General features: G+C 45.0%; 3 protein-coding genes across 12 annotated transcripts; 2 read left to right on the top strand and 1 right to left on the bottom strand.

Annotated features, from left to right (window-relative positions):
- Nucleotides 1-1,617: 1,617 nt before the first annotated feature.
- Nucleotides 1,618-48,323, top strand: NDRG3 (NDRG family member 3). 4 transcript variants are annotated; one of them, XM_057400814.1, is made up of 17 exons: nt 1,618-1,750; nt 21,911-22,016; nt 25,328-25,363; nt 37,383-37,488; nt 38,175-38,295; nt 38,818-38,880; nt 39,208-39,268; nt 40,748-40,834; nt 41,375-41,431; nt 42,426-42,529; nt 42,909-42,974; nt 43,505-43,556; nt 44,474-44,521; nt 45,187-45,222; nt 45,314-45,365; nt 47,182-47,220; nt 47,712-48,323. In XM_057400814.1, exons 2-17 carry the CDS (start codon nt 21,960-21,962, stop codon nt 47,888-47,890), a joined length of 1,164 nt encoding a protein of 387 aa, XP_057256797.1. In that variant the 5' UTR covers nt 1,618-1,750; nt 21,911-21,959; the 3' UTR covers nt 47,891-48,323. The 4 variants fall into 4 exon arrangements, with proteins under 4 accessions (XP_057256797.1, XP_057256800.1, XP_057256798.1 ...); XM_057400817.1 differs by lacking the exon at nt 47,182-47,220; XM_057400815.1 differs by lacking the exon at nt 25,328-25,363.
- Nucleotides 48,324-48,900: 577 nt separating this feature from the next.
- SLA2 (Src like adaptor 2) lies at nt 48,901-54,177 on the top strand. The gene is made up of 9 exons (XM_057400819.1): nt 48,901-49,136; nt 49,253-49,484; nt 52,113-52,236; nt 52,340-52,433; nt 52,554-52,640; nt 52,856-52,959; nt 53,550-53,699; nt 53,824-53,950; nt 54,033-54,177. Exons 3-9 carry the CDS (start codon nt 52,149-52,151, stop codon nt 54,175-54,177), a joined length of 795 nt encoding a protein of 264 aa, XP_057256802.1. The 5' UTR covers nt 48,901-49,136; nt 49,253-49,484; nt 52,113-52,148.
- A 2,374-nt stretch (nt 54,178-56,551) lies between these two features.
- Nucleotides 56,552-104,932, bottom strand: PHF20 (PHD finger protein 20). 7 transcript variants are annotated; one of them, XM_057400823.1, is made up of 21 exons: nt 104,073-104,126; nt 101,198-101,252; nt 99,452-99,580; nt 96,105-96,219; nt 91,653-91,824; nt 91,372-91,456; nt 90,594-90,673; nt 89,122-89,509; nt 88,622-88,729; nt 87,561-87,737; nt 86,610-86,780; nt 81,201-81,479; nt 74,986-75,162; nt 71,525-71,623; nt 69,664-69,825; nt 67,292-67,461; nt 64,116-64,215; nt 62,396-62,591; nt 61,142-61,541; nt 60,100-60,283; nt 56,552-59,296 (listed from the first exon to the last, which is right to left on the bottom strand). In XM_057400823.1, exons 4-21 carry the CDS (start codon nt 96,185-96,187, stop codon nt 59,154-59,156), a joined length of 3,174 nt encoding a protein of 1,057 aa, XP_057256806.1. In that variant the 5' UTR covers nt 96,188-96,219; nt 99,452-99,580; nt 101,198-101,252; nt 104,073-104,126; the 3' UTR covers nt 56,552-59,153. The 7 variants fall into 7 exon arrangements, with proteins under 7 accessions (XP_057256806.1, XP_057256804.1, XP_057256805.1 ...); XM_057400821.1 differs by lacking the exons at nt 96,105-96,219; nt 99,452-99,580 and adding an exon at nt 104,821-104,932 and having other exon boundaries at nt 104,073-104,120; XM_057400822.1 differs by lacking the exon at nt 99,452-99,580.
- Nucleotides 104,933-109,585: the final 4,653 nt, after the last annotated feature.

Raw genomic sequence — 109,585 nt, forward strand, 5'->3', positions numbered from 1 at the left:
TATGTTGAGCAGGAGAGGATCTTTACTGATGTCCGATACTTCCATGCCCTGTTGCAATATTACAGTGTATTTTTGTGATGCTCAAGACGCTTGAGACTAACCTCATAGTTAGAATCTTGTAAATTGTAGTGGATATATGCAGTTGAACTGTATGTTACTAGAAGTGTCAAGAGAATGCTGATCGCTACATTGTACAAAGGACAATCACAGATACTAGTTCCATGAGCAGAAAGGCAAAATTTACCAAATAAGATAGGAGTTAGGAATGTTGACCTGTAGATGTCATGTAAATGTAGATCTGTGCTGTAGTAAATACATATAAGGAACAATATTATGATCATGTCATCCCATGACCATAATGCCCTTTTGTCATAAAGACACTGAAAAGAAGACATCTGAAGGCCTAGGTTTTTTTCAGTGTAAGATACATAGTTTTATAGCAGATGTGTCAAGTATATTGAATTGTCTTATTGTGGTTGCATCATTATATTAGCATAAAATCCCGCGGCGCAGCGCGCAGGCGCGGAGTGCCTGCATGCCGCGGGGCCGGAGCTGCGGTCGCACCTGCCGCACAGGTGAGTCCCGTCGTGTTCGGGGCCCGCACCGCGCTCGCGCCTCCGTTACCGGCCTCTGAGGCGCTCGGCAGCCGCTCGGAGGGGCGGCCCCGCGGGAGGGCCGGGCTCAGCGGCTTGTACCATCTGCTCCTCCGAGCCCTCCGCCCCGGAGCCGTTACTGCTGCTCCGTGAGCCTGGGGCCGCCGGTAAACGGTTACCTGAGAGGGACGGTGCGTGTGTGTGTGTGTGGGGGGGGGGGGATGTGTGTGTGTGTGTTCCCCGGGCGGGTCCTGCCGAGGCTGCCGCAGCCCGCGGGGGGCCCCGCTGAGAGGCCGCCGCTGAGGAAGGGCTCTGGAGCTGCTGTTCTGAGGTGCCGGAGGAGAGAACCGCTCCCTCGCGGAGTCCTGTTTAGCTGATCATCCCTCGTCATAGCGGGCTGCGTTGGGGAAAAGGAGAAACGCCTCAAACTGCCCCTGGCTTTATTGCGGATATGGTGGTTTTTTCCGCGTAAATAACAGACGGGAGCGCTTCGGGCTTTCTGCTTGCTCTCACCTGCAGCTTTTCATTTTGGGATGCAGATCTTGGGATTCTCGGTTATGTTATTTCCCTTGGGCAACGAAAATAAGGTGGTTTTTTTTCCCCCATCATTCGGTGCAGTGTTGTCTATGTGTGAATGGGAACGAAATGGCTTACAAAAATGGTTTTTATTGACTTGCATCATCACTTTAGGTCAATGTCCGCTTCTTTTTTTAATATTTAATGTAAGTCTTGGGGAGTAATCAACGCATTGTAATAAAGTCAGATGACTTTATCTTAAACCCCATTGCTGTGAAGTCTGGTGTGGAAAACACGGTGTTAGAAGCAGAGCAATGTGGCGCAGCACTGTGCTGGCTTCCTGTGTGTTTCCAGAGAATAGGAAAGGTCAGGAGATTACATCTGGGAAACACACGGGAGCTTTTGTGTTGAACACTGATGAGAAGATGGGGGTTACAGGTGGGGAAGAATCCGCTTCTGCTTCCTGGGTCAGGCACACTCCTGAGTCTCCCATGTTCAGATAAGAGGGCTTGGGTGCTCATTACTTCAGCTTCTGCCTTTCCTCTTCTGCAGAAACAAGAGGACAGCAATCTTCCCAATAGTGGAGCCTGTCAAACTGCGTCTGGCAACAGTGTATCAGTCTATGGTGAAAAGTAAAAAAGGTAAAGTCTTAAAAGTTGATCTTGATGTCAGTGTAAAGCTTTCCTAGCACACTGAACTGGGGAGAGACTCACAAAGAAGCAAGGCGGTTACTAGGATTTATTTGGATTGTTGGACTGGGCTTGTGGAGAGGGCTGAGGATTGGGAACAACTCTTCTAATTTTACTCGTTTGTTTGGGATTTGGAAACTTTGTGTGTGGCACACGAGGCACTGAAACTTGTCTTGAGGGCAGAAACTTGGTGTGGGCTGTGCTTGGCTGGTATTGAAATGTTTTCAAGCGCAGGAGCTGGAAATGTTACAAAATAAAACAATTGCTGGAAGCAGTGTTTTTGGAGGCTGTAATTATATTCCTAGCTACTCATTTTGTATCCAAGGGTAAAAACTAATTGAAATGGACAAACATACTTAGCTTGTGTTTTCCTAATCTCAGATCACCTTCAGAAATGCCCTAATGCTTCTGTTTGCAGCTCATGTTTCACACTGGTCATACATGACATGATCTTTAGTGCTTTTCAATGGAACCCCAATGTAGTGGGGCACTTAGACTTCAGAGGCTTTATTACATACAACATATATTTTGGCTTCTTAAAGATATACTAGGAAATTTTCTGAAAGATGCTTCTAGAGTAGTTTTCTTCAACATTCCTCTATTGCATGATAGGGGAATCAAGGTAGACATTATAGCAAAGTAGTAATGTATAGGTATTTCAGTAAGAAGCTCAAAAAGTTATGGTCATAACATAGTCTAAGCACAAAAATAAAATAATAAGTAGGAGAAAGCAAATCAGCTTTAAAACTTCTGGGAGGTTTTTATGTGTACCAGAGTAGGGATTTTAATTTTTAACTATTTAATTGTCACTCTCACAAATAACAACTCAGCTGGATTGCTTACCACTGTTGCTTCCTGGAAAAAAGGTGTAGCCAACCCCTCAGTGAGTTCTATTTCTGTAGGCAGTGGTGACACCATACCCCTCCATTATCAGGGTTTATCTTGTGCTCATCATCTGTCAGCTGGGTCTTGGATATAAATAAATATGCCTCTGCTGCTTACAGCTCTTAATCCTTGGGTTGGGCAGTTGTGTGGTACTGGTTAAGATTATTTGTGTCTGTAATTATTACAGCCTGGTTCAATCTGCAATAGTTAAAGGAGAGCAGAAGAATGTTTTGCCACTGTTCTCTGTGTAATGTTGAAGACAATGGTCCTGATGTGTGTTTTGATGCATCCCAGTGGTCTCGTTTTCATATGAATGTGGTTTGGGAGGAATAATAAAAATTGGTACTGCTTTTCCCTGGGAATTTTCAGTGGTTTGGCCACATCAGGTCAGTTATTAAGCAAAGCAGTTGTAATTTCATCCTGATACGGGTAGGACTGAGTGACTGTGCCATCAGCTGTGCACATCAGAGCTGATGAGAGATTTTAATAATCTCATTTGGTTTTAGTTCTGTTCCTGTAAATTCTGAATTGTAAATGGGATTTGCTGGAGTTTTAATAGTATGTTCTTATTGATCAGTCACCTTTTTCTATCTGGTCATACCCCTTAGCTTCTGATGGGACTGATGTAGCACCATTTAATGGAGTAATCAAATCGATGCTGTGGGAAACACGGAAAGGAATAGCTTTGTTTTCATTTGGCTATTGGCCTTACCAGACTTGGATGCGTTTCCTTATTTACAATGGGTTTTAGTTCGCCAAGGGGTGTTCCTTACTTTACATAGTGTAAATACCATAGAGGTTATAAATCTGACGTTTTATTTTAAGGTAACCTTTACTATTCAGTTGTGTATAAACCAGACTCTCTTTGTAATTACCATATGGATTAAAAATGTGAAACTGAGCCTTTTTTTTTTTTTTTCTCCCCCACAAGATCTGGAATTGTGGCTTTTCTCTGTGTGTTCGAACAGAGGATATAGGCAATCTGCTGCTTCCTTTTCATCTGCATTTTGGTGATGAAGCTGTGTGTAACATCTTAAACTGACCTAATGTCTGGTTGGCATGCAAAAGGGCTGGTCCTGTTCCTGCTGTCTTGTACCGCCCTCAGCATTTGCTGGATGTTTTCCTGAACCAGTTCAGTTTGCTAAATAAGCAGGGCACTTGTCCAGCCCCTCTGTGTCCCCATCTCTACAGAAGATCAGCTTTTGCCAGGTCAGCAAGTTCAGTAAGTTCAAAGAGGGCTGAGGAATACCAGAGATGTAATTGATTTTTGTGGTGTAAGAGCAGCCATAGAATCAGGTGGAACCACCAAGTCCACTGTTATTCCCTGACACTGACCAAAAAGAGACAAGCATAAGGTCAGGGCAAATTATATAAACCCTTGTCTGGGAGCTCTCTTGTCTCTCATCAGCTGTAGGATGTCAAGAGATTAAGTGTTGGTTGCATTTATCTTGTTAATAGTTAATGTGTTTTTCTTCTGTGAACTTGCTGCATTTCCACATCCTGGGGTAGACCTTCCAGAGGACAAAATAATGTCGTAGGTGCTTAGCAATCTCTGCTTGCTTGCTTGCTTTTTCAACTTGACAGCTGCTAGCTTCATTTTGTCTCTTTTTGTATGGTTTGGAAAAGGTGAACAACTGATCTCTATTTACCTTCTCCGTGCAACTGATGATTGTATAGCCTTCTGTCATAGGTCACTGCAGTAATCTCTGTTTCCAGGCAGAACAACCTCAGTCTCATTGACTGTTCCTCATTATTTATCTTTCCAAACCTTGTTTCCTTTTTAAAAGTATTTCCCCCTTCCATTATGTCCTGTGGCCATGAAGGAACAGAAGCTGCATCCAGGATTTAAGCTGCAGACATTCTATAGCTTTATGTGGTGGTTAAATCACTCATCATTTCCTGATGTTAGGTTTATTTTTTATATGAATAGCTGTGAGCTGATGCTTTTATCAGTGTCATGACTCCAGCAGGAATTTCTGAATGTTAATGATCAGCTTGGAGCACATCACTATGTGAAATGAGGATTATTCAGGCTGCTGCTTTAGTTGCACTGAATTTCATCTGTTATTTCCTGGTTATTCAGCCTCAGGTATTCAGTCAGTCCTTCTGTTTACTATCAAATAGCTCATATTCTCAGGAGACTTTTGCTCCATTCCTTGCCCCTTGTTCCAGGTGGTTCATGAATACAGTGTATAGCAGAGCACAGCAAAAGGCTTCCAGTACTCTCCCTCCCTGGGAAACGTGACTATTTATGCCTACCGTCTGCTGTGCTTGCAGGTAGTTTAGTCCAGATGAGGGTTTCTCCATTCATCCCTCGGCTGCAGTGCTGCCCATGTTCAGTAGCTTTAATGCCGCCCTGTATTGCGGTTCAGTCCCTACTGTGAACGTGGTGTGTGGACTCCCTGTTCACGGGGAGCTTCTGCCCATCCTCACATCACTGGCTGCTGCTTCCCTTAGCACTCATGCTGCTGTGCAGTGAAGCCTGCCTGGAGACAGATCTGGCTGGAAAGGAACTGGGAAAGCATAAAGTAATGCTGATTTGGTGTTGCTGTACTGATAGTACATACATACAAATGTGTGGATTTAATTAGAATCAGTTCAGTTAGGTAAGTGCATATTACTGCTTGCTGCTGCTGATTGAAATTGTGACCTTACAGACTCAACTGCAGTCTAGACTGAAGGCAGTGTGTCTGTGCACAGCACTTTTTATTTCAAATTGGCATGGGTTTGATGCTTTAGATAGATCAGGATGACCTGGTGTAGGAATTGCACTTGGGTACTGATTCCATCGATTTTGTGACAGCTTCTTGGACGTTTTCCCTGTACTGAGACAGAAAAACAATCTGACTGTTGATTAATATCTGGAATTCCTTAAGCAAAGACAGTGGCTAAGAAGCTGTTGGTTTTATTTAGTGCATTTATGTAAGTTAATAGGGATCCAGTATTACTTTTTATCCTAGATATGGACTTCATTCTAATAGGAACAATGGCATCATAAATACTTCAGAACTATGTAACTGGAAATTCACAGATTTTGCTGCTGATGCCCTTGCAGTGCTTAGTAAAAACTAGAATTATTTGTGTATATTTAAGTTTCCTAAATACAGTGGAAGTCTTTAATGAAATACCTGTTTACTAAATAGGCTTTTCAGGTCTGTTCTTGAAAATGCATTTTCAAATTCACCAGTTGTATTGTCAGCCATAGTAAGTTTTCTGCTGAGGGTTTTTTTTTTGGATTGTCTTTGTGTGGAGAACTGAAGTTAGATGCTTCTGTTTTTAGCATCTTCTTTTGGCTGTGGTAGATTCGAAATGTATTGTTTAGCCAGTAAGATCTGTTCTTTTTCAGTTTGTGTAGGTGTTTCTACCTTTGCATAGATGAAAACAAAAGCTTGATTTGCGTAAATATACGGTTATATGACTTAGATTGGTGCATGTCCTCCAGAAAAGGAGGTTTCTGTGCTTTACTTTCCAGATGATAGAAGATGGGGCCTTGCGGGGTGGTTTGTCTGCTTTTCTCTGCTGCCAGTTTGGGTGCTGCCTGGTTTGTCTCTGCCATGGCTGGAGAATTAATACAACAGCAAGCACACACTCGTCAGCTGATAAAGAGGCATTTTTAATGGTTGTATAGTAATCTGCCTTTGCTGTTTTGCTCATGTAGTTCATTCTGACATGGCTTTCATCAAGGAAATGGTCCTTGTTACAAACTTTTTTCCTTCAGCTTGAATGAAAAGGTTACCAAATATATTTTGTATGGTCATCGGGAAAGCTGGGGAAGATGGTTTCTCATTTTGCAATGCAGTTGAGCTTTATCCATGGCAGACGGGGAGAAAGGCATAGGGCTTGGTGAAAACCTGCATATGGATTAGCTCAGCCACAGAACAAAATTATACTTTCCTGACATTAAAATGTTGGGAAATGTTTAAAGATGGGAAGCACTCTTTAAAAAAGAAAAAAGAAAAAGAAATCAGTAAGAAAGCTCATGTGCCTAGATAGTTTTGGTCACTTCTAACAGGAAATGGTGGAACACCCAGCAGGTTCCATCCATGTTTGGCACATAAATCACATGATTTGCCACATCACCTGGCAGTGAGTGGCCTCCCAGTTCCATCCTCACAAAAGTGAGCACTGTCATGTTGGTGTGAGATGTCAGTGCATGGGGAGTCTGGGAATACCTTTGAGTTAGGAGCCCAGGTGTGGGACCGCAGGTCTGCTGGTGTGCAGCAAGGACACTGCTTTAAAAGGAACATTTTTCTAGTAGAACACCTACAGAAAGTAAATGCTGTAGCTGCTGTTGGAAGAAACAGAAGGGGGTTGTTTAGAAGATACTCTGTAAAGATGTCTCCTTGGTGAGCCCATGTGGTTCCCTGTGTCATGCTGCGAGCACTGGGTTATGACATCTCCTGGTTTACAACTGCTGCTTTGTCACTTGCTGTGTTGGGTACCATGCTTGTTCCTACTGCTGTATCATACAACTGAGGAGTCAGCACAGAGCAATGTAGGACTGTTAAGTGTCATTTCTCTTTCCTTACATGAAGAAAAGGAACTTTGCAGTACATGGGGTCATGTTACGAGAGTGTGAAGGTTTAAAAAGTTCTTTTAAAGATTTTAAAAGCTCTTTTGACCACACTGAGCAGAACCACTGCAGCAGCTGGGTGGTACCTAGACATTTGTTACCTTTTGGTAGCTTAATTTGTGCATTTGTGACTGGTTTTAAATGGTCTTGGAACTCAGGGTGGTTCCTCCCCTTGACTTGGTTATGGGGCTGACTACATGAGGTGAGAGATGAGGCAAGTTCACTGGCATTTGTAATTCCAGGGGATCACAAGGGTTTTTTTAAACTTCTACTAAAACGCCGCAAACATCACGAAGTTGGTGTCCTGCTGCTGATCAAGCTTCAGGAAACACCTAGTGCTTGTGTAATTTCTTTTGCTCACTAAAGCAATCTCTCATCTCTTCAGCAGCATTCCAAATCCTAGAAAATATAAACCATTGGCATTTCTCCTAGTTTCTACACGCAAAAGGGTTATTTATGTGCCTTTGCTGAGCATGATGCTTGCAGTTGGATTTGCTGAGCATGATTCTTGCTGTTGGAGCTAATGGGCTTAGAGCCAGGTTGATTTTGTTGTCCTTTAGCTCATGTTATTAATTGTATTTGAATATATGCTTGTCTGGGTGTGTTGCTCCTGGCAAGAGGATATGATCCCAGACTGCTTTGTGCAAGTAATTGCTGACTAATTTTCCTGTGGACGTGCTGTAACGGAGGGAGCAGCCTCAGACTTGTCATTCTTGCTCAGAGGTGTTACTTGCCTTAGGAATGATTGACTTTACTGCAGCACTCCCTGCACTCAGCCAGAGCTCCAGGTTTCCACCCCAAACCTGTGAGGAAGTCGAGATACCTTTGCTGATGTGATTTCCTTGGGGAGTAGCCCGGTTCTGAACCTCGGCAGTGGCATGCTGCAGAGCAATAGGTGGTGGAGATGCAAAGGTGAACACAATTTTCCCACTCCCCTTCCCCCCCAGTAAATTCTTCCTTTCTGAAATAATCGTAGTTCAGGTAGTGAATAGAAGACCTTTGTATTTGTTTCTAATAATGATGCCCTTACTGGGTAGGGATGCTGTAGCCTTTCTGGCCCCTCTCCAGCCCGAGACATTTATACCAAGACAGTGATAGAGGCTTCTGGCACCTTCTTACCTAATGCATTTTGCTGGTTGGTTTGTTTGTTTTTCCTATTCACGCATGTTGAACATGGATTGACAACCATATTCATTGATGTGTATGCCCATGTTGTCTTTGTGAATTCTTTGCAAATGCATAGGAATGTTGGCAATGATTCCCAAATTTGGGGTAGCCTGCCAGCTGCTGTTACAGAGGGTTATTGGCTTCATAACAACTCCCTTATCCGGGTATTTCAGCAGTCCTTTGAAATCTGGGAAGCAATAGCATCAGTGCCAGGGCTGACTGGGCACTGTGTATAGAAGCTTCGCTACTATAATGAGACCATCAAGCCCTTCTGATAGTGATTCAGTTTACACTGTGAGAAATAGCTTTTATTGTTATGCCTGGCAGTAATTGCCTAAATGAAGTGTTTTCAAGGGTAATTCTAGGCCACTGTAATTATATGTATGCTGCCACTCTCACCAGCGTGAAAATGTCTTTAAAACAATTTGCAGAGCTCGCCAGTTGGTTACTCAGGAGGGGGGTCTTCTGCCTGTTCCACATGAATACATTTCACTTTCGGTGGTGTTTTTAGGTGTTAGAAAATGGTATTTCCTCACACATCAGAGTTTCTTGGCAGCGAAGTGACCCCTAAAGAGTTCTAAGAAGTCTGTCATCCTGCTTTTTTTTTTATTAACTGTGATATCCCAAAGGCAGCAGAATTCCTGGAGGACAGTTAAACCTTGATAGTGAAGATGGGTACCTGTAGGACTGCGAGGTGAAGCAGAAGATGCCTTTGGAAGGGACAGTGAGCTGCATGCTCGCAGCCAAGCTGCAAAGAGAATCCTCAGCTCCAGCGCCAGCAGTGTTGTGCTGCCGTGCTTCCCACAGGAGCAGTGTGTACTGTGATGCTGCAGCATGGAGCCCGAGCTGCTCTTCTCATCTACCTTCAGAAACTGCTTTGGCCTGGAAACAAAGCTTCACCTTCTTTTCTTCATTTGAATGTTTCATTGCAAACCAAACACCTTCAAACACCAGATTTCAAATGGTGTTGCACAGGGTTTCTCAGACAGATGAAGGAGGTATTCACTAAGCATTAGATTGTTTTAATTTGTTAGTAGTAGAAGGATAGTGGAGGGTTTTCCTTTAGCTTTTCACAAGATAACTGCTCTTTTCCCCCCTTGACTATAATTGCTTCATTCTTCTTTATTAAAGACAGCAGTTTCTTAACAATGAAAGCAATAAAACAGCCAGAGAAGCTTTTGCTCTCTTAAAAAGAAGAAGGGAGAAATTAAGAAATACAGTTCATTATGTGGTGTAGTAACCTTTGAAGAAATTTGTAGTAGAATAGGAATGTGAATTTAAGACTTTACATAAAGGCAGGAGAAATACTGTCAACAATTCATTTTCATAGCGCAAGAACTGTTTAGGCAGAAATACTGTTCAGCCTTCTAGGGAGGTCTCTAGAATATAAATCTCTGTATTTTCTTTGACTGGTGGCTAGGAGTTGTTGCAGGGGAAAGATTGAAATGGCTTGAAATATATGCACCAGAAAGCTCAATTTGTTACCTAAGCATTAATTGCTTGAACCGAGAAGTGTTGTGATGCAGGGATCTTGCCTCTCTGTAGTTTGATTGCTTTGATGTGATGTGTTCACGTTTTCTCAGATCTCCAGCCTTCAAATGTCATTCCCGACTGTGGATTGATTGTAAACTTGGCATTTATGCTGCTATTTTTATCATGTCTCCACATTAAAAATTAACTGCTTATGTAGAAGCCATCATCAGTCACCTTGTTGGCCTAAAAATGGTTTAAGCAAATACAGTCTTGGTATTGTCAAAGCTTTCAGTAAGGAAAGGCTCATGGAGTTTAAATCCTGAACTTGAAATATTGCCTTTAGTGAAATCTGAAGTATTTTTGTCCTGTCATAAATCACTAGACTTGCATTTCTTTTTAACAGAACCCCAGGTCTTCCTAGCAATGGTGACTCCAAATTGCTTTCATAGTCTGGGGCCTTAGCTTTCCAGACTGGCACTCGCCTTTCCATAAATCAAAGGACTTGTTCCGCACTGTTGGCTTCTGCATCCCTGCAGCACAATTCAAGCATCCATGTGAATAAAAGTTCCAGGGAAAGCTGAGGTGCTGCACTACCAGGGACTGGTCCAGAGCTCCCAAGTTCAGTTGCAGCAGGAGGAGATCACTTCCTCTTCCTGGCCAAACAGACAAGGGCTGCAGTGATTTCTGTGCAGCTGTTAGAAAGTTCCATCCTTTTTTGTCTGGCATATGTGTAGACATATAATTTTAAGGGATGAACAGTCACATCTCACAAATGACAGCAGCTTCCTCTTTTAGAGGCATCTGCAAGGCCATCAGTCTTGTAAGGAGCTTGGTTGAGCAATACTGTGTTGTCTTTCTCTCTCATGCAGCGGTTAGATGAAGAGAAATGAGTTTTATTACTGGTGATTGGGTAATAAGTAGAAAACAGCTTTCATGATTCAGTCTGTCTGCAGGGCAGCAGTGGTGAGGGAAGGTCTCTGTTTCACTGCATACTGGCTGCAGAGTCATTACAGGGGGGTGGCCTTGGAGCTCTTACCTCTTTCCCTGCTTCTCCCCAGATTACAGCTTCATTTGAAGGAAAACCAAAACATTTCAACTCTACCCGAGGTGAATATTTAACAGGAGGAGTGTATCAGGTGCCAGTGTACTGGGCTGCAGTGGAAAGTTTTGGTCCCTTCATTAAATGGAAAGTTACTCAGTGCTGACTTAAAAGATGCCAAGGGAAATGGCACCACTCAGTCCCAGCATGTGTGGCTTGATGAAGGTATTATACAGAGGAATTTAGTATCCTGTGTTAGGCAGGAGGGTCAGAGAAGACTGAAACTGATATTTACTGACTTTACTGAAGAAGCATTACCTGAAGAGTCCAGGAAAACCAGCAGTACAGCCTAAAAATAGACCAGGATGAACTACTGAAACTAAATCAGATCAACACGCTGTGTTGAAAAGCAATGAACACCTGAGCCTGCAGTGATTTCCCCCTGCATCTCCATTTTGATTGAAGATCTTAAACAAGTAGAGGAGTAGAGGACTTCCCCACTGCTGCAGTGGATAGACACTCTTTCTTTACAGCTACCAAGCACTAACCTAGAGTAGCTCATACACAAATGCAGAAAATGTACATAAAAAGCCTAATTTAAAAATTTAGATCAACATGAAGTCAAGGGGAAGCATCTGAGCAGCTTAGATTTAAAATGATGTGATACAAAATTGGTTTTAAACAAAATTCCCAATTCTGAGAGTGGTGTGGGAAGCAGGGCATTATATAGAAGGTTGCCTGCACGTTTATGAAGGTATGTGGCAGTTTTAAGCAACATTTCTAAAGAGAAGCTCTGATACGTCTTCCTGAGGAAGAGTAAAAATGATCCTATAGAACAGCAAAATCTTAGACATAATCTATACTGGAGCTCATTATCAGCATAGTTATACTGACAAATCCTTTGCATGTAAGAGAACTAGAAAAGAGAAGGGTGACATGAGAGAGCAAAGGTGTGGGGTAAGGAGACATCAAACAGTTTCGGACTTGTAAAGGAGTCACTTGGAGGACAAAAGGAAATAATAAAGCTTTATGAAAACATGACAGGAGGCAAGTAATGAATAACCAGCATTTCTGAAAGCATGAGGACTGTTGAAACATCCCATAAAAATTCAACTGTAAATTGGACAGAAGGAGGATTTATTTTATACCGTGTTTTCACATTAGCCATTGCCAGGGAGTGGTGTAGAGGCCAAATGCACAGAGAAGTCAATGGTGGAAAAATAAATTGAACTGACCGTGGGTTTTTTATTGGTAAAAACCATAATTATGATAGTAAATAGAGGACTTAACTTTGAGGAAACATGGAAAAATCCTTCAGCACTGAGTGATAAAACAGCATTTTAAATTCAGTGTGGTGCACGTGGAGAAGAGCCCCCACTGTGAGCAAGCTCTGAATTGGCTTTCCAGTCATAGATGAAACTCGGGGTTATAATAGGCAGTTCTATCAGAATACTCTGTGTTTGGAAAAGAAATTGAAGGTTAGATGCTTGTGGAAAAATAATAGTGATCAAACAAGGAAAAACACCGCTGTGCAAAGCCATAGCGTTGTGAATGCTGCGTCAGTGCTGGTCTCATCACTTTTAAGGACCCAGTGAAACCAGGAGAGATCCTGAAATGGTTGAGAAGAATGATCAAAGGTGTGAAATGAGTTCCTTGTAAAGAATGAGAAATAGATCAAAACTCTTCAGTTTCAAAAAGAGATTTTTGAAGAGAATGTGATGGAAGCAGATAAAGTGTTAGCCGTATGGCAAGTGTATGAACATTATTTACCGTGTCTTCTGATAAAAGGACTAAGGCCATGAAATGAATGTAGTGGGTAGCAGGCTCAAAACAAAGTGAGATGTTTATAAAGTGGGAGCAGGACCTCCTCCTTTCTCTTTGGTATTGAGGTTTTAGTCTGTTGGCACAATTCCCTGAATTTAAGCTGATTTATTCTGCAGTTAACACTTCATCAAAACGCTGTTTGCAGGGCTTTGAAAGCTTAGCTCTAGAGCTCTGCTCATAAGAGAAATCCTTTTGAATGTTGGAGTAGGGATATGGAGCCTGGCAGGCTGAAACAGCCCCTGTGGTCATTCTTCATTTAGCAAAATCAGTGCAGCTTCTCATTGCTGGATGGAAGCACGCAGTGAAGTCAAATACAGTTTGTACATATCACAACGTACAGCCCAGCCTTGTAGCTGTTTTTTGGGGTTGTTATTGGAGTATAAGAACTTCTGTGACAGCAAGAGTTTGTTTTCTCTTTGTCTGACAGTGAGTTGGGATGGTGGCATATTAGTTGTGATGGGTAGTTCCAGCTTCTGCTACTACAGAAATAATACGACAATACAATACCAGCCAGTGGCAGAAGTGTTATTTTGGGACTGCACCACAGGATTTAGAAAAGGACAGACTGAAGGAGAAGCTTTTGGATTCATGAAAACTAGGCATGGTTCTAATGTACAAGTGTTATTTATTTGTGGTTTATTACCTGTGCTTTGTCATGTTCACATGTTTTGTGTTGAAAAAATTAATTTCTTGCCATTTTAAGCCAATTTGGAGCATCTTGCTGAATATTGCTTAATTGTAAAAAGAAATTATCGCATAAACCCATTGACTGCTCAGGTGAATTGTGCTTTTGGGTTGTGTTTTCGGTTTAACATCTGCTCCTGACGTGGAGAAGAGCTTCTGGTCACAAAAGCTTGTCATTGTTTCCAGCTAGTTAAATAAAAGATACTACCTCAGTCTGCAAATCTGTTTGATATTTGGAGGTTGGAAGAGTAGGGAGAGGGGTGATGGGCTCTGTTGATGTTGCCTAAATGACCTGTCTGCTGTAAGGTGTGCTGAGCCTTTGGCTCCCAGGAGATGCTGTGGTCTGCCTGGGGATGCCACCTCTGAGCAGCCCAAGGCTGACTCAGGCTCTTGAGATAGTGATGAGGGAATACTCTATGTAAGGTGGGTTATTATCATTTTACTCCTAAGGTATTATGTATGACACACAGTAATTGGATTACTGGTGCTTAGCAGATAACTGTTATACTCTGTGGGTGCTTTTGAGCCTCTCCACCAGCCAGCTGAAACTCATTAGTTTTGCTGTGGAGGAGGCTCAAAAGAGAACCTACACTTGGCTTCCGTGACAGTGGCTTAAACTATTATGATCTTCTTTATAATTGGATTTGGCACCTGTTATGACCACAATTCACCTGACTAATACTGTCTTAATTATGTCTTACAGTACCACTACCATTCTTCAGAACATTTTAAATCTCCTCTGAGGGTTTTTGTAGATATCATGGCTACAAAACTGTAATACTGGGCATGGGGTAGATGGATATATCTGTTTTCCCAAAGGATAGGGCAGTGAAGCTTGGGGAGGGAGGGGCAAAAAAAGTAATACTGAAATGAACCGAATCAACCCACAACCAGAGCTCTCATTCTAGTCCTGAAATGACTGCATGAGAAGTGTCTTTAAACTAAATTCTGCTTAAAGGTTAATGTGGGAGAAATGTGCACATAATGTTACAGGAAGGAGATAACCACATAGAGAGATGTGACCATTTCTCTCCAGGTGAGTGTTAGCAAGCTAAGCTCTGTCCTTAGAAAAGGTATTGTCAGCAGGCTTTTGTAGGGTTGGGGCTGGTGTGCTAATGGTGTTTTGCATTGGGAATGTCCTTCCCTGGGCAACACTCGCTGACTTCTGGAAGGTTGTGGCTGCTCAGAGCAGTTAAGATGGGTTGTCAGAAGGAGTTTGTCTTTGATTCAGCCTCCATGGTGTCTTACTTTATGTTTTTAATTTTTTCCACTTTGGGATGAGAGAGCATCCTGTGTATCGTAGGTAAAGTTGTTACTAACTTGAGTGGCTGTCAAGGAAGGAGAGAGGCACCAAACTAAATGTTGTGGGTACAGCTTCCTTAACAGTTACTCTGCATAATAAATAACCTCTGTGTTTGGAAAGAACATCAGCATTTCAGTGCACTGGGGAAAGGCTCCTACAGGACCTGAGACACTGATGCTCGTCTGAAGTGTGGGAGCAAAGGGGAATATCAGCAGGTGCTAGGGAACAGCAGCAGAATAGGCATTTGCTCTTGAACTTTATCAGACCAGATCTTGCACCATACAGATCTTGTGCAGTTCTTCATGTGTTCTTATTCTGGAAAGCATTGAATATTTTTTAGGTGTGAGGATCAATTTTAATATTAAACCTCTTATTTTGACATGTTAATGTCTGCCCCCAAAAGTCTATTGGGAGATGATCCATCCACTTCTTTAATGTGAAGTGTCTAACTTGATTCCTTATTCATTATTAAACAGTTTTAGAAAGGGAATTTTTAAATAGTGTTGATGTGTGGCTGTAACAGTCACTGCTTCTGGATTTTAATTTTTCTTTTTATTCTGGTCTGTGATATTTTCAGGTTAAAAATCTCTCTGTTTATACATCTGTCTTCTATTTACAATGTCTCTTCTGTGCCACCTTCACCTACGGAAGAGGCTGGTACCAGACTTCTCAGAAATGTCCCCTTTGTACTTCTTACTCAAGGAATCAGGTTTAGACTTTGTAGGTGGTTTATCCTCCACTGTCGCCTTGCTGTGGTGTGTTCCCTCATCTCATGCTGGTTTCTAGAGGATGAAATTGGGAATGAATCTGATATTAATTAATCAGGTTAATCTGTTGTAACCAAGTCTTTCTAAATGGAGAGGGATTAACACGAAACTCATGATGGTTCAACTTCATTCAGAACTGGAGTATTGAAATGAAATCACTTGCATTGAAAGCTTCAGCTACCCGGTAATGAGGTCATAGATTCCTCCTTAGTCCTTATCCTCTGGCCTCCAGCTACCTTCAGGAAGGCATTCCTAATTTGATGGAAAACGCCACTTTCCTTCCAAATATATTTTAGGTATCTACTTTATATGTAGTTTTATAATTGACTTCAAGCAGAAGTTGTTCTTATGAACAGTGATTTGAGATCAGTTACTTGTGGCCAGGAGTTGGACCCAGAGATTTCCATGAGGCTGTGCTGAGATTTAACCACTGCTCCACCGGCCTGTCAGGGGTGACAAATTGCTGGAGCAGCTGTGAGTGGCAATGATCAACAGAGCTCAGCATCAGAAAGATTTTCCTTTATTTTGGGTAAAATGCCCCTTGGTCATCAGCGCTGATGAAACAGCAGTGGTTCTGTGCCCCCTCCTGCACTCTTGTGTGACCACAGCTGCTCAGAGCTGTGCTGCTGTGCCAAGCATGGGCATCTCAGGTGGCCTCTGAGCCCCTTCTGCTGACCGACTTGCACAATACTCATCGACCTGGTGCAAGGGAAGGAGAGGAAGGAACTTCTGTCTGGCAAAGGTAGCGAAGACGGATGGGGCATCCCTCTGGCAGCAGCCCATGATGATACTAAGTGAATAATGAAATTACATCCTGAATTGATTCTGAGTTGCCCTATATCCGTTACTGGTTTTAGCTGCATTAATTTGAGCTGCCTCCTGCACTGGCCAGCTGCCTGAGAAAGGGCATAAAATTCATCCTGACACGTACAAGGATGATTTCTTGCTTGGAAGTTACTTCACAGACTGGAAATGATGGAAAGGAGAGCAGTACAGCTGTCGTGATGGTTTTGAAATAATGACACTGATACTTAAGAAGGGATTGTCAGATGATGCAGGATGGGCAATGAGCCAAACTGAAAGAGCTTGTTCTGGGAAGCTCCAAGGAGCAGTGCTGCTTGGAGCAGGGAAAGGTGCATTTAATTAATGATGAAGAAGAGAGGGGGGGGGAAGCATAAAATAAATAATTGATCAGCTTGTTTTTCACACAACGTATGTGTTCTTCAAATTTACATCAACCCTGTGATTGCCTCTTTTGCAACAGATCTGCAGTTAGCAGATTAATGGAACAGCATCTTGAGGCCTAAATCTGTCTTGTGTGCATCTATTCTTATATTTAATAGACATAATTATTTAATATTAAGCTATGTATTTGCCATAGTAAAACTTAAAATATCTCTCGCATGTTTGGTGGATAACTCGAAATTGGAGATGTTGAAATGTTTGATCAGCTTTTCCCTGCAAGGATACGATTTTGTGATGGCCAAAATCCATTTATTCAAGCTTCAATGAAGAAGAAAAGTTTGGTTTTTCTCTGCAAAAACATTAGTAGAAGTGATTTATCTTTATGTACGTATACAGCACAATAAAAAAGCGTTAGTTACCCGAATGAGCTGACACCAGAAGCATTTGTGTTGTCTTAGCTGCTGAGGAGCAGAATGTATTAATTCTTCCTGAGCTTTGCATGTGTCTGTGGGTGATTTCTGTACCCCCCATTAAGGGGGTTTATCCAGGCTGCCCTCCATTGCACTGCACATGCCAAGAGATGTGACCAAAACCACATGGGGCAATTCTTCACTGCTGAATGTATGTTGCTGCATCAGGTTTAGGCTGTATAATTTATATTGAATATTGTATTTATTATATATTATTAATTTATATTAATATAGATGATATTAATATATTATTACTTTATATAGTATGTTGTATTTATGCTTACTTATATCAGTAAACACAAAGCATTTAAGGCAGTTTTATCTTTAAAATGAAAGTGAGTGCAAATCTTTCTTAAGTATTTGATCTGAATATTTTTCTCCCATCCTGATAGCAGTTGACACAAATGAGTTAAAGAAGATCAATCACAACTGCATTACAAGATAGGAAGACTGAGCTCTGACTAAATGTTTGTTTAGCTACACCATAACTTAAATGGTGGTTCCTCCCACACAGCAGAAGGCTCAGCTGGGTGTAAAGGTTATATTTATCAATGCAATTTAATGTCTGGTAGCCAGTGAAAATGCAGCTTTTTCAGTAAGATAAATAAAATGCAAAATCAGCATTGAATTTCAGTAAATTGAAATGTACTGCTTGATGATAAAAATCAGTGTTAAAATCACATTTAAACAGATTTCCAATCCATCTTGCTCTGGAATGCTTTATTTCGCTCAGTGGGATACACATTACATTTGATTATTATTTTTCACTTAAAATGTAGGAACACAGAGTCAATTAGTAGGAAGTGTAGTTGAAACAAAGCAGAAACAAGCTTGAAAATAAAACCACAGAGGGAACTGCTTTTCCTGGTGGAAAGCAGTCAGATTGAATCACAAGCCGCCCAAGAGTAAGTTGCTGTTGAAGAGCATCCCTGCTTGTGTTGGATCAGAGGAATTGAGCTCAGCTACATCTATGCCTGGGTGGGACATCCTGAACTATGGGTGTTGTGGAACGGGCAGCTCAATAGAGCATCTTCGAACAGCTCTATTTGAACGTGTCCTTTACCATAAAGCTGGTGAAAACGGTTCTGTGGCTTCATTTGAGTAGCTGATGCTGGATAATGCCAGTATTGCCTCAGAGTGGTGCCACCCTGAGAAAAGGGCATGGAAAAATGATGTGAATAACATGATCGATGATAATAGCCACTGCTTATTTCATTGGTAGTGAGGAGAACAGCTTATCAAGGGAAGTGCTACAAAGCTAGTTGAAAGAGATATGATGACCAGAAAGAGCTCTTTTGGAGACAATCATCTGCATCATTTCCAGAGGAGAAATTTCTCATTCCAGTATCCCCATTCTAAAACATCTTGACTGTACTGTACAGGGGAATTCAGCAGGGTTCAGTGTTTTCAAGATTTCAGGTAATTCAAAACAATTTGAAGACTTATATTTTTCATGCATTCTTGTTTAATCAGCCTTATAATTGATTCCTGCTAATTCAAATGGTGACCACGGATGATGTCATGCTGGCTGAGCTCAGTTATACATGGGGCAGCGTGACCCTTGCTGTAATGAGAATTTGACTCCTCCAAAATTAATGGAAAGCTGGGCACAGGCCTTTTCCTCACAAAACCATTGTTAAATGTAAGTCTTGTTTAAGTGCCTTAGAAAGTATGTTCACCAGATGGCATTTCTGTCCTGGGGGCAGCCCAGATTTAAAGGAGTTAGAAGTATGCTGTGTAACGATGCCGTTGTTACTCGTGTGCAGTCATTGGCACTGTGCTGGTTAAGCAGAACATAATTTCTCTCTGCAGGCTCATAGTTTGTCTTGGAGGTGGAGAACCATGTGGTGCATTCCCAAAAATACATGAGCTGGAACGGAGAGGGAGTAACCTAGGAAAATATTTTGAAAGTGAATTTGGACTCTTTGCCTATTTTGCTGAAAGTTTACCATGTCAGCCAGCGTTTCAGCCTGTGTAAGCGGTTGGGAAGCACACTCGTGTCAAGAGGCTTACAAAGGACTGAGGAGCCATGTAACAGGAGTGCCCACGTGTCTCAAAGTCCATAAATGAAACTTGATTTAGCTCAGATCTACATGCTGAGATTGTGGTCTCAGACTGAGGAGCCCCAAGAGGCAGCTTGTCTTCAGGTGTGTCTGTGCCAGAGAAGCGAAGCGAAGGAAGCACAGAAAGCAGGAATCCCCTTCTGTAGAAAGCAGAGAGCTGCAGTGAAGAGCTCCACACCACACACAGCTTAATACATTCAGCTGCAAACCTGAGGACTGTGGGTAGTGTGCTTTGGTTCTCGCACTGCCTGCAGATTCTGAGTTTATTCTTCCTTTGCACACCCAAGAGCAGTGTTTCGTCTTTCCATCCCCTGGTAAGAGGGTGGCTGTGTCAGTGAGCAGTTGTGGAAACCTAATCCACATTGTCGTGACTGTAAGTCCCTAGAGAGGAGGCTGCTTCAGCCAGCTCTGCTAGGCTGCCAAACAGAGGAATGTACATTTAGGTAGATTTAATGCCATGTTTTGCAGCATAGCTACTGTCTTGTGTAATTTCCCCTCAATGCAGTTAACATACAAAGCAGGAGTATAATGGGCTATAGAGTTAACAGATTAGAAGCTGTTGTCTAGTTGAGATGAATGAACAAGAATTGTCAGCCTCTGAATACAAGATTTTGCTACAGTGTTCCTTAACAACATGAAGAGATTGCAATTCCATAATAAACCAGAATATTTCAAGGAGGTGCCCAGAGAGCTGGATTCAAGATCCAGCTCTTGCAGCTTGTACCCCTTGGGGGAGCAGCTCTGCTAGACCTCTGCTGACTACAAACCAGGACCAGAGGACCCACCGACCGTGCAGTTCTCACTGCTGGCTTGGTGCTGTAGTACTCGTGCTCTTGGCTTGCTGAACTTACTTTCACACACATGCTTTTTTTTTTTATATCTTGAAATAATGTAAATTGAGAGCATCCTTATCTTGGAGTAAGCATGGGAGCTTACGTATTCCAGATCTTATTTATAGGTAGGTGGTTTCTTTCTGAGGCTGACCTGCCTTGGGGTTTTTTTGCAGCCTTCTGTGTCCTACCCTGATTTCTAGTCTCTGCTAATGATTCACCAAATGTCATTCCTCGTATTACTGGTTTTCAAAGAGCATAGAGCCTACCCCAGCCTTCAGGAAGCTTTTGGAAAGGGATGGATGGTTTAAATTGGGGTATTTGAATGTATTTATAGCCATCTATAAACGGAGGCAGGAGGAATACTTGCAAAGCATGTGGTCTTGGGACATTTAAAGAAAAATGCATGATTTATACACAGATCATTCCAGGCAAGCCTTTTGCTTTGCCTGTAGCCTGTCTTCTATGGAGCTCTTCTGTGTGCTATGAATATTGATGCTGCTTTGTTGTGGTATTTTAAACCTGATTTCAATTTCTGAAGTGACAGGTTTGGTTTTCTTAATCACCAGAGGAGTGGAGGGAGAGAACTGATTGTTTCCTGGGCAGCCATGTCTGCAGATCTTTAACATGGTTGGAACAGAGGGTAGCCCAGCTCACCAATACATCCCTTCCCTTTGCCTCTGCATTTAAAGAGGTGCTTTACCAGGTGTCTCTGCTACAAATCATTCTCTTCAGAGAAATTCTTGTGGCCTTTTTTGACAAGCCCCCTTTGGCATGTTTCAGACTGAAAGCCACATTGCTGTTTGCGTAGCAGGGTTCTTGGGTAAAGTTGTGCTCAATAATCATACAGAGTAAGTCAGACCTATTGCTGTAATAACAAGTTACCCAGATGTGGCTCAGGGCAATCACATTCAGCTTGCTAGGATCTTGAGAAGAGAATAGTGCATGCATCTGCCTGCAGAATATCCTCTGAATGGATTGAAATAAAATCCTGAGTCTGTGACAGTAATTTTCTGGAGAGTTCATAAGTGGATTGGAAGAGCTGGTTCAGCAATCTAAAAAAAGCTGCTTGCGAGCACTGATGGGGACCCCCTGTACCTTCTCCTTCAAAAACCTTCAAAAGGCTTTGAGATTCTAGGAAAGCAGAAAAGCCTCAGATTTGCTGGATGAGCAGGTTGGAATCAATACGTTTAGAGAAGCAATCCACCATCTGGCTGTTTGTGGCTGTGCAGGTTTATTCTCTGCCTGATTTTGCTCTCAGTGCAGCAGTGATTTCCTGGCACCCCTCAGTGTCGGGTCACCTCTGACCCCTCAGAGCTCTTGCTCCAGCAGCCTGGGTGAGGGTCTGCTCCATGCCACAGAGTCTCCCAGGCTGGTTGTGCTGCAGGCTCACTGTAGAGCACATCTCATGCCCTTCCTTCCTTCACGCTGCTCTGCAGTTTCCCCAGCTCCGTGGGCTCAGTTGGTGTAAAGGGAGCTGTTCTGTTCTCTCTCAAGGAAGTTCCACCTGATTCTGAGCCCAGCATCCAAACCAGCAGCTTTCCTTGTTGCTGCCCAGTTTTAACAAAGGAACAACACACAGTACAGGTGTAACACAGACATTTGTTGTCTTACTCCCTAGAGACCTCACTTCCCCTGAAACAGTATTTGCAGTAGAAATGGACCAGGAAGATCAGCCACGGCTGTTTGCCTTCTACAGTTACACAGGCTTTGTGGTGCACTCAGAACCAGATTCTTCCAGACTTTCTGGCTTCAGCTTGAGCATATGCAAGTCTAATGAAAGATCTTTAAGTTTGGTTTGGCTAGCAAATCTTCTAATACTGTTTCTAACAATATGCCTTTGTTTCAGAATCACGCATTTGCTGCTCTGAGGATTAGTTGGCTCCACTTACACCACCATGGATGAACTGCAGGATGTTCAGTTGACAGAGATCAAACCACTCCTGAATGATAAGGTAATGCTTTGGCTGTACTTTGGCTGACTTTGTGTCTGGCAAGGAGCCTTGATTGCCAGAATCTCTTTACATCTTGAAGTACCTTAGGTACTGGCTTAAGTGCTTCCCTGCTCTGGTAATCCACCACCACATACTCTTCCAAAGTCTCAGGGCAAGACAGACCACCACAGTTCAGGTGAGTTTGGAGTCCTGGCCAAACAGTATGTCATTGTCATGCCTGTACTGAAGGTTTACAAAGGCAGGGTGGAAACTGGACAGGTGATACCATTGCTGACCTCTACTAAGTTCCTGCTTGTTAGAGAAGCCTTGGACTGTATCCCACTTTCTTTTTTTTCTTTTCTCTCTTTTTTTTTTGTTTAAAATAATTTGTCTGAAATTATCCTCTTGTGTTTTGACCTCCAAAAGAACCTTGTCTCTGTTGATTTAGTAATGGAGAGCCTTTTAATACCTGCAGAGCCTAGCTAGAGCAGTCCAGATTCGTGCAATACTGAGACTGTGGAAAATCACTCTATTGTGGCAGCTGTTTAAGGCTGTCACTGTGTTCTGTGGGCTGGAGAACAGGCATCTGGGCTTTAGGACAGACTTAGCCTCACTGGATTCTGCCACAGGACTGTTGCTCTGAGTGCCAAAGTCGTTATGGGCCATCCCAACAAGACCTAGAATCTTGCATCTGTGAATTGCGCTTGTAAGCAATGTGATTTGGTGACTTTCCATACCTCACAGCCAAGTTTGATGGTATGTGAAGCAGTTCTGAATGCTTTGCTGTTTAATGACTGACATGAGCATGAGCCGGCAGTGTGCGCTTGCAGCCCAGAAAGCCAACCGTATCCTGGGCTGCATCAAAAGGAGCGTGACCAGCAGGTCAAAGGAGGTGATCCTGCCCCTCTGCTCTGCTCTTGTGAGACCTCACCTGGAGCATTGTGTGCAGTTCTGGTGTCCTCAACATAAAAAGGACATGGAACTGTTGGAACAAGTCCAGAGAAGGGCCAGGAGGACGATCAGGGGACTGGAGCACCTCCCGTATGAAGACAGGCTGAGAAAACTGGGGCTGTTCAGGCTGGAGAAGAGAAGGCTGCGTGGAGACCTCATAGCAGCCTTCCAGTATCTGAAGGGGGGCTCTAGGGCTGCTGGAGAGGGACTCTTCATTAGGGACTGTAGTGACAGGACAAGGGGTAACGGGTTCAAACTTAAACAGGGGAAGTTTAGGTTGGATATAAGAAGGAAATTCTTTCCTGTTAGGGTGGTGAGGCACTGGAATGGGTTGCCCAGGGAGGTTGTGAATGCTCCATCCCTGCCAGTGTTCAAGGCCAGGTTGGACGAGGCCTTGGGTGATATGATTTAGCGTAAGGTATCCCTGCCCACGGCAGGGGGATTGGAACTGGATGATCTTAAGGTCCTTTCCAACCCTAACGATTCTATGATTCTATGAAGGACTAGCTTGTGCTGCCAAAGGGTCACAGTACTTTGTCCACTCGCTTGGGAAAGACTGTCCTGTCTAATGCAGTTAGTGTTTGCTCATTGCTTTAGTGTGCCACCATTATCTGTTTAGTGTCTGTGAAGTGTAAAAATCCAGCAGAGATCTGCAGTCCAGCTGCCTGTTCTTCCAGCGTAGTGCTGACTGCCAGGCTTCCACTGTAGCTTAAACATCATCTTTGAAGTGTTTCCAGGGAGAGTGAGTTTTGAAGAACAAAATCAGTGCAGACCAGCAGAAAGTGCCTTGGAAACAGTGTGTGATTTCAAAATGAGAAATTAAGGTTTACAGAAGACAAGCTTCTAAATGCAATGCTCATGATTCTTCGAGGACTTTCCATGTTTGAGTTCAAGAGAGTAGATTTCCCTTGCTCCAGTGTGCTGACCTAAGCAGGAGGTATTGAAGTATGCTAAAACAAAGTGGGTTTCGCTTTATAAGTTTTCAGTCTCTCTGTGAAGTATTGCCTGGTCAGCCCCATCAGGTCCTTGCCATCTGCATGGCCACTTCTGTTATCTAACAGCTGGGACACTTCTGGTTTAAGTGCAGAGTGCTCACCTGAACAGCCCAGTGGTGTTAACCAGACTCAGAAGGGCACATACCAAGTGATGTTTGGTTTCCTTGACTCAGTTTTGGAGTTACAGGAAGGATATCAGTAAGGGGAAAAAAATAAGTAGGGTGGCTCCAGAACCATCCTCTGCCCTGCATGAGAAGAGAAGTGTGCAGTGGCTCTCCTTGTAAGTTTGCTTTAATAAAGTGAATGCCTCAGGGAACTACCACCTCTGGGGTCTGGTCTTTGTTAATGCTTTCAAGCTTGAAATAATACATACGTACTTTTTAGACCCGGTTTATGGATCATGTGGGTGGGGTGCTATAACACACTGTTCTGTGCAGTGTTATCAGAGTCCAGAAAGTACCAAGCTGACAGTTCACCAAGATTTTCACTGACCACTTGAGATGTAGTGGTTTGAGCCAGCGCGGATTAATGGCCAGAAATAGTACAGTAAAACCCTTAAGGTACTAAGGGCTTAGGTGCTCAGCCAGAAGAAGTGTTTGGGGTGTGTTTTTCTTGTACATATCTGGTCCTAGCTGTAATTTTAGCACTAAGGTGCTGTACCTAAAACACAAAAGTTAGAATGCTGTCCCAGGCTATTTGCTCAGCCTTCTTCAGCATTTGACAGCACTCACTAGTGTAACCTACGCTGTGGTCAGAGACAGTGTTAACAAAGCACATGAGCATACAGACAAGTTACTGCAGACCTTTGAACTTGCAGTATGCCAGATGTGGGATGCACTTGCTGTGCTTACCTGCATGTGTGGTGTCACCCTCTGGAAAAGTCAGTTGTGCATTGCTGAGCTCAGTTCCCATGTGCTCTGGTCTCAGTAACTCACAGGTCACTGTTTGCCCTGGATCGACACCATGCAGTTACTGCAGGAGAGCTGACTGCATGGCCTGTTTCCTTGTGCTCATGACATGAGATCCTAGTGGTAGATCTCTCAAAGGCACCAGGACCACACAAAACCCAACCTTGTAACCAGCTTGACTTTGGTCAGGGTCCTTCCCATGTGTTCCTGTCCCTTCTCTAGTACAGTCAACTTTCACTTGTGTCCATAGGTACTCTCCTTAGCTGGCAGCCTTGGGAGAGCCCCCAGCAACCTCACTGCATAGTAATGAGCAGAACTTGCTTGGAGTTCCCCTATGTGGGTCTCACATTTGAGCTGCTATGGTGACTGCAGTCAGGCTGGGCTGTACTGAAGAAGGGGGTGAGGTCTCCTAGGGGAGCTTTGATGGTGTTGGGGTTGTTTTGGGGTCTTGTGCTGAACTCTTGTTTTTTGTTAACAGAATGCGGCTCGCAACTTCCAGGACTTCGACTGCCAGGTAAGACACATGGGTAGACTCCCCATAGCCCATCAGTAATGCTGAGAGAGAGATGAAAAAGCTCTCTATATTCATTTTAGCTCCTGTTAAGGTCTAATCAATAAAAACTTTATTGGCAGAAGTTTGCCTTTACCCTTTCATGCAGCAGACATTGTTCTGAGTGCAGAGATGTTGACCTGTCTTGCTCTGCCAAGGTTCCAGGACATCTTGCAGGATGGCTGGTCTCCTGAAAAGCAGTTTCTTGGAAAAATGCAATATGCTGAAGAGCTGCAGATCTGTCACATCCCATCTGCTTCACAGGCTAGGAAAGGAGGAGCTTGTGTGCTCTATTTGTGTTGAGAGGGGATGGGAGTCAGCAAGCTGCCCCAGATACAGCACCCTGCTTTGCTGGGCCTGGGGCACCACCACCCGTGGTCACTGTCTGGGAGGTTATTCGCCTGAGAGAGCAGTGTGGAGATGAGCCTGATCACTCTGGTTATATAGGAATAATCCTTTTAGAGGAGTACTGCACCACCAGCATCTGAGACAGAGGACACATTCTTTGTTAGGCAGAGCACAGCACTGAGATTACGTGGTGTTTTGTGGGATGCAGGCTCATTTACCATGCTGGATTACCTTGCTGACTGCCCTCAGCATTTTGATATGCAGCCAGCAGCTCTTCTTCACCTGATTGCAGTCAGGTTGAAGATTCTTTCTTTTCAGCTGTAAGAGGCTGCTGTGTCTGGAGTGTTCTGCTTTGCACCGGACAGGCTCTCACTGCTATATTACACCAGTGGTATGGCCAGGGGTAGAACTGTCAACATCACATGATAGCCCTTAATAAAGGTCTGTTGACGTATGGGATTCCAGAAGGCTTTCCGCAGGCTTGTGTGGAACAGAAATGTAATAAATACAGTCCTTAGAAGATAGTTTGTGCTTTTTCTATCTCTTGATAATCAGACACGGAAGTACAGCCCATCTGGGCAGCACATGTCACTGTACTGCTTTAGCTTGATTCACTGCGAGTTTTTTAGTATTATTTTAAAGCCTCTACATGTAAAAATTACTAATCTTAGCATGTTACAACTTTAGTCTTAGAAGTGGCAACAGTGTTAGGCAATGATTTTTTTTGTTTTAATGAAGGTAGATGGTGGATTTAGAACACTTCCCTGTATTGTCTTGTCTCCATCTGTCGTTCTGCATCTTCTCAGTCTCTTCTAGAGGTGCAGTGTGCTCCCATGTCAGATGGGTGGTGGATAAAGATAGGTGAAATGCTTCTGAGTAGGAGCATTACGTAGTACAGGCACTGCCTGCTGAGGCCTGTCTGTTATGATTGGAAAGGATATGGATGCAGTGCCTGACACATCAGCCTTCAATGCAGATTGTCTAAAGACCCACCAAAGCTCTTGGTTTGCCATGCCCTGCCTGTCTGTGAGCAGTATGGTCTGGGGAGCCAGAGCAGGAAGATAGGAAGGAGTCTCTGTAACAGAGGTGTGCATTGCTGCTGCCTTTTCACTCTACTCTACCCTTTCCCTCAACAAGCAAAGCCTCTGTGTGCCCTTCTTTAAAAATTGCCCCAAATCTGAAGCTGTGTGAGCCCCACAGAAACATGGTGCTGCCACCACCGACTCAGCTGTGCTTGGCATGTCCTCATGCCTGTGTCTGCCCTGGGAAGAGCTGGGGAGCCCTGCAGCCAGGGAGAGGGGCTTTGGGGAGCACTGGGCCAGGGAAGGACGTGCTTGTTGCTTCTCTGTGCTTTGACTTAGATCAGCAGTGAGCTGGTGGCCATGGCAACAGTTGGGCAGGAGACAAGATGTTCCTTCTGGGAGCCCTCTTGGTAATTCGTTTGGAAGAATTTTTTTTAGCAAGAAGTTAACACTGTCTCTTGTGACTGTAAATATTGTCCTGGCCTCAGCTCACTTCAGCATCTCCCCCTACAAGGTGTGGTTTCAGCACACATGTGGCTCAGCTTCCTCCTCCTACCTGTAAAATACCCCCCAAGGGCTGCATGAAGTCTCTGAAATCTGACAAAGAGAGCAATAGGTGGTATGTTGGGTACTTGGATTTTCTGCTGCAGGAGCAGTGCTTAAACTTGCAGGGTGAGCTCTTGTGTTGTCTTGTGAAGAGTTACTGCTGCCTTTTAATCCAGCAAAGCACGTCTGGCTGCCACATTCAGGCTTCTGGGAAATTGGTGTGATTTTACTTACCTTGGAGAAGAGAGAATTAAAAGTGAAGAAGTTTGCTAGGGCTTTTAGAGGAAGAGAGAACCTTAAAAGCTCTTAGCACCTAGGTGAGGGTTTAATTTGTCTGGAGGCCCAAACTGGCCACACATTCATGAAGGCTGATAACTGGGAGCTGGTTTCCAGTTACAGCACAGTGAAGCTCTCGATCAGCTTCCAGTGGCAGAACCATCTGCAAGGGACCTGGCGGGTTAGGGGCTATATGGGATGGATTATCTTATACAGTGGAGTGTTCCTATGACAGCATGGCATCAGCAATGTGAAGCCTGCATTTCAGACCTTTTTATTTTTCTAAAAGTCAAAAAAAAAGCTGTTTTAAATGAAGATTAAGCTGTGGCTTTGCATGGGCTGACCACATCCTGGGCTGTGCTTGCAAGGCTGCAAGGTGAGGGAAGCCGGTGCCCTCTGTCAGTGCTGGTGGCAGCCCTGTTGACAGTGCATGTCCAGTTTGAGCTGCCCAGTACAGACATGGATGTACTGGAGCGAGCCCTGTGTTATTTCAGCCTGTGTTGTTCTGTGCCCTTGGCCATGAGGTGATGTGCTGTAAGTCCATCCTGACTCCTTCCAGGACTGACCTGTGCCCCTACAGAGCTCTGTCTTGCATACACCAGAGCAGTAACACAGCCAGCCTCAGTGTTTGTCCATCCTGCAGTGCCTCTAGACCTTCTTCTGGCTGTACGCTGGAGTTTCAACGTACTTTCTGCAGCTGACCCATGCTTAGGGCTGGGAGAAGTGTTTAGTTTAATCCTCACAAGCATGTCATTGGCACTGTCACTGACTCTGTGTAGTGACAGGCACATGGGTTAGGCACACTGTTCCTTGTCAAACTTCGGCATTACACTTTTCAAGGTAATTCATATCTAAGGTTTGTAAGATCTTTCCTTTGGGGGAAATGGGTGATGCTGTTGTGAATTTCTCTCGATTTCCTGGTGTTTGGTTTTAGTTTTTAATAACTTGCTAGGATCAGATGTCAGCTAAGTCAACAGAGCAAGTGTCCTTTTCCTTCTGAACTTGGTTACTCTGGGTGAATGTGGTGTGGAGATGCTTTTAGCTCTTCTGATACAGCTGACTTTGAGACACAGGTACCCTGGTTTTTTTAAACTGCTCATCTACAAGCAACCACAATTAACCCTGACAAATAACAGCTTGCCTGGGCATCAGTAAGCAACCCCCACATAATCTGATAACCAATTGCAGTGGAGATAAGAAGCACTAGCATGGTGGCTTAGGGGTCTTTATCAATATGAATCTAGGTTATTCTCAGAAATAACATGTATTAACCTAAATCTGAGATCTGCATTTCACTTGAAAGCTGTATGAACCCGAATGAAAGCTAAGCTTAGCTTCTTCTCATGTTTGTGGGCAGATGGTGAATTAAAAGCTCTGGATTGCTGATGGACAGATGGTGTGGTGACCAGTGCAGTTAATAGAGCTGTGCTTGTGCTTTTGTTACTGTCTGCTGAGCCTTCTTCAACTGCTTTGAGAAGTAGGTATTCTGTGTTGGCCTGAATGTCTCTCCTTTTCCAGGTGATTTGCTTTAAATACCAATGAAGGAAAGCGCTGATATATTTGTAAAGCTATCCAAATGAATCTGCATTGTTTCAGTCTGACATAAGCTAGCATTTGATGGGAACTGTAGCTAGTTCTTCCCCTCTGCTGCCTCCCATCCACATGAATAAAGTCTTCTGCTCTCCAGCACACACTGTGCAGAAGAGGACCTGTACCTGGGGTGTGGAGATGGGACTGGGATTTGGCAGAGTATTTGCAGAAAGCTCACAGGGAATGGAAGATGTAGGGATAAGTGAGTCCAGGACATGCAGAGTTAAGCTGAAACAAGAAAGACACACCATAGGTAAACACATGGAGAAGAGAAATTAAAGCTTCCCTGTAAAACAACGTGCTGTGTGTTGCTGGAGTTAAATGAAAATGTTGAGTTTGGTGTTGCCCAGGATGAAACACAGAAAAATGTTAACAACAGACCCCAGTGAGGCTTTTAGTAAAGTTTGCTCATCCTTGCCCAATCTCTTTGCTTTACTTTGCTTGCTGGGCAGTAGGTGATGACATTCTGCTAGTGAGGGGTTGCTGAAATACCCCATCATGCGCATTTTCTGATGTCATAGACATTGAATCAAAACTGTTCCTTTTTTAATGGCATCATTAAAACCAGCTTGTGATTGCTACACAGTGGCGTTGAATACAAGATGTTGGCACTTTGAAGAAGGGTTTGCTTTCCCTGTATGAATAACAGGGAGTTGTTCTCGCCAGCACTGAAACATTCTGTCTAGGATGTTGAGGACAATTGTTCTTCTGATTTATGCAATGACTTCTTTTGTTCTCTTGTTCAAAGTGCTACAGTGAATTTCGTTACAACACAGAAGATGTTTTGATCTAGAAAGCAAGTTTTTTCGATGCTTTCTAAATTAGGAGCTGCCCCCAGTCTTACTAAAACTAGTGTCACCACTAAAGTGCTGGGTTTGGCTTCTGCTGAAATCACAGCAACAAATACTGTAAAGCTAAAAATCAGTAAGATTCTATTTTACCTAGGATTTTTTTTTTTCATTATCTCATTTCTTGGGAGGTTTTTCCTCTGATTTATCCCAGCACTGGCTTTCCATCTCAAAACAGTTTTCTGTACATCTGCAGTGTTGAGCTCTGTACAGCTTTTGTTAGCTGGGCTTGCACCGAAACCTGATTTTTATTTTTAAACACACGAGCACAATCCTGCCATGGGGTTTACTGAAACATTACTGTTGCTTTCTGGATGCTCGTGACAACAGTGTGCTAAAGAGGCTGATTATGCAGATGTGGCATTTGAAGTTCCTGGGCTTTTTTTGTTCTTGTCAGTGAGTTGTTACAGCAAAGCAAATGCGTGTGCTTTAGGTTGAGAAAGGGATTTGCCTCCTTCCTGCCTTGAGAAAAATGAATGGTGCCTCTCCACTACCAGTGACTGATCTGTTTCCATTAGTTAACATCATTAATGGTATTTCAGAGCAGGTACTGAGTAATTGCAATGCTAGCTGTAACTTAGTGCAGTCAGACTCAGTTCTGGTTCCCAGGGACACTGAAGGTTTGGAGACACAGGACATGGCCCTGCTTTGTTTTCTTCAGGAGGTTTGAAGATGTTCGTGGTGTTCAGTAAGATACTGAAATGTAGTTTGACACAGCATTGTCATAGGTGGACTGTCCTAGGCTGGAAACACGGCCCCTGGCTTAGCTTCCAGGTTTCCTTTAGGGTTAAGGTGATCTGAGGTCCAGCAGTCACACCAAATATTTTTAGACTTGCCTGTGTATTAGCATGTTCAAATGTTCCTTGAGTAGGATTCAGGTTTACAGAAGCTATGTGCCTGCAGGTTGTGGCACCTCGAGCCCACTGTGCATGGACTGGAGGAGTGCTAGAGGCATCAGCCTGTTCTGTTTGCAGCCCAAGAGGAAGGCAGCAACTTGATTCTCTGCTGACTCAAAATAGTGGTGCAGAGTGCTGGGAGAAAACCAGCTCACTGCCAGACTTGGGCAGATGAGAGCTGATGTCATCTTGGGCAGATGAGAGCTCTTCTCATCAGGGTTTAATTCATCCTGCACTATTTATAGATCTAGGCAGGCCCAATTTCCTGCATTACCTCAGAGAGAGGGGATTTACCCTCAGAACAGGAGTAAGAAGCACCACGTTTTCCTAAATCTATGCTGTGTGCCTTGCTCATGATACTGGACACTTAACTGGGTGCAAGAAAGTTGTGGCTTTAACTGCTGCTTGTAATACAGGCAGGGCAGCAGCTGCAGCAATACATCTTACTCCATCTCTGACATGTTGGTGTTGTCATTAATTGCTTGTAGGGCTCAATATAGTGTGGTTGCAGGAGTTTGTGATGTGGGAGCAGAAGCCCAAGCTGTCAGCTGTACTGCTGTTGTAGGTCACTTGACTTGAGTTCAGTTGACTGCAGAGGCAGGATCTGTTCTCCAGCAGAACCTGTGTTTTGGCAGTGATTGACCCAGGGCTGCAGGTACGTACCAGGTCTGTCCTTCAGCATCATGTGCCTTTGGAGGAGAAACACACAAATGGGGGTAGCCCTGCAGCACCTTTGTCTCCTGGTGCTTTTGTTGTTTGTGTAACCAGATGATATACCTTGTTCTTCTGCTCCTCTTGATTCTCACCCAGCATTTCTCTAATTTAAGACTTAATCCCATTACACAAAGTACTAGAAACCATTGCCTGCTTGCATAGAACATATTCTGTTTTCTATTAATAAATTTCTGCTCTGTATGGAAATGAATAATTTAGTTCAAGATGTTGCTTTAAATCTGATTTAGGCTTGCTGCCCACGCAGCCGTCTCCTTCAGCTCTACTATTTCCAGAATAGCTTTGCACAGAGAGGAGGTGATAAGCACTTACCTACCAACTGCCTTAAGGTCAGTGGTACTGACATGGTAAGAGTTACCAGATGGAGATGTTTTACACTCTTATAATATTTTTCCTTAGCTTATAGGCATAGTTTGTGGTGTTGTTTTAGTTATATGTAGAAATTTGAGGGCAAAGAGCAAGGCAATGGAATCTCTACTTTAATCTCTGCATGGTTAACAGCTGTAATAGGTTGCCCAAGGAGCATGCTGCAGTTGTTTTCTACCTTTGCCAAGACTGGCAACGATGACATGAAGTAAATAATCCTGTAGCTACACTGTCACTGAAAAAGAGGAAAACCTGATCTGGGTAATCTGTGTCTGCTCCACTTCACAGCAAAGCAGCAGTGGCAGTTTTCTTTGCCTTAGGTGAACCTGAGTATCCTTAAGCTGAAAGGCTTTTGGGCTTGTTTCTGGCCCTCTGCTAGTACAGACATTCAACAAGCTTGAGCAGAACGCAAGGAGCAAGCACCTTGCTGCTCAGTGTTCTGCCAGATTTGAATATGAAAACTGAATATTTGCAGGGATTTCACAGATGTGTTCTTTATTTACAGTCTCCAAATTAAATCAACTCTCAGTTCTTCTCCGGGGAATTAATCTTGAACGTTGAGCAGCTTCACATTGGGACTAAAACTCATCTGGTAATACCAGAAAAGCAGCTTAGTAAATTAGTTGTGAAAAGCACTGGTAGTATGAATTCTCATCATTAATCATTCCCACTGTGAAGCAAATCGCTTACTACAGACTTTAATAACTTTTAAAACCTAAGCTCTCAATCACACTCTGACGTAGAGCAGAGGGAGCATGGCTGGAATTGGCAGTCCAGCACCCAGGTACCTCTGTTTGCTGCCTGAATGTCTCTGGAGCTCAGGGGACCCCTGGATCTGCCTCATTCCTTCACTCAGAACTGTTAATTAATATGGGACACTTTCGGTGGTACCTGTCAGTGGCACTGTCATTGCTTCCCTTCCTGGCCACAGCATGGCAGTTGGAGATGGTTCTCCTCCTTTGAACCCTTTGCTGTCAAGGTGTGCATCTACTTCTTTCCATAATCAGTCCTACCATACAATTAGACTCTGGCAGTCACAGCTGGGGTTGTGTTTTCCTCCTCAGTTTAAGAATCATTCAAAGTTGTTAAGGCTAGGAGACAGGACAGGGGTAGGAAGCTTCAGCTGCTCTCTGTCAGTTGCACAGGGACATGAGACCAGTGTTCCATTTTAGCTGCAAACTTCTATGGAGCAACACATTAGGGAGCCCCAAGGAGGAGAAGCCGCTGTTGACATGATTCTGAGATGGGCAGAGAAACATGTTCAAGAAGAGCTGCTCTGTGATGGGAATCATAATGTGCTCCTTTGGAAAAGAAAAATATATGGAAAACTTCACTGGTTTTGCACTCAAAGTTCAAAAAAGAGCTGCACAGAAATGGAGAAGCTTATTGGAAATAAGCTAAGCAGAGAGGAAATGCCCACCATCTATCACTGGAGACAAGAGGAATGATGTGGGGAAGCCAGCATGACTAAACAGAAGGGCATGGAAGCTGTTGAGAACGAAAAAGCAATTTTCAAAGAGCTGCAGAAGATGAGGAAGGTTATAAACTCCTGCACATGGAATAGGTGAACAGAACAGAGCAGGCAAAGGGGAGTTTGAGAGGTGATTTACAAAGGGGATTAAAAAAATAACAGTCATGTTTCAGAGCTATCAGAAATGGAACCACGTGAGAGAGTCTGGAGAGCTCCTGCCTGCTCAGGCTCTGAAGGGAGGGCTCAGGGAAGATGTAGCCAGAGCAGAGGAACTGAATTGGCTTTTTCTGCACCCAGGCTTGTCGCAGAGCTGCTCACAGAGGTCAGCGTGGTGAATGCTCCTTGTGAGGAGTCAGCAGAGACCCTGCCTTAAACTGCAGTGCCTGTTGAGAGGCCATAAAGTAGATAAAATATATGCCTTTAAAGCAAGTGCCAGGACTGGATGCATCAACACAGGAGTTTTAAATGAGTTTAAGGATGAAATAGCTGTGAGAGGTTACGCTCCTCAATTGAAGCTGCCATGGTGCCCGAGGGCTGCAGTGCTTTGCATGATTTCCAGAATAGATCCCAGAGGAGTTCTGGGAGTTCACTGACCAGCTGGACCAGACAGACTGATAAAACCAGTAAGAAGTATCATGGATTAATCACACTGATAAATATTGAGAAAGGGTCAGCATGGGTTTTGGAGCGGGAAGAAGTCTTCTGCAGAGCTGCTGGAAGTCTTTGGAGGAGTCGGAAACCATATAAATGAGGGCAATTCAGTTGATGCAGCCTGCTTGAATTTCCAAAAGACAAAGCCCCTTACCAAAAGGAGTTCCTAAGATATATGTCTTAAGGGATTTAGGTGGCCATGCCTTCAGAGGAGGGGTCCTTTCTTGGATGAAATACTGGTTAAAAGGAAAAAAGCCCAGACAAACAGGAGTTATTTTTACAGTTGTTTGAGATCACTAGAAGAGCACTTCAGGGATCTGCGTTAGGACCTATTCTGCTTAAATCTGCCCTTAAATGATCTGGAATAAGAGATGGAAAGTTCAATGGAAAACTTTATCTGCCTTTGGTTAAACATGGAGCGTGATGTACATTGACTAAAACCATCCTACAGTGGAATATTAAAGTGCAGGCTCAGGGTTGATGGTCACCCAGAGGCATAAGGCCTTAATGTTGTGAGAGATGAGTGAAAATGTCAGCGTGGGCTCATAGCTTTCAACAAAGCAAATCAATTCTTGTTTATCAGGAACAGAGAACAAAGCGACCTCATTGTGCTGCTGTGAAAACACACAGTGCACCCATGTGTGACTGATGTGCCATCAACCCCTTGTCCGAGAGAGGACAGAGCACTGTGGGACACTTTTGGAGACCAATAGCATGGTCAGAACAAAGCTGCTGTGCCAGGGCCAGCTGGATGGTCCAGAGCACATCTGCCCAGAAAAGGGCATGTGAAGGGGAATCGCAGCAAGCTGTTAGGTCATCACATCTGGAGGGTATGGAAGTGGGGTCAGTTGTTCTCCATCTTCCAAACCAAGGACTGGGAGATCTGCAAAACCAGCGGATACAAGATGGGAAAAGAAGTGGTTCTTCACCCTGCAGGTTGTTAAGCTTTGGCTTTCCTGGTCACAGGGTGAGGCAGGTGCCAAAGGCACAGGAAGCAGGAGGTGACTGCCCAGTTCTCAGATGAGAAGGTCAAAGTGAAGACCGCACCTCCAGTTCAGGAAGTCCCTTTTGACCTATAGATTGTTGGAGGTTGAGAAAATGAAGATTACAAGATGCAAGTGCTGGAGAAAGTATTACTGCATGCTTGCTCTTTTATTTTTCCCATGCCATAATTGACACCAGGGGGATTGGCTGGACCATACCAGCTCCATACCTCCTGATCCTCCTCCATCAGCGAGCTCCTCACCCATGCCCTGAGGGAGCTGCTAGTGTGTGAAGCAATGCTTCCCAGCTTGAGTTGATCAGTAGCTGCTGCCTGCACAGGACTCGGGTCTCTGCTCCATCTCCCCAGCAGCGCACTGCTGTTGGCATGTGTGTCACGAGCTTTTGCCTGCGGGCTGCAGAGCAGAGGTTGCCTCTGCTGTCGAGTTCTGATTTACAGCAGGTTGTCTGCAGCTGCTGGTTATTTTTTGCCTACTGTACGAATAAGGGCAGAAGATAAAATCTCTTCAGAGTAACCTCTGATAAAGTTTCCTCTCTGTCGTGGTTTAAACCCAGTCAGGTAATTCGTTCGCTCACTTCCCCCCCCTTTCTTGCCCTCCCCCTGCTCTCGGAGGGACGGAGAGGAGAATCAAAAGAATGCAACTCCCACGGGTTGAGATAAGAACAGTTTAGTAACTAAGGTATAACACAGATCACTACTGCTACCACCAATGATAATAATGATAAAGGAAATAACAAGGGAACAGAATACAACACCTCACCACCCGCTGACCGATAACTCGCCCCCCAAGCCCGACCAAGCTCCGACCGATACCTCCTCCAACCCTGCAGTCTCCCAGCCCTTCCGGCTCTCAGTTACATCCTGGGCATGACGTGCTGTGGTATGGAATACCTCTTTGGTCAGTTTGGGTCAGGTGTCCTGTCTCTGCTTCCTCTCAGCTTCCCCTCCTCCCTGGCAGAGCATGAGGCTCACAAAGTCCTTGGCCAAACCAAAACATCTCTATCAGCTCTGTTCCCGAGCCGAAAGTCAAAACACTGCACTGCACCAGCTACCAAGGAGGAGAAACATGACTGCTACTGCTGAACCCAGGACACTCTCCCTAGGTGAAAATGAAATTTTACCCAGCTTTACAAAACAACTGTAGATCACCATCTTCTCTCACAATCATCTCCCTTAGTTTGCAGACTACATATTTGTTATGATCTGGCTGTCTCCTAGCCACATCTTTCTCACCTGCCTTCTCCTGTCACTGCTCATTATGGACCAGATCAGTGTTCAGGCCACGGCTGAAGTTAGGCAGCTGCAAGGTACCAGAATCAGGCTACACTGCTGCAATGTGCCAAACCTGGTCTGAACAGAGACCAGCAACAAAGCGTGCCAGCATCTGAGCGATGAAGATGACAAATGTCTGATACTTTCCAACACTACATTTCTACAGGAGCAGTGGATAAATGGGTGAGAATACGCAGAGCTGTGGTTAGGTGACAGGGTGGCACAGGCAGGGCATCTCGCTGCGCGGCTGGAGGGGAGGAGTGTCTGCAAGAAGGACGTGAAGAAAGAGTGTTTAGCAAGGGCAGAGGGTGTTCTGTCACTGAGCACTCTGGTACCTGTTGTAAGTGGGTTATTCCACGCCATGTTAATGATGCAATTAAATAATAACTGTTTTTTGGCCAATTCAAGGTAGCAGTTGTATCTTACAAGTGTGGAGACTGTTGTTGCCATCCTATGCGTGATATTAAGCTCTATATTAAGCCTCTGCCTCATGCTGTCCTTTGGCTTTGCTATGCAGGAGAGAGCTGTTTTGAAGAAAAGCAGGTGACAGGGAAGTCATGTGTGCTGTAACTGTGTAGTCTGAAAATGGTTTTGTCCTTTGCAATCATAGGTCAAGATAAAAGCCCTGAAGCTACAGGGCAAGGTTGCAGGGAAAATAAAGTTCACTAGAAAAATGGACATAGTATTTATTACCTCTAGGGAAGCTGGGCGAAAAACTCGGTCTTACCATCTCCAGGTAGTCCTGAAAAGGAGATCACCACAGTATTGCAATGTTTAGCTAAAAAAGTGGGTGGAAAGAAATTTGACAGGGCTGCAGACTGCAAGAGCTTTGCTGAGCTACCAGCTGTGGGTAGGAGAACACTGTTAAGAGTGTGGATGTGACCCTTACTGCCAGCCCTCAGTTAGGGTTCCCTGTAGCACTGGCTGTACATGTAACATGGAGATTCCTTCTCTCTCTGCAGGAACATGACATTGAGACAGCTTTCGGAGTGGTCCATGTCACCATGCGGGGCATGCCCAAGGGGAACAGACCTGTCATCCTCACGTACCATGACATTGGCCTCAACCGTAAGCCCTTGCATTCCCAGGACCCTGAAAAAGGGGTTGGTTGTGATGTTTGCTTTTGAGTGTGGGGATCAGCAGGACTGGCCTGGAGCTGAGATGAGACAGGTCATTCCAGGATAAAAAGATAAAGGTCCTCAGGAGAGGGAACATGTGGCACACCTCTGTCCTTTCCAGCAGCCCTTGAAAGGTAGGGCTAAGGTGGAAGTTAGGTCCACCCACCACAGTACAGTGCTCTGGCTGACTTGTTGCACTGTGTGTTACAAGGCATCTGTTCGCTGGATGCAGGCAGATAAGCAAGTCCCTTCTACAAGGCTGCAGAAGTAGCGTAATGCTTCTGGTGCACTCAGTTGCTCTTTCCATGTGTCTTTCCACCCAGCATGTACTGTTATGTTCACCCCAGTGCTCCTCAGTATGTACTGTGAGTACCCAAGTGCTGCTAGGCCCTGTTTTCCAGGGCATGCACACTGGGGTGTCATTTGTCTGCTTGCCCTCCAGTGGTGGCATTACTTTGCTAGGACTGGGTGCTATGTTGCAGTCAGGGGCACAGCAGTGTGTGTCACCTAGCACCCATTGCCCCACAGACTCAGCAGCAGGGCTGGGCTCATGCAGGTGTGTGGTGCTGTGGTGTTTGGAGGATGGGTTGCAATAAAACTTCAGGAACTGTCTCATTTCTTTTCTTTTTGTTGTAGACAAATCCTGTTTTAACGCGTTCTTTAACTTCGAAGACATGCAAGAGATCACTCAGCATTTTGCTGTGTGCCATGTGGATGCACCAGGCCAGCAGGAAGGAGCCCCACCATTCCCTTCTGGGTAAGAGCTGTGCGGGGACTCTTGTTGTTCCAGACATGGTCTGGATTGCAGTCTGGACTGAGGTAGCACCCAGTTTAAGCCACGCAGACTGCCAGGATGAGGGTAGTGGGAGGCAGCTTCCAGGAGCAGAGGAAACGAGAAGATGAGGAGGCTTCCCAAGGGACATTCATGGAGCCTTGCTAATACTGATGCATAGGTAAAGCCCTTACTAGTGGTGAGTGCTGGTACCAGCTTTTTGACTTGAGCACCAGCCCAGCACACTGCAGTCTGGCTGCCATTCCATGCTCCATCTGTCCATCCTCCCACAGAAGTCTGACTGGCCAAAAAAACCACAGTTCTGTGTTGGTCTTTCTCTGAGGGATGGGATCCATGCAGTTGGCTGGAATACACGGTATCATTGCAAAATAATCACCTGTGTCTGTCAGATGTTACTTGTTTTTTCTACCTTGGATAGAAATGGAAGGTGACCTCTCTCAAGCTGTATTTGGAGGTGCTTTGACTTCGGTCTCTCTTGGTTTTCAGGTACCAGTATCCCAGCATGGATGAACTGGCTGAAATGCTGCCTGCTGTTATGACACACCTAAAGTAAGTCTCTGAAAGGAAGCAGGGTGAGCCAGCTGGATGCAGCCATTCCAGCCCTTACCTCTATCCCTGCTTGCAGCATCTGATATGCTCACTGAGTTGTCCCAAGAGGTCTGAGCAACTCCTAACCTGTGTAACCCTGTCTGGTTCTTACGTTGGGAACACTGTCTGCCACATGACACAATTTATGGCTGCTGCATCATTGCTGGATCGCTTTGAAAGCGAGCCATAAGTGAACAGTTGGATGCAGAGAGGGGAGAGGCTTTGCCTCTAGGGATGCTTTGCTGTGAGCTTGTTAGCCTTGCTGATTGGGAAATGCCTGTATTTCAGCCTGAAAAGCTTCATTGGGATTGGACTGGGAGCTGGTGCTTACATCCTCAGCAGGTGTGCAGTAAGTATCTCTTCATTTCCTTGTGATTTCTATGAGCTGTGGTCTTCCTCTGCTCAAACAGACCATTTCTGGGGCAGGGGCAAGGTAGCAGGCAGTAATTACAGTAGGCCTGCAGGGAGCCATGTGAGAGCTGCTTTGCATCCAGATGGTTAAATTGGAGCAGCCAAGATTACTCTGAACCTATGCCAGACATGGGGAGATTGTAATGTGATGTCTTTGAGTCAGCAGAGCCCATCCTGGCTGCTAGGAATATCCAGCCTCATGTCTTCACAAAGATTGCTGCATTGCTGTCTGCTGTCTCCAGTGTTTGTGACACCAAACAGTTGATTTGGTGATGTGCTGTGAGTACTGAGGAGGAATGTTGCTTTTTCACTGTAAGTAGATTTTACACTCCACCTTTGACAAGAGAGTGCTAGTTTTATCTGGGTACTTACTTGCACATTCCTCTCTAGTGGAGTGTTTATAAGCACTTGAAATCATTGGAGGTAGTTCAGCAGCCCAGGAATTTGTCTGAGTCTTTCAGAGATAGTGTTAAAAAAAACAAATACAGAAATCTGATGTTCTCAGTGAACTTGGCTTCAAGTAGCTGAGTGCAGAGTTGCCCATGATTTAGGCCGTTACTGCTTCTTAAAGCCACTTCACCATGCAGCTGCTCTCCTACCAAAAGGTTCTCTGCTTCCCATTTCCCCCAGTCAGGGTTCAGCCTGAGGCAGTGTGAGGCACTGGTGTTCCGCTGTTCCTTGCCTTTGGTATCTTGTATAGTTTCCAGTCTTGCTGAAGAGATCACACAGATAAGCCTTTGGCCTCAGCTCAGTTAAGTGCAAGAAAGCCTTTGTCATGCAGCCTGGATTGCAGGCCATTTCCTGCAAGGACAGTGATTCCTTCTGCCTAACCTGTGCTAATCTGTACTGTGGAGCAGGAGAGCTGGTGCAACATTTCAGCCTTGGAGTGAGCCTAGAGCTCAAAGTTCCCTGGCTGTGTTAGATTGCTGGGTTTGTGTTTGCAGATCTCAAAGTATTTTGTACCCATGCTCCCCACATGCCCCCAGCATAAACTGCAGGGTGCTGGGGAGCAGCAGAAGGATGTGCTCTCCAGGCACAGGCCTGTGTCCAGGTCCTTCCTGGAGGTGCCAGATTAGAGCAGAGTCACTGTTGACAGCTCTGTAACACACAGGAGCATGAGCAGGACCTGCAGCTGCACCAGATGCATGGGTCACCACCTGCCTTGGGCTGCAGGTCAGGTACTGTGTGAGCATACAGCCCCTCAGTGCCAGCAACTGAATGAGTAAGGTCTAGGTGGGAGCTAGCTGTGGACCAGGCTCTGAAAAGACCACTGGCTGCCCAGCACAGGAGGAGCTCCCCATTCAGCCTTCATTTAACTGTCTTTCTTTTGCAAGAAGCTTTCTAGCTGCTGTGCCTGCCGTTGACCCATATGTGAGCTGAATGACCTTCTGAGTGTGCCTGTGCTCTCTCCCCTCAGCTCAGCCACCCAGACCTGGTGGAGGGACTCATTCTTATTAATGTTGATCCATGTGCAAAGGGCTGGATTGACTGGGCAGCATCCAAGGTGAGATTCTTCTTCCCCTGCACGTGTATCCCCTCCACAATGCTTAATGAAGAGTGTGTAGAGTAAGCAGAAAAAGGACAAAGTACAGGAATATGTTGGTTTCCAGCAAAAACTGTACAATCTCATTTCTGTCCCTGCTGCATTCCCAGTCTGGGTGTAGTACGGCCTCCACTGTAGGAGCAGGGGTGGGTGTGAATGAGAAATCCTGGTGTAAAGTGCTTGGAGATGTGTGGCTGTTGGGCGCTTGGCTCTTCTCTGGTTTAGTACTCATGCTTGCAGGCTTTGTTTGGCTGGGGTTGAATGGATCTCTTAATTATTCTGTTATTCTGGCCACTTGCAGTTATTCAGGGTTCCAAGTTTCTGTAGAGCTTGTGTGGGCACAGGCTCCTTTGGAGTCTTGCACACCCATCCCGTTTGCTTCTTGTATTGCTTGAATTATTTCTTTGTTGTTTTCCTTCCTCTGAGGAGCTGCTTTGAAATTTGTAATGAAACTGCATTTTCCAGTTACTGTCCCTCCTTCTCATTCATGGTCACTTTCAGTTTTCAGGCTGGACAACCAACATAGTGGATATTGTCTTGGCGCATCATTTTGGCCATGTAAGTACCCAGCAGGTGTTAATGTTGCCTGTACAACTGTATATGGGGCTATAACTTCTCTATGTACCTGCTCTGAAATAGCTATTTGGTCCACCAAATAAGGGTTGCCACAGATAGTACTGTCCTCTGTGTGTGTTAAACTTGCATCAGGGCTTTGCCCACTGCAGGTGAATGCACATCGCCACGCTTGGCCTGAGTGTTCCCAGACATGTTAAGGAAGTAGTATCCCACATGCTAGTGCTAGAACCGCAGAAACAAGTAGGAGCCAGTTCTCTGAACCCAGCATGGAAGCGTTTGGGCTGTGGGTAGAGCACAGATCAGCTGGGAGTTGACAGAGGGGTATTGTATGTGTCCAGACGTTGAACTGCTGCATTCCGCTCTTCAGTTTCAGCAAAGGCAAACCAGCCCCTCCTAAAAACTTTGGATACAGAAATGCCTTCTGTTTGGGATTTGCTGGCTTCCAACCAGCAAGCTTATTGGGCAGCTGAAAGGGCCTGTGCATCATGCACACGATATATGACATGCAGCAGATCAGTCCCTGACCTGAAGCCCTCCTGCATCAACACACATCAGTGCTAGAAGGAGTCACGTAGCTTACTCCTGCTTAGAGCACATCCTGTTCTCTTCCTGCTTTCAGGCCCTTCATTATATGTAATGCTTCCTTGCATTCCGTTTTCTCTGTCTCTCTCTAGCTGTCACTGGAATGCAGTTTCTTCATAGAACTGTATGTTGGGATTAAATTTTCCTTCAGTCCCAGTCTTGGGGCCTACCTGTAGTCGTATACTAAAGTATGGCATGTAACAGTCATGTCACAGAAACTCTTCATGTCCCCTAGGTACTAATGCAGTCTGGAGTTGCTGCCCTCATGTTATTGTCCACAGGGGAATGATGTGCATGGAGGCAGTTTAATGCTTCAGAATTTTTATGAGTATCATTTCTTTACTTGTGAAAAAGGTGACGTTCCCTGCCTTCAAATTCTTCTGCCTTTGTACAGGAGGAACTGCAGGCAAATCTAGATTTGATCCAGACATACAGGCTTCATATTGCACAGGACATTAACCAAGATAACCTTCAGCTGTTCCTCACCTCGTACAACAGGTACGGTTACTTTTTTGCTTGCTAGATCGCTCCCATAGCTGCCCTGCTTCTGTATGATTCTGTTGGATACTATGTCATACGAGCCTTTGTCCTAAGCTTAGTGTTCAGCCATTATCCTGAGCCAAGCTCAGCCCTCATGCCTCTATGACCCTTTCATATACCTCAGCAGATCATCTCTCTAGGCACACAGTAAGCTTGCCATGAGAGCGTGGATCCTGTTTTCTGGCAGTGATTGCTGGGGCCCCTGCTCATGGTCAGACACAGGGAGTGATAACCTGTTGCCTGGGTGCTGGAGCCAGCACTCCTGGTTGGATTTTGTATGCTCCCACAACAACCAGGTTCCTCTGCTGCATTGATGGTGAATTGTTCTGTCTTTCAGTCGTAGAGACCTGGAAATTGAGAGACCAGTTCTTGGCATGAATGAAAATACTGCAAAAACACTCAAGTAAGTTGCTGTGAGTCAGCCTGTTTCAGGTACTTACTGTGCAGTCCCCTCAGCAGAAAAGCTGTTGCTGCTTCTCAGTAAGAACCCCTCAAGGCTAGGCGCAGTAAAGACTGTCCAAGCTCTTTCATTAAGAATACACTTTGGTTCTGCAGAAGGCGGAGTCAGAGGAGTAAGTGTATCCACCAGCAGTTGCTGTATTTGCTGAGCTGTTAGTTTGGTTGTTTTGCATGGAAAATTAGGGAGGCAGGTTTTTGTTTGGCACCACTGACTGCTGCTTTCCCCCACCTTGCTGAAGAAATCACATGTGTGCAACAGAACTGGCAGTTGGTGTGCATGGAGAGGGCAGTGGGGGTGTATGTGCAAGCCCTGGAGGATGTTTTGGTGCAATAAAATGCCACAGTGTGGTGTCAGACAGGGACTCTGCTGAGCATTGTTAAACTTTCATGAGGCTGGTAGTTCACAGAGTTCAAACTTCTCAGCAATGCCTTTGGAGCACTGGGAGTAACGTTCCTGTTTTGGTTTTTGACCAGGTGCCCCGCCTTGCTAGTGGTTGGTGACAGCTCACCTGCTGTGGACGCAGTGGTATGTACACATGAACTCTTTCCTCTCATGTCATGAGCCCTAAAAAATCACTGGGAAAACCTGCCTCACCCAGCAGTGCTTTCAGCATGCCCAGAACTAGGCACAGAAAGTGACTTCATGTCTCAGGCTCTTTTCTAGTCCTCCAGCTGTTGAGATGTGTCAGTTATTAGTGGGAGTCCTTGTGCCCTAGCATCTTGCTCAACAAATGATGGAGAGAACACCTTTCAGGAATCCCTGAGCTCTACCAGGCTGCTGCCTAGAGTTCAGTTCAAGTCACAAATTACTGTTCTACTGCTGTTGTACTGAGGCTACCTGGGGTTTAAAAATAAGCAGTGTGACTGCAGTTCCTGTGGTGGGGAGTCTGCAAAAGCACTGCTTCGTAGGGAAGGCAGCATTTAGAGGCATCTCCTTCCTGTTGTTCTCTGTAGGCATCTATAACCCACTTCCCTCCCAGCACAGTTATAAATGGGACATGGAACAGTGCAGTGTGGTTGTGGTGAATGTTGCTCCTCCCCTTCAGCTGGTGATCGTGGGGAGACCAGGGGGTTGTGACCAAAAGCAGTTGTCTTAAGGAACTGTGGAAGAATGTAATCTCCTTAAAGCAGTAGCTTGGACCCAGGAGCTGTGCATGGAGAACTGCTGCAGGGCTTTTTCTGGTCATGGCCTGTTGCCTTTTCATCAGTCTGGTGTGGAAGTCTGAGACATTCTGCAAGTTTTGACTTTGCTACCATACTACCCCTGAGGATTCTCACCACTTCCCAGCCATGGCAGGGGAAGTTCTCGGTCCTTCCTGGCTCCAGAGGACCTCTCACTGCTGAAGACAGCCACTGCTTCTGGTTCAGCTGCCCCACATGTTACATCTGACTCCTTGAGTTTTCTATGTGATGTCATGTCCTTCCTTTCTCCTTTTATTTTAGGTTGAATGCAATTCACGTCTTGACCCAACCAAAACTACCTTTCTGAAGGTGAGTGCTGCTCCAGAATCCATTCCAGCTCCACAAAGACAGTACTTTTGCTGGGCCAGTTCCACTTAGGTTTTTGCCTTCCATACATTTGGCTTTAAGAAGCTTGTGGACAGTCATTCAGGGCTGTGTTTATCCTGTATGGAGCCAGACTTGGGAGAGTTTGTCAGGGTGTCCCTGAATCCCTGTTTTATGACCGCTTCTCTGTTATCTCCAGCCAGCAGGGAAGACCTGCTGAGAGATAGCAGAAGTGCCCTGGCTGCTCTCTGCCAGCAGCAGCGTCACTTCTAGCATTATTCCAGTCCTTCCCATCCTCACCTGTGGCTCTGCAGTGTGCCAGACCACTGCTGTATGGAAGTGCAAAGTGACAGGTTTGGGAAGAGTGGCAGGAGCTGGGATGGTCAAGGGTTACTCCTGGACCTAGAGTACAGCCTGAGATCACTTGGTAATGTGGCCTCCAAGGTGCTGGGTTCCTTCAGCAACAGGCTCTCAGGAGGTGCATCATTGGGCCCTGTTTTAGCCTTGGAGACCAAATGACACAAGTGTGGCTCATGTGGCAGTGCAGCCTCATGCCGTCGCCCTGGTGAGGTGGGCAGTGCTGGGTGGGTCTGGAGTTGTGCTTCTGGGGTGGGAAGGACAGTTCAACCTCCCTTTGTTTCCTGTTGCAGATGGCTGACTGCGGGGGCCTGCCCCAGGTGGTTCAGGTGAGAAACACCTCTTGGCTCTCCCTCAGCATCTGGGCTGACAGAGCCCCTTGCTCTACTCACACTAAAGCTGCACTTTCTGTTTCCACAGCCTGGCAAGCTGACTGAAGCCTTCAAGTACTTTGTGCAGGGAATGGGCTACAGTAAGTGGCAAACACAATTTTCTGGTTTGGAGCAGGGCTGTTGTGAAGGGAACTCAGCCTTCCTGGTCCATCTGAGCCCATTGGCATCTGTGTTCCCACCCATCAGTTAGTGTGGTTGCCAGGAGATCCATCCACAGTGGAAAATCAACTAGGGTGCCAACAAGCCTTAGCAAACTAATGTTATCCCTGACGTGTTTAATCCACACTGCAGCTGGAGTGGTGACTTCTTTTTAGTTTCTGCTGTTGGTAAAACCTCGTGAGTCTGTCTTTGTGCCAGTCCAGAAAAGCCTGATCCCAAGAACAATAAATCTCCTGAAATCTGTGCATACCTTCTCAGGAAGGGAGGAGCTGGCAGCACAGCCTCACAGCTGTGATAGGTACATGAGAGTCCTTCCCTTTCTTCTCAAACATGCCTATTTCTTTCAGACTCCCACAAGGGGTAAATGGTATCTCAGAGTGAAACCCTCCAGTGGCAGAACAGAGCTGAGTGACTTCTGAGACACCCGGGAGCCCAGAGGGAGCTGTGCTTTGATTCATTGCATGCCCTGCTCTATGGCTTCCTCCTAGTGCTTGGTGGCAAAAGATGTCTCCTGAGTGTGTCAGACTGACAGCAGCTCAGCTCCACTGCTCTTGGTACTCCAGACACTGGAGACTTCAGGAGAAGGGCTTCTCAGTGCACTAAAGCACCTCTGTCTCCTCTGCAGGCCCCTTGGCACAGCTCTGCCTTGCCTGCCAGGGGTCAGGTCTAGGAGTTCCCTTCTGCAGATGCTGAACCTTCAAAAGCTGGAGGTATGAGAGGGGTTGGTTTGTGTGGCTCATTTCCACTAAGGATGGCCACTAGGCAGCTGTGACACTCCCCATGGTCTCCACATGGCCAGGTGTTCTTTGCCAGCTTGTGGGTGTCAGGGCTCAGCAGAAGCTGTCCTTTTCCTTAGAGCTGCGTGTAGCTGACATGAATGTAGTAGGACAATCATATTCTCCAAGGCTGGCCAGGAGGGCCTGGTCCTGCAGAGGAGGGTACCATGTGGGAAAGCTCCCTCAGCCTCACTGAGAGAGCATTTCAATGCTCCTGTGTTCATGGTGTTAGTAAAGTCAATAAGTGCTGTCAGTGGAGCAAGGACTTCAGCAGCGCTTCGGGATTGAGATCTCTTGGAAGTAGGATGTGCAGCACTGGGTAATTTTGTGCTTCCAGAATTAGTAGCTAGTCCCAAGATGTTTTTTCCCAGTTTTGGTGGGCAAGACTGTGTTGCCACTCCTGAGCTTAGCCCCCTCTCTCAAGAGAGAGAAGCAAATTGGAAACTTGCCGTTTCTAGAAATGCACAAGTCAGTTCCTCAACAGCTACTCTTGTGTCTTCTGCACGTTGGCTGAAACAGTTGCCTGGGCTGACACTGAGGGTGGAAGGTGACACTTTGCAGGAGGCTTTTAGCAGAAACCTGTTGCTGTCAGGAAAGACATGAATTTCTGTTCCGTATCTGGAGTTACAGAGTACACCCCAGCTTCCCCACCGTAGGAAAATGATGTCTCTGTTGAACAGTTGTGGTGTGTGCAGCAGGGAGGTCACCAGGTGCATGGCAGTTTTCAGCTAAAGGCATTGAAGAGATCTGGCCCTGATGGATTTGGAGTCACTTGGCATCTCCCCGAGATGCTCATTAGCTGCTATCTCCACAGGTACTGGGAGCTTTCAGTGCAGTGTTAGCTGGGAGTGGAAGGGAAGGTAGCTGGGGGTCCCAGGAGCATTGCAGCTGCTAGTCACACACCACAACTAATTGGCTCTTTCCTGTATTCATCCCTTCCCTTGTCTCATGTTGTTTCCAGTCCCTTATGTGCAGCTCAGCCACCTAAGCACTGAGTCAGGTACCTTCAACTGCGCATCGCCTCGGCCCAAGTCTGTGTACTGAGTTGAATGATTCTTCGGGTGCATTGCTGTGTCTCGGCATGTCCTGCTGCGGGCTGGGCTGGTCGTTGTGCAGTGTGTGTGCTGCTGTTTCACCTTTCATTTGTATTTTGTTGATTGTTGCATGACCTCAGCTCTGTGGTTTCCTAGAGTGACGAGACTGACTTTCAAAAGGTCATCTGTACAACAGCTGCCTTGGTCTGCACAGACACTCGCCATGACTGCACTTGCAAATGATCAGTTACACTTTAGGCACTTGCTCACCTTGGACCTTTTGAAATTGGGCCTTAAGTATGTTGCTTTAGACGTTAATTTTGGCAGTGAAGAGCGAGTTTTCTTCCTGAGGGTATAGTTCTTTTCGTGCTTGCCCAGTGGCACATATCTGAGTGACTGTCACACTGCTCTACAAACTTCCTCCTTTTCTAAGTCCTGCGCTTGTTCTCTCTTGCAGTGCCAGCAGCCAGCATGACCAGGCTGATACGCTCCCGTACCCACTCCTCCTCTAGCCTGGGCTCTGGCGATAGCATCCGCAGCCGGTCTCACGCTAGCAACCATGGTGAAGACAGTGCTGGAACTCCAGAAGGAATTGACCTCCAGGAGGCACCTCAAACCATGGAAGTATCCTGTTAGGCAGGAGCCCCTCTTCTGGATTCAGACAACTCCACTCTCCCCCACTGAACCCACTCAGAATCTAGCATTTCACCAACATGGCATTAACTGTTCTAACTTGTGCATGCCCATCTGAGCTGCCACCTCCTTGGTAGTCTGTACTTGGCATTACTTTGGTCCTTTCTGTATGCCTTTGGCATCAGAGCCTCTTTAAAACTCATTCACATTCCGCAGTCTTAGTAAGTCCCGTTACTGTACATGCTGGTCCCATCTCCTGTCTGTGCTGTGTATCAATCCAGATGACAGCCGTTGTCTCCCCTGTTCATTTAAATATAATTTCTGTGGCTTTGTGAGGTTTAGAATTGCTTTCTAGTTGTGCTTCTGCTAAAGGACCCTTGTGGTGCAGTTGATACGGCATCTGTGGGACATGGGAAAGCAAGGCCATGATGATGTGGAGCTCCAGGCACTGGAGCAGGTGAACCTCTTTGGCAGAGCTGTGCCTGGAGTGTAGAACCCATCAGAGGTCTTTGTGTTCCCAGGACTCTCGGCGTGCCAGGCAGCCATGGGGAAAACAAAGGTCAGAAATACTGTCTTGGTCTCATCTCTGTGTGTGTGTTAGGAAGGAGCAGAGTTGATTTCTCACCTGAGCCTCCTGAAAGGGCAAAGCAATTAACAAGTAAACTTACACTAACCGAGGTGCACTATTAACCAAGTACAAGGGATTACACTGCAGCAGCCCTGGCTCCAGACCACCTCTGCTGGCCCCCTAGGGTCAGATGCAGTTAACACCTATTCTGCTATTCTGCCCTGGCATCTTCAACATCAAGTAGGTTGTGAAAGGGGCAGCAGTGCCCCATGCCAGATCCAGGAATCTCCTGCACTGCCAGCTCTGCTTCCCACCGCTGCCAGCCCAGGCAGGGTGTCTGCACAGGGTGTTAGCTGAGATTCAGGAAATACCTGTGGATGTCAATGACCAGCAGGCACACATTTGCGTGAGCCAGGTCAGAAGAATGAGCAGGGAGCACCTCTGTCCTGCTGGAATTCACAATTCTGCTGCCTTTTTACATCTGGCTGGGTCATAAGGAGCGGGAGGCAAATGCCTGCTGCGTGCCAGGGTCTTGCTGTTAATGGGAGAAAAGGGAAGAGTGGTCAGGCTACTACAGGGCTCAATAGATGAGCAAAACACCCTTTCTTAACTGTTGAGCAGGCCTGACTCGCTGGGAGCCAGCTCCTCCGAGGGTCACGCTCACGTTCTGCTCCATTTCAGGTAGGGAATGGAACTGGGAGGCTCTGCCTGAGGGGGACTTTGTACCAGTTATTAAATAAAGCTATAACTGAGTTTCATTGTTACCCGGTGTGCTCGTGGTGTTTCTCCTGGCACAGCCTGAGGCCGCTGGTGTGAGAGGCAAACTCGTGCCCATGGAAGAGGCAGCGCTTGGAGAGGTGGCCCTGCAGGAGTGGGCCCTGGAGAGCTGCCCTCTGCAGAAATGCAAGAAGAAACTTCCAGCTTCGACAAAGTGGAGGCAAAACAGGCCAAGGATTGCCTCCAGACAGAGGGGAACACAAGCAGCTGCCTTCCCTGACGAAGAGAGCTCTGCAGCGGCGGGTGTCACAGGTAGGACACAAAGTGAAGCTGTCAGCCCTGTGCCAGGGCAGTTGTGACACGAGGAGGCTGAGGGCCACGAGCTCTGTTTGCACATCATCCCCCTGTGCCCCAGCCAGCTGTGGGCGCTGCAGGCGGTCGTTAACACAACCGGTTCTTCAGCTTCTGCTCTGGAGAGCCAGGTTTTGCTCTGGGGTTTCAGGTTTGTCAGCGCAGCTGTCACAGAGAGCCAGCAGGGACTGGCAGGGGCCAGCTGCTGCTCAAGGGTTAGTCGAGGTCTTGCTGTTGTGCCCATAGGGTGCAGTGCTACAGCCTTGTGCTTTGGTTTGGGGAAGACCTTCAGGAAGGTCATTGCAGGCAGTGAGACAAAGGGGGTTTGTGAATAGCAAAGTGAATGGGGAGAAATGAGGCAGTTGTGTTAATGAGCAATAACAAGTGAAGTGATGAAGTGATTAAATGAACAGAAATACAAGAAGAGACTACCAGAGGGACCAGGCCACCAGATACCACATGAAGTTCATTGCTGCTGGATGCAAAGCAACATGCACAGGAGGGAAGCTGCTGGTGGTGCAGTGCTGTGATCTAATGCCAGCTGACTCCACTGAGAAACGATTCTTCCTCGAGTTCCCTTATGACAATACAGCAACAGACCAAATGAAAGGGAAATGCAGTATTAAAATGGCAATGAGATGAGGTAGAGGAAATTAAATGACTGCAGGGGTTGGTGCAAGCTCGACGAGTGCTGTTTGTGATGTGGAACAGGAGAGCTTGGAGCTGCAGGCTGCCCGTGGACAAGGAAGCCAGGAGAGTAAATAGATGAGATTTTGGGCAGTTTGGAAGGGAGGTGATTAAGAAGAGAGTTTTGTTGCCATGGTGGTTCACAGGCATAAGCAAGGCAAGATTTGTCATGGGCTTTGTTGTATGTTTTATTACCCCAAGGATAACTGGAGAAGTAAATTTGTTTTCACATAAGTAACTGCTTTTCCTGTTAAAACTACAAAAATCAAAGCTAAATACAAGCTGACAAATGCATTTAGTAAAGGACAAAAGGTGTCTCTGGGTGGCATGAGCAATGCCAGCCAAATCCAGGAGCAGAGCTTGAGCTCAGGACAGGCTTCCCTGGGGTGGGATCCCAGCCCACATTGGTGCTAGGGCTTCCACACTTCAGGGCAGCACTGAGGTCCCTGTAAGATCACAGAGGGCTTCCTCGACCTCTTCTGGCTGGCATTTGGATGCCCAGAGAGGTGCTCAGCACTTTCCAGCTCTCCCATACTCTTAGGACCACATTTCCAACTGCTCAGATCCTTGGGATGAGCTCCTCCAACACCCCAAGAGCCTTTGCATCAGCAGCAGCGTGCATCCCTGTCTCCAGCAGCATGGGGCACATCGCGCTGAGCTCGGCTCTGCTGCAGGTTTCTCTGGGGTCACTGATGGAAAATCACCTCTCACAGCCACGGGCTGAGGTTTCTGCCTCCGGCTGCGGCACCTCTTGTGCTGGAGGGAGCTGTTTGTTACCAGGAAAGCCACAGGCCTTGCAAGGAGGCAGCTTCACACCACTGGCCCCAGCTCCTGCCCTGGGCCACGCTGCACACCCATACCTGGACGTGCTCCTTGGTACAAGGTGATGGAGTCAAACTCCTTGGTGTCAGATGATGCTGCAAGGAGGAACTTGGTTGTGAGAGCAACCACTGCTGTGTCCAGGAGGCACCTTCAGACCCTTGTCCAGCCTCAACCTCTGAGTCCTAGAGTCTGCTCCTGCTCTCACGTGCCGCCCATCCCTCCCTTTTACCCACCCCAGAGCCCATGCGGTGACCTCGGTGCCTTGAGTGCCCTCGGGGAGCTTTCCGTGCGCCGCAGTCCCCAAGGGGCACCAGCAGCTGAGCAGTGTGAGTGAAGAAGAGAAAGCCCCGCTCTGTGTGTGTGTGTGCACGTAACAGGAAGCAGCAGCAGCCGCCGCAGCCTCTGTTCCAGCTCCTTGCACCCCTCACACCGCAGCACTGCTGGGAGCACCCAGCCCTAGAGCAGAGGGACCAGGGCAGAACAAGGGGATCCCACAAGGGCAGGGGCTGCCCTGCACAAGGGGGATCCACTGTGCAAGAGGGACCCTGCAATTGCAACCAGGGAGCCTGAGGACCCACCACGCAGAGAGAGCTGAGCCCAGCCCTGACAGCTCCTGCAGGATGGTGACAGCGAGAGCCAGGTAAGTGGGGCTCACCCCAACCGAGGGCAGCAGCAGGTCTGGGGTCTCAGCCAGTGGAGGGTTTGGGTCACACAGAGCTTCGGCTGCCCCTCTCCATGGCCAAGGAACCAAGAGTGGCAGAGCTGTGTTCCCCATAGCCCCTGAGCTCCCATGGGAGCTGGTACAGGGAGCCCCACACCCTGCTGACACCGGGCAGAGTGGTGACAGCACATAGAGGGTGGGCATGGTCAGGGACGGGGATGTAGATGCCCCATCCTGGGCAGGCTCCTGCTGTCCCCACCAGTCCTCATAGCACTTGATGGGTCCCCCTAGCAGCTGCCCACCAGGCTCAGCCCAGCCCAAAGCCCTGCCCCGGGGCACGGGGTTGGTGCCTGCAGCCCATGAGCATCCCTACACGGCCGCACCGCGGTCCAGCCTGGGGCTTCTCTTTCCCCCCCCAGCCGGCAGCAGCCGAGGGCCGGGGGCTGAGCCACGGGATGGGGAGCGGGCCCAGCCGGGAGAGGCCGCTCAGCATCACCGCAGCGGCCCCCGACACCGCGCAGCCCCCGCTGCCCGCACAGGCAGGTGAGTGCCCGCAGCTGCGGCACCCCCATGTGCCCCTTCCTCCCCCCTCTGCGGGGACCTGGTGCCACCGGCGGAGCTCTGAGCCCCGTCACCGTCCCCACAGCCCCCGATGGCGTCCAGGCCCTGGCTCTCTGCGACTTCCCCTCCGGCCCCGGGGCCATCCTGAGGATGGGGGAGCAGCTCCGCGTCCTCTCCGAGTAAGTCCCTGATCCCAGTGAGTGCTCCCAGCCAGGCACCGGGCCCTGGTGGTGCCACCGTGCTGGGGTCCCCTCCCTGCAGCCTCAGCCCCTCAGGATGGCTCAACCCCTTCCCTGCAGGGATGGGGACTGGTGGCTGGTGGCATCGGAGGTGTCCGGTAAGGAATGCCACATCCCCAGCAGCTGCGTGGCCAGGATCAGGCACAGGTAAGGGCGGGCACTAAGGGTCGTGGCCCCATTGCAGAGAGCCGGGCCACAGCCCTGAGCCCAAACCCCGGCCGCTGCCCCCGTTTCTGTCCCTGTGCCACGGGGCAGCGCTGGGGCTCGGGGGGTGTCCCCAGGACCCGCTCTGCTGTGCCCCGAGCTGTCCCCTCCGGGCCTGGGGCGCCGGGAGAGGCTGTGCCAGCGTCGCTGCCCTGCAGGTGGCTGTACGAGGGCATCAGCAGGCAGAAGGCGGAGGAGCTGTTGCTCCGGCCGGGCAACCGCAGCGGGTCCTTCCTCATACGGGAGAGCCAGACCAGGCGAGGTGAGACCCGCGGCCCCGGGCCCTGTCCCCGCTCCCTGCCGTCCCCCCTGGGGCCGATCCCCCTCCATCCCATCGCTCACTCCCGTGCTGCAGTTTCCCGGTGCTGCTGCTCCCTGCCTTGTGCTGAGCCTCTGCCGCGGGGCCTCAGAAGCCAAAACCACCGGGAGGCTTCCTGCGGCCTCTGCTGAGCTGAGGGGTGGAAAGGCTCAGCCCCTGCAGTGACACAGGGCCCCATCGCAATGGGGTGCTGAGGGAACCCCACAGGACATCCCAATGGGTGGCACGAGGCCGAGGCACCAGCTCGGTGCTGTGCGGCCTCACAGCGGGGGCCATGGGGCTGGGGACAGCCAGCAGCGAAGACCCTGGCCATGGAACTCCAGCTCCTGATGCTGAGGGTGTGCGGAACATGGCGGGCCCAAGGTCATCCCACGTCCTGGCACTCCCGCAGCCCATCGCGGAGGTGCTCATGGCACGGGGCTGGCACAGGGGTGCTCACACCCATGGGGTGCTGCTGCCCCCCCCCCGGGGGGCAATGACCCCCAATGCAGGGGGTCCCTGCTTCATCCCAGCCTCGTGCCCCGGCCCCGCAGGCTGCTTCTCGCTGTCGGTGCGGCGCTGCGAGCGGGGCTGCTGGGCCGCCGTGACCCATTACCGCATCCACCGCCTGGACAACGGCTGGCTCTACATCGCGCCCCGCCTCACCTTCCCCAGCCTGCACGGCCTCGTGGAGCACTACTCCGGTACGGCCCCGGCGCCCGGCTCCGTGCGTGCCCCGCAGGGAGGGAGGGGGCGGCCGGTGCCCCACTTGCACTGGGGTGCAGATGGGGGGGGGGGTGACCCTGTGACAGCAGCGGCTCCCTGCAGAGTTCGGGGAGGGGCTGTGCTGCGCCCTTGGCGAGCCCTGCTCCACTGCCGGGGCGAGGGCGGCTCCTGCTGCCGCCGTGCCCGCTGCCGTGAGGAAGCCGGCATTCACCTGGGACAAGGTGGACAGGTAGGGACGGGGAGGGGGGGGCTGCCCCGCGCCCCGACAGCACCCGGGCTCTGTGGGCTGCCCAGTGACCGCCCTCCCACAGCTCCCTCCTGTTGGACACCGCGGGCCCCCCCGAGGACTCCCCCGTGAGCCTGGGCCTGCGCGAATCCCTCAGCTCCTACCTGCGGCTGACGGGGGAGGCCATCCCCGAGGAGGGCGCTGAGGGGAAGGGGCCCAAGGGCTGCTGAGGGCAGGGCCCGCCCGGCCACAGCCCCATGGCTTCGGCCATGGCTGCTCGTCGGTGCTGCGGGAGATGGGAGCCGCGGCAGGGGAGAGCTGAGGCCAAGGTGGGGACCGACAGGTACCGATGCCGGAGGAAGGGGCTGCCCAAAGGCCTGCGCTCCGCACAGCCGGGCGCTTTGGGACGTGAAGTCTGAGCGGCCCCAGTCTCTCCCCCCATGGCGCTGGGTGAAGCGGAGGCTGGACACAAGCCGCTTCACAGAGGCCACGTCCGCACTCCCACAGCAGCAGGGAAATAGGATGCAAATGGCCCAAAGCCTGGCCCGGGGTGGGAACGCACCCCTCGAGGTCATGCACGAACTGATGTGGGGTGAGGTGGCTGCAGGACAGGGCCTGTGAGGGAACCCTCCTGCTCTCCCCCAGCCCTAAACTCACCCCTGTGCCTATGGGACCGGCCACAGCAGCAGCTGATCTCTGACCCTGGTACCGCGCGGATTGCACTGGGCTCAAGGGCCATGAACCAGGATCCTGCTGGAAACGCAGCAACCCCCATTTATCACCTCTTCATTAAAGGGCATCTCGTTCACACGGAGGGGGTGTGAGTAAATCGTGAACTGCAGCTGCAGCCACGGGGCTGGTTTCACCCTCCATGCCCTGGGGGGGGGTTTGCTTCTGCTGCCAGCTCCCCACACGGGGGGAGCCACCGCTCAGGTCACCGAGGACAAATGAGCCCTGGAGCCTGGAAACGTTTAACGGCACAAGTGCTGTTCTAGGAGCAACGGGAAACGGGTCCGTGCAGGACGAGGTGACCCGAACAGGCACAATGCAAATCCTTGTGTGCGGCACCACCGGGCTAGAGGGGACCTAAACCAGCAGGCTCAGAGCACCACCAAGCCTCAGCCTTTGCATCCCTCACAGCATGGCCTGGGGAAGCGCCCAGCGTTGCTGTTCATGCCATCCCCTCCTTCCTTTCCCTGCACTGGTGCCTCAGGACCCCCCTCCTCTGCAGGTTTCCTGCCCCGACATGCTCGGCTCTCCTCATTTTCATGTCTGACACACGGGCTCCTCCAGGCCCACCCTCGCTGTCTCGTTTCCCTGCACGCAGCAGCCCGGAGCCTCACCCACCTGTGCAGCCGTCGGGCTCAGTGCCCGCGTCTCAGCTGCACAGGGCACAGGTTGGGTTTGTCCCTCAGCCCTGACCTGGTTCCACAGCCACTTGAGCCGCTGCTGTCGCGGGGGTTTCCCTTCATTTTTGCCCTTATCCACCCCATTGTGTAAAAGATCAGCTCTTGGGCCTCCTTTCTTCTCCTCCAGCCTGGATCCATCCACAGCGGTGTAGAAGCATCCTTGGTGCTTCTGCATCAATGGTTCTGCCTCAGACTGGAGGGTGCTGCTGGGGGTGCCCAGCCCCATGTGGCACCATCCCCACTCCAGCCTCCCACCCTTGAACACAGCAGCCCATTACCATCATCAGCACAAAGCCTGAAGTCAAAGCAGATTTGAGGCTGTAGCCAGCACTGACCTCCTTGGAGAGCTTTATCCCCAGCTTCCTCTGCAGTGACAAGTAATGACATGCAGGTGTGCAACCCTGCCATACACAGCTGTGCTCTGCCACCTCACACCAAGCTGTTTGAGCATCCCTTCCACAAGATCAGCTACCAAGCATTTGCTGGGATCAGAGGGACTGCTGAAGGTGTTCACATCTCCCTATGGAAACGCCTTTCCACCTGAAAGGTGAACAGAAATGACATTTATCTGTCATTTCAGAAACAAATGAAGTGCCAGCCTTCACGGCTCAGTTTGCAATGTTCACCTGACAGCACTCATCCTGATTCACTGGGTCCCAGGAACTGCTCACAGATACTACACCTTTAGGCCTCCATACTCTTGGAATGAGTGTCCTGGCTTCACACTTGAGCCCTGGTACCAGACTCGCACACCCGCAGCTCCAGGTGTGAGAGCTGCGCTGTTCTGGCTCCTACCTGCAACACTTGGTTGTTGTGAAGTGAGTCCTCTCTGACTGAGCTCAGCTACGAGAGCTGCTGCTCTCACTGACACTGAGTGCTCAGTGCAGCCCTCAGGCTGCTCACTGAAACGGGCACACAAATCAGGTCAGGTTTTATACACCCAGGGTAACGTATTACATGTGTTAGGATTTGGGAATAAAATGTACAAGCTCTTCACTTAAAACAATATCCAACATCTCAGTTTACCTACTGAGAATATCTGAGATGTGGAAAACAATCATTCCCATACTTTAGGAACAGTTAGGATCTCCATTCCTGTCGAACTACAGTATTTACATTTCAATGCTATGTGAAAAACAGTCCAAACCCGATTTTATTGGCTCATCATTAATTGAAAGAAAGACTTCACTAAGACTTAACCAACAAAAACCTATTTATTTATTCCAAACACCAAGATACAGAAGTTTTCAAGTTTTGCAAATATTGCTCCAAAGCAAAGTTCTATGTACAGCGCCCTCGGTTCTAATAGTGCATAAACAAAGACAAATATATTCATGTATCCACAGTGCAATGTTTGCTCATTTCATCAAGGCTCCACGTTGCATTCACTTACCAGTGATTTAAATAAAAAGTGACCTGCCAGACCAAACCGTGGGTCCACACTAAGAAACACCAATGTGGAAACTTGCAAGAACAGGGACAAAAATGAATCCAGGCAGAGCACAATAAAGCATCTTTCCTGAACATGAGGAAAGCTATTCTACTTTAAATAAATAGTTTCAGTCTTTAGCTACAAGGGCTCCCCCAGCTCTACCCACCAAGTCTCCAGTATTTGCCAGTTGATACCCCCATCAGAACCACCTCTTCTTCCAAATCTTAGGTCCTGCCCTGAGCAAAAAGAAACTGGCAAAGTAAAAGCCTACAATGGACACACAAAAAGCGATGGCTTGGGAAGGAGAAGTTCTGCTCTGGAGTGAAAAGTCTGCTCAGGGACTGAACTGCTTTCGTGCCCTCTAAGCACAGCTGATGTGTTAACACCACAGCTACGCTCTGCGAGATGCCCGGTGGGAGTGCTTGCTTTCATTTCAACCAGGGAACACCCCCCTGGCCCATCTCACCTGAAAACACCCCAAAACCTTCACAGTGTCTGGTGTGCTCCTTCTGATGCTGTCCTGGTTGTCCTGTTACTGCCGCCTGTTCTAGAGCTACACAGTACACACGAATCCAGGTATCATTCACAGGAAGGAGACAAGGTGTAAGCACTGGGCTCATCTTCGGGGAGCAAAGTGATACTTAAATATCAGGTAAGCTTTATTTCAATTGTGTTACAGAAAAATAACTATTTTTCTGCTGTACATGTGTTGTATTCACTATAGACCAACTAGGACTACAAAACCGTGACACAAATTATCCCCTCAAATGAATCTTGGCACAAAAGCCTCAGTTACTACCTAGAGCAGCCTAATTATTTTGATTTCTAAAGGAAATAAAATACTCACTGGGTAGATACCCTTATCTCCTACAATAATAGTGGATATTTCACGTTTACATTATTTGCTGTATACAAACATTACAGATTCATGTCCAAAATTAGTAATTCCTACAGTTATGGGCCTTTCAATTACAACTGTGTTTGAGCTTTCCCCTTTGGTGGTACCACCACACACAAGATCAAGGTAACAAATCCAGCTCTTTAAGGACACCCTCTCTCTGCAGAAACAGCTTTCCCACACTCCACACTGAACTTCTCAGCAACATTTGGGAAGGGAAACTAAAGTCACAGCCGGTATTTATGGAGCTATGATCTGCAGCTGAAAGACTTAACATTTCCAATACTTACAACACACCACCGTTTCATAGGGATAACGCGACCGGACCAGAAGCAGCATTTTCACCTTGCTCTCACAAAGGAACACAAACCAGAAAATTCAAACTTAAGGTATAAAAAGGGACTTGGTGAACATACACTGTGTAAGGTAATAACCCACTCACTGCCTGCGAGGCCAGTACCTCATGCATAGATCTCGAGGCTTTATTTACACAATATAAAACTGATTCCCAAAACCACACATTCAGAGTAGAGTCTTTACAATGGACACGTTCAGAGGACTGAAAAGAAGTCGACATTTCAAAACAGAACCGGAATGGCAATTATTAACACATGGCTAGAAAATGACACAACATCCACCACAGACCTTGCGAAGTCTGGGACGCCGAGCGCGTCTATCCGGGGCGGCATTTCCCACTGCCACAACCAGGGTGTCCCACTGCACTGCTTCAGGAGGCACAGCGTGGCCATGTTTAAGAGCTCAAGAATGCACATCCACACAACGTTAACGGGTGTCTCCCCAGTACCAACTCATGTGATAGTGACAGGATAAATATGGAAAACAATCATTTATTCTGAAAGTGAGTGCAATCCACCTGTGACCTTCTGCTACATTATTTAACGTAATAGAAGTGGGGGTTAGGCCACTGTTACCTGCAAACCTCCACGTAACACGTGACAGTTAAGAGCTGGACATTCATACCTACTAAGTCTGAAAACTGTTATAACATTTCCTAATGATTAAATACTGTGTGCTATTATGCATAAACCAGAAGGAATAAAACATGACACAAGTCACTTAAACTATGCAAAGTTATTTACAACCTCTGTCAACTAAACATTTTTGGCTCTTAGAACTCTGTTCTTCAGTGGCACAATTTTTAGTCAATTTAAGGATGAAAAAGTCTACCGTTTAACTGAGCAACTTGTAAAGGAGTGAGAATTTAAGTGTAATTTACCAACACCCAACCTCTGAAGACAACAGCACGACCTCTTCGGTATCGTTACAATGGCCAAATACACCCGAAATAACCTTTTAGCTGTTCTTTGAACAGCGCTTCTTCACAAATCCCTGAAGTCAATCTGCATCTCATGCAACCAGCATGCTCATTTCATTTAAATATACAGAGCTGTTCACATCAGATGCTCCAACTTCGCACTCAGTAACAGTCTCCAACATCTTCTAGTCTCATGTTGAGCAGCAGAGTGCAATCTGTTGCACTTTGCCTAGGTCCGTTATAAGCTGCTTTATGCAACGTTTGAGCTGAGGGAGTCGAGCCAGTGGTTCTGGTGGTTCCAGCTCGCCTGTGTAATCCAGCCAGCTCTCCAAAACTGCAAAGAAAACCAGAAGTGTCACTACTGCAGTGCTCAGTGAACAGGTCACCTGAAGTCACAAACCAGGAATTCATTACATCTTCTGTGAAGAGCAGTGGGCAATAGTTTTACCATGTGGTATTTCAGAAACCCCAGCTCCTCATGCCAACCTTTGATACATGACAAACAATTCAGAGGGGGGTTCTGATGTTCCTAGGAAAAAGCAGGGAAGGAAAACTCATGACTAGATAGTGTGAAATCTGGTGCTAAACCTCCTCTGATGCATATCAGTTCCACCGCAAGGACACTGCGGGACAGGAAGCTTATACCATGAGATTACCTTTGAGATCAGCATTAGATGCAATTGAAGATCCTAAAAGGACAGGACTATTCTAATGAAAGAACTTTGCTATCAATAGACTATAATGGGCAAAGACAGAAAGAACTGGGTAACAGAAAACGAGGATGAAATCCAAAGGCACAAAAAGAACTGACTACCACACAAAGAAAATGAATTCCTGATCGAAAGCTTCTCAGTGGGAAACAAGAACCAGCAATACAACTGACCAGAAGTCAACTCAGGCCACACTGTACCAGAACCTTTTTCTGTGCAGTTCTGCTCAGTTTTAATTTGATCTTTCTTTTGAAATCCACACCACCACCCCCATACCAGTCCTGGCTGTTTGCTCTCAGTAAATGCAGTAATCGGACAAAGCAACGCTCACCTTTTTGTAGGGCTGCAGAAGTAAAACTCAGGTTAACATGTTCTGAATGAGTCATTCATCACAAGTTCGTTTTTGAAACAGGAAAGTGTCACCTACCATCTAGCTCCTTCTCAATGAAATCCATCCTGTGGATGACTTCATCTTGCAGAGATTCCACGTGAGCTAAAAGATTCAGCTGCCACTGCAGCTGCGAGTTCACAACTCCTTCTTTGTCTTTTTCCAGCAATTTCGTTTCAATTGCTTCCTCTGGAGAGCCTTTCTTAGAGACAGACTCTCTTACCTAGCAGGAACACACACATTAATGTTTGTTACTGTGAAACACAAGTGGGAAACCAGCCTGTCTGGGTCCTTACAGTTACTCAAGCTAATTGCTCAACTGATCTTAGCCTAATGGGAGTACAGAGACACAGAGAAGAGATCATACATGAACGTTAAGGCAGTTTGGGCAAATACAGACATATTTTTACATGTATTTTGCCAAGATCTATTCTTTGCACTTCACAGGCATCCGATTTTCAAGAGAAAACATAAATCCATGTAGCTAGCTCCCTGCCAAAGTCCAGCCCTTCACCTGTGCATCCTTGGGAACACTGAAGCCATTTGTAACATGACAGTAATCAAGTAAAGAGCAAATGACTTCGCAGTCAGAAGGGATTTTTCCTGAAGGAATATAATCTCAATTCTACTACAGCTTTCAGCGAAGCATCTAGAAAAAAAACCATCACCACCCCTTATAAAACTTGACTACACTGTCACAGTGTTGATTCTACCCCCCTACTTTTGTCATCATTCTGCTGAAACACAACAAATGCTCCTAGAAGACTGAAGAACTGAAATACACATCTTTCTGGGAAACACACTGCAATCCCAACTGATTTGATAGAGAAGTGAAAAAAAACCAAACATTTCACCTTACACATGCATGAAATAAAAGCTAAACAACCTTTTCATCTAAAGAAGGGAGGCTGGTATTTCCCAGAGGCTTTCATTTTAATTTGTATTGGCAACTTACATTTAACAGCATAGAAAAAAGTTGAACACAAATAAATAAACTAAATACTGCTAAGAAGTGTTGAGGTCTTCACTTTGCCAGGCAAACACATCTTTAACGCAGAGACGGTTACTTTAATACAAATACCTTAGAGTAATTGTGTTTGGATTCATTCTCCATCTTGCATATTTCTCGGTCCAGATTCCAGCCAAACCTCTCTGACAGGGCATCGTCCCCGTTTTCCCGTATTCTATTTACTCCATCATCCATGGCTGAACCTCTTGTTTCCACAACCAGCCTCTGCTCTATCGCAGGGTAATAGGCTCGAGGCTTCTGGTAACAGTGTTCACTTGTAATGTACGATTCCTCCACAGAAGGAATGGTTGAGGGTTTCTCAACTGTCCCATTCCAAGTTCTATAACTTGCCGTCTCCTCTTTGCAACAGTTTTCCTCAATGTGAATGATGTGTTTTGTATGAATCTTCTCATCCACCGTGATGTGCTTCCACGGATGGCACCAAAGCTTCAGGTCAGGATGCTCTTTATTTCTGTTCAAACATAAAGAAAGTAAACCACCCGAATTTAAACGTCAAAGTGACGACACAAACTATCCTTTCCACAGAGGAAAGAGAAGTGTTTCAAGTACTGCCAGTGACCCTACTGCATCACTGCAGGTTAAATGGAAGGGGGAAAGTGCTTAAGTACATTGGAAGCACTAAAAGCTTTGCTTTCCAAACACCTCCTGCTGTGTAATTTATCAACTAGCATATTACAAATATGGAATTCAATCAGTTTAAAACTGCTGGATTTGTGTTAGAAATGTTTACAGTTGTCAGAACCCCAGGGTGAGTTTAAACAGGAAAAGATGCAGAAAACTCAATTTCTACAACCCTTGCAGAATACGTTATTTTTTCCATCTATATTTGTAGTAATCTTTGCATAGGAATGAACTGCTACACGTGGCTGAAGGTGCAACTGCTCTTCCATTAAAACATTATGCTGAACAAAAAGATTTGCTTTCTGCAGGAAAAGCTCTGATTTAGAATTACTGGAATGGAGAAGGCAAGCATTACAATAATGCTGTCATAGGTTATACACCCATCATTCTTGTTACTTACATCTATTTAGGTGCTTTAGGAGAAGCTGCTGCTACTAGTTTTCTCCCTCTTCCCTTCGTACTTTCCCAACCCTTCTATATACAAGTCAATTTACACCCTTCAACACACTTACATAGTTTTTAAGCAGCCAAGTCCTTTTCCCAGGTCACGTTAACAAGCCAAACTATGTTGTTATATACCCACAAAGAAGCACAAAAGTAAGTCCGAATTTCCAGTTATTTTTCTACTATTTGAAATCTGATTCACATCGAGAACATGCCAATTGATACTTAAACACTGCTTACTGTAATATGCTCATCTTCAGCTGCAGTCCATGCAGTACTTCTATCACTCTCTGTACATCGCCAAGAAGCTGGTGAGTGGCTACAATCTTCTTGGCATTCTGGTGGGAATAGTTTTCTTCCAAAAACGCTAAGCCATGCATGTGACCATTACTTAACCACTCCTTCTCATACCAGTACTTTAAGCTGGACCTCTGACCTAAAGCAACAGTAATGAGTGTGTTAAAATGAAGCATTCATTATGGTATGTTAACATTAATAGCAGCAATTCTGATTATCTCCAAGTCTTCCAACAGCTTATTTGTTATTACCAATGGTACCAATAAAGACCCTGAATAGCAGACAAAACCCTGAAGACATGAAAAACCTGTAAAGTGGGAAGTGAGATAACCTCAGTCAAAAATCTCTGCCCAACTATAAGAGCATTCAGATCCCAAATTCCATCAGGACAACCACAACAGGTAACTGCAGCTGATGCACAGGAAAAAAGTGTATTTTTAGCAGGTTATCAGTGTCTAGTAACCATGGTTATAACTAAGGCTACAGATTAAATAGAGCTCTCTACAGACAGAAAATGCAGCAAAAGGCAGTGAACATCCCTTCCCCACTGGCCTTGTTTTTAAGCATCATACATGCATTAGCACAGCCATTTACAAGTAAATTTTAAAGGAATCAATGATGAGGTTCTGATGGAGAACTTGCCTAAACTGGGCTATTAATAATGCAAATTCTACCTTAAGAGTTTGGAATATCAACAACAGCTGAAATGATGTTAAATGTGGTAAGTGCATCAGTATAAATAACTTAAAAAGCCAAACAAAATGATATTATTAGAAACAGTGGAGTTGAGATGCATGCTAATCTGCAAACACACAAACGTAAGCATAGCATGTATTCCTTGCTATTAGAATACAAGCTACACAAATCAATAAGTTAAGCTAGAGAAGAGTTAGTAGTTTTAAACACCCCCAAAAAACCAAAGCAGAGATGACAATGCAAATATGTACATAAATGGAAATTGTCTTAAAATGCCTTGTGATTAGGCACAAAGATCCCATTTTCTCATTATTAATGAACATGGACTGAAGCCCGGACCTCATCTGTTTCCATATTCAGCAAAGCTTTATAATTCATTGAGTAGGAAGCCAGAAAAGATGCCCACAACTGTAATTATACCTTGTGTTAGATGGACTAAGACATTTTAAAATCCATAATTAAGAGTAGAGAATGTGCTGCTTAATCAACTCTGACTGCATTACCCATTACCATTAAAAGTAATGCAGTCAGACAGGTAAGAGCTACTGCTGCTGAGAGCCTGGGAGCCTCTTGCTAACTTAAGGAACTCCTAAGCCTGGTCTTGCTGGAGGAAAGCTGCATTCACATCCCATAAGATGTGCCCACGGGGAGTTTTTGCTTAAGTTTCCTGAGTGCTTCTAAATTCATTTTCCATAGCCAGACAGTACAATCCTTATTAGTGGTATACATGTGACAGATGGTCACCACAGTTAAAACGTTCACTTCTATTCCTGTGCAGCTGCAATTCCACAATATTGACTCATGCAGAGTCACAGAAATTAAACTTTCTGTATCTATCACTCAACTTCTATTACCTGGAATGACAGGCGCAGCTAGGGGAGCAAGAAGTTTAATCTTTGCAATATGTAGATAAACTGATAAAGTTACTGCACATAAAAGAAAGCTCTGTAACCTGAAATGTCTGTACCTGGAGGATCTTGGCAAATATAGCAGGTATATTTCTCAGGTATATTATCTTCCAGTAAACCCATACAGACTCCATGCTGCCAGCACAGACACTCTTCACACTGTTTAAAGTCAAGAAGTGTACATCAACAGAAATGAAGCCTACAGGTGCTCAGCAAGATTACCTCAAGTAAAAGACACATCACCCCCACATTTTAAGACAAAAAGGTATATTAATACCCACCCCCTTTTCCAGCTACAAGCAAATACATTAAAGAATCAGACTACAGTAAAATTCAAACCCTTCCCACAGATTTTCACATGGATTCCTGGAGAATGACAACAATTACCAAGTAGAAGGAGAGATGCTGAAAAAATGTTCCCTTTGGAGATGAAAATCTTTCACACATAATCAGGACAGAAAACAGTATGCAATCAAGCTTGCTTAAGAAAATATATCAAGTATTCTGAATGAAAAAGTTTCCCCTTCAAACAGTAAATCACATTCCATTATAAAACTGAAGGGATATTTATGTCACACCAGACTAGCCAGTATTACCCTTTACTGACATCTGTATCTCTAACATCTTACCTATTTCAAAGGTACGTCTAACATCAAACCAAAATGCAGAAGCACTTGCACTAGCTTTAAAACTTCTGACATCCTTCCAAGTGTGGGCAATCATACTTGCCAGGACTGAACATAATTTAAATAGCACAGTTATGCTATTTAAAGATGCAATCATTGTACTTAAAGCCATACTGGTTTTAAGCAGGAAAAACTATCCACATGTTCTGTTTCAGTCACTTTCTCCCCTTTCACAAGGAGGCAAAACTTCAGCTGTAGCCTAAAGACTGCTGAAACATGGGGTGAATCTCCACTGAAGAACATCCAAGCCGATTCTGATTTAAACTGTGGTGTCATTCAGAATTACTGTTTTCATAAGCAGTTGAGACAACAGAGCACAACCTTTGCTTCTTGGAGCATAAGCCAAAAGCTTACTGCAAAAATCGTCAATATTGGCAAAGTCTTCAAAATGAGCTAAACCAAAGAGCAACTGCAGCAATCCCAGATGCTGCTCTTCACTGACCTACAGAGATGCCAACTTAGTCAACATCTGTGTTGAACACTACTGTGTTGAACACTACTTATGCCACTTTCAGTACTGCTGCTTTTATCTGCAGTCTTTCCTCAAGCTAGGAGGGACAGAAAGGGACCACCAGTTTTTGAACACATCACTGTATTAAATTAGTGGTCTACGTGTGGAGGAAATAGAAGTGCTGGGAACAGAGGATGTGTAAGGTCAGAGAGAAGAAGATTTCTGTAAGATGGGACTAACAATGTTTTGCCTTACAAAATGGGTAAACAGTCCTAAAGCAGTTAAGTTGCTTTAAAAACAGGCTGAGAGACCATCCACCTTTCACAAAGTGATCAGTAGGAGCCAGAAAAAGGTGTCCTTAAACAAAGGAAACAGTAAGAAAAATATGCTAAAGATAAGAACACTTGATACACACTTGCATCCTACCTTCCTGCCATATGGCAGAGAGACACTTTGGGATTTTCCAGGCAAATTTGCCCAGAACTCTAATGAAGCACCCCAACTGTTTTTATTTTACTCAACTGCTATTTAAATATCCATCCCATCAGGGCACGGGTCCTTCCTTTTATCTGCATGTCCCACTTCACAGCCTGGCTGGCCAGGCAACTGCTCTGGACACATGCTACATAGGTGCTACCCCCTGCCCAAGCAGTAATAGGGAGATTCAAAGCAAAGCCAATATAAAATTTGAAGAGGAAAACCATGCAGAGTTGTGCAGTAACATCTAAATTGACGTAAAAAGGAAATAACCAAACTCAATGGGCATTTATTTAAACACCTTTTCATCCTCCAGAACAAAAATATCCCAAGTTCATTCACATCCATCACCTCCGAGGATGCCAAATCCAGCCCCGGAATTCTCTAACAAGCCCATACGTTGAGCAAAATTACATATCTTTAGGAAGAGAGGACAAGTCTAAAAGCAAGTTCTTTAGTGAAGATGCTTCCAAATTCGAGTTTCCAAGTGTCAAATTAAAGTCTGAGTAGGAAACAGGGGAGAAATCTTACAAAGTTATGATAACTACACAGGATTCTCATGCTATAGTCAAAAGGGAAGTGTCAATCTCAGCACTACACCTTTGGAAAGCTGAAAATAGGCTCCCCTCATCATAATTCCGTGTTATCTTTGCATTAAAGCTCTATACTCAACTAGCTAACTCAGGCATTTCTACACCAACAACAGAAGAGATTGTTCAACACATTTCCCCCCAAAACCACAGCCTGACAGGAAGGTGTGGGGGGAGCACAGCATATGGCACCTTAAGCAAACTATATGCCCATCCTACACCCCCCTCTGCCCCTAGATATTGTTACCAGCTCCTTGATCCCCACTTCCTATTGCTTCAGTCTCCATAATGAATGCAGGTACTTACCATGCTGCTGATCTGCATCTCTTTGCCAGAGAGAATAACCTGCTCTCCTAGGCAATTCTTTTATAACACAGCCAAAGCGTTTAAAACTTTGCAATACACTCAAAAAAACCCCCAATCCCCAAACTAGATCAACCCAGAAAACCCATCTCAGAAGCAGCCCACGAAACCTTATGTGAAAGCTATCCATAGACTATGTCCTCAGCTAGCTGACAGCTCTCTGCATTCTGCAGTCACAAACTAGTGCTGAGCCTACTTCTGCCAGAAAATTATACTACAGCCTGTATCTGTGTTTTACATTGATCCATCTCCCCTGAGGGCAGCCACCTCCTTTATCCCCAACTGTCAGGCTCCTGTTCCTCCTCTGCACTCAGATGTTATTCAGCCACTGCCCATCACTGCACCCTTTCCTACTAATGCACAAGGTATCTTTTGCCCTGCATGTGTAGCAAAATGCAAATCCAGAAGCGAGTAGCCAACTGTCAATGACTTGTATAGAATTGGCCCTTTCCCCTTACTTTCCTTCAATTAAAAACCCACACTGTATTAAAAAGGAAAGGTCTCTACTTATCATTGCAGCTGCTCAAGCTGACAGGTTACCTTGGACAAAAAAATTCCTATTTCAGAGGACAGAAGGGGTTTATTTCATGTACAGACTGTACCTATGCGTGTTTCCTGACATCTTCTACTGCATTCACCAAAATGGGAATTCACCCCCCACGTCATACCTGAATCATGAAGTCATTTTCTTCTTTTACTTCACAAACACAGCGAACAATCTCAGAATCGCTTTCTTCAACTTCTTCATCAGGATTCGTGGTGACATCAACGTCCTGACTGCAGTCATCATCGCTCCACAGCAAGCTCTCCAGAGATGACTCACTCAGGGTGTCATCCTCTGTACCAAAAAAAGAAGTTAGGTAAAATCCCAAGTAATGACAAAACCCCCAAGCAAGTCTCACGATTTCACCCCGAGTATGCAGACAGACATTTCTAAAAGCACAAGTTCCCCATCTGATTTAAGGAACACTGCAATGTTACTACATCATATGATGAACTTTAATGCTAAAGTTACTACTATGTATAATGAAGTTTTATATTCTTATTAGTTCCTTCAAAATATTCCAACTTCACAGCTTCAGTCATTAACACTGTACTCTCGACACAGTGCCTCAAACCAAAGACAAAAAGTCTCTTAAGACAAGTAAGTGTAATAAAATCCCATTATATAAATTAGAACAGGATTCATAGTAGTTCCTGCAATCTGTATAGAACTGTGGCTTGGTACTCTAAGACTAGAGCTCCCAGAAAGAGATAAGAGGGTTCTGTGCTATGAACCATTCTGACTCACAAAGTAATGACTCCATTCGAGAAACATTCAGAGTCCAACACAGAATTTAATCCTGCTTCAGAAATGATTATGTTCATTAGCCTCCTGTTGAAGACACACTTATCAGTTCAGGGGCAGTGCAGGTATTCTTTAAGAACGCTCCCATAGCACTTAATGCTTCAAGTGGATTGAATAAAACTGCCAGGAAAATCTTGTCCCGAACAGCATGCTAAATTGAGATGCTCACCTCACTACTAATGCAATGTATTCCTTGGGGGTAGGATGGGAGGGTCAGAAGGAGAAGGCAAGGATTTTAATTATGTGCAAAATACTCTAATGAGGTGGAATAGAGTAAATTTAGTCGCTCTGAAACAGACTGTGGTCTCTCACCTATGTTGGGTAAGAACTATTTTGATCACTTAGGCCCCAGAACAGCACTGCAGAAACAGAAGAACCAGTCTGTGGTACAAACTCAGTCATGTGCGAAGACATCTCTTCTCAAATTTAAGGGCCTGAGAACCCACTGTATTAGTTCATTTCCAGGTTTAGAGCTTTATTCCATCTCTGAGATAGGACACTCCTCAAGTATTCTGGAAGCAACAGCGCTTCCATTCTACTACACAAGCTATACTATTGCTTACACCAGATCTTGTTTATCCGGGCACTGCTGTTCTTATTAATACGAGCTCTGCAGATGCAAAAAGCAGTTAAGAGAATTGCAAACAGGATGAAATAAAACCATTTCCAATACTTCTCACCTCTTTCAATGTCTACGAACTGATCAAAAGAATTCTGAGCAACTGATGGCCAAGTTACTAAACTGCAATACACACTATGGTCAATATATTCCATAACCAGAACTCATCAGACTTGCAGAACATGTTTTAAGACATTATCGCCATCTGCGCTTCAGTAGTTTTAAATGTTTCCTCTGTTCCCTGTGTGATGGAATTAACTGAAGTTAAATTTTTACACTTTGCCTAATTCCAAACAATAAAACAACTGTGTCAAAGCATAATCAAATGGTCACCAACAGTGCACGTCTACCACAAGGAATCAGTGAGGAACTTAAGGCTCCTGCACATAATCAAGCTGTCATATATTTCCCATTTCCTTCAAATTTGTGAGCTTTAATAACAGAAAGAACAAAATGTTTGTTTGCCTTTTTTTATTGTACCAGCTTGTGACAGTAAATACTGAAAACTCTGAAAGCTGGAACACAGCAGCCACGTTTTTATGAGCTCTGTTTATGAAGTACTATGAAGATACTAATAAAGAGCTTATCATCATCATGAAGCTCAGGAAGTCATTGTAACCATATATCATAGTGTACACAACTACATGTAACCACATCCAGTGGTGTCTCAAACACAGCACACATACTGCATAAAGCTTGCATAACCTCTGTTTTTAACTCTGAATTATTACTTCATTGAAACCTTTGAAATACTAAAAGTTTAATTACTAAACTTCGACCACAGCTATGATAGAGTAAATACAGGGCTGCAAAAAGGTGCAAAATGAGTCTGAGTCTGAAATAAGGGCAACGGTCTTAAGAGTTTCTGTGAAGTCAAAGCAAAAAGCAACATCAAGCTCTGGCAAAGGAACTGGGTTCAACTAGTTCGGGCAGGGGAAAGGAAACACATGGTCCTGCATAAGAACAGCCAGATGTACATCATGGGTATTGACTTCTGCAGACGTTAGTGCGGCTCACACATTTACTGGTAGTAACAGACAGAACCAGCAAACCAGAGGGGAGAGTCAGCTTACCGTTTCTTTTTGATCTTCCTCTGTGCTGCCCGGACCCAGAGCAGTGCAGCACTGTGCTTGTATGGGCAGATGATTTATTGGAAGGAACAGATTTGGTGACACCTGATTTTTCAGGAGAAAGCTCCTGTGAAACATCCGTGTTTTCCTCGCTGCCAGAGTAGTCTGCAAAATCGTAACAAGTGGTATTCTTAGAAATCTGGGGTCAAGAGAAGTTGAGAAAAGAGAAAACCAGCACCATGCACGGAGCAGGGATGTATAATTCCTTGTGACAGTTTTCACTTCACTATGCCAGGACTGCAGGACTTTGTTATGCTGCTGGAAGCTTTCTAGAGGCAATAAAGTTATTGTCTGAACCAGGAAAACCTTACACAGCTCTGTCATCCTTCACTGCTGATGTATGTGAGAGAGGCTGAAAAGGCTGGCTAAACCTAACTTCTTCAGGGTGAACATGCTTACAATGCATTACAGGCATCTCCACGTAAGCACTGTTAGCTGGACACCTCTCCCTCGTATCCCACTATCATTCACATGGGCTACCACACACATCCCCTCATCTCTCAGATTACAAAGTGGGCAAAAAGCATCTCTTATTTTCTTAGTGTATGTATGGAACAGGATGCATGAGTGGAAAGAAGCCCAGTTAAGACCATGTGCAGAAAACACCTAGAATAGCTCCTCTGTGAAGCATCCATTCAGCACATCCTCGGTGTTGACACATCAAGGCTATGTGCAGTTATAAGCAGCACCCTCCAATCAGCTGTCTGGAGAAAACCTTCAAAGCTCCTGAAGAACCACAAGCAGCATCAAAAGAAGGGGGGCAAGCAGCATCTCAAAATCCAAGAGCAGGCGGACAAGTAATAGTGGGTACTACCTGCAAATTATTTGTGCATCTACAAATGATAGTATGCATATTATTGTCATATTTGAGGGCACCATACAATCAGAACCTCACTAAAATATTTGTTTCAGCACAATTCTGAGTCAGTCTGCCTATGGTTCCTTCTCCTGCTCTACTCTCTCATGACAGCTTGCCCTATTTCTTCACTGCAGCAAACAAAAATGCAATCCATCTTCCTTCCCATCTCGGGAACTCCTCCGTAAGAAGCTCTGGTTTAACAAATTACGCATGCTAGTTTGAAATGTGCTGCATTAATGATCCTAGACATCCATCAATGGCAGAGAAAGCTGCCACGCTTGATCTCTAAGCATTTCACTAGAGACATCTTCCAGAATCAACTGCCATCTCCAGAGGAGAAGAATCCAATCACCAGTAACACCTGGGCCTAGATATGAATTTCAAAGTGTAAAGTGCCCCGAGGAAAGCATTCCCAAGCCTCTGTAGATAAAATCAAGAGTGAAGACGTGTTCCTACTACACCCCTATTACCATAGGTGGAACAGCATGTTAGGAGACATGACAGAGGGACACAGCATGAGTACAGACTTTAGATGAGGCTTTTAAAGAAGCACCAAAACTAAGTTATATAACTGAGAACATCTGGTACACACGGTGTTTGGTAGCAAATTCAGGGAATCTGCACCCTCTATACTTATGTGCAACTTAAGGTGCATTTGCTAATGAAAAGCCATGCTTAATGTTATTAATACTTCATATTTATTTTAGAGTTAATTTATTCTGTGCCATTACATGCACTACTGCAAGCTGTCATCCAGCAATAATGGTGCAGCTCAACCAAGAAACAAATTATCTTGCAAATCACAATATTAACCACTTAATATTAGAACAGATTAACGAAGCAAGCAGTCTTCTCTGCAATGCTCACTCAAGAGCATGAAACTAAAGAACAGCCAAAACAAACCAATGAAGTTGTATTTCCCTACAGAAGAAAAAAGAGCTTTACCAGGCTTAGTTCTCTTTCTCTTTTTTTTCTTTTTCTTTGACTTGGACCTTCCATAGTCTTTGGATTTCCTTTCTTTGCTCTTCTCGTGTTCTTTGACAGCTGAAATTAGACAACATTCCAACTTAAGTTGTGAGACACATACACACTTATTCTACTTAATTACTTTCTTAAAGACCTCACGGTTTCTTTGGACAATCAGGGCCAGTTCACTGCAAAAAACAAGCAGTAAGAAAACTTACCTGTAAGAATCCCCAGCTCTCATAATTGGAATGTGCTGGGTTAAGTCCTAATCTGACTGTCCCATGAGAAAATTACAATAGCATGTGTGAGAAATCAGTTGTACACTAATGCCCATTGCCTGCTTACGTGTTTCAGAGACTGTAAGTAAAGAAATTGGAGAGATTTGTTATAACTGTTTTCTAAATTATTATGGCTGAACATTTCAGTTGCATTGTGACTGAAGTCTGAAAGAACAAAACCCCAACCCCCCCCAAACTCTAGTATGGTTCCTCAGTCAAGTATTCAGTTTTCATTGAAGCTGGAGGAACAAGTGGTTCAGCTGGCTTTAACTGCAATCCTCTCATCATCTGTTCTCCATCCTACTTTTATGGGAATAAAACACCCTATAATTTTTAAATGATTGGGCAATATGTTTCAATCAATTCCAAACTCAAAGCATGCTTCCAGAGCCCTCGCCATCAAGTATATGCCTGCTGGGAGGTGACGTGCACATAAAACCTTGTTTTCTATATCCTAGTGTTTGTTCACAACTCCTGTCTTTCAGATTTAAGTCTCTACAGCAGAATCTGTAGATACTTACGTGCTTCCTTAAATTATTCTGACTCAGCAGAGGCTGCAGATGCAATCATCAAATCTATTATGGAAGGATGCCTTGCATCTCAAAAGAGCTGTGCTCGCAGAGTGCTTGGCTCACTAAGCCGCTCACCATCCCATTCAGAGACCTATTTCATTTTCTGATTATTGGTACCAGAATAAGCACCTAACAACACTGTATTATAGGAAAGCTTCTCCTACAGAACACACTTAAGAACCGTAGGTGGTCACTCACGAAGCAAACCAGCAATACCAGTGTATTATGTTAACCTCTTTCATACACACCGGTATTTAACTCCCCAGTTCACCACCTCAGGCTACGTATTTCTAGTACAAACAGCTCATTCTGAGAAACTGGCAGTCTCAGTCACATTTCCCCAGCTGGGATGAGCATGCAGGAGATGTGCAATGAGCTCCTCCTTGTGAGAGGCTTCAGCTCTGTACCTCCCCACCCTCTTAGTCCTTGAACATCTCCTGCTACTTTGCCACTTGCACTCCTCTTTGCTGTCATTAGTGATGGCTGCTAAAGCTGCATTGCCAGCAGCCGCATCAACTGCTGGCACTGCTGGCAACCTGCCCTACCAATTACGTGCCCTTCAAAGGCAACACGACAGGCAGCACAAAAGACAAGCTTCATCCCCCCTCCATGACCATTTGGAGGGGAAAGAGGTTCATATTTAAGTCTCAGCACAGAACCTCCAACTTCTTTCCTTTGTCCTCATTTCCCAGTCCTCCAGTGATCAGGATCCTCTGGGTACCATTTCCTGCTCCCTGCACACAGGGATGCAAGTAAATTCTGCCATTTTATTCTTCCAGAAGGGTACAGAGAGAATAACTGAAGTCAACATAAGCATGAAAATTTTGCATCTTTGCATTTGGAAACTGAGATTTGCATGGTCAGAACATTTGGTTTAAGATATCTGAGAGCAGAGTATGCTATTTCAGTCACAATCAACATATCTGTGATAAATATGACAAAAACCTGTCACTTTGTTCCACACTTTTCCCCCTTGAGCTTGCTGGTATGTCTAAAAATCTAGAAAAATCCCATTATTTGCAAATTTCTGTGTACAGCTGTTACCTTAACTGCACAACACAGCTAATGCACGTTTCCTTAATAAATCCACAAAGAATGAGTCTTCTAAAAGGGACCTTCCAAAACCCCCTGCCCTGAATAAGCTTTCTGACTCGAGTTGCTTCTTGCAAGCATTCTGAAGTCTAATGAATTCTCACTGAAAGAAGACCAGGTAAGGAGGCTGGCCAGGTTAGAAGCATCTTCGCAGTTCCACGTGGTCAAAGAGAAAGGTGAACTGCCTTGTATCATCCTAAAAAGTCATCACAAAACAACTACGTTTTTAAAAAGGGTTTTTTGGCAAAACCAGAAAGAGACCTAAGTCCTCCTGACCTCCTTGAATGGCAGAGTAATGAAGACTAGGATGAGTACTCGGTCACATCCTCCAACAGCACTATAAAAGTGTGTTCTCATCTTTATATGTCATCCTCTCAAGAAAGTGTGAGTTGAGAGGTGTGAGGTGTCCTTGCCCATGGCAGGGGGGTTGGAACTAGATGATCTTAAGGTCCTTTCCAACTCTTTCTATGATTCCATAAACATCCCACTGCATCAGCCCAATGAGGAGACACTAATGGATCTCATTCAGACCTTCCTACAAGGGAAGGCAGCAAAGGATGCCCAAGAATAGAGAGAAGTGGTGAGCACTGACTGACCACTATGACCAACAGAACAACAGAGCAACAGGTAAGAGGTGATCCTCTCAAGACTATCTTTAGAACAACAATCGCCTGTTACAGATAGAATAAGCCTAAGCTCAGATATTTTTGTGTTTTCCTCGTCACTGTGACTCAATTCTCACCACATATCCAAAGGAAAGTGGTGATGCAGTAAGTCTGGAAGTATGCTGAAAAGTTTTCTATGTATTATTTGTAAATAGGTATTTAAATATATGTATTACTTGTATATATGCGCATGTGTACGTATACCTACACACACCCTGCCCCATTATGGCTGTTACCCACCTACACTATAGTAGATTCCAGTATAAACAGGGTTTACACTATACCACTGAATAAAGTCATGAAGCAAAGATCTTCAGAGATACTCAGTAAGTTTTGACTATCAGAAGTAGTCAAATATTATAAAAAGCCCGAAACTACAGAAGAAAAAACTGGATCATCCTGCTCCTGCTCCCCCCTCTGTTCTATTACGTTTAAATATCTCAACAAGTTCAGGACACTTCCAATATTTAATGCTTTGGACAACCAAGAGTTTAACAGAATTAAGACTTGTCAAATAAGCAAGCATCTTTCATGCCCTTAAATACTTTAGTACTTTTACACCTTATTACCCACTGCCTGGGAATAATAAATCCCAATGCATACAGCAAGAAAAATTCAGAGAATTCCCTACATGGATTCTTCGTTTGAAACTACAGCAAAGAAGTGGCAAAACACCGCTTACATTTTACCCTGTACACTCATTAAAAATTAGACTCTCTGGAAGAAAGCAAACAGAACATTTGCTATCAGTATTACCAGATCCTTACAGTGTTTTAAAACCTTTCCAAGACTTCTCCAAGTTTAACTCTCTCAGGTCAGACTAAAAAGCATACCAGTTCCAACTCTCTTTTCTTGAGGCTTCCGCAGCGATCTCACTCCGTGGTTCTTGGTTTGTTCTCTAAGAGAGTGTCGGTGCCTATTTAATGCACTTACAGGAGTTGAAGCTCTTCTCCTTTCTACTTTGTCACCTCTATATTGGGTACTCCTTAGGGCTATGTGTAAAGGAGCATCTACAAAGAGAATAAAGACCAAGTCCAAGCTTTAAACACCTTCAAGATGCCAGTCTACTTTACCAGCAGTAGCTCTCACAGTCCATGTGGAGCATTTCGGAGCATTTGGATTGCTCAACTTGCAATCCAAAGCTGATGTAAAGGCTAAAACTTGGACTGCTTGTGTTGGTTTGGGAATTTTTCCACAAAAAAAAAGAAACAGAGCATGCAAATGCACTCCACAAAGCTCTACTCTTCCAGGAACACTGCAGCTTTGAAGAAAGATGGAAAGAGAAACAGCTCAGTTCAGCAGAGATATGGGTCAGGCAATTTTGTTATCAGTTTCTTTAAAAGAAAAGAAGCCCTGTTGATTTAATTAGAGGAATCAAAGCCTGTTCTCAAAGGCATGCTTTGTAATGAGACACGCAGAAGCGGTATAAAGCTCTGCACATCTAAGGAAGGGCAGCTTTAAAATCCATAGCACTTAAACAAGCAAGAATCCAGAATCACTACCTAAAACTCATAAAAATCACAAGATACAAACATGGCTTTAGCTGAGATTCCACTTACTTTAAGTCAAGGCAAACAGTTCCTATCGCCTAACTACAGCTAGCAACTCCTACTGAAAGGCTCCTGGACATGGAAAAGGAAAGGTGAAGCTGACAAAAGCTAAGGCTGTATGGCATTTAGGACAGCCAAGCTAAACGAGACAAACACACCGCCACCATGGAGTGTGACATTAAGCATTTTGGTCAATGAGAGCCAGCAGCCACGGTGACAACTTGCTGACTTTCATCAAGAACATCCCATTCTATCACCATAAGCATCTCAGAGGTTCAGTGGATATGAAACACAACGTCCTTCTTGTCTGAAGACTTACGTGCCAGGTGGATTTTCACCTGGACACCTCTAAATAATTCTGAGCAGTACCTGAAAACGACTGAAAACAGAGAGAAGAGCCCAAGAGAGCATACTTAGGAGAAGAACTGGCATCAAGTGCTCTGCCCTGGCCAACATTTCAACTTGAAGCTACAAGGCACACTAAAACATGTCATTACGGAGCTTTCAGAATAAAGTGGATGTCTTCAGGCAAAGGAAACTCCAAGAGCTGGAGGCCATCAGGGCCATTCTCACCTGGTCCTCTCCCTCTGATGCTGCATTAGAACTTATGGAAAAACAAAAGTATAGGAGCTTCCTAACTATTTCTGTAACCAACCTGTTACCTTCTGGTCACCTGCCATAGGGCTTAAGAGCAGCCACAAGATAGAAATTTGACTGAACTCCAAATTCCCATGCAAGACTGTCTCAAAGGCACCTTTTATCCAGTCAGGCAACAAACAGTTGCTTTTCCCTATGTTCTTATTTACCTCAAGAGCTGCAGAACTGTAAGTAGCTGCATGTTTTCCCCACAGGTATCAAAACCAGAAGATACTCCTTGATAAGATACTGCAGTGTGCGTGTGGCCTTCTATTTTCAACAGGACTAAGTTCTCCTCTTGCAGGAGTAAGTATATAAAGGTTTTTCTTTTGTTGGTTTTAGAATCATAGAATCATAGAATCGTTAGGGTTGGAAAGGACCTTAACATCATCCAGTTCCAACCCCCCTGCCATGGGCAGGGACACCTCACACTAAACCATCTCACCCAAGGCTCTGTCCAACCTGGCCCTGAACACCACCAGGGATGGAGCATTCACAACCTCCCTGGGCAACCCATTCCAGTGCCTCACCACCCTCACAGGAAAGAACTTCCTCCTTATATCCAATCTAAACTTCCCCTGTTTAAGTTTTAACCCATTACCCCTTGTCCTGTCACTACAGTCCCTAATGAAGAGTCCCTCCCCAGCAGCCCTAGAGCCCCCCTTCAGATACTGGAAGGCTGCTCTGAGGTCTCCACGCAGCCTTCTCAAGGCTGAACAGCCCCAACTTTCTCAGCCTGTCTTCATATGGGAGGTGCTTCAGTCCCTGATCATCCTCGTGGCCTCCTCTGGACTTGTTCCAACAGTTCCATGTCCTTTTTATTTAAAATATGGGTCTATTTTTGTAGGACTTCTTGCTAACAGGATCTGCTCCTCTGAGAACTTCCACAGCTCGTGGGTTGAACAAGACAGCATCAGTTCAGACAGACAGAACTTCTTCCTGTGGCGCATGGTAGCTGAAAATTCAGATTAAGATACTGCATAGGCTGTTTGGGAATCCCAGTGTCCTAGCAAACCTTCCGAAATGCAAACTGTTTGCAGCAGTACAGTGTGAGAAGTCGGGTAAAGAAGCCTTTCTCAGGCTTTCCTGATTATCTACCATTGTGCATAGTTCCAAAACTATTTACAGAACATTACCTCAGGGAACCCCAAAATTACAGTACAAAAACCAGACAAGGTTCATTTAGGCCTCTCAGGTTCCCCTTCTCCCAGTTTCATGAATTAGCATCCGAGGAACCCCACAACCACCTTGAGCTCACCAGTCTTTCAAAGAGCACAGGCTTCTCGTAGGCTGAGATCTGTAGATGCAGACTCTTGGTAGAACAAAACCACATTTTGTGTCCATAAGGGTTTTTTAGCTTGGCAAGACTGGGTTTTAAGGAGATGTTTCCCAAGAATATGTCGTATCTTTTAAGACCCTGCAGTTCAGAAGATAATGCAGCTTTCACAGGAAGCAGAGACTGAATTCCCCAGTGCTGTGAATTAGGCAATATTCACCATCCACAGCTGTGAGATCATTCGCTGAGAATATCCACTGGTATTTTTAAGACTGAAAGACCACACATCATCCCGACTTACAGCTGAAGCGTTTCGCACAGCCACCCTCCACAAACTAAATGCAGCCTTCTCAAGATAAGCTACAAAGGCCATCAGTAATCCTGCAGAACACTGTGGGTGTGAATGCAGAGCTTCCCCTACTCCAGTGAGACACTCTGTGTTCAGAGGTCACCCATGCACATTCCAAGCCCAGCAGAGGCCTCCCTCAGCCAATCTTAAGAGGAAACAGGGAACCCCCTCAAAGGATCACCCTGCAAACCACTAACACACGTCAGAGGTTCACAAGTTAACAGCTATCAGCTGACAACTGGACATCTTAGATGTTTAACCTGCAAGTTTGCCAGCCTGCTTCCTATACAAGCACAGGTACGATCTCATCAGTCACACAAGACAAAGATCCCTTTATTCTTTAAGAGTATTCCTGGCATTACGACACTTACACATTAACTTGACATACTGTGACCAACTTTGAGTAGGCAGAACTTTTATCAATGAGGTCATACACAGAAATGTAAGCCCACTGACAAAATCAGTTTTGTTTCTCTTTAATTCTAAGGACTCTTCAGTAAAACAGATTTTCTACAGTCTCTGAACTACAAATCACAGGTCTGTTGCTTTCTCTTCTCCCTCATGGAAAGAACAACAGAGCCAAGCCTGGCAGCAGCTTGCCAGGCTGAGGCTGTCATTCTATACCTACACACCACAACTGCAGCCTAATACCACAGCACTTTTAAAGTCTCAAAACTAGCACTACTACATGGTTATAGGGTCTCCCCAGAGCCTTCTCTTCTCCAGGCTGAAGCCTGGCATAAGTTGCCATTCAGATTTCAGAACTGTACATCCGTCTTCATTCCTATGTGCTGAAATTCTGATTTTAAGCACTACAAGAAAAAGGTTTTGCTGCTGTTCTGAATATTATTACATCATCTCCTAATGACAGTAATTACAGCCATTACTTCAGGAACAATAAGTATTTTCACTTTCAATCTAGCCAACAGTCCACCTCCACCATTTATTTATTTCATGTGTAGCAGAAACAGTAAGGAGCTGCAGAACACCAAAATGAAACTTTTGAGATGAGGCCTTAAGTGTGATAAAGCTTCTAAATCAAGACTATCTCCAGGCTTATGGAATAAAAAGACCCATCATTTCTAGAGTTTTACCTGTTAGAAACTGCCAGCTTTTCTTAAGCACTGCATTAACTTATATAATGAAATACAAGAAAGGGAAATTTGTACCAAACGGTTAAATGACTTAAATATATTCACTTTGAGCAGAAGAATCTTTGCTCACAAAGACTGTAAAGATGTACCATGCTTAATGATGTATTCAAAAGCCTCCACTCTCACCAGGCAATACATCCAAAAAGCCTTTTTAACAAGAGACGTGTAGAAAGCCTTGCTCAGCTGGCTGTCTTCCTATACATAGACACCATTAAGAACAGAAGAGATGGCTGCAAAAGGACAGGAGAACAGAACACAAAATCCAACAGCCTGACCTTATAAACCCCATTAGCTCTACTTTAGAATGTGCAGTACCTCCACACCACCATTTAGAGGAATTGAGAACATACTGAGTTAAACCCTAAATAGCATTCAGCATCAGACATATGACTGATATATAATGACATTACTCTTTCTTGGTGAAGAAAACCTTACTGCAGTTCCAGTAGCAGGCTTTGACAGTGAAGGAGACTTGAGAACTTTACGGTCCACCTTCTACCTTGACACACTGTTCAATAGCCAGCACAACCCAAGGGCTATTTACAGGGATATGCTTTAGATCATCAAAACAATCCAGATTAAATGTGCTATCCACAAGTAGGGAATGAAAGGGGTGGATGCTTAGAATAAGGTTACAACTCAACACCATCAAGAATTACCTGCCAGTGCAGCCAAAACCATTACATCAAACCAGTGTGCACTTGAGGGAACGGATAAATGAAAGGCCCAAGACCTTGAGTGACTCATTACTTCATTCAAGACAATCACAGAACAACTTCTCAAACCAAAATAACTATGCAGTGACACAGAGCAGAAGTCTATGGAAAAGCACAGCATGCAAGAAGCCCATTCTGATCACTGTGCAGTTGTTAGCAGCCATTCCTCAAAGCAGTCATCTCACATGTGTTTGTCAGAGCAGCACTTCAGTTTCACCTAAGCTGCATGCAAAGCATAATACACACAAGCTGGCACATCCTAACACGTGAAGAACAACCTTCCTCTGCCCAGTCAAATCTTATGCTTTTGCCTTACTGAAGTTACAGATGTAGTTGGGGTCTAGGCGTTTACGTGCAGTAGTAGTGTGCTATCTTGTTAGGAACAGGCAGTAGCATCTCAAATGAGAAAACATTTGCTGGACACGTTAGGAAAAGCAGACATGACGCAAAGCAAAGCCAGATACATTCTGCTGTAGTGACCTGTAGCTCAGTGAACTTGCAAGACTTTGAAATTCTCAAACAGGATATTAATGAAACATCAAAAGCAAAGACAAAACACACCAGGGAACCGAGCAAAGAGGCAGTTGGGTTTGATAAAACAGGCTCAATCAGAAGACAAGAGATGACAATTTTTATGGACCTGCAGTACAAAGACAAGTGAGTCCACAAGAACAAAGTCTAGACAGGTTATCAACACCACCCCGCAGCTCAAAACTAGACCTGCACTGCCACTCTGATGTTACACAGGACACCAGGAAGAAAAGCACTGTGGAGAATGAGATGTTGAAACAGAAGTTAGCATGATTCCCAAACACTGCAAAGCAGTTAGATCTTAAGCACTGATTTTTTTCCCTAACCATTATGTTTTTATCCATTTCCACCACCCATGAGTTGTGTGAGGATCTTTTCCAAGTACAGCTGTAGCAATTACGTTTGTTTAACACTAGGACCTTCTTCCCCCACAGCTCTAGCAATGAAAATGGTAAATACTGCAGAAACTGGCAATGGGTTTCTAGTCAAGTATACTCTTCAAGTCAGACTATGAAATGTGAAGACTAAGTGAGAAATAGGAGAGAACTGGAGTTACTCACATCACTACCTTAATAACAGAACAGTGAGTTGTTACAAAGGAATAAGAGAAGCTGCATAGTTTGGTCACTGCAGAACATGAGCTATATTTCTAAATGAGGGAACTTCTTCAGCTTTATCTATTCTGAAACATGTTTACAGGTATCATGCTGCTTCTCCACAAAGATGCTAAGATGTAGCCCTAAAGAGACTCCGTCAGCCCCAAATTTCTGCTCCTTCCTGCTTGTCCTGCCTACTGCTGCTGTTTGAAAAAAGGAAGAGATCAGCAACATACTTACACAATGAACCAGCCGCGCTCCGTCCTCTTTTTGACCTTTCTTGATTAGCTTTTTCAGAAGCCAAAGAAGCTCTGGTTTGAATATTTCTTTTTACAGGGTTCTGCTGTGATTCTGCAGCCTTCTCCACTCCATGAAAGTATTTCATGTGATAATGCAATAACTTGGCTTTGCGGAAGGATTTTGAACAGTCCAAGAACTTGCATCTAAACTTGTGATCTTGATCAAGAGTTGCAGGTTTTTTTGATGCAAGAAAATCTGTTCTCCTACAAGGTTTTGTTACTGTAAGAACAAAACAGATAAATTCCCCCATGCATTTGCTATATTTATCAAATGGTTTCCTAAACTTAACAAAAAAAAAAAGGTTAAGAAATGGGCATGCATTAAAACATGTTAGCCACAAAATGCTAAAAATGAAGTTTTAATGCTGTATCTGCCTTTAAGCTCAATAGCTTTGGAGGGAAAACTCTGCCCTACTGTGCTCTTAAAAACTCTTATAACAGCAGTGCTTTTATCAATGAGTTACTGTTGGAAAATGGTATTTTGCTTCCATGAGTCCCTTGCCCAACTGCTAATGTCACTGTAATATAGTGCTAACACAGATATGAAACTGAATTACACAGAGATTGTGCCTTTAGTCAGAATGCTGAAGGTTATGTCCTATCAAGCATGCATTTAATTGTTTATAACTGCTCACATCTTTGGTGAAAGAGCTTTCCAAGGAAAACAGTTCTGCTTCTTTGTTCACAAGTATTCTGCTATTTGCTTTCCTTCTCCTACCACCCAAGCCTGGTTACTCCCAAGAACAACGGAAGCAGTATGTCACAACTGCATTTCTCAAGGAAAACTGAAGTTTATTTCAATTTTCAAGCAGCAACTGAAGACTGAAACTGAGGAATAGGAAAATTGCCTGCATCTGTTCCAAAATGTCCCCGATGAGCTGCAGCTGGTTTCTCAAAAAAAAGCAGCAAACTGAAGAACACTTCCAGGTGCCTGGTGTACCGAGCACTGCTGCGCAAGCCAGGCCTGTACCTAAACGTAACGGGGCGAAATCTTACTTCTTTTCCAGCACTTCAGAAACTTTTCATTCGTGCTTTTGCCAAGAAATGCATAATAAAATCCCACTCTGAACTACATCAGAACTGTCACCAGTATCTGAGCCTAATACAACAGAGGAGAGGTAGCTGTTTGGAAACACAGAAATATACAGAGATCCAGGCAATCATCCATCACTAATACACACAGCATCAAAAAGTTCCTCACCAACTACAGACAACGGAAAGGAGGTGTCATTTCTTATAAACCAGCTTTCAAGTATGAGTTGTCCATTTGTTTTGCCAGTACTCAAATATTATTTCCATGTTGACAAGCATTTTCAAGCTTTGAGGACTGCTTAAAGCTAAAACCCAAACCGAGCAACAGTGATGCAAAACCGAAGGTATGCGGCACATGAATTAAGACATTCTATCAGAAACATGTGCAAAGAAGGAACACAGAAGGACCCAGAAACATCACAAACAAGAGTAAGTGAAGAGGAAGACTTTCCACATGTGCACATGTGCAGGAATGCATTGAATGGGAATGCTAAAGGTAATGTCAACACGATCTTGGTGTTAAGAACAGCACAGCTTGGTCAGAAGTTTTCAGCATGCAGCAACAAAAATGGTGTTACTGAGCTGCATACTTAAAGGTTAAATCACAGGGAAGAAGAGCATCCTAGACAGCAGTATCTGAAGCACACTCAGCTTTTAAGTACTGTGTTATGACAACGAAGCAACACTTGAAGTCATTCATAGAGCAAAAACAAGCAATGGTACTGTGGAGGCTGATGTACAGGGAAGGATTAACAAGTCATATGCACAGACTGGTTAAAAAAGAACATTCAGTTAATTTTGAGAAGAAAACAGTAAAAATGAAGACATTGCTCTTGGGTGTTTCACAAAGGTAACAACAAGGTGAAAGACATTTTGGCATAGCCATATTAAGAACATGCTGACAGGGATGCTGCCTCAAGCAATTATGGTCAAAGACTGCAACAAAGCCAGACAACAGGGCCACATCTGCTCAATGACAAAGTTTGCCAATACCAAAATTGAAACACATCGTATACCACCAAAAGTTGCATTTATGAAGAATGAGGAAGTGTTTCAGGAATGGTCAAGTGAAGTGGCCCTGGGGTTTAGTGAAGGTAATTCAGGAAGGCTCTCCTGCCCATAAAGCTAAAAACCAGGATTCAGGACAGTGAGAGAGAACTTGTTTCTATTTAATAACTAACGTGAAGACTGGAAAAGATTGGAAAACTTCACTGCAACGGAACTGGGTAATGGGGTCCAAAGACCTTTTAGCCAAAAAATATGACAAAGATAACGAGGAAACCCATTACAGCATCATACAACTATTGTGAGACCCTGTATCCAAGCTCGGAACAAGTCCCTTCCATTGATGGACAAATTCCAGAGAAGATACAGGGAATGGCTTCTAACTGATAAGCTACAGCTGGAAGAAGAGCACAAGATCACCTTAGCTGAAGTTTAGAAACAGAGGTAACAATATATGGGGTAGAGGGAAGCAAAGCAGACAAAAGCTTATTGCAACATACAAAAGCATCAATCCAGAGTAACAAAAACACAATCCCACAGTCTGAAGCAAAGCTTTAGTTATTACCATCACCACACATTTGGGGGCATCTTCCTCCTTTACAAGCAGCACAACAGAGCTTCCTGCTGCCAGGACACAGCAGAAAGCTCCAAGGAGAGGCTCTGAAGAGGCTGTGCTCCCAGCCCATGCTCTGAGGCCAACTCACTACACCAACATCCAAAGGGGGGACTTCCACCCCTGCACGTGTACATAATTTCTGCTCACAACACATGGTACTAAAACTGGTTTCTATGGGGAGAAAGTTTTGCTGTATTAGCTTCAGATTTTCAGTCACTTCCCTTTCCAGAGGAGCTTGGTGGGTGTTTTCTCCGAGTATAAAGTTAATGATAGACCTACCACCTCTTCTTCCTTCCATGTTTATAACCCAAATGAAAACTCCTCACTTGGCAGTCAATTACGCATTACAATATTAAGTACAGAGACTCAAGGTCAAACAAGCATCAAAGGAGAAAAAAAACCCCATCTCTTCTGTGTTCAAAGAAGCCTCTTGCTTCTCATCGTGCCGTACTAGCAAGGTTTGAGCTATAACCACGTCAAGCAGTAAGTTTACAGTAAAATATCACCATGCGAAGCTTCTGAATCCACAAGGGACCTCCACATACAGACAAGCTCAACTTAAGTTAGAAACCAGATGTCCTTACAGGAGGCATTTTTTCATGGTATTTGATCACTAACCCCAAAGCTTTGTGATTACACCCAAGTAAGATCAACCTTATTTTTGAGACTATTCCATGATGACTTCTGGATTATTTTACAAAGGCAACGGCAACAGATGCTTTCTTAACACAGCATTAACTGCTTAGAAGAACATCTGTGATCATTAACACAGTTTTTCTACACTGTTAATACAGAAAAACCAAGATTTACCACTCCCCACATTCTCAGACCTTATGGAAGCTGTGCTTTGTCAATCTGCAGCTCAAGGAGTACCTTCAAAAGCTTACACAAAGATAAGTGTCATCTTAAAAATGCTACGCTTCAAGCTGAAAATCTGCTGGAATTTACAAACCAAAAGGCTAAATGCCTGTCAACTAGAACAACCTTGCTTTAAGAAATGCTGTGAGTCACTGAAGTTTTATATCAGGCTGGTTTTCTCCATAAGGCATACCCAAAAGGTGGCTCTTCACTGCTGTGGAGAGCTTTGCCATTCCTTCTCTTCTATTATATAGCTTGTCTCAAAAGGGAGTATTTTCAGACACACTCAATATTCTTTCAATCTTCAGAACTGCTACAATCTCCTGCACCTCTTTATAAGAGCTGTGCCTAAGGTGCAAGTCCTGCACAGTTCACCTCAAAGCAGTTCAGTTCACTGTACCTGTCTGGAGTCAGACCTGTACCTGCACACCTCACATGCCAACGGCTTGAGTCACAACAGCCACCAACCACTCTTTCTGCTTGCCTGAAGCACAAGATTCCAACAGAGTCAAGAATCATGTACTCATTACAGAGAGTAATGTCATTTCCTTGCTATTGGGAGACATTAACGTTCTGCTCAGGAATACCCACCCAGTGATTTTGCCTTCATGAGCCAAAACAAGCGACAGCCCATCAGTTAAAAAAGGTAAACCCAGAAGTACTTTACAGACTGACAAGAGTGCAGCAGCCTGACTAGCAAAAAGCTACTGCAGCCACTCTGTATCTTCTGAACTCACTGCCAGAACACAGGGAAGGAAAGGCATGGCCCCAACACACTCCAACTGAAAAGGCTCTGAACATACCATAGTTAAAATACAGGAGGATATTTCACCAGTCTGCTTAGGAAGGACAGGCAAGATCAACATAGCTCCAAGCTGTAAATATGAGACCATTCCATCCAACCTAAGCAAAGGAGAAGAGGCAAATTCCCTCCTGCACAGAAGGTACACATCAATGGCAAAGAGAGAGAGGGTGTTTTATTTGTACAACTACACAAGAGTGGGTGAAAGCACGTGCAAGCAGGAGGGCAAATTTGGAATAACCAAACAACATGATGACAGCCAGCACACACAGATTAGCAATGCTGAGCAATGGTACACGCCTCTAAATGTGCTGCTCCGCTTAAAACTAAGCTTCTTTGATAAAGCATAAACCAGGGAGTTTGTAGTTCAGGTTTCCCCAGTTAGCTGCAGATACAAGTGTTGAAGTTACAAGAAATAATCACAGGACAGCACTATGTTTTGGCATCGTTACTATCTGTACAGGAAATTTCAATCTGAAAAAGCAAGGTAAGTACACACCGCAGCTAAGGGAAAACAGAATTATACACATTACTAAGTCAGATACTGCAGTGATTGAACCATTTCACAAATTTGCACTAAAACCTCTGAATAGTCTAAGGCTGAAGTATAACAGAAGCCAAAACGTGAGGATATAGAAATACACAATCAGGATTACCAAGCATTAATGCTTCCACACACGTGCAGCACAGAAATGACAGAAGAAGCTGCTCTTTTAAGATGTTAGTCCAACTTAATCCAGAATGACAAACATTGAATTATAACCTGAAACCAAGAGTTTGTTAATTTCATCATTCACATGCTAAAAATATTCCACCCATTTAAAAATTATGATTTCTACTTTTTGAAAGATCACCATCAAACGCCAGAGCTTAAGATCAAAACTGAGACCATAGGGAAGAAAAATAAGCATTTTCCCCCATGGTTACCACTGCAGTAATGCACATTTTTGTTAGTGACACTTGTACAAGCACAAAACACCTGGCAGCAGCTGCCTTAAGAAATGCATTAATATTAAATATGAAAGCAAAATTTGAACCTGGAGCAGGAGAAGGTTCTTGAGTTACAGTTACAGAGGAAGACTCGGTGTCTCCAGCCTTCTCTTCCTGTAAACTGGCATCTGTGCTGGGTGCTGTGGTATGTGATGTGTTTCCAGGAGATCCTTGTTCACTGAAACTTTGGTCAGACTCAACAGGAATTTCTAACTGGACTAGAATGGAAGAGAAACATTTCACTGAGTACAACACACACAAAGGCGTATTTCGGAACACTGATGTATGTGTTCATCACGTTACAGTGGAGACAAACAGCCATCCACGCTCCGATGCTTGCTGTTGTATTAACACAAAATGAGTTTTTAACAGCACAGCTACTTGTAGCAACCCTCTAAATGTAGAGCTCCTTAGAAACACACAGGCTTACTCTTGATGGCCCAAAATGGGACAGGTCTCCTCAAACCATTATCAGAGCTCTCCCTGAAAGGGAAAGGCAGTGAAGCACTGGGCATCTCCACCCAGTCTAAGAATAAAAGCATCCTGTTTGAGGCTGAACAAGAGGATTAAACTGTAAGCTTAGCATTTGGGTTACTGCTTCAATCTCAAAGTGTGAAAACTTTGTAATTACCTCATTTTCACAAGCATAACCTGCATCTTTAAAAAAAAAAAAAAACAAACCCAAAACTGCCACCACAAAACAAACTACCACATTTCCTTTACGTTATTTTACAGCCTATGGAGCTCTCCTTTTGCAAGGCCAGTCATCCCTCTGCTGGAAGAGCTCCAACCATGCAAAGGGAATACTAGGATTACTGATGGGAGAGGGAATCAAAAGCAAAAGGCAATCAGGGCTGCACAGAAAGATATAAACTTGAGTTTTCTCTGCACTGCTGATGTAACCAGGTTTCAGTTGCAGCTAAAGAGCCTGCAAGATACACAAGTATCATGCTTACAACTAGATGACTGCCACAAGAGTGTACCAGGAAGCTGCTTACCCTTCTCAGGCTCCTTTTGGTCAGATACTGCATCTTTCCAATGCTGAATTTCTGTTGAAGTTGTGACATGATCTGTATTTAAAATCTCTTGGCTAATACCAGACGAGAGTCTTGAAGATCGTCTCCTGATCTGGTCTTTTTCAGGGTTACCTGAAGAGCTCTTCAATTTATCTTGAGCTGGAACACACAAATGTAATGGTACCATGCAGTTACAGGATTACTAAATAGCTCACAAGCAAACTTTAAAGATCTTCCAGTGGCAGTCTGAAAATGTATTTAAGGACTGAGGATAACAGCAAAGTTACACAGCCCTGGAGATCAGACCTCTCTGTAAAAGCTACAATCATATTAACAGTTATGTTACAGGTCCCTCAACTTTTCTTTTAGAAATAGATCTAAAGTAAGAATACAGATCAATACCTTACTGGTAAAACACTGCTTTAAACAGCAACTGTCCCACTGACATTAGTAATACCAGAAGTTAGATGGGATAATTCAGACACAAACCAACTTTGACTCTATGCACACTGAAGTTTTAACATTTGTGGACCTAAGGAAGGGAAAGACAGCTTTCCTCAGATCTTCACCACTAATGTAATTGTCTTTTCTCATCAACACACTCAAGCTCAACATCACTACACAGTATACCAAGATAAAGTAAAAGCTATTAGACTGCACTGATGTGGAAATTTACCTAGCATTAAAGTTTCTTTGCTAAGCAATGTGGTAAGCCCTCCATCTAGTAGTTAAAGTTTCTGTAACTAGAAAAAGGCTTTTATAATCTCCTGTGTATTGCAATATAATTGCTGCCTCTCCTTCTGCATCAAGATTCACAGCTTGTGGATCCTTTATACAAACCCAGCTTCCAAAACTTAGGAGGAAATTCAGGCACAATGATGCTGCATACAAATGACCAATGGAAGAAGAATAGGTGACGCATTTCAGCCATTGCATGTATCACGGTTCAAGGTCAGTATTACAGACTTTTTTCCCACTCCACTTAAGCTTCAAGAACTTGTACGTACAAATACTGTGAGAGCTGAACACCAAGAAATACTCACATAAATTCTTTTCAATCCTGGGGCGCTTTGGTGGAATTTCACCTCCTTTAGGTATTTTCCGACGTCTTAACTCCAAAGTGATGGGCTGCAGCGTCTGAGAACTTTGCTCTACACGTTCAGATAGAGAACAAAATTGACTGGATGTGAAGCTGTAAAACAAATTCCCAAGCCTCACAGCTTACAATACTGGACTTGCATCAAGAGTTTCACCTGGCTTTCCAAAGTCTACACATTAGCATTTAATCCTGCTGTAGACATGGCTTATAACATATGAAGATTATCTGTCTAAATGTAATCTCTGACCAAACCACTGAAGCTCCAAACCTGCCTGACAAGGATGCTCTCAGCTGTCCTAACCAAGCCTGAACAAAGATGAGTTTAAACATTTCTGTGAGCTTCTAGAGACTGAGGCTGTGAAAGAGCAAGACACTTCTTGTTCCTTTAGGTAAGTTCACAAGGGTTCTGATATACGGCCTAAACATTTATGTTTAGATACATACCCGTTGGAGGAGTTACTGGTGGTCTTCCACGTTTTCGTTTAGTTTCTTTCACGTTTTCTTGTGGACTCTTTATGCTGTCATTCTCTGGCTTCTTCTCAATTTGTGTATCTATTGAATATTCCATATCATTCTCTGATATATTCTCCTTATCTTCTTTTCCATTCTTAGATATATTCTTTTCCGAGACCTTGCCTTTTTCTGAAATGCCTATCAATTTTCCTTCTTTATCAGGTTGCTTAACTCTTTTCTCAGTCTTTAATGTCTTTTCATCCTTGTCTTTCTTTGCATTACCTGTTGCTTTCCTCTGTTCTTTAAATTTCTCCTGCTTTTCAGGAGATGATGGAATTTCATTACCTCTTTCCTTCGGCTTAGCATTACCCACAATATTCTAGAATAAAGAGAACAACATATGAAAATTAACTTACTGCAATCTCAGAGTCCTCCCTCACCACTGCATTTAGCAGGCTTGCATCCTTGTCCCATTTTTCAGAGGACAGAATTTATTGTAAACCACAGATTAAAATTCAGAGGCACTTGAGCTGTTCAAGGACCCATGCAGCTTTCACAGGACACTGCAAGAGATTCAGATTCAATCTTTTCACAACTCAGTGGCAAAGAGATTTGCTGTTTCTTTGCTGTCATGTGCCTCAGGTTTCATCAGCTGTGCTGCTCACAGAACAATTCCATTTGAAGCAGGTATGTGGTACTGGAACACTCACAAACCATCTCAATCAAATTATTCTCAAGAAACTAAACCACAAATACAGTATGTCTGAATTGTCTCTTGATATTCCCGAACTCTTAAAAGCTGTGTGTCCTTGTATAAGTACATTCACAGTGCAAGTCATTGGCATTTACCATGACTGTTCAATATAGCATCCTACACCCTCTACACAGGAACAGAGAAACACTGACATTAAAGAACAACCAGCTTATACTGCTGCCTTTGGAAATCAGGTGGTCTGGGGCTCTCTGCTACTGATGAACAGGAACAAGACACTTTCCATTCCCTGCCAGCATGCTGCTGCATCTGTACTGTACCTGAATCCACACTTTAAGTAACTTACACTCACCACTGAATCTTGAGCTCTGCAGTGGCTCAAGTATTTTTAAGCTTTGTTTCCGATTGTGTAACCAGAGCTCACTAGGAAATTCTCTCTTTATGTTTTTTATGCTGAAGGAGAGAACAAAATGTTTTAACATAAAACTTATCTCTTGGGTTAAGAGAAATTTTCCCAGTCGTTAAATGAAGAAAACAAAGTCCTTTCACGACCTACCCAAAGCTATGCAGAAACATGAGACTCCCTAAAGGAGATAGGAAAGACTAAATATTTTGCCTTTCTTATGCACAATAGTTCTTAAGATTCTTCAACTTCATACAGTTAAGGTTAAATATGGCAGAATTATTTCTCAACCAGGCACAATATTCAATTCAACTCAGAATATTCCAGTAGCAAACACACAATACTTACCTGATCTTTGGAAATAGCTTTGACATGAATGTTTTTGACAGTCTGGACTACACCATCATAAAACTTCACAGTGTATGTACCTAAAATTTGAAAACAAGATACTTAACAGAGTATTTGCTCCAATACTCTAGCTGTATTATAGATAAAAGCTGCCTTATCTGTGTTGTTAGAATCTTCAACAGCAGAGGTCTTATCACAGGCCAGGTAAGGGCAAAACTGACATTACCAAAAACCCAATTCTGGTAAGCATAAAGATGCATGTCTAAACTTAGCGTTGCTCCTTTGATATACCTGCCTCTCAAACAGCTTCGGGGGAATACTCCAACAGATAATTAAACAGACTTTTTCTTCTTAATCTTAGAATATACAATCTAAAGAAAGCACAGCACAAGTCCTTCATGATTCCTTACTGATATTAAAAAAGGATGAGGAGAAGCATGACTGTGCTGGTTTTTCCATTCGTAAAGGGGTTTTGCAGCTCTGACACCAGTTTTACTGCAATTGCATGTATCTCTTGACAATAAACTCCAGAAGAAACAGCTTTTCCCAAATATATACTTAAAGCAATTACTGACCCAGCAGAAAGTTCTTTTATGTCATAAACCGAATGAGAGGTTAGGTTAAAAAAACTTGATGGCAGACTAAAAACTACAACTGAAAATAGAGCTTTTCACAGCAGTTTTCTGCCTGTTGTACTCTCTCCACCTTCACAAGAGGTTAGAATACGATCAGAAATGCATTACTAACAAGTGTGACAAAACAAGAAGTGACTCCTTACCATCTTTGTTAACAGAAGTAACTTTGGCTGGATAGAAGCGACAATCAGACCAGCATGCCAACACCTGATCATTTATATGAAATCCCTACAAGATAGAAGTGTTTTCATCTGAGAATTACTGAAATCTGTAACTTCATTAAAACATCTAAATTGTTTTCCAATACTTAGACTAGACCGTAAAACTCATAGAGCAAGCAACACTGAAGCATTTTAATGGTCATAATTCATATAATTGCATATTAAATTGTTACACACTCAAATGTCCTCTATTTTCTACTTACTGCACAACCTTCTTCCTCCTGTAATCCTTCTTTTCTTAACTGTATTTTCTCTAAGGGACGCAAATAAGGACTGTCCCAACAAAACCATTCATCATATCTATGGTTCCAGCGTTTGAAATGGATAAGCACTTTTCCTTCTTCATAATCAATTTCTTCAATGTGAGCTGGATACCTGGTCAAAAGGTAGATTAAAATATTCCAATTAAGAACAAGGTAATTGGCCTCAGGCACTCAACTACAGCACAAAACATTACACAGATGGAGCCTTCTGCATGATCAAGAGCAAAATATCTGAAGATCTGTTTCATCAGGTGCAGGTGCTATGGGGAGCAGAGTAACTACACTCTAACCTTTAGTTTCTACTATCTTAATATTACTCGATTTATAACTTGTATAAGCAATAAAGATACTACAAAATGATTAAGCTCAGCTCACAACAAATCCCAAAGTGAACAGCCAAAGCAAATACTGGCTGCAGGAAGAGGAGACAACCGAGTTCTTAGTCTGGGATGGAAAAAAATATAACTAGAATCAGGAAATCCTTCCCTACACCTAGAAATTCCACATATTAGAAAGAAATGATAGCTCCAGCTCCCTCTTCGCAAGGATAACACCTGGAATACACTCACTTCTCTGAGACATCCATCAACAGGCACCATGAATCATCTTCCCAGTGTAACTGCAAAAGCCCGGCAGGCACTCTAAAGCTCATTTAAGTTTTATATTCTCAAAGTTAAACTTCATCTGCAAAGTCCCGGGAATTTTAAATAAAAATGCCCCAGTATTTTACAAAAGGAATCTGAGATGCTTCAGATCAAGCTGTTTCTGATCAGGAAGACCTTAAAAACTCTGCATTTCTTTAATTGCATTGGTAATTTCTTGACTTCAGCGAGTATTTCAGAATCACAGCATATTTCACTCTCCCAACTGAAGGTAACACCCCAAGTATTGATGTTTCCCCCTCTGCAACAGTAGTGCCAGGAGAAAATCTTCTTGTCAGCATTTTCAGTTATTTGTGGAAGAAAGGAAACGCCCCTGAGGAAAAAACCAAAACCAAAACCCAACAACAAACAATTCCACAAGTATTCTTTACCTGATAAATCACATTTAAAAGGATAGCACAAGTGGTAATAGAAAGAAATGGCATCTCAACAGGATCAAGCCTGATGCTCAAAATAAACCCCAGACATGCAGGAATTAAGATTTAAGGCAACACAGACTATCACTCTACACTCCTCCAAGGATGAAAAGCCACCTAAAACCGAAATACTTCAGCCAATCTGTATGTCCAGTCACATGCTCAAAAAGGCCACACCAGAGATTAATGCCTGCCTTAACACTCGCTGCCACGTGCCTCAAGCTATGCCCTTAGTTCATCCCAATATATTACCAAAACACATGCAGCAAAGGCTGTGGAAGAGAGGAAGACAAATGGGAGATACTTAGGGCAGGGACATCTCTAACTGGTTACCAGCTTCCCAGGAATGAAATGGCTTCTTTTGTGTGACAGTCAATGTATTTCGCATTTAGGTAATTCCAGGGACTACTCTGCACAGGTTCACAAGGGGGGAACAGTCACAGTCTTTCTACATATAACAACACAGTTCTATTATAGTATATTCTTACATACCTCAATAACTGTCTATCACTAAGTAATGAACAAAAGTCAGTATCCAGTGCAGCACAAAGTCCTGCATGAACAATTAAACCCATGGGACTGACAAGGCAAGCCTTAACAGGGTAGTACAGTACTCCAACATACTAATTTTCTTCTCAATATCCAAGAGCCTCAACCAGAAGTCTCTTAAAATCCATTTTAGTCACACAGAGTGAACTTGAAGAGGTGTTATTACAACAGGTAACACAACAAGTGCCATCATCTACTGCAGGCATCCAGTGCAGCCATGCTCTTTTCAGTAAGAGAGGATGCCTGCAGTCAGTCAGCACTGAGGAGTTCAAATGATCCAATGCAAAACCCAACTCAATTCAAGCAGGACAGCATGTGCACGTACATCATCACAGCTAGATCTCTGGGATCTCTCCGTTTAGGACTGCACCACAAGTGCAGTCCCACAGCTCCATCCTCTGAACTCCACCACTATGTACCAAACAGACCTTTCAGCATGCACAGAGGCACTGCCTGATGGCCAGAGATCTTCAGCGCCCCAAGGTCAACAGACACCATCACAAGGCTTTCGAGACAGCTTTGCTGCATCAACCAAGTCCTGAGAACTAAGCCAAGTACCAAAAGTACTCAGTGTACTCACTGGAGTTCGAGTCTAAGAGGTGACAAACAACTGCACCAGGAACTGAAGCGCACTTCCAGAACGTTATGATTCCAGAGTAAACACAAATCAGTAAGAGCTCTAAAGATACAAAATTCACTTAGCCCTTTGGCAAGGAGAAGACTGCACTGGCTACTCTGCTGGCATACACATTTCTTCTTCCTCTTCAACAGGGCTGGCATCACAATCAAACACCCTGAAAGTCCTGAACTGTCATTTCAGGGTGCAAGCCACTGCAAGGAAAGGCAGGTAAACAGGGCTTTGAGATGAAATACTTCCCAAAGCACTACTGCCCTCTGAGAAGAGAAGCAGTACTGAGCGCAGGAATTAAAGCCAGCCCATCGAGCAAACAAGAAACTTCTGCCCATGTTTAAGAGCCAACACCACAACAAGTACACACCAGAAAAGCCTGGACCTCTGAAGGTCTAGCACCAGAAAAAGCAACTTCCAGCAAACAAAGTTTTGCATCCATGTAAAAGGAGCACACTGGTGCCAGAGTGGTCCTGCTCATAGAATGGCAGGTGAAAGCAGCAGGGGAAATGAGCAAGTAGCCTGTCCTCTACAAATCCACACCTGGGGAGGTGTCAGCCCATCAGCACTGATATTGCTAAGAGAAAACAGATCCCCAGCTCTTAACAATTTTGGTTCACAAACCCTGAAAGCACACACACAGATAACCAGCCAAGCAAACACAGACTTTCTGAACCAGGTTTCAAAAGCTTGGCATGCAAAAGAAAGCTTTCAGAATGGGAGAGTTAATAACTAAGATGCAAGATCAAGGAGTTACAATTCACTGAGCATAAGACAGGTAATTTAAGTTCAAGTGTTTTCAAAAAGCAAACAACACAGCTTGGTTTTGGACATGCATCATATCCAACATTCAAGTTTAAGCCAAGGAATACACAGAAAGTATAGCAGGTGCTGAATCTACCAAAGTTTTCCCATCTAAGAGCTGTATGCCATACTTTGAGATACTGTTGTTACCTAAACATGTCAGAAGGATGATCGTCACGGACACAAGTTATTAGGCTTACTCAAACACAATCTATACTGAACTGCATCTTAATAAGCCTGCAGCACAGACAGGCCAAGAAAACTCATTTTTGTAGGCATGACAATTTCTTTTGCTGTACAAACAAAGCTCAAGAATACAAAGATACATGCAGATTCAGACTGAAGCCCTACCTAAGGCTGGTTATGCAGGAAGGCCAACATAACATGCAAGCATGAGTTAATGCTGTACTTCGCATTCTTTCCAAAAGAGCTGCTTACTTATTTTCACAATTCCAATACCCTTGTACCTGGAAAGGGGATAAATACTCTGCATGCAATTAAGATGCTTTGGAACAAGCACACTATGTCTAAGGCAGTGCTCCATCCTTATGGAATGTCCACATGGTTTTCAACACAGATTTCTGTACACTTAACCCACCAGCAGGTTCCAGAGCCTGAAGTACAATCAAGTCTAACCCATGTAGGCTCTTTAAAAACAAATTCCTGTATTTAAGAAGCCTTTGAATCCAGCAATTTTCACTGTATGCTTCATTCCCTGTGCATTATTCAATGCTAGCTTTTGAGCTAACTTCCTACAACAATCATTTAGAAGGCTCAAAGCTAGCTCAAGTAGCTTTTAGGCCCTTTTCCCCTTCCTACTCTTCCTCACAGCTGGAGTCTGCAAGACAGGCTCCAGAGAAGACGTCTCAGTGTGGAGTATGTTTCCTTACCCAATTCTTTATTCTAACTCTAACCACCCTCAAATGAGCAAGGGCCATAACAATTTCAAGCCAACTTCAAAGCCTCTGAGTTCACACCAGCAATAGTGAAGGAAGCAGCGAGGAACTACCCTGGGTGTTCTGTACTGCAAAGGATTTCTCTCTCCGTATAGCACAGAACTTGGGGTGAATTCACAAGTACCAAAGTCAAGTCCCACTGGATTTATGAGTAGCCCTGTTTCCCAAACAGACACAGCACCAGTACACTTCTTTTTAAGGACTAGCACAACACATCACCATCTAGCGCCCATTACAACCACTGGTATATAAACGTTTATCAGTTAACTACTTTCCTACAAACCAATGACCAGGACTCTAAATATGGTACCAATACAAAATGTTTAAGATATTAAAGACTTAGAGTTAATATAATATGAATGGTTTTAAAAAAATACCAGTTTTTTAATCTGTCACGGGCTTCCAACTGGGCTCCCACCTCAAAGTTGATCCCTCTTCTATTCGGAGGATGTTTTGTCATTTTGTAATATCAACACTGCTGATTTTATTCCCCTGAAAAATGCAATTAAATATCAATCACTAATCAAGACATACACAAGATAAGCTTAAGTACCATAATCCCCCAAAAGCTAGATGTTACGGGACCTCTGTATTTGCGATTTGCAGGAAGTAATGGGGATGATTATCTCCAACCAGCGTTCCCAAGTGACAGTGTGCAGAACCATGCCAAAAATGCGTTCCAAATGGGAGCTACTGGACCATGAAACATTGAAGCTCAACCTCCGTCCATCGGTCCAAGTTCCAGGTCAGTTGAGAACTCTGCAACCCAAAGTTTATTCCCAGCTGAGATGGAAGTTTCATAATATCCTCTCCCCCCTCCCAGTGTGGATGAAAACAAGGAATCCTGTAAACAGGAAGTGGGCAAAACCAAACACAATAAGAAGCTTTCACAGCTACCATGATAGTGAAACACTCCAGCACACTATGTCGCCTCATCACTACAAACGCAGTAAGAGTTCAAACAAGCCAGAAACACGTAGTTTGATCAGTTTTAGAAGGCTGTCTATGCTGCCTGCGTTGTCTGCATTGCTTTCTTCCCCCTTCTCCATTTTAACCAGAAAATACTCTTCATTGAGACATGTTTTCAACAGATGATACAGAAGGTTTAAGAAATCTTGCCAAAGCAGTTTCTCTCAAGGTACATGTACTGGAAAGCTTGATGAGGAGCTATTTTCCCCGAGTTTTTGTCAGTCATTTCCCGCAGCTGTAAGATACAAAACCCATTCCTGTAGTCTTCAAGCTCACAAGGTCCAAAAATATGAATTGCTTTATTCTGTACTGTCCTCCTTACAATAAGATTGTGCCTTGATGATTCAGTTAAAGACATATAAATTTTTAATTAAAAACCTTTCTAGTCTTACACTAGAAGAACAGAGACATGCACTGGCAACAGAAATAAGCAGCAGCAATTTGTTTTACACAATGCATAAGCAGCAACGATACCAACTGAGCTGCATCTCCAAAAGGACCGATATTATTTTATGAAGAACTACTCTCAAGTTCAAATGTGGTTCAGAAAAGAAGAGATCTTTAGGAAAGTCATAAAGCTCCTATCACAAGATAAAGCTACTCCATCAACACACCCTACACCAGGCCACTTCCCAAGTCTGGCCACGGAGGCACCCTGACACAGCAGTACTCAGCAAGCCCTGCACAGCAGGCTTTTTGTTTCGCAGCTGAATTCAGGAACAGCTTCCTCAGGCAGATACACACTTGGTAGAACATTACAAGAGAAATTACTCAATAGAGTACCTCAACAAGTTAACCCAAAACACACAGCTGTAGAGGAAGACTGAAATGATGTATGACATGAGCTTCACAGGGAGCCATCACACAGCTCTTCACAAACAAGGCAAAGAGGCACCACTAAATCCCATCCACATTTCACCAGCACCACCCTGACCATGCAGAGAACTTTGTTTCTTAGAAAGACAGCACTAACACAAGGACTTGCCTCCGCTTCAAGAGTTTCAGCCTCTGTCCTCCCCTGCAAGGACTACTTAAAAACCTTGAAGTACATCAAAATACATTATTAACAACCAACCCCAGACTAAAGACAGAGTCATAACTACAACTTGGAAAGAACACTTCACCCAAACATCTCTTCTAAGATCTTCTTCAGCAGAAAATGAATTTGTACTAACTCGGTAACCAAACTGAGACAGAGCAGGCTTTTCACTTCGGTAACCCTGGGAATCCATTATTCTCAAGTGCTCAAGACCACAATTAAAACAAGGGATAGATACCAGGTCTATCCCCAAAGCTGTATGGCTTTTCTCCAAAGCTTCTTATTCCACTATGAGGATTAGACCTGTTTCAGGTACAGGCAGTCCATGATTTAAACAAGTTACTATTTCCAACAGAAAATATTTCTACATCACTGAAAGTACACACCTGTCATTTAAACGGGAGAGCCTCTTCTTCCCATCCCAAAAGTCACCCGGTAATTTAGTTTTTGAAGATTATTCAACTATTCAGATACGTAAAAGGTACCAATTAGGAAAGCACATTTCTATGAGGGCAATGCAAATGGGAATACAGTTACATTAGTATTGATCCCTTTAGGGATCATTATTTTCATCCCAGAACACACTTTCTGCTCTGCTAACAATGCAGGTTCTGTATACCTGCAGCCATTCTTATTCTCTCCTGTTTTAAGCTGTCAGTGCTGAGCCCCAAGTCTGGCACATCACTAGTGCTCAACAGGAGAGGGTTCCTCTGGAAACTGGAGGAGTCTTTCACGTTATCATACAGAGAAAAAACCAAGCAGTCATGGCAAACTTTCACTAATAACAGCCTCTACTGTTTTCTCTTCGGAAACAGCAGATCCATTGCAGCCTTCTTCAAACATTACCTACCTTTGCAAACACCATTTTCCAAATCACTTGTAGTTATGGTTAAACACCTATGGGCATGAACTATCAAACCAAAACCCTCGCCTTCAAACTCAGTCCTCCTTCCAAACTTCATACTGTCTCAGTTCAATACTGCATAAGCAGCTCAGAAGAATGACAAATACACTCCCACAATCCAGACTCTTAACAACTTAATTCTTCAGTGCATTTGTGCAAAACTCACAATTCCCCCTCATCAGAGCACAACAAAGAGGAACTCCATGAAAAACACAGTTATTTGACTTGAGAAAGAAGCATGGTGAACTTTGACATAAACATAAGCTTTCAGTGTAAAGCAGTATTGTTTTATTCTGGATGGTGAGCTTGCTGTCCAATGCCTCTCAGGGATTCTACATCACTGGTGATTCAGTAGGACTGCATGGTAGGACAGCGGGTTAATAACAAGCACTGGCAAAACCAGGGTATAGAAGCAACCAGCAAGACATTGCCCTGTGCTCACTGGAAATGCAGCACAGGTTTAACTGCACTTTGACACTGAAGGCAGCCCCAAGATTTTATTTGCAGCTTCTATACAAGCAACAAGGCACAAGCTTGTTTTGCTGCCTTCATATATAGCAGTATAAGCAGCTTCGATGCCGTAACAGGTTTACAGGTCACCTAAACTGACTCTACTGTTCTCCAGCAGCAGACACCATTTCAACTGCTAGCATATCTATATGCCCACTCTGAAACGGCCAACGACTAAATCCAGTCACACTTTGCGCATCAGGTTTTATTGTTCTGCAATAGTTAGTTCTGATCTTTCACCATCTGCATGCATGACACCAAGCCTCACATCTTCATCAGTGGTAAAACAATGAAAGCCTCACCCAGGGCACCCCCTACAACATGCATGCCCCCATCAGGGATGGTCAATCCAGAGAAGTCCGTGGTCCCCACCACAATCGGAAGACCTTGCAAGTGGATGACCACAGCCATGCTGTGCTGAAGCCACACACCTGCAGATAAGAAAAGGTAATGGCTATATCAGACTACAAAACAGCATTTACAGACACCATTTACATTGTACAGTCCTAATGGCACCTGAGGAAGACTAAGTGCAAGTCTCACAAACATCTGAAGACCACTTTTAAAACTTGTGATCAGCTTCCCAAGTCAGTGCCAAAACCAACAGACCTCTATTGCCTGCAGAGTCAAAATCTGCCTACCAGGTTTGCCTACAGCAGCACTGTAACCATGAAGTATGCCTCACTGTATTCTACCCTCATATAAAGCCAGAAATAAACCCTCACCCTGTTAAAGCGCTAACTCAAAGGTTCTGTACCAGCTGTTCACCTGAAGATCCCTATGCTCCTGCCTCATGTGTTGTTTATGCATACTATTTCATAGTAAGATGAATAAGTTTTAGGACACAACCCCAAGTTTCAGATGTCCTTAGCACTGGTACTTCACAACACAATGCCTCAGATTTTCAGTCAAGTTGGATTTTTTTTTAATGCAACAGGAGCAGAAATGGGAAAGATCTGAACTGGCCGTGAAGACACTACCAACAAATTCCAAGGAATACTGCATCACCTCCCTTCTTCTATGCAAAAGGCATTTCAAACCAGACACCGGACTACATGCAGTTCTTATCTGCACCGTGTACAAACCTCAATTAGATCTTAACCAGCACTCACCTCTTGCTTAGAAAGTTTCCCAGATTCAACCAACAACTACACAGGCAAATTCTTTGACTGAGCAACACAACAGTGAAATTGGATCCTGAACTGATACTGAAAATTTCCCCGAGAATAACACTGCACAGATAATTCCTCAACACTAAAACATTCCCTCAAACCACAAGAGGTATGAAGTATTTCATCTCCGACTCCTATTCTTCCTTTACAGTAGACTAACAAAACCAACACCAATAAAAAAAATAATCTACATTTACTCCCTTCTTCAGGCAAGACTAAAGTACTCTATGACAAAGTAAAAAGGGGTCAGCACATGTAAGTTACCCTCCCCAAAGCAAGATCCTCACACCCTGCCTAAGATCACACGACAGTGAGAATGTCATTTCTATCCTCCCAACAATAACTGTGCTGTCAGTTCAAACTGGTGGCGAGAGTGGCACAGACCAGCATGGCAGCCAAAATTATGAACATGGGCAATTGAGCAGAAAAACTATTTTTCTATATTAAAACCTATTTGAATTACCAAGTGCAATTAAAGAAATACTCATTGCTGAAAAGAACTCTTTTCAATCATGCGATCATCTCTCATTTAGCTGTTCTGGTTTCTCCTCTTTCTTCATGTCACACTAAAAGACAAACACTCCTGAGCACTGAAGAACCAAAAGATTTGGGAAAAGTGTTTAAGTCACAGGAAATAAAGCAGGTTTTTCCTAAATAAAACCACATTCAAAAAAGTCTACTTGAACAAAACTGCCGTTTTTTCCACCAACTGAAAATGTGCAGTCTTTGTTTCAAGAATGTAAGGATTTAATTTAGAGAAATGCTATCCACAGTGGCTGTGCAAGAATTAAGAAAAATCTGAACTTTAAAGTAAAACTTAAAAAGCTTAAAGAAAAGCTGTAATTAACAAGAACAAGGATCCATGCTTATACTCACCAAGAAGAAACTCGTTCCTTATCTGGCTGCAAGCATTCCAAACACTGTTGTACGACTATAGGGAAGGAAAAACATAAGTCATGTGAATTCCAAAACTTTAAGTAGTTTAGAGTTCAAAGAAGTATCTTCTCTACACAAACGATACCCCAATCACACAATAACACCTCTGGAACACCCATTTAATCTGAAGATATTTCAGTACCCAGGGTCAGCAGGCTGCTGTGAGCCAAATTAGAAACTTCAAGAGATCCTTAAAGACGCTGCATCCACACACCCACATCAAATTTCTCCAACACTTATGCTTTGCCAAACAGAAGCCAGTAGCACCTTTACCATCACTCCTACTTTGATGCAGCAGCTATTTCAGAATCACCCCATTAACTAAGCTAGTGGGCAGTGTAACTACCAAACCTCATATATGCAAGTAACTCCAAATTCAAGGTACTGCCTGCAAATACCTAAAGAACAGCTCACTGACATGTTAAGTGCACCTTATGCTGCACTTCAAGGAAATAACAGCCAGTTTTATTTGGTGATTCTAGTTGAAATGCCAGGCTAAAGATGCAGCACAGATGACCATCATGAGCTCATCATCTCCACCCCTTTATCTCTTTTGCCTTTTTTTGTTCCTTTCCCTTCCTCTGCTACAACTGCAGAAATACTTACCTGCTCTCCCCACTTCTCTATTTAACCACCACAAGGCAGGTAACACTTTCAAGTAAATTTTCTGAAACCTTCAAAGATAGCTAAATGCAATCAATCTGCCCCAAATCTAACACCTTCTTTTCCTTTCAGTTTTATGAGAGCTACTACTGAGAAACCCAGACAAATACCACTGCAATTATACTCCCATCTTCCAAACAATCTTTAACTCTGAGGACAGCAGCTAAAAAAAGAGAAAGCCTCCATTCTGAAATACCAAGTATGAGAAGCAGCCTACAAACAAAACTGAAACTGCCAAATCCGAGTGGAAGGGTCAGAACACCAGAGTGTTCTAGATTTGGAAGTACATCAAAATGCTTTTGCCAAACGACTACAGCAGGCTGGGATTCATACCACTGATTCACTTCTGATGTAACACACAATTCCTGCTCATACCAGTGGCTTTCTGATGCAATACCATGATGGTTAATGAACTTTAACAAGTCATCCTCCAGTACTTACAGGTTATTTATAAAACACAAAACAACAAACCTATACCTGAGGTGAGATACAAGCCTTCAACAAGATTAAAATCACAGGAATACTCTGATTCCACAAGCCTGGGTTTTCAAGGCATACCACAGTAAGACTGATTCTTTCTGAATATGTAGAAATAGCTTTTCAACTAGTCAGAGACACATTAAAAAAAAACCTTCTTGCATTCAGAAATAATTCCAACACCACAAAAAAGCAGCATAACAAATGGGGGAGAATCACATTAAACACTTATCTCGCTGAAAAAGCTTCTAGCAACTCTAAGCATCTCTGGTTTTAGATCTTCTTAGTTAAGAAAGAATATATTTAGTGTGAAGGATATTTTAAGGTGCAAATTCATGTATCAGGCAGTAAGAACTCTCTCAAGGAAATCAAGAGTTCACCCGTTTAACAACCACAAAGACCTGCAGAGAGCTCAAGCAAGCTGCATTGTACCTTGTGGAAGCACAATCTCCAGGTCATGAGAGTTCACCTCATCAATCCATGCATGTCTAGCCACATGAGCAAACACGAGCCAAGATGACCCAACACAGCCCTCTCCTGTCAGTGAGGACATCCTCAGTTGGATAAACCACATTCATCATGTGGCAGAGGGATCTGCGTTCTGGTCATATGAGAAATAACAGTTTCTTCATCCACATTCATGTTAAGACATGCAGGGCTTCTCCAGACTGCACAAGTGGCAGAAACAAGCTACAGCCTTTTGCATTATTCCAAGAAGCCTAACACAGCCCACAGACTGGGCACACCAATGCAATTCCTCCTGGTTTTCTACCTGAAGTGAAGCTGTATGCAGCTACTTCATGGCTCTGAATGCACCAAGTGTAACTGTCCTCAGAAGGCACTTTTGCCCTGCTAAACAGGTAGCCAGAGGCTTAGAATGCCTTTATCAAATCAAAACGGAATCAGGAAAAGAGTGGACCAATTCTCTTTGCCATTCTACACTTGCTCAGAAGCAAAATCAACAAAAGCAACACCCTGCAGGTCTCCCTGGACAAACTTACTTACAGTGAGACTGTATTCATTTGGCTTAAGCTGGTGTTGCAGCAGCCTAAGGCTGAACCTATTGCACACCCTGGTCCAGGTGCTAACTGTCAGAGAGTGGCCTTGCATGACAGATGAGGAAAGGAAGCACACATGAGCTCAAAACCTCACGCGTCAATCTCAGTATTTTGCAAAGAACCAGTTTCTTCTTAAAAGAACATACCCTTAAGAAATGGGTAGGGACCAAGAATTTGATTTGCCTGCTCATTGTCTGCTTGGCTACAACATTTAGATTACTGAGTCTAATACTGTTCTGCACCCAATGCCAGCGTTTCAAAGTCAGTACAAACATCAGTATTAAGTAGGTCTGAAGTACTGCCACCTACATCCCTACTGCAAGTAAGACTTTGGTGTTATAGAGAAATCCACATTTCAGATGGGTATTTAATACTTCAGGCTACATGCTGGTCAGTAAGCTGACCAATTTACTCCTCAGTTTTGACCAAATGTCCCGCCCCTGGCTTTGAGGTTGCTCTGGTTGTTCCAGCAGCACCCTATATACTTACAGCAGACTGCTGAACCTAAGGCTTTTCGTATCAGCTGGTATCAACATGTATTTCAGCTACGAGAGGAAAAGATTCTGACCAAAACCAGGAGTCAATAGGAAAGCACAAAAATAATCTGATAACGGTACCTGCAGCAGTAACCGGAGTTGGGCTTCTGACTCTTAGAAGAAATCTACCTGTAAAATCCATAAAAAGAAAGTTTGAGAAATACTTTTCATAGATGATTTATATCACCTGCAATACTGGCCACTGAACTCCCCCACAGGGCATCACTGCCAGTCAGTCAGTATATATAGTGTTCTGACACACGTGGCATTCTCAGTTTCATTACTCACTTCCCTCCTGACTGGACAGAGTCAGGTCTACCTTACTTGCTGATGAAGAAGACATTTTAATCTCAAATCAAGGGAAATCCTGCAAGTTACACTGCCATGAGCTTTGATTTGGTCTTCATTTAAGACAGCTCATTAAGCAGACAAATCATTTGTGTCTGTGCCACACTGGGAAGAATGAAACTCCCTTGGTTTATTACAAGAAGAAATAGGTGCACTTCAAGGCTGCTTGCTAAGGATGCTCAGTTCTACAACCGGAGCACTAGAGGTGTTCAAGACAGCTTCCTGACATGATCACCCTGTGGAACAAGAGGATGATCTCCATCTCCTTGGGAAGCAAGTGCCAAGTAGAAGAAAGAGAAGTCCATTTTAAAACTAGGATTTTAACATCAGCAACAAGATCAGGAAAGCCCTTTGGTACTGACTTCACACTGAATAAACAAACCACACTAACTGATGTTAAAATGCAGGTAGCTGCGTTATAAGAGCTAAAGGCACAGATGGAGACAGTTGTACCTCTTTTTAACCAGTTTCATAAACCCACGTGAAATGGAGTCCTTAAAACAAGGCAGACTGCAGCTAGCTATTCTGAAACAAGCTGGCTGAAAGCGCTCAAGCCCAGTAAAACCACACAAACGCATGGCAACAAACATCAAGCCTCAAAGAGTACTTATATTCCAACATGCGTTATTTTCTGCCACGCACATCTGCAGTCAGTCAGCACGGACACATTATACACCCAGATGTGCATGATCTTGCATTCACAAAATAAAGAGCCACCAGTTCCAAAAGGTTTTTTGGAACATACAGGTGATGCAGCTATTGGCATTTTGACAGCAAGGCCAGACCAAGAGCTATTTCTTACCTGAAACAAGTCTCTTCCTACAGGAAGCACGAGTCAAAATAAACCTGCAGGCAAGCAAGGAACAGAAGTACAAAGATGATAAGGGATAAATTGAAACAAAAAAGAAAGAAGTAGACTTGTTCAGCTGCTGAATGAACTATTACAAAAGCACTGCATAAGACTTGTCAATATGATGTACCATTAAGCACAAAGTATACACAACTTTTTTTGTTTAACTAAACCACTGCACCCACACAATTAGGCAACCATCAAGAACACACTCATGACAACCACTTGTGAGGCTGAACAATAAATCCGCCCCCCTGTCTCACGCACACTCTTTAGCTCAGCTCGCAATACTTGCACAAGTGCTCACATCTGCTCAGGGCAGCGCCATACAGGCAGAAATGAGGAGACAAGTGACAGGACAGCTTTCCTACAGCAACAGCTCCCGTCAAGGTGTGACAAATCACAGCGACACACAGTACATAGCTCCTGGAGATGCAGTCATAAATAAAATATGTGGTTACATATTATTACCCCTGACAATTAAACCAGGGATCGCACCCTCCTTCCCTGACCAAGGGGGAGAATTTAGGTCAATATCACTGCATAGGTTATCCAGGAATTACAAGAGCAAAAGAAAGTGCTTCAGAGAATTTATCCAATTAACGGTAAGAATTAATTACATGCTTCTTACGTTTCAGTCAAGGCAGCACTGTTATGAGCAATTACTATTCCAGCCTCATTCCAAGCTTGACCTTAATGAATTACTCTGGATTACAAAAGCAAGCAGATTTTACTCTCAGGCTGCTCAAGTCAAACTTTACTTCCATTCAGGAGACATCAGCAAACTGATCCGCAAGAATACACTGAGCGCTTCCACAGGCTGATTCAGGTCAGTAACAAGTGAATCACCTTCAATTCCAGAACTATGGAAAAAGTTACACCAAGATTAAATTATACCACAAGTGATTCTTGCTGCAAGTCTTCTCACGTGGCTTTCTTTGGAAACTGGTCCTGTGAAAGGATCCTTGCTCAATTAGAGAAGCTTAAATGAACGTCCAAAGCATTTCTGTTAGCGATGCTCAATTACAAGCTTCTGTACAGACAGCTAACAAAAGGTTACTTTAAACCATTAGCGCTGTTTTTAACAGTTGGGTTTATTCTCCTACAGCATAAACCACCAGTTTCTGTACACAGAAAGATGTTTATTTAATCCAGCCTGGACTCATCAACATTTAAATATCCTTTCTGATCTATTTTCAAGCATTTCAGGTAGAAGCAACAGCCTGGGATCATAGAAACACCTCTGATACCAGGAGGATTTTCAGTAAGTAAAACAGATACAACCATTTCCCAAAACTGAGAGTCTGCTTTGACTAACCAAGCCCTGCTATGACCACAGTCCGCACGTCCATGCAATAATGCACATCGACTGCAATAAGCCATGGCTGAACCTAGGCCTATCAGGAGAAAACATGGTGCCTCCCAATCACACGCTTTAACAGGTATAATATGAAGCAGCGCTTGGGTCAGGGCAAGGATCCACCGGTATTTGTGCTCCACAAAGACATCCTGAAGGGACAAAACGCGGCGGCATGGAGACATTCTCCAGCCTTCCCGGGACACCGCAGCCTCCAACCGGCGGTACCGCCTGCAGAGACGCACCCGGCGCGGTGACACCCTGCGGTGTGCCTGCCCTACGCGAGGTTCCTTCCCGCTCCATCCCCCGGGGCCAGGCGAGGAGCACCGGCCGGCGCCCGGCTGAATACCCCCGGGGCCGGCTCCGCGCCCAAGGGCCGAGGCGCCGACAACGGGACCGCAACTCCCGCCGCTCCCGGCCGCCGCCACAGCCCCCGCTCGGGCTCCGGCACCGCCGCAAGGTCACTTGACCGCCTCCGACGGCCGGGCCCTCGGCCCGCACATACTCACCTGCCCGCGCAGCCCCGCGGGGCGCGGCCGGAGGGAAGGAGGAAGGGAGCAAAGGAGCGGACGGGGGCCGGCGCGGACCCCTCGGCCTCAGCGCGCCGGGCCGCGGCGAGGCGGAAGCGGCCCCGCTCGGCGCCCCAGGCCCGCAGCGCGGGAGGCGCCGCCCGGCCCGGCCCTTTGTGCGCGGGGACGCGTGCCAGCCGCGCCGCGCCCGGCCTCCCTCCCCTCGCCTCGCCACGCCGCGGGCCCGCAGCGCTGGGCAGGGCAGGCGGCCCGGCCCGCCCGGGCGCCGCCGCGCTCTTACCGAGGGATCTGTACGGGAAAAAGGGTTAGAACGGAGCCGACCCGCCCCGGGCCCCGCTGCGCGCCGAGCCCAGCGCCACCGACCGCGCAGCGACACAAAATGGCCGCCCCGATGCGGCGCCGCCAGCGGAGGGGCGGGGCGCGGGGTTCCGCCTCCTCTCGCGGCCCGAGGGGCGCGCTCGCCCCGCGCTGTGGGGCCGGGCTCTGGGGTGGCCGCGGCGGGGCGGGAGCCGCCCGTTACCCCGCGCAGCGGCACTGCCCGCAGGGAGCGCCCAGCCTCCGGCTGCCGGGCATGAGAGGCCCCGCGCCCCTCCCGCCGGGCCGCAGCGGGGCTCCGGGGAGAGCGGCCGCGGGTGCTCGTTCCGACGAGCGGAACCCTGCGGATCCAAATCGAATCCTGGGGGTTCTTCTTTCAGTCTCATGCTAGGTTAACGCCAAAGCCAAACGGACACAGAGGAGCACAAATGTTTGCAGGCTGAAGTTCATAGAATGACAGAACCAACCGGGTTGGAAAAGACCTTTAAGATCATCAAGTGCAGCCGTTCGCCAGCGCTGCCGAGGCCGCCACTAACCCATGTCACTAAGCGCCTTGTCTGCGCGGTGTGTGAGCACTTCCAGTCGCGGTGACTCCAGCCCTGCCCTCGGCAGCCTGTTCCAATGGCTCAGACCAGCCCCAGCTCGGTGTGAGCAGTGCCATGAACTCACCTGGCTCACTGCTGGGGAGCGGCAGGGGCAGGATGCTGCGCTGGACAGGCGAGCTGGAGCCGAGCTGGCAGTGGGACCGGCAGGGCACTGTGCCACGGGAGCAGAGCAGGACCGCTGACAGTGACCCGATGAGCATGCATGGCCCCACAGCGGGCTGCAGTCAAGGCGCACGGGCTGGTGTGAGGGTGGGGATCAGGGCAGAGGAAGCTCCCCATGAGGCATCCTCAGTTCTCTCCCTTCAAGGCCAGTTCTACAGCTGTGCTATCAGAGCTGTCCTTGGACACAGGCAGCGGTGCTAACGGCATTGCCCTTGCTGCCGGAGAGCTGAGCTTGTTGGCCAGCTCCCTGTGCCTCAACACAGAACACCGGGCACATGTCAAGGGCAGCGCCCTGGCCTTTTGCTTGCACTTGTCCACTGGAGGAGCTCCGCTCAGGAAGCACCTCTGGCACTGCCCACAAGAGGAAGCCAAGCAGCTCCAGCCTGACCAGCCACCCAAGGGACCAGCACGGCCAGCGGGAAGGGGTGTCCCTGCGCCGGTGGAGTTCACCTCCTAGCACAGGGACCTGTGCGGGAGCTCTCGCAGCCCACGCGGGGTCACTGCTGCTCTGCTGCCGAGAGGCGGCGAGATGTGCACATCGTCCGCCCTGGTGGGGCTCGGGTGAGGGCCGGTATGGGGTCAGGGGGCTGCAGGCTCAGCCCCGCCACGGTGTGTGCAGGTGAGTTGTCTCTGCCAGCTCTCCCCACCGTGCCTCATCCTGCTCCTACCTGCTCCTGCTGGAGGTCCCCACAGGCCTGGTCCCAAGGTGCACACAAGGGGGGGAGATGAGGGACTCACCATGACATCGTACCTTCATCACACCACGGCTCCACATCCACACAGCTCCTGCCTCAGGACAGCTTCTCCCCTCTTCTTCGTTGGCCAAAGCGTCCAGAGGGGCTGGGAGCTGCCTGCAGATCTCCAGGGAAGGATGTCCTTGGAGCAGCGTGGGGGAGATGTGCAAACAAGCAGCACTTCTGCACCAGTGCACCCCCAGCTGATCCCCTCTCCTCCTCCTTCTCTTTCAGGCTGCTTGCAGGCAGCAGGGACCCACTCTGAAAGGCCCCTCTTGTCCTTGAGGGGATGGAGTCTGGCTGTCTTATCCTGCCCCGAGAGCAGGGATAGCACTCATCACAGGACACCCCAGCACAGTATTTGGGCACTATTTGCAGTTGCAGCACCAGCAGGTACCAAGGCCAGGTGACATCAGGGAAGCTGGTACATTGTGGCTGAAACAATCCCCCAGCTCCTCTTGCACTCTCCACATCCCCCCATGACCCACCCTGTCTCTCCGTTGCCTGTGGTCTGAATGAAGCTCCAGACCTGGCACAGATGGGATGGAGTGGAGATGAGCTGGTAGAAGTCATTCGGTCTCCTCTGGGAGAAGCAGGAGCTTGTCAGACCAGCCTTGGGCTTCTAAATACCTTCATGTATTTGGGTTCTGCATCCTACCAGCACCGAGCCCCAACAGCTGAGGTCGCACTGCC

This window comes from Pezoporus wallicus, unplaced genomic scaffold (assembly GCF_028554395.1).
Source record: "Pezoporus wallicus isolate ANWC-B61680 ecotype Strahan unplaced genomic scaffold, APGP_CSIRO_Pwel_v1 contig_11133, whole genome shotgun sequence".
Classification (NCBI taxonomy): Eukaryota; Metazoa; Chordata; class Aves; order Psittaciformes; family Psittacidae; genus Pezoporus; species Pezoporus wallicus.

Coding starts and splice junctions, on each gene's coding strand:
- SLA2 (XM_057400819.1), top strand. CDS start 52,149: ATGGGGAGCGGGCCCAGCCGGGAGAGGCCGCTCAGCATCACCGCAGCG. Junction 53,700..53,823: donor CCTCGTGGAGCACTACTCCG/GTACGGCCCCGG, acceptor GGCTCCCTGCAG/AGTTCGGGGAGGGGCTGTGC. Junction 53,951..54,032: donor ACCTGGGACAAGGTGGACAG/GTAGGGACGGGG, acceptor GCCCTCCCACAG/CTCCCTCCTGTTGGACACCG.
- NDRG3 (XM_057400814.1), top strand. CDS start 21,960: ATGGATGAACTGCAGGATGTTCAGTTGACAGAGATCAAACCACTCCTG. Junction 37,489..38,174: donor CCATGACATTGGCCTCAACC/GTAAGCCCTTGC, acceptor TTTTTGTTGTAG/ACAAATCCTGTTTTAACGCG. Junction 42,975..43,504: donor AATACTGCAAAAACACTCAA/GTAAGTTGCTGT, acceptor GTTTTTGACCAG/GTGCCCCGCCTTGCTAGTGG.
- PHF20 (XM_057400821.1), bottom strand. CDS start 104,929: ATGTTTGTTGCCATGCGTTTGTGTGGTTTTACTGGGCTTGAGCGCTTT. Junction 91,457..91,652: donor AGGAGGAAGAAGGTTGTGCA/GTAAGTAGAAAA, acceptor TCTATCTTGTAG/GGATTTCATATAAATGATCA. Junction 59,297..60,099: donor CATTGAGAAGGAGCTAGATG/GTAGGTGACACT, acceptor TTTTCTTTGCAG/TTTTGGAGAGCTGGCTGGAT.